This window comes from Panthera tigris, chromosome C1 (assembly GCF_018350195.1).
Source record: "Panthera tigris isolate Pti1 chromosome C1, P.tigris_Pti1_mat1.1, whole genome shotgun sequence".
In the NCBI taxonomy this organism is placed as follows: Eukaryota; Metazoa; Chordata; class Mammalia; order Carnivora; family Felidae; genus Panthera; species Panthera tigris.
In genome coordinates, this window is record NC_056667.1 from 149,083 (window position 1) to 273,483 (window position 124,401).

Genomic DNA, 124,401 nt, shown 5'->3' on the forward strand with positions numbered 1-124,401 from the left:
GTTACTGGAGGGGTTGTGGGAGGGGGGGATGGAGTAAATTGGTAAGGGGCATTAAGGAATCTACTCCTGAAATCATTGTGGCACTATATGCTAGCTTGGATGTAAAATAAATAAATAAATAAATAAATAAATAAATAAATAATAAATAAAAGGTAAAGGTGGTAGATTTGCAACTAATAGAAGAGTCTGGGCTGTGAGACTAAAACCTCTATGAGATAAGAACTGTGGACATTCTTGGAAAGGTTTTTTTATTGTTGCAGTTTTTAGATAGTGAAGGGTTTAAAAATAAAATCAAGTATGTTAAATGACTTGAAAAGTTTTAAAGGTTTAAGGAAGTTTAAGTTAGTTTGTAAATGAGACAAAATATTAACTAAAGGTCCCCTTATACGTGACCATTATAATTTCATAAGTAGAATATTAATGTTTGAGACTAGAACTTATATATTTGTGGCCATATTATTAGGTGCATACAAGTTTACAGTTATTTTCTTTTACCAGTGAACTCAAACTTTTATTGTTACCTTCTGTATCTCTGTGACACTTTGCATATAAAGTTTCTTTGTTGATATGTTAATAAAATTGTTAATATGGCTACAACTGCTTCATTTTAGTTAATAGTCATGTGGTATGTTTCTTCCCACCCTTCTACTTTCAAATTTCTTGTATCCTTGTGTTTCAGGTGATTCCTATCTTCTGTAAGCTACATAAAATTAGATTATTTTTAACCAGCCTGACAATACTGGTCATTTAGTCCCCCTGGATTTCAGACTTCTTGCCATTGTTTCAAGCCCCCCAGTCTGTGGCAGTTTGTTATGACAGCCCCAGGAACTGAGACAGGTTCTGTCAGTTTGTTTCCTTAATGACTTTGCATTTAGTTCCTCCTATCAAAAGCAGGAAGACAACTGCTTCCCAACAATGGGATGGAGTAACTAAAAGAAAACGAAGAGTCTAGTGCCATTATGTCAGTATTAAGAAATCAGAAGACATTGGGGCACCTGGGTGGCTCAGTTGTTTGAGCGTCTGACGTCTGCTCAGGCTGTGATTTCACAGTCGTGGGTTCGAGCCCCGCATCAGGCTCTGTGCTGACATTTGCTCAGAGCCTGGAGCCTGCTTGGATTCTGTGCCTCCTTCTCTCTCTGCCCCTCCCCCGCTCGTGCTCTGTCTCTCTGTCTCTCTCAAAAATAAATAAACATTTAAAAAATTTAAAAATATATTTTAAGGAATAAGGAAAAGGGAATTTAAAAAAAGTTAACACATCCTACTCTCACCATTTTGTAACCTGCTTCATTCAAATAGTATATCATAAACATTTTTCCATATTAATAGATACTTTTATGCAAAACAATTTTTAATGGCTACATGTGTTTCCCATAGCATAATGAATCCATTATAGTATAGAGGGGAATTTAATCAATCCCATATTGTTGAATATTTAGGTTGTTCCCAAATTTTTGCTAATACAAATAGCATATAGCAGGCGTAAGTTAGCTCAAAATAAATAAAATTTAGGTAAATAAGAAAGTAAATAATTTTTGAAATAAAAAAAGTAAAAGAGTGGAAAAATAAATGTTGTGAATATAAATCTTTCCCATCTCATTTCCCCATTTTCACCACCCACCTCCCAAATCTCATAGGACTCCAAAATTGTGAACACACAAAAACCAGAGGGGTTTAATTTTTCTTCTTTTTATTATTTTAAGTTTATATCTTGACTCATTCCTCGCATAAGTAATATTGGTATTGTAAAAAGAAAACCACAAATGTTTATTGAGATAAAGAATACAGAATGTGAAAATCTCCCCCATCTCCCCCAAATGACCATTGTTAAACACGGTATTGATATCTTCTGATTTCTTTCTTTTTTTTTTTTTTTTTACATTTATTTATTTTTGAGAGACAGAGTGAGACACAGCGTGAGCGGGGGAGGGGCAGAGAGCCTGTCAGCACAGAGCCTGTCGAAGCGCTCGAACTCACAAACCCTGAGATCATGACCGGAGCCGAGTGGGAAGCTTAACAGACTGAGCCACCCAAGTGTCCCAATGTGTGTTTTTAGCTTTGTTTTTCTGAGGTGAAAGTCACGTAACAAAAATGTATCCATTTTAAAGTGTATAATTTAGTGTCAGTATATTTACAACGTTGTGCAACCATTACCAATACCTAGTTCCAAAACATTTTATCACCCCCAAAGGAGGCCTCATATCCATAAAGCAATCACTCCCTGTTCCTGCTCTCATCCAATGCCTGGAAATCCCTACTGGGCCCTATGGATTTGCTTATTGTGGGTATTTCATATAAATAGAATCATATAATACGTGGCCTTTTGTATCTGTCTTCTTTCACTTAGCATAATGTTTTCAAGGTTCATCCGTGTTGTAGCAGTTATCAGTACTTTATTCCTTTTTATGGTTCAGTAACATTCTATTGTAAGGGTGTATCGTGTTTTATTTCTGCATCCATCTGTTGATGGATTTGGTTGTTCCCACAGTTTCTACCTTTTGTCTATTGTAAATAGTGGTGCTATGAACATTTGGTTACAATATTTGTTTGAACACCTGTGTTCAATTCTTTTGGGCATATACCTAGGAATGGAATTGCTGGGTCATATGAAACTCCTGTTTAACTTTTTGAGGAGTGACTACACTGTTTTCCACAGTGGCTGGGCCATTTTATATTCCATCAGCAATAATATGAGGGTTCCAATTTCTCTACATGCTCCTCAACACTTCCTATTGTTCTTTTTGAATTATTATTATGTTATACTAATATATTATTATTATTATAGTTATGCTATGATAATGGGTATGACATAACATCTCATTGTGATTTTGATTTGAATCTCCCTAATGGCTTTTCCCTAATGGCTAATGAAGTTGAGCAGGTTTTCATGTGGTTTTGGCCATTTATATATTCTACAGAGAAATATCTATTCAAACATTTGTCCAATTTTTAATTGAGTTGCTTATCTTTTTATGGTTGAGTTATAAGAATTCTTTATATATTATGGACACTAGACCCTTATCTGACATATGATTTCCAAACATTTTCTTCCATTTTGAGAACAATCTTTTCACCTTCTGGATAGTGACCATTAGTTCATTTTTATAGAAAATAAGAGATACATCTCTTTCATTTAAAAAAAACAAAACAAAACAAAACAAAACAAAAAAAACTATCTGAGGAAACATTGTCCGAAACCAATGGTGATTATCTCTGGGTAGTTTGGATTGCCACTCTTTTGTTATTTCTGAATCAAATGTGGCAATGTGTTCCGTATTTAGTAATTTTGCAAATTGGTAAATGGAAAGTGAAATTTCTAATCGTTAGCTCGTGTTATTGCGACTTCTGTGCATCTTGTAAATGACCTGAAGTGATGGACATTAAGGGGGTTTCTGAATGCACACAGGGGCAGGGTCCTGAGTGCTGGGGCAAGTGGATAGTCCCGGCTTTTACCCTTGTCATTCTGTTTTGTTTCTGTCACTCACGGGGCACACCTTGGGAAAAGGAAACTGAAACTGAAGCTGAATTCAGCCACTGGTGAGGCTCTCTCCCGACACTGCCCCCTGACGTGCACAGCTCGGGTTCATAAAAGGGCTGAGCCGCAGGGGAGCTGGAAGCTGAGAGGCAGCCTCCTCGACTGTGCCTGTGGAGGACCCGGTGCCAGAGCCTACAGCCATGGTGAGGGGGGTTTGCCGGGTGGGGGCAGGTGGGCTCTGTACCAGTCGATTTTCCCATTTCATCGCTGGGGTCTCCCAGGGGTGGAGCACTCACTGTGTGCCAGGCAAGTGCTCAGAGCTCCCTCAGGTCCCTAATCGTGCGGGGTGGTGGACAGAGCTCCTTCTGACGCCAGGGTCTGAGTCTTGGAAAGTGTGTTTTGCCCAGCGTTTACCCCCGAGATCCCTGGGCATTGGCACAGAGGGGCATCTTCGTGGGTTAAGGGAGGTGAGGGGATGGTTGCGAGTGGCTGCCTTTCTTCTGGAAATGCTCCTTGCTCGCCTCCAGCACCTGGGGTCCCTTTCCTGGCGGGTGAGGAGGAGAGCAGCAGCCCCAGCCCCTAGGAGCTTGCCCTGTGGCCAATGCCATGCATGCAGTGGCTCCAGGACTGATGCCAGGGTCTGTAAGTCTGTGTGATGTCCACAGGGCGGGGACCTGAAGGTGAAAATGCTGGGGGGTGACGAGTTCCTGGTGCCCCTGAGAGACAACATGCTGGCGTCGGAGCTGAAGCAGCAGATCGCCCAGAAAACTGGCGTGCCCGCATTCCAGCAGAGACTGGCCACCCACCCTGGCGGCACAGTGCTGCGCGATGGGGTTCCCCTCCTCAGCCAGGGCCTGAGCCCCGGCAGCACGGTCCTGCTGGTGGTGCAGAGCTGCAAGGACCCCCTGAGCATCCTGGTGAGGAACCACAAGGGTCGCACCACTGCCTACGAGGTCCGGCTGACGCAGACGGTGGCTGAGCTCAAGCAGCAGATATGCCGGCAGGAGCATGTGCAGGCCGACCTGTTCTGGCTGACCTTCGAGGGGAAGCCCATGGAGGACCAGCACCGGCTTGGGGAGTATGAACTCACACCCCAGTGCACTCTGATCATGAATTTGCGCCTGCGGGGTGGGTGAGGCAGGACCAGGGCAGCAGCGCGGAGGGCTGCCCACCCAAGTCCCTGACCAAGTGTGGGTAATAAAAGTTGACGCAAAATTAAACGTCTCCTTCCGTTTCTGCCCTCCTCCTTCCCCCAGCACCCCTCGCTTCTGCACCCCTACTGATGAGGCTGGGGGAGGGGCAGAGGAGGAAGTGGGATAAGGAGACCCAGGGTCACCGGGTGGTCACTAGGCTGCATTTGCCAAGTAAGTTAAGGCACAAGTCTAATGAGATCAAAATAGTGACCCACTCCCAGCCACTCCTCGGAGAAACTGAAGATGTCCCCTCACCTTTGAGAAATTAAATTCTAGAGAAAGAAGAGACCTATCTGTTGGCGCGCACCCCTACCTCCAGGCTGAGCCTCAGTCAGCCCCTGCATAACTGATTCCCATCCCCCACATCTGGGTCAGCAGACAGTACAGGGAGGGAAAGGTGTGGTCAGGTTCTTACTAGGACCAGCACCCCCGGAAGTGCTCGGAGGGTGAGGCCCTAGGGCCTGCCTGGCTGGGTTGTGAGGCAGGCTCCTCCACTGGCACTCATGGCCCTCCAGAACCCATCAGCCTGCCCTGTCCGGCCTGCACTGGTCCAGGGAGGGGTGTGGGCAGGGCCTTGAACACACACATTACCATCTGGCAAGCTGCTGAATGGAGACTATTCTCCAACAAATACACCTTAATGGAGAGACCATGGCCAGCAGGTGAGGGGCCCCCTGGAATGGGCGATTCCTTCAGTCCAATGTGGAAGAGCTTGTCTCAGATGGAGGGCACGCGCCTAATTTGACACAAACTACACCTGCTTCCACGTAGACTGTTGCTCTCTATACCAATTTCCCAGGAATTCCATGGGAGCCAGACTGAGTCAGCTTTGGACACAGGCAAGATGGGGGGTGGGGGGAGAGACACAGAACATAGCCGTACGCTTCTCTGGGCTAAAGTCCACGACTCTGGGGACTCAGACCTCAGCCTTCAGTCTGTTCAGAGTAATTTGGCTGGAGACCCAGAAGCCCCTTTCTGGTCTGGGGCGGGGGGGGGGGGGGGGGGGGGGGGGGGGGCGGGAGGGGAGGGGGCGGTCTGTATCTGGGCTGAGAGACTTCTAGGTCTTGCTCATCTGTGACCAATATGTGTAGACAGGCAGCTGTGTGTATGTATGTGGGAGGGGTGCTCTCTTGGTTCCAGGTTCATTTCCTGGGTCCCCACCCTCACTTCTTTGTCATACTACAAATTAGCAGGTGTGAGCATACATCCTTGGGGCCATCCTCCTTCCCTGAACCCCTCCGCCAGGGTCGGGGAGGTAAGGTACCTTCTCCCAGAGGGGCTACTTCCTGCATTGCTTCTGGCTCAGAGATCTGTGGATGGCTTGGGGTGAGGGGGTGTGCCACAGATTCAGCCCTGGACGGACAGAAGGGGTCTCCTCCCCCTCCCCCTCGATCTTCAGCTAAGCTAGGCTCCAAATTGTACTCTCTGGATCTCAGTTGATCCCATGTACCTAGACAGGCTGGGTGGAGAAGGGCCCACCGCGCGGCTGAGGAGGGGGCGTGGCCGGCCGTCCCCTGCTGAGCCGACACAGTCGCGGCTGGACGACAGAGGGAGCCCTCCGCTCTGCAGCCAGGCCGGGGCCGCCCCGGGACCGGGCGGTGGGCGGGTCTGCGCTCCGTTCTGACCAATCACCACAGCCACCGGTCCACATTGGTCCTAGCCGGCCGGGGGCGCGGCCTGCTGGGGCCGCCTCCTCGCCCGAACCTGCTGGGGGTCCCGGACCCGGGCGAGTTTCTGTCCCCAGCTCCCCAGAGGGGCTGTAGTGTGCCATCGAGCTGTTCCCGCCAGGGGAGGGGCGCAGCCCTGCAGGGTCCGAGGGGCGGCGGGGCCCCAGGACCTGGCAGCCCCTTCCCGCGGCCAAGGAGCTCCCGCAGCTCTGGCCCCGGCGCAGCCCGGAGCCCCTTGGAAGTCCCGTCACGTCGCCTCCAGATTATGCATTAACCCGATTGCAGCCGCATTTCCTGGGCGGGGGTGGGGGTGGGGGAGAGACGCCCGCGCAGGAGGGGGAGGGGCGTCCACGGGGGTGCGCCGCAGAAGAGCGAGCACCTCCCGGGCCCGCCCACCACCGCCCCCCCCCCCCCCCGTCCCGTCCGCCCTCCGCCCTCCGCCCTGGCAAGTCGCACCACCCACCTTGGCCCGACCCAGTCCGACCCCCGCCCTCCCACCAGCCCGGCCTCCGCCCGGCGTCGCTGTCCCGACGCTTTGTTCGCGGCCGGCGCGGGACGCTGGGCGCCGGGAGGGTAGGGGACCCGCGCGGGCTGGGGAGCTGGGCTGGGGGGGGGGGGGCGGGAGGGGGGAGAAGGGGCGGGGAGGGGGCGGGGCTGCCCCGGGTCCCGCCCCCGCGCCGCCCTCGCCCCCGCCGCCTCCCGGGAGCTGCGTCCCGTCCTGTCCAGTCCCGCTCCCGGCGCGGCCAGGCCCGCGCGCTCGCTCGGCCGCCTTCCGCCGTCGTCGGCCCGCGCCATGGCCAGCCTGCGGCCGCCCGGCCCAGCCCTGCTGCAGCCACTGCTGCTGCTCCTGGTCGTGGCCGCGCGCGCCCTGCCCCGCGCCGACGGGACGTGCCCGGAGCGCGCGCTGGAGCGGCGGGAGGAGGAGGCGAACGTGGTGCTCACCGGCACCGTGGAGGAGATTCTCAACGTGGACCCGGTGCAGCACACGTACTCGTGCAAGGTGCGCCCCCGCCGGGACCCCTCGCCCTCGCCCCAGAGAGGCCCTCCTGGAAGCCGGGGCTGGGGGCCTCTTCCTCTGCCAGCCTGCGCCCCTAGCCCGGAGGCCGGCCACCCCACCCCACTGGGACCCCCATCCCAGGCCGTGGGAACGGGCACCAGACGCTCCGCAGCTCTCGCTCCCGCTCCCTTGGCGACCGCCGGGCCCCCGGGTGGGGAGCGGGGTCCCGGAAAACTCGCGAGTGCCGGAGGGAAAGTTCCTGCGGCACCGCTGCGGGCCCACCTCGTGGTGCCAAGGCCCGGGAGACCCAATCGTGTCTGCCCCCACCCCCACCTCCAAACCCACCACCTTACTGGAAGCAAGTGCGCCGTCCCCCAGGGAAACTGTATGGCTATCGCACCCCCTCCCCATCAGCCATAGGAAAGGAACGGGGACAAGGAGAGGTGATGCCTGCTGTTTGGGGTGAAAGTGGGAATTTGGCCTATGGTCAGTGCTGTCACTACTCCCTCCCAGAGGCCTTTACCAGGGCCAGAGGGCGGCGGGGGGGGGGGGGGGTTCCGGAGAGAGTGGAGTGCACATAGAATCTCCCACCCCCAGGCATCCTGGCGGCGGGTGCTGCAGTGACTAGGTGTGGGGACAGGAGCAGAAAAGTGGGTGGAACCGTTGCTGAGCCTCAGCTGTGGAGGGGTGCAGGGACAGGTGCCCCATCCTGCTCCTGGGAGAACTGGATCCCCCTGGCCACAGGGGAGGGGTGCTGCTCGGCCTCTCCCTCAGCTGGATCTGGGAGTCTCCTGGGTTAGGTATGGTGGGTTTTTCCCATAACACGTTCCTAGGGAGGACTTAGGGGATCCAGGGCCCATCCCCGCTCTGGCCCCTAAAACCACCTCCCTGACCAGAAATCGGATCATTCCTTCTCCATGGAGATGGGGGTGGGGGGGGACAGCTTCTTTCAGATTGGCCTGTGTTGGCTACAGCTGGGATCCCCCGCCCAGCCCCCTCCCCTCCACCACGCCAGGGCACTTTGCCAAGTCCCTGCAGGATTTTCCCGACTTCCTCCCCGCTGCTCCTGGGTGTGGCTGGGGTGGGGGGAGGCGAGGAAAGCGGCCCAGTCCTCTCCCTGCTGGCTATCATCCTCCTGGAGCCTACTGTGTGTCTGGGGTTGGGAGGGATAAGGTTGGACAACTGGGCCACTGGAAGGTGCAGGGAGTCCCTAAGATGCTGCCTTCCTGAGGCTCCCAGCAGGGACCTGGCAGGTGGGCAGGCCACCATTGTCTTTCATCACCCGTTCCAGAAGTCTCAGATCCCCAGAGCTCCTGAGAAAAGGGGCTTCTTCTCAGGGAATGTGTGGTGGACTCATGTCCCCTGTGCATATGTCCCCACGGATCTGTTCCTTGGAGAACATCCCAGTATAGGCTGCAGCTGCTGAGACCCTCCTGTACCCACCCACCCCCCTCGCTCCCCGGGCTGTGGGTGTCTCAGGGCTTGGTTTGTCAGAGCAGGTACCCTCAGGGCCCCAGGAGTGAGAGTGTGTAGGGTGGGGCTGCCCTGCGCTGCCCAAACTTGATTTTGTGGTTCGGAGGCTGCCTTGACTGCATTCACTGTAGGAGCCTGGCAGGAGGAGGGGTCTTTCACCTCCTGGGGTGTGTGGGGGGAGAAGGTGTCTTAGCCCACCCACAGGGCTGCAAGGAGCCAAGCTGGCCCAGAGCCCTGAGCTCGGGGCCCATGGCCCTTACACCCCATGGTCCATGTTCGCTGCTCCTGGCTGTCCCCAGGGGTGGGCCCAAAGTAGCGGTGGGGAGGTGGAGAAAGTAAGGATGTGGAAAGCAGGCACCCAGGCCAGGTGGATCCCCTTTCCATTTCCAGCCTGAGCTGAGATGGACATTATAGGAATTGGGGTGGCTGAGGTCAGTTAGACCTAGTGGGTGGGAGTGCTGCCTCCTGGGTGAGGGCACACGTCCTTCTGTGTGACACGCACAGGCTGTGGCACCCATCAAGCGTGTGTGCTTCCCTGCAGCCCCCTCCTGCGGGCTGACCCAAAGATCTACGCACATCTCTGCTTTGAGATAGAGATGCTTTGAGATAGGCTTTGAGTCTACTCTGGACGTTTGGCCTGAGCAACTGAGGTGGGAAGAGAAGAAAAAGCCCAGGCGCCCAGTCTGTACTTGTTCCTGGACTCCGTGGCCTCCTCTCCCCAGTGCAAAGAGGACCACTGATACCTGCCCCCCTCCCCCATGTCCACCCCAGGTTCGGGTCTGGCGGTACTTGAAGGGCAAACACATGGTGGCCCAAGAGAGCCTGCTCGATGGTGGCAACAAGGTGGTGATTGGCGGCTTTGGAGATCCCCTCATCTGTGACAACCAGGTGTCCACTGGGGACACCAGGATCTTCTTTGTGAACCCTGCTCCCCCGTACCTGTGGCCAGCCCACAAGAACGAGCTGATGCTCAATTCTAGCCTCATGCGTATCACTCTGCGGAATCTGGAGGAAGTGGAGCACTGTGTAGAAGGTATGTGGGGACTTGACCAGGGGCAGAGGGTGACTGAGGTGGGCAGGCTTGGAGGAGCTCCATATCATGCCCTGGGGAGCAGAGGAGAGTTTGCTGTAGGCTAGAGCGCATGTGTCTTGGGGTAGTCTGCTCTCCTTCCTTCCTCCCTCATCTCCCAGCTGAGTCTGGCCATCGCAAGGCCACAGCTCCGATCTCTGACATTAGCAGGGATCCCCACTAACCACCCCCGGTCCCACAGTGCCACCGTCTTTTGTCTTAGGGCCAAGCAAGCCCCAGTCTTGGAAAGGGGACAGGCTTCCTCCTCTTCTGCTTTACCCTCTCCCTCCTGGTCCTTTTCTGAGTGGGAGGAGGGGACCAGGTGAATGAACACCAGCTGTTTATGTTCCTGGAGAAGCCCAAACGTCTGTCTGGACGGGTCCCAGATGTTGAGCAAACCCCTCAGAGTGCCCCCTTATGTGTTCCAAGAGGCCTGTCATTTCTAGAAGGGGGAGTTTGTGTGGGGTGGGGACTTCTGGGGGTTTGAGTGGGTGTGAAATGCTCTAATTGAGTCGAAGAACGTTTCCATGTCTGCTGTCCACACAGCACATGCCTATTCTGAATGGCCCAAGAGCTCCCCTCCCCCAGCCCAGCCTCTGGGAGGTGAGCTGGAATCACATGACCAAGGGCTTCCCTGCCGCCCCCCCACCCCCTTGCCCCAAGAGAGTCGCAGTTGGGGGCTGAGATCCTTTGCTGGGGAATGTGGCAGGGAGAATGTAGGAACTGCCCCTCGCCCCCACATCCTGTCTGTCCTCTCAAGGCTGCCTGGGAAGGGATGCATCGGAGGGGGGTGGCGGGGGTGGTGGTGGAAAGAACATTTCCTCCTCAGGGCAGTGGGAAGGGTCTGTGACTTCCTTTCTCGGGAAGGCAACCCTGTCCTCTGATTTGTTCTTTTGGCCAGCAGGGAGGTCCCACTTTCTATCTAACTTACTGCTGTGATGCTGGCTTGGTTTTTGCGGGATCCTGGATGGTGGTCTGAGAGGGACTGTGCAGGGGTAGGGGCAGGACCTGAAATGGGGAGCCCTGTGGCATTTTGCCCCTGCTATGATCATCTGTTCCTGAGCCTGCTCCAGGGTCCTGGGCCACAGCATCACACACAGAAGCCGGCAGGGCTGTGTATTCCCGGTCTCTTCCCAGCACTGACTCAGATGAGGGGGACCCAGCCTGGCCCCCTCACACCTTACAACCTTGCCCTGCTCTGGGTGTTTGTGTTCTGGGGGGAAAGATGGGAAGGTGGCATGGAGATGGGGCAGGCTGTGAGATGGTGATACCCAGTTTGGGGGATAGGTGGGGGGGGGGGGCTAAGGAGAGGCTGGAGAAGAGGGGTCAGGGTACAGAAAGTCCCCTGTCCCTATAAGATAGAGAGAGTGAATTATCAACTCGACAGCTGGGCGGGTCCAGCCTGAGGGTCTGTGACTCAGTAACTGTGGCCTTCTGTGGGGTCAGAGGGCATGTGGTGGGAGGGCCACCCTGGGCAGAACAAGGTTTGGCATCTTGCCAAAGCCTGTTCTACCCATGGCAGCCCCTGGCTCTGTGTATGCCAGGCTGGGCACAGATACAGCTGGAGAGGAAGGTACCCAGGGAGAGCCCCCCAACCAGGACTGGGTGAGACTTGACCTACTGTGTGCCCTGGGCAGCCAGCACTCAGTTACCAGGCCAGGACCTGAGCTCCAGCTGGAGAAGGGGTAGTGCTGGACCCGTAGGCCAGTGTGCAGCAACTGGTGTGCACCCAGGAGGGGCTGAGCCACTGGACTCTTCCTGGGGTGGGCGGGCCTGCTAGGGAGGGTGGTCTTGGGAAGACGAGACCCAGAGAAAGGCATTTGCTGTGACTTAGCTTGGAGCCTTGCAGGTGGAGCCAGGTGGAGGGAAGAACCTTCTGGGGAGGGGGGTGGTGTAGATGGAGGAGCTTGGGTTCCACTGTAAGGTGCCTGGGAAGTTTTGAGCTGGGCGACATAGATCTCTACTTTGAAAGCAAACCAGGGTGCCATGGTGGGGGGAGGCGGGCGGGGCGGGCTGGGAGGGCCAGGTGCTAGGACAGGGTTGCTGCATCCCAATGGCCCAGGGTGAAGGGGTGCCTCCCCCTTGAGGCTCCGGAGGCCTGAGGCACAAGATCCCGAGGGGCTAGGGCCAGGCTTGGGCAAGTATTAATCCCGTGCCCACCTTTCCAAGCTGGGTGAGGGTGGGAGATTGGCCCGCCTCCTATTCTGTGTTAGGTAAGGACCTTGGACCCCACCCCAGGACTCCACCCTAGGTTCTCTGGGAATCAAGCGCCTCACCCTGGTGAGGGAGATGGATGGACAGGGCTTGAGCTAAGCTGACCCCTCCCTATCTGACTCTGACCCCATTCTGTTCCCAGGGGCCGCATTGTTGTCCCAGCCCCAGGGTGAAGCCTGGGCAGCCCCCAATCTGCGGAAGTCACCATGAATCCACCAGGTCCCACTGCGTGCAGGAAACCCCTATCCCTGGCACACTTCCCTCCCCAGTGCCGCCCTCCCCCCATTCCTAAAGGCCCAGAGCAGCCAAGGTGGGGGGCAGTGTCCGTCCAGGCCCACCTCCTGGGGTACACCCTGGGCTCGCTCCCTCGTCGTCACTGCCTGAGCACTGCTCCTGGCAGTGTCCTGAAGGGGAACCTGCTGCCGCAGCACACACCATCTCTAGGACTTGCCTTTCTCAGTTTCTCCCCCAGGGCCTACAGGGTCTTTCTGACTCTGCCAGGTCAGGCCCCCTTCCCCAGCCTCCGGCCCCCAGGAAGGCTCCTCCTCCCCCTGTCCTCCGCCTGGGGAACCACATTCCTGGCATAACTGAGACAGGTATGTGTCCCTCCCTGTGCGCCACCTTTGGGTGAGGGAGGCCTGCTGCTCCGGGGCAGCCTCTGCCAGAGGGAGACCCCTGCCCCCTGCTCTGTCAGGGAAGTAGCCTGGCCTCTTCCAGTGCCAGCTGCCCACGCACCGCGAGCCTGCCCAGGCTGGCAGCTGAGCAGGCATTTCCCCCAGTGCTCGGCCACCTTGCCTGGGCCTGGACACTACCCACACACACCCACTACTCTCCCCACCCTTGCCTCAAGAAGACTGGTCCTGGGGCTTCTCCTGTAGCCCCGGGGAGGGACATAGGTCTGTCTGAAGTCCTGGGGCCCTTGCCTCCCCACTAGGAGCCAAGAGCAGAGAAAGGAAGTGTTGTCTGCCCTTCTGGGGCCCTGGCACAGGGACGGGGTCAGAGTGAGTCTGGCATTGGCCCAGCCCAGCCCTGCCCAGCCCTGAAGGGGGTCCTGGCGGCAGCAATCCCCAGCCCAACCTGGCAGGCCTGATTCTAGTGAGCACCGTCCCTTCCTCCCTGCCAGGCCAGCTGTTTAGGGCCTTCAGGAGGGCAGTGCTATCGGTCCAGTTGGAGAGGCAATGGGTCCTGGGCCCTCTGACTTCTTTCAGGCACTACAGGCCTTGGAGCTGGGTGTGGGTGGAGACACCCCCAGACGGAGACCAGCTCTGTACAGTGTGGGGGCAGGTAGGTGTTCAGGGGAGGGTTCTGGGCAGTTAGCTTTTGCATTCCGCCCCCCCCCCCCATTCATACCCTACTCCCCCCACATTCCTCCCTGCTGAAGTGGGAGGTAGCTTCTCCCTGTTCCTCTCCTGCTCTCTTCTAGACTGGGTTCTCACCCCACCGCCTGCAGACCCCACCCAGTGTCCTCCTGAGCCCCTCCCCCAGGCAGGTCAGCCAAGAGGGCTGAGAGAAGGCAGGCCCAGACTGGAGGTTGCCTGCCCTTATTCTCTCTTCTTCCCTTCCACAGCTGGGGGGAGGGAGTCTGCCCAGGTGGGGGATGACCCCCCCACCGTGCAGTCCTGTTCCCACCTAGGGAGTCCTTGGCAGGAAGTCCATTGCTTCCGGGGCACCTGCTGGCTTTGGCTTTGATTTTAGTGTACCTTCGCTGGGGTAGTCCCAGGAGTGGGCTTTGCTAGCTGAAATGGACGGCGGGCTCTCCTGTTACTTCCCTGGGATGTCTCTACTTCGGCAGGGCTAAGCCAGTGAAAACAGCTCTTGGCTTTTTCCAGACCCACCCACCCCCTGGCTCCCCACCCAGAGAAGAGCCCCAGCCCCTGCAGACTGGAAATGGAAAAAAAAGGTTGTTTTGGAACTGTCGTGTCCTGTCCGTCTGTCTTCACTGGGCCTCCCGAGCTGTGCCGGGCTGGACACACTCCTGTAGGGCTGGTTATGCCCTTGCAGCATCTCTGTGGGTGCTGGGACTCCTGTGCACAGATGGGGAAATGGGAGATCACCTGGTCAGCACGAGCTGGCCTAGGTCTGGCGGCTACCCGCCCACACCCTACCAGTCCTCGAAGGCCGAGTGCCAGGGTAGCAGAGGGGAGCATGGGTCTGCCCCAGGGAAGTTAATGGGACAGGGGCCCAGACCTCAGCACCAACGGTCCAGCACGGCCTCCTCCATCCATCCTGGCTGTGTTGCTTCCTTCCTGAAGGGTTAATCCCCCACCCCCAACCCCATGAGAATCAGAGCCTGCCCCCTATCACCACAGGAGGGTGGAAAACAGCTGTAGAAACAGGACTCCTTCTCCGCACCCCCCTCCCCCAGTCCCTTGCCTCTGCCTGCGGGACCCAGACCAGTTGCACCACCCTGCATGCCCCCCATCCCCACAAGTTCTACTCTTGCCCAGAGGCCTGGGCACAGGGTAGAGAATGGATTCCCTTTCCTGTTCTGCCCTCCTGGCCCTGGCACTCCCCTTGCCACTGGAATTGGGGAATCAAAGCTCCCACTCAGGTCACTGAGGCCTGGCTGGGGCTGGGCTGGAGGCTGCAGGCGCTCTCACCACAGTTGCCCACATAGTGCCGTATACCTCAAGTCCCAGGAAGTTCTCACTGGAAGCGCTGACTGATAAGAAAAAGGGGGCTCAGAGAAACAAGACAGCACCCCAGTGACAGTTACCCTAATGATAGCGACAGCTCAGTGAAGGAGGGTAACGTGCCCCCCATGGTTCTACACTGGGGCTTAAGAGGGTTCAGGTTCGAGCCTGAGGCTGTGGTTAGGATCTAGAGAGGGGGTGACCTAGGCCTCTGGTGGAGCCTCCCGTGGGGAGAGAAGCTCCCCTAGAGGGGCCCCTCTACCCAGAGCAGACCCTGAGAACGTCCTCTGAGGAAGATCCCCTGCCAGGGGCTGCTTACAGCTGGATCTGGGAAGGGGAAGAAGGCCCCTCCTGGTCAACACTCCCCCCCCCCCCCCCCTACGGAGCCGAGGCTCTGGAGAGGGGGAAATTTCTGTCCTCACATGCAGCCAGCTGTTTCCAGCTGTGTGGCCTGCACACGTGTGTATGCGTGTGTTTGTATGCACGTGTGCCTGCAACCACAGACCTACTGATCTGGGCACATGAGACTTCTGGTCAGAGCCCCAGCTGGTGGCTTGTGGTTTCTGCCACCCTTGTTTCCCTGGGCTTGGCCTGGGGTGGGAGCCCTGCAGGTGGTCTGCCAACTGGCTGGTTGCAGGCAACCTTTGCTTGTGTCTCAGGGGCCTTAGAACAGGACCCGGCCTCTGTTTGCTATGGCTGTCCCATTTCCTGCCTGCTGCCCACCCTGTGCCTGGCAAAGACTGGGCACCTCGTCCTGCAGGCTCTCCTCTGGGAGTGACCACGGTGGTTTCTCAACGATGAGATGAAAGGGCTGTGGTCCCTGGGGGCCACTCAGGTTCACTATCCCAGCATGTGCTTGTGGGACCCTGAGTCTGACACAGGGCTCTGGGGGTGGCAGGGTAGTTAAGGAGTCAAGCTGGGCAAGTCAGGAGGGGCAAGTCTGCATCTGGCCTAAGGTGGGCCTGAGTCTTCCCCCCTTCTCAGTCACCCGACCACCTGCCCTGGGAGAAGCAGACAGCCTGACACGGCTGCTGGGGGCACTTGCCCCTCCGTCCACAGATACGAGAGGCTCCAGTGCACATCTGGGAGAAGTAAAAGCACAAACATCTGGGCCAGATTGTTGCCTGTGCCCACCCACCAGAGAAGAGGGTACGTCTCTCTCTTCCTGGAGGGGGAGGCAGTGAAGCTATGCCCGTTCATTAATCCATCTAGTGGTTCCTTCCTCATGCACACATCCATTCACAGCCCAGCACCAGATCCTCACTAGAAGGTGTGTGTGTGTGGGGGGGGGGGGGGGCCTGGAAGAAGCTGCTTCCACCTGCACAGGCCCTGCTGGGGTCCTGAATGGGCTTCCCATGGAGATGGGGGTGAGCTCGGTGTTGGGAGGTGAAGGCAGAGGGGCAGGGGTGTTCTGGGCAGAGAGGACAGCACCAGGTTCAGTGGGTGCAGGGCATAGCTTCAGTGAGGGGTGGGAGCAAGCCGCCATAGGCGTGGTACAGGAGAAAGGGCTGGAAAACCGGAACCCATTGCTACAACCGGCGGGCTGAGAGAGCAAGCTGGCCCTCGCCCTCTGAGCCTGCGCCTTCCCAGACGATGACAGCACGCCTGCAGACCCCATTCCTGTCTGCAGCTCTCTCCTCTCTGGGGCTCCGTCTCTCTGCCCCTTTGTTCTCTGAACCTCTCTCTGCCTCTCCCCGCCCCACCGGTGTCTGCCTGCCACTCCTCTGCATCCTGACGCCAACCCAATCATCACCTTCATAAAGCACCGCCACTCAGACCTTGGTGCCAGTCTGTGCACCCCCCATGGTGCCCAGTTCAACACAGCCGGGCCCTCAGCAGGAACACTCCCTGACTCACCTGACTCTCCTGACTCACCACGCACTGTCCACACTTGGGTGGCTCCCTGGATCCCCCAGCTCTCCTTTCCTCTTGGAGACGGGCAGGGCCTGACCAAAAAGAGGGGGACTTGGAGCCGTCCTGGAGAAGAGGGACAGAGGGTGTGGATCAGCCCCACTCCATCCCTACCTTCTTTTCTCCAGGCACCTACTCTCCTCCACCTCTGTTCAGATGGCGCCCCCTGGTGGCTACAGCTGGTATCCCGGCAGGTGTGCAGGCCTTGAACTGGGCGCCCTCCCCCTGTCCTCCCCAGGCCTGAGGATCTGCCCCTCTGGCTCCTTATCTCCTACTCCTAATGCCTGTTACCTTCAGGCTTCACCACACTGGCATCACTTGGTCTTTTGTGGGCCTGGGCCCTGGGCCTTTGTAGTTGCCTCTGGAAGCTCTTCCTCCTGGTCTATGCAAATCCCTCTCTGCATCACCCAGGTCTCTGTAGATGTCATCCCCCAGTCCCTCCAATCTAGGTCACCCCCCCCCCCCCCCCGCTACACTGTACCCTCCCTGAGGGCAGAGAACCTACCTGACTCGGGATATCCTCAGCCTTCCCAGTGGAGGAGCTCAGACAGGCTAGTGCGTACAGGGCCTGGGGCACCAATAGCTATGTGTAAGGAGTGAGGGTTGGGCACAGAGAATGCTGGTCAGGTAGCTGGCGTCCAAGCATCCAGCCGTGCTGACCCCCTCCTCAAAACTGTCATTTAATGCCACCACCCTGCAGCGTAGACCACCCAGTGGAAGTGTGGGCCTTGCCTGGTAGCTGGGTGGGTGGGCACACGGCCCGCAGAGTCAAACATGGGTACCTCTGGGCTGCACCTGAGGTGAGACTCAGGCTTGGGCCTGACGAGGCCTCCTTCCCAGTGGCTGGCCCTGGGCCAGCAGCGACATCCCGCTGTGAAGTGCCCATTGTCTGCTGAGGCCCCGGGAGAGGGAATGGCTGCAGCCTGAGAGCAGACACCAGGAAGCTGGGGCCTGGGGGTGGGGCCGCTCTGTCTGGTCCTCTTCCCCTCCCCCACCAGGGCAGCCAGACACCTGTGACTCTGGGCCAGCTAGGTAGCCTGTGTTCTCTTGCTGCGCTCCACAGGCGGCTGCGCACCAGTGTGGTGCGCGCCTCAAGATCCCCGGGGACTGGGGGTGACAGACAGACTGGAGGTGGCACTGGCAGGGGTGAGGGCGGAGGCCTCAGCATTAGAGGTGTGTGTGTGTGTGTGGGCATGTGCGTGTGTGTGAGACAACCAGTGTGTGTTCATGCCGGTGAGTTGTACACTTGTACAACGCCCAGTGCAGACTTGAGGGAGTGCGTGTACTTGGGTCTCTGCCTGGGTGACACCTGGAACACCGAATGTGTATGTGCACATCTGTGCGGTCACATGTTGCCGTGTGTGAGCCCAGAGACCAGAGGGGCCAATCTCTGGCTCAGAATATTCTCTGTCCCTTCCTAGGGCATGTGCCTGAGTGGGCTGGTCAGGGCTGAATGATTTTGAGTCTGAAGATCCCAAAATAGCTCTGGTAGCCTGCACTCCCCTCCCCCTACTGGGTCTGGGGCCTCAATGGCCCTTTGTCTCTCTGAAGGCATGGAGCCCCTGTGGGGGGCTCAGACTCTGACTGGGGCCAGGAAGGACAGGCTGCCTGCTGGTTTCCCTTCCCCCAAGCCAGGCCCTAAGCTCCCCCCCCCTGCCCCCCACCATGCTGGCCGGGTGGACCAGTCTCTCCCCTTCAAATGAGCATCTGAAAGCCAGCCCATTTGCCCATGGAGACAATCCCTTGCCAGCCTCCACCCACCCCAGGTTTATACTGATCCCTGGGCTTACCTCTCCCACACCCTGGTTCCTTTATGCCCCTCCTCCTGCAAAGCCCACCCATGAAACTGTGGCAGCAGCAGACAGGGTCCATGTGTGGGCACGTGAACATTGCTTGGGGTTTGACCCCAGCACTGTCCGTGGTTCCTCTTTGAGCCAAGCTCCTGGGGGAGCTGCAGTGACAAGTAAATGAGAAAATGTGTGAACTGCCTGGGCTCACTACACCAAGTCTTTGGGCTCTGACCCAAGCCCTGCCCTGAGAAGATAAAAAGTCAGACCCTGCCCTGGGTGCTCCCAGTCCAGGGTGACGTCCCGGGGAGCTGCCAGCACTATCAGTGTGGTAAGCATTGCCAAGGTCCCGTGAGGTGAGGTAGAGGGTGGGAGGCACCCCCGAGGTGAATGAAGGTGGGCTGACCAGGGGCGGGGGTCTCTAGGTGGTTCGACGGATTGTTGCTCTGGGTCCAGTGCACTGTGAGGCGAGGAAACCACTTTGTTGATTGGCTTTTCCTGCAAAGTTTCCTCAGAATCTCAGGCTCCAGGGCTCTAAGAGGTTTGAAGACCTCCGCTGTTGGTGATGGGGGACCCTGACAGGATGGGCTAACCCTGTGGGATGTGGGACTGGTGTGCCTGGCCACCGGATGGAAAGGAGTCAAAGGAGATGGACCTCATAGAACTGGGTGCTGGCTGGCAGGTGGCTGCTGTTGCTGAGGAAGTGGGGGGGGGGGGCGGGCAGAAGGTTGGGTGGAGTGTGGAGGAGCCTACCTGACCAGAGGGGACGGGGCAGGGGGGTGGTGGTGGTTAAGAACATGTTTATGTCCCAGAGAAATACATCGTCGGGTGGAGGGACTTTAGGGAGAGTCCAGGTGGAGGCTTGGTGGGAGTTGAGGCACTAAGACACCTGTTGGTGCCCTGGGGTGGCGTTACTCTGGATGAGTGGAGAGTTGGCACCAGGAAGGGCTTGTTCCAGGGCGGAGGAGCCCCACAGACCTGAGAGAGGACAGAGAGGAGACCTAAGAGTGACCAGGGCGGCACTGGTGGCTGTGGCAATAGCGGTTTGGCCGGAAGGGGGACCTGCTGACTTCACTTACAAATAACCCTGCGGAGTCCTAAGTGCAGTGTCGGTGTAGGTCTGAGTGAGTGGGCGGGTACGTGAGTCTGTGGAGTGTGGGACTATGTGTAGATGGGTATGATTGAGCATGGGGGTGGGTGGGGGGAGCATTGGTGCAATTAACATCTTTTCAGCTGGGATAGGGACCAGAAGGAGTCCTAGGATGGGGCTGGGGGGGAGGCCTGATCCCAAGTTGAAGAGGGACCCACTGTGCCTTGGAGGCCAAGCTTCCTCCCCCTCTCTCCTCAGAAAGGGCTGGCAGACTCTAAGAGAGGGACAGAGGTCACTGCAGAGACTCAAGGGCCTGCGACCAGGTCCAGGCTGGAAGCGGCCAGCCGTGGTGGGTGTGGCAGTGGGCGCTTAGGGGTTCCTCCCAGAGGACTGTGGGACGTGAAGGGACGGGAGTGCAGGGCAGTGAAGGTGTTGGTCATAGAGATCGCCACCAGTGGGATCCTGGCTGCGGAGGGTGACTGGTGTGGATGGTGGGGAAGGTACGCGACCCCTGCCCCCCTCCCTCCCCAACCGGGCAGGGGCTAGGAAAGGGGCGTCCTCTGGGGGCGGATGTGGACAGGCCTGACTCCGGGAAGGACCAGGCACCCCCCGGCCCGGCTGTGACGTCACGGCCCCGACGTTCCCTGGTGGCCTCTGGGGGGCGCTCCAGGCTGGCGGGACGGCGCCGGAGTCCCGCGATTATTTGCATAACACTTCTTTACAAGAAACTCATTTGCATGTTCCTCTCCACGGCCGGAAGGGAGGTGGGGGGCACGCGGGTGGTCTGAGGAGTTGCCACCAATTCCCGGGAGGGTGGACCCATCTTGCCCCCTCCACCCTCCGCGTTGGGCGCAGCCCGCTCCCCACCTGAGCGTGTACCTGGGGACCCTTCCCCCACATGCGCGCGCCAGGGCGGGGCCAGCACAGGCACACGCGCCCGTAGCGTAGAGTGGGGGCCTGCGTGCGGGCCTGAGCCCCGCGGCGTGCGCTCAGAACGATCCTCCGGCCCTCCGCCGCGCCCTCGGCCGCTTACGCACGCGGTACGGCCCAGCGCAGCCTGGTGGGCGCGGAAGGGGACCCGCCCCGCCCCTGACCCCGCCCCACACCTTCTGGTTCCGCCCACCCGGTTCCGAGCCGGGCCCCCACCCCCCAACCCCGGCCCCGCCCCGGCACCTGCCTCCTCTCCCCCCACCCCTGTTCCTTCCCGGCCCCGGCCCCGGCTCCCACCTCACCCCCCCCCCCCACCCCACACCCCAGCGCCCCCGCCTGCCCCTGCTGCTGCCCCCGCCCGCCCTCCCGTCCTCTTCCGCGCGGTCCTCTGCGCCGTGAGCCACGACTCCCCACGGACACCGGGGTCCCCGGAGGCGGCTTCCTTTGTCTCTGCTCCCCGCCCTCCCTCCGCGGCGCCCCTCGCCCCTCACTCACCGCCCCAGCCCCGGCGAGGGCGACGGAGCCGAGGCGCGGCCCTCCGCGCACCCGCTCTTTATTCTCTGCCTCCCGCTCGCTGCCTGCGCCGCTCCCGCCTCTGCTGGGGACCCGAGACCCTCCGCGCCCGGCCGTCCGCGCCTCCCCACGGGGTCCCCGGGCGAGGGCCCGCTCGCCGCCAGTGCCCCTCGGGCCGGCCCTTCCGGGGTCGCCCGGCGGGCGGGACCGGGGGCTCCCGGGGGCTCCGGGAAGATTGAGCACGCCGGAGAGCTGCGGGCACCTACGACTACCGGGCTGTGGATACAGGGGGTGGCCGCTGGCGGGCCCTCAGTTTCTCCTCCGCCTCCCTCTGAGCCCACATTTGGGGTGCTACTCCGGGAGAATTTTGCACATCTCCCATTATGAGCCTCAAAGGCTGCGGAGGGGTCCTGGCTCTCTGGGCTGTGACCGGCGTTGAACTTTGAGAACAGAGCTGCTGTCCGCTGCCCCAGGGGACCCAGCATGGGAGGAGTTGCCCCGAAGAGGCCCAAGGGCGCCCCTTGAGCGACCCGCTCACCCTAAGAGTGGGGGCTGAGGAGCCCAGGGCCATGCCTCCACTACCTCTGGAGAGGGACCCGCGGCAGCAGCGCGGGGTCTCCCTGCTGGTGCGGTATTTCATGATCCCCTGCAACGTCTGCCTGATCCTGCTGGCCACCTCTACGCTGGGCTTCGCCGTGCTGCTTTTCCTCAACAACTGTACGTGGCTGCGGGCATGGCCACCCCCACCCCTCCCCCCCGGGGCAGGCTCGTGTGACCCTCCTTCTGCTGGCTGAGTTCCCCTGCCTCAGCCACCAAAGACTGGGGGAGAGGCAGGGTCAAATAGAGGCGACCAGCTGAGAGGTGGCTCCGATGGGCCATCTGCTTCTTTTGGGGATCAGGATCAGGATGAGTCATTCTCTGGACCCCTGGGCCTGTCAAAGCTTGTCCTTGCGTTCATGGGGAGCTGACCCTCACCCTGAGCTGCAGAGACAACTCGTTCTGGGAGCTGGGGAGGAAGGGAGTGGCTGAATACACTGCAAGTGGGGGCTTTGGCAGGGCCTGGGGCTGGGCCCCTACGGGAATAAGAGGCTGCCCGCACCCCTGCTGTTGGAGCCCCCTGTCAGGTGTCCAGCCACACAGCTGAAGAGGCAGAGAAAAGCAAGGGCCTCTGCCTTTGTCTGCCCACAGGCTTTGGCCAACCCTCAGGGCTCAGAATGGGGCCAGGGGTGGGGGTGGGCACGGGCATAGAGGGCAGGTGTGGGTGTGCAGGGGTGGCCCCTCCAGACTGGGCAAAGGGACAGCTATGGCAAAGCCTACTCAGTGAGGCCTAACTCAGACATTTGTTTTTTTCCAGACAAACCTGGGACCCATTTCACACCAGCACCTCCAGTGCCTCCGGACGGTGAGTGAGTGGGGGGCCTCCGATGGGACCGGCTGCACTTGGGAGACTGTGTCTGGAGGGACAGTGGCACTCTTGGGGATCAGGAGCCATTCTTAGGGTGTGCACACCAGACATATCAGGTGTATCTGGAACAGATGAGGCTGGATGAGGGAGCCTGGGTCCTTCCTGGGATATCACAGTGGTGGACGGGCAGAGGGCGTGTCGGGTCTGGAGTCCTTGGGCCTGGCCCTGTCCTGGCCAAGGGCCATCGCACACAAGCATGTCTCCAACTTCTGTGGGCCTTGCACTTCTTGGCCGAAAAATTGGGAATAAGTCCTGGGGCCTGCAGGTTGTAAGATGGGTCAGACGACATGTGCAGAGCAGGGGGTGGGTGTGAAGGACCGGTGACTGAGGAGGGATTGGAGGGCCTGTCCCTGAGACTGAACAGCCTGGGCTTGGCCCTCCTGACCCACTTTATGGGCTGGCCTCCCTGAGAGGCCTGCTAGTCTGTAGGCCACTGTGATTTAGCTAATATGGGAAGGGGAGGGGAGGAAGCTGTTGATGCCACCAGAAAGGGCGGCTTGGGGTCCTCTCCTTGGGTGGGGACATGGAGAGCTACCAGGTTTGCTGTCAGTACCGGGCCCCCTGCTGGGCAGGTGCCTGGCCCCGTCCACAGAAGTCACACGTAGGAGGGTATCCTTATATGGGATGGGCTGTGGGAGAGGGTCCTGGAGCTGTCTGGATTTAAAGGCGGGGCTTGGGTCGGGAGGCACCTTCCCCTCTCCCGGTGTCCCCAGTCTCCTCTCCTAAAGCGTAAGAGCTGCGTCTCTGCTTTACGCACACCCCGGTCTTCCCTGCAGCTGCACACGTGGGCCCCCACACCCACACTCTGGTCCTACTGCACCCTTGGGGACGGCTACGTGCCACGGCCGTCATCATCCCTCCGAGGCACACACACTGTGTACTTGTGGCCATGGGCAGGGCTTGGGGTATCCAGTCCATCCCCCACCCGAGACCAGGGGAGGAGTTGAATATACTCACTCCAACCGGTGGTTATAAAAAGCCACTGCCGCCTCCAGCATGGCACGCGTGAGGGAGCCCTTGGGCGTGCAGGGAGCAAGACTGCGCAGGGAAGCTGAGTGGCCGAGGAAAGGCTCCTGTAGGAGTCTAGCCTGGGGCGAATGCGGCAGGACACGTGGCTCGTGGGTATATGGGTGCCCTGCCTGCATTTATGAGGGGCAGTTTATGGGGTGATTAAGGGCTAATATGGGCGTGGCTCGAGTGGTGCCTGCCACACACAGGGCACGGCTGTTGTGATGAGCTTGCCAGCAAACACGTGTGCACGTGTGTGTGCTTGTGCGTGTTTTACGTCCAATCAAGAAACTTGTCTTGAGCCTCTGTGATTCCCTAGACCCGGGGGGGGGCGTGGAGAGCAGACATGGGGACGGGCAGCTGTGGAGCTGTATCAGGGCTACGCGCGGGAGCAGCCCTCGCCTAGCCTGACGGCCTGAGCACGGGTCTGGGGAGGGAAACCATTTCAGCCTGGACAGGGTGAGCGTCGTGAACTCAGGCTTCTGCTCTGCCCACGTCACATCACCAAAGGCTGTAACTGTGCTGGGAGCCGCGAGATCTACCCCCACTTTGCAGCCAGGAGATGGCCCCGGGCGAACCGCCACTCTGACAGCGGCGTGGGCTCCACAAAGTGGTGGCAGGTGGGAGCGCTGGGGCTGGACCCGCCTGTGTGACTTGGGAGTCAGTGCGGGAGCCTGAGCTTGATGGCCCCCAGAGGCACCCTGGCCTCTCCTCTGCCCTCAGCCACCGTCAGTCCGACAGCTAGTTCCAAGGGCCCTGTCCCCGAGACGGCTCTGGTCTCTGCCCCCAGCCCCCTCACCTTGCAGTCCATCATCCTCCCTCCGCCTGACCCAGTGCCCCAGCCTTGCTTGTCACAGGTTAGCTGCCATTGTCAACACCGCCATCGCCCACTAGTAGCTATCTTGGGGGGACAAAGCAGAACCCTGGGCTGTGGAGGGAGGGTGCAGGTCTTGGTGCGCAAGGAACGTGCTGGTCATCCAGGCGTAGATGTCTTTGTCCAAGGGGTGGGAGCCTTGGAGCGGTCTGGCTGGACCGAGGGTGATCAGACGGAGAGAGGTCTCAAACCAAGGGCACAGGCACACGGCAGGCAGCCCAGGAACCAGAGGTGTAATGAGGTGACGACCAAGTCTTTGCCACGGGGTCCAGTACTCTGGAAGAGACCTCGGTCGGTAGGTCCAGTTGAAGCCAAACAAAACGGGGCCGCTGGATATCAGCAAGTGCCTGTGGATTCTGCCCGGGGGGTCCCGGGGGCCTTGGGCAAGGAAGATGAGAGGAAGGTGCTAGGGGAGAGTAGATGGAGTTGGAGGGAGACAGAGAGTAAAGAGGGCTTGCGGGTAGACAGGATTTGAGTTTGGTTTGAGGCGGGACAGAGCGGGGTGCTGATGTAACGACAGTTCTTGTTACGGTCCGCATAGAGCTACGTGCTGGGCGCCCTCCAAGCCGCTGCAGATATTGGCCCCACGGTAACCCTGGGAGGCAGGTCCCACTGTCCCCACTCACAGAAGGAGATACTGAAGCATGGAAGGTGATAACTTGCCCGCAGTCGCCGGGCGGGTGAGTGCAGAGTTGGAGGCAGCCTGGCTCTGGGCTCTGCAGGAGCAGGGGCTCAGGTGAGGTGGGGAGGAGGAAGACAGGAGTGTCAGTGGGAGGGGAGTACAGGTGGCTGCAGGGACTCCAAGCTGGGGTGTCCCTACTGGCCCCGCCCTTGCCTCAGGCCTCGGTCCACTCGGCCTGTGTGGGGTGGGGGTAGGGATGCCCAGTCAGGCCCGGAGGAGCCTGGGGTGGGCTGTTGCCGTGGCAACGGCTGGCTGCAGCTCCCTTTGGGGCCCTGCCCCCCCCCCCCGGAATGGAGGTGCTTCCCCCTCCTGCCCCACTTCCTGAGCCTGCTGGGAGGTGATGGGGGGAGCCACCCCACCCTCTGCACCATAACTTATTAATGATAATTACAAGCGATTAAACATTCATCAGGTCTAAACAGCTGCAGCCTATATCGGGCCTGCACTCGTGTGGGCGTGCAGTCCTGGTGGGGGTCCTGGTGGGGGTCCCAAGCAGTCAGCCTACCTGGGTCTTCTCAGGAGGACCTGTCTCTGACGGCTCTGGGTTTAAATGTCCGAGAGCCTTCATTCCTCCGGTCCAAGGGACTGTGGTCCCTCACCGGTGGGGTCAGGAGCAATACTTCCTGGGGCTGCTGTAGAGAGTAGAGGTTCAGCCACAGGGTGTGTGCTGGGCACACAACAATTTTTAACTACAGGGTTAGGAACTGAAGTGTTTAAAGAGGAGGGTAACAGGTCTGCAGAGCCCCTGTGCTCGGCCTCCCAGAGGAGGTCACGGTGGAGAGTATGGGGGGGGTGGGCAGCAGGACTGGGGAGGAGGGGGAGGACATTTACTGAGATGGAGGCCGCAGAGGACAGACGGGGGAGAGGGAGGTGTGTGAGCACCCGAGGGACCTCAGAGAGAGACCCCGTCAGCTTTCAGCTGGGGAGGCCGGGAGGGTGGGAGGGCCAGGAACCCTGGAGAAGGCCCTATTGAGAACGCCATAGCTGAGGGACCGAGAGAGGTGTGGAAGGTTCGCAGGGTGGGCCGAGAAAAGCCCGAGAGGCAGAGCTTACGTGGAAAAGATGTGGGGAGAAAGGAAACCTGAGGGGAAGGCCTGGGGTCGGGACCCCAGGTTCCTGGCCAAGGAGGGACCCAGAGCCAGAAGGTGGAATGTGTGGCCTGACCCCGGATACTTCCCCCACACCTGCCTTAAAACCAGGTGACCTCAGGCCAGAGGTGGCAGGGGTTGGGCCACTTTGGGACCCTGGAGCAGCTGCCCCCAGGAAGGGGCCGGGACCGGGGCTCTGAGGGGTGGGTCATGGGTCAGATGAGGGGCTTTGATTCTGATGTGGAGGCAGGGTGGGTTCCTGAGCAAACCTGGAGCCAGTTCCCTGTGATGTTGTCCTGGGGGTTGTAGGTGTGTGGCTCTGTGTGTAGGGTCCCCACGGCGGTGGGTCAGGAACAGGTGGACTTGATTCCCTGGTGCTGGTGTGAGATCTGGGGGATGCCCCCCTGCACAGCTGTGGGGTTTGGGGGAGGGGGCAGAGAAGGTTCTACCATGAGGAAAGGCCCTGGGGCTGGTGGCGGGGGGGTGGGGGGGGACTGTGGTGGGTGGGGCTGGAGAGGGAGAGGGAACAGGTCCTGTCAGCGCGCACGGGTGCGTGTGTCCATGGCCGCGATGGACACACATACGTACGTCTCCGCGCGTGCCAGCGTGGACGTGTGTGGACGTGTCCGTGGGGCTAACGAACGAACACACCGAGTGCATCGTGAGGTCTCTGCAGATGCGTGGACGTTGGAAGTGTGCACCGGGGCCCGGGGGGCGGCAGAGGCTGGGCCCTGACCTTCCCTTCTCCCGTCCTACGCCCAGCATGCCGAGGAATGTTGTGTGGCTTTGGCGCCGTGTGTGAGCCCAGCGCGGAAGGTTCCGGCAGAGCCTCCTGTGTGTGCAAGAAGAGTGCCTGTCCGGCTGTGGTGGCGCCTGTGTGTGGCTCCGACGCCTCCACGTACAGCAACGAGTGTGAGCTCCAGCGGGCGCAGTGCAGCCAGCAGCGACGCATCCGCCTCCTCAGCCGCGGGCCTTGCGGTGAGTGCGGGCTCTGGGCGCTGCCCCAAGGGCAGAGGGGACGGCTTTGTGACCCCACCCCCCCACCCCCACAGGCTCCCGGGACCCCTGCTCCAATGTGACGTGCAGCTTCGGCAGCACCTGTGCGCGCTCAGCAGACGGGCAGACGGCCACGTGCCTGTGCCCGGCCACCTGCCGGGGGCCCCCTGACGGCCCCGTGTGTGGCAGCGACGGGGCCGACTACCCCAGCGAGTGCCAGCTCCTGCGCCATGCGTGCGCGCGCCAAGAGAACATCTTCAAGAAGTTCGACGGCCCTTGTGGTGAGCCCTGCCCCTGTGCGCGTAGCATGACTTCTGCGTGCGCGTGCACGGCACAGCACCCTGACCTCCGCCCTCCTGCCCTCTAGACCCTTGCCAGAGCGCCCGCAGTGACCTAAGTCGTATCTGCCGTGTGAACCCACGCACGCGGCGCCCTGAGATGCTGCTGCGGCCAGAGAGCTGCCCTCCTCGGCAGGCACCCGTGTGCGGGGACGACGGGGTCACCTACGACAACGACTGTACGATGGGCCGCACGGGAGCTGCCCGTGGCCTCCTCCTCCAGAAAGTGCGCTCCGGCCAGTGCCAGCCTCAAGGTGGGTGGCCGCGGGCGGGCCCGGCCTTGCCGCTCTGTGTGACCTACATCCCTGCCGGTCCCCACACTCTCCTGCGCTCCTCCCTGGTGCCCACTCACCACCTCCTGTACGAGTCCCAAGGCGGCACTCCGGCCGGTCTGATCTCCTTGCTCTGCCCTCCCAGACCAGTGCCCAGATGTGTGCAGGTTCAACGCCGTGTGCCTGATCCGCCGGGGTCGCCCCCGCTGCTCCTGTGACCGCGTCATCTGCGACGGGGCCTACAGACCTGTGTGCGCCCACGACGGGCACACCTACGACAGTGACTGCTGGCGCCAGCAGGCTGAGTGTCAACAGCAGCGCGCCATCCCTGTCAAGCACCAGGGCCCGTGTGGTGAGCACCAGTGGGTGGGGCCCACGCTGCAAGCGGGCTGGTCCTGCATGGGTCCCTGCCGGCTGTCATCACACACCATCCGCATCCTGAGTCACACTCCCGCTGGGGTCCTGGGCGAGAGCCGGTGACGGGGGAGGCCTGGCCGGGCTGCTGTCTGTCGATAGGCTCTGGGGCGGTGGCTTCTGTTCGGAGGGTGCCGGGAGTACCCAGCGGGGAGTGGGCAGAGCCGGGTGCCCGGCTCCCTGGTGCCTGCGTGGGGCCGTTCCGCCCTCCAGTCCCCTGGGCCCTGTGCGGGCAAAGTCTCAGTCAGGCTCGGGCTGCGTGGGGGCGGGCCGTGGAGGGTGGAGACAGCATATACTGCTGTGGCTCTGCCAACCCCCAGCCCGTGTCCTGTCAGTCGGTCTGTCCGTCTTTCCGCTCTCTCTCTCTCTCTCTCTCTCTCTGCGTCTGTCTTCTCTCCTCTGTCCTTCCTTCCCTCTTGGCTCCGCCTCTTGTGTCTTCCAGCCTGACCTGGCAGGATGAGGTACCGCGCCTGCCGCCAGGAGCCCACAGCCCGAGGTCTGCCCCCGGCACAGCAGGGAGGGGGGGTGGCTCGCTGCTGCCTGGCCTTGTGGTCCTCAGAGCAAGTGGACAGACACCTCCTCCCCCTTGTGGCCCTGGGTGTGACTGTGGGCTGCAGACTCCTCCCCCCCCATGGGGAGAGAGCCCCCCTACCTGTGTGGGTGTCCCAGGGCTGCTGGTGGCCAGGGGTCAGTGACCCGGATGGCTGCATAAGCCTGGCCTTCCCTCAACCCACGGCAGGGGGGGCAGTCAGGAAGTTCCTGCGTCTTGGGGGCGGCCCCTCCCTCCACTCACGCAGGGGGCCGAGGCTGTTTGGGTCTGTGTCCCTGTCCGCGTCTGTCGTGTGTCTGTCCCTTTCTCTGCTGTGTCCTGAGCACTTCGGCCCTTCTCCCAGTCCGCCTCCCCTCTGCTGTCCCCACCCTGGGAGAGGGTCTGCTGCGTGGAGCTGGGGGCTTTGTGCATAAGCCTGGGGGAGCAGGTGGAGCTCACTGGGTGCCTGTGTCCTCCCCAGACCAGCCCCTGTCCCCGTGCCTTGGGGTGCAGTGCCCGTTTGGGGCAGCGTGTGCTGTGAAGAACGGGGAAGCCGAGTGTGTGTGCCAGCAGGCGTGTTCGGGCATCTATGATCCTGTGTGTGGCAGTGATGGCGTCACGTATGGCAGCACGTGTGAGCTGGAAGCCACGGCCTGCACCCTTGGACGGGAGATCCGGGTGGCTCGCAGAGGACCCTGTGGTCAGTGGCGGGCAAGTGGGTCTTGCTAGTGGGTCGTGGGTCCTGGTCGCCGTGGTGACGGAGCCCCTTCCCTAGACCGCTGTGGGCAGTGCCGCTTCGGAGCTCTGTGTGAGGCTGAGACCGGGCGCTGCGTGTGCCCCTCCGAGTGCGTGGCCCTGGCCCAGCCTGTGTGCGGCTCTGATGGGCACACGTATGCCAGCGAGTGTGAGCTGCACGTCCACGCCTGCACACATCAGATCAGCCTGCGTGTGGTCTCGGCTGGACGCTGCCGTGAGTGGGGCCGTGGGGGCCGGCAGGCTGTGGTCCTGGGTCTCCCCCGCTCGGCTGGGGTCCCCTGACCTCCGCCTGGCTTCGCCCTCCACAGAGACCTGCGGAGACACGGTGTGTGCCTTTGGCGCGGTGTGCTCGGCTGGACGGTGTGTGTGTCCCCGGTGTGAGCGCCCCCCGCCCGGCCCCGTGTGTGGCAGTGACGGTGTCACCTACCACAGCGCCTGTGAGCTCCGGGAGGCTGCCTGCCAGCAGCAGACACGGATCGAGGAGGCCCGGGCAGGGCCCTGTGAGCAGGGTAGGCTCGGGGATGACCGGCAGGGGCTGCCGTGCACCCGCCTCAGACAGGACCCCACGGGTGACCCGGCCCCCTCCCCGCAGCCGAGTGCGGCTCCGGAGGCTCTGGCTCTGGAGAGGACGGCGAGTGTGAGCGGGAGCTGTGCCGGCAGCATGGCGGCGTCTGGGACGAGGACTCGGAAGACGGGCCCTGCGTCTGTGACTTCAGCTGCCAGAGCGCCCCGAGGAGCCCGGTGAGCAACCCCCGCCCCCCAAGCTCCCCCGGCTCCGGGCGGGCCGCGGGGAAGTGGCTGTGGCCACCCACGCTGACCCCGCCCTTCCAGGTGTGTGGCTCCGACGGGGTCACCTACGGCACCGAGTGCGAGCTGAAGAAGGCCCGGTGTGAGCTGCAGCGGGAACTGTACGTCGCGGCTCAGGGAACCTGCCGTGGTGAGTGGGCACACGGGCTCCGTCTGGGTGTGTGTGGCCTGTTCCCTGTGTGTGAATGTGCCTTGGCGTGTGTGCACACACGTGTGAGGCATGTGGGTAGGCACGTCCCCGTGAGCGCCGCACGCGTGCCGTGTGGGGCGTGCGCACACGTAAGTGTTTTAAATGTGCGGCGGTGGCGAGTATTCGTGTTTGTGTAGTTGCACACGTGGCCGTAGGGTGCCCATCAGTCAGCAGGTGCACTGAGCACCCACCGTGCGCCAGACTGGGCTTTGGTGCAGGGAGGCCGCGTGTTAGGGAGGCCCACGCTCTGGACACTTTGTTTTGGGGGAAGACTGACGGTGATCCAGTGGATACGTCACGTTTAGGTACTTCTACGTGTGCACGAGTGCTCGCGGGCGTATGCGCGTGGACTTCTGCACGCGTGTGCACATGCATGTCTGCGGGGTGTTTGAATGCGCGCGGTTTTGGAGGAACGTTGGCAAAGGTGCACACGTGCGTGTGTTTGTGTGTGTGTATGCCAGTCTGTGAAAACGTGCTACCCTAAGCGTGTTTGGTTCCGGTTGTGTGTGTACATACGTGACCTTGGGTGTTCTGCATGCTCTTGGTCCCATGCGTCCGGACGTGTTTTATAAGTGGTGTGGTCCGAGCCCCAGGTACCCAGGTCCTGGTGGGAGTTGCCATCAGGGGAGGTTGAGGCGGAGTGGCCAGGCCCAAAGTGGGCATCAGGCAATGCGTGACATCTGAACCCTCTGCCCCCTTCCTGCAGGCCCCACCCTGGCCCCGCTGCCACCTGCAGTTCCCCCGCACTGCACCCAGACCCCCTACGGCTGCTGCCAGGACAACATCACTGCTGCCCGCGGTGTGGGCCTGGCTGGCTGCCCCAGTGAGTATTTGACCCCAACACTAACCCCCAGCCGGGTGGAGCCATGTAGCCGCAGTGACCTTATCCTGCCCTGGCCTTGCAGGCTCCTGCCACTGCAACCCACATGGCTCCTACAGTGGCACCTGTGACCCAGCCACAGGCCAGTGCTCCTGCCGCCCAGGGGTCGGGGGCCTCAAGTGTGATCGCTGTGAGCCTGGCTTCTGGAACTTCCGTGGCATTGTCACCGACGGCCGGAGCGGCTGCACTCGTGAGTGACAGGGGCGACGGTCAGTTCCCAGGTGGGCACTCCCACCTGTCCACCTTGTCACTGTGTTCCTCGTCTCACCTGCTCAGACCCTGGCCTGATCCGCACCAGGCAGGAGCTGGGCTGGGCTCTGGAGCCAGTGGGGAAACCAGGCGTGGACCTCAGGTTCTTCCCCCTGCCCCCCCAGCCTGCAGCTGTGACCCCCGGGGTGCTGTGCGGGACGACTGTGAGCAGATGGCAGGGCTGTGCTCGTGTAAGCCTGGGGTGGCCGGACCCAAGTGCGGGCAGTGTCCGGACGGCCACACCCTGGGCCCTGCTGGCTGTGAGACAGGTGAGGGCCGTGCCTGGCACCGACCTTGGCTCCCTTTGCTGGGGGTGGGGCCGTCATAGGGGCCAGGCCTCCTCAGCCAGCAGGGCCCCCCGTGTCTGCCCCAGACTCCTTGGCGCCCGAGACCTGTGCTGAGATGCGCTGCGAGTTTGGGGCATCCTGCGTGGAGGAAGCTGGCTCCGCACACTGCGTGTGCCCAACACCCACCTGTCCAGAGGCCAGTGCCACCAAGGTGAGGGGTGGGGCACGTGGAGGGCGGTAGGAGAGGCGAGGGGCCTTCCGCCAGCATCCTTGCCCTGTGCCCCAGGTCTGTGGGTCGGACGGAGTCACCTACGGCAATGAGTGCCAACTGAGGACCATCGCCTGCCGCCAGGGCTTGGACATCTCTATCCAGAGCCTTGGCCCATGCCAGGGTGAGGCCCAACCCACCGCCCCAGAACTGACCGCGAAGGCCCGACACTGGGCTGACCACCTGACCCAGCCCTCCACTCAGACTCTCTTTTTCTTGCAGAGGCTATTGCTTCTGGTGCCCGCCCAGCATCTCCTGCACCCGTGGCCACCTTGGGGCTCAACGTGAGCAGGGCGCTGCCGCCCCCACCCAGCGCCCTCCCCCTGACTCCCGGCAGTACCCCTCACAGCCGGCCCACTCCTCGACCCTCACCGGGACCTTGGACCACTGCCCGCATCCCCAGGACAACCACGAGGCCCGTGCTGACCATGCCCCCCACGGCCCCTGCCACAGCCCCCAATCTCGCCACATCTGCCTTTGGCGAATCTGGCAGTGCTGATGGGAGCGGCGATGAGGAACTGAGTGGTGACCTGGAAGCCAGTGGGACGGGCTCAGGGGGTGAGCATGGGCCCAGGGATGTGGGGGACAGCGCCCAGGAGGGCCACCCCTGGGGCTAGGCTTAGACTGTCCTTTCCCAGGACTCGAGCCCCCTGAAGGTGGCAGCGCTGTGACCCCTGGGCCACCCCTAGAGAGGGCTTCTTGCTACAACTCACCTTTGGGCTGCTGCTCGGATGGCAAGACGCCCTCGCTGGACACAGAAGGTTCCAACTGTCCTGGTGAGTGGGTAGCCGGGGGCTGGGGTGGAACGTGAATGGTGGCCTGGACACAGCCAGGAATGCTGTCTCCCCCCACCGCAGACAGGAGGCCTGTCCAGCAGGTGGGCCTTCAGGGTTTATAGTCTTCTGGTCTTGGCACACACGTGTGCGTGGTCTCGGGGATTCGGTGTAGGCATGCACACGTGTGGCCTCGGCCCTCACGCACGTGTGGGTGCCTAGGACCCTGTGGCTAACTTCTTTCCTATTGCAAGCCGGCCTCGGGCACTGCTCCAAGAAGTCTGCCTGGTAACTGATGCCAGCCCTGCCCCGGGTCCCCACTAACCTCATGATCATCTGACTAACCACCACCTGCCCTGCACCCCGTGTGGCTTGCTGCTGGGGCCTGTGCCCGTGGCCAGCTCAGAGGCCAGGCAGGGCCTCACTGCCCCCTCCTCCACAGCCACCAAGGCGTTCCAGGGTGTGCTGGAGCTTGAGGGAGTCGAGGGGCAAGAGCTGTTCTATACACCGGAGATGGCTGACCCCAAGTCAGAGCTTTTTGGGGAGACCGCTAGGAGTATCGAGAGCACAGTACGTATGGGGCCCACAGAGCAGGGCTGCACTTCCCTCCCGGGACAGACCCAGAGAAGGGCTGCAGCGAGAGGGCCTGACAACCCGGCCTGGGCAGCTCCCCGGAGCCTTCACCCGCTCCGCACCCACAGCTGGATGACCTCTTCCGGAACTCAGACGTTAAGAAGGACTTCCGAAGTGTCCGCCTGCGGGACCTGGGGCCTGGCAGCTCAGTCCGAGCCATTGTGGACGTGCACTTTGATCCTGGTGAGTTCCCTACCCTGGGCCCTCCCAGGAGACAATAGGGGCGCTGTGTGGGGCTCCACCGTGCTCAGTGTCCCCTCCTTCTCAGCCACGACCTTTAGGGCGCCCGACGTGGGCCAGGCCCTGCTCCGGCAGATACAGGCCTCTAGGCGCCGGTCCCTGGGGGTCAGGCGGCCACTGCAGGAGCACGTGCGCTTCATGGACTTTGGTGAGTGCCCAGTCTGGCCAAGTGCTGTGGCTTGCCTGTCCTGTCATCCCCTGCGACCCCGAGGACCTTTGTCCCTGCTGGCCCTCCCTGTGCTCTGCCTTCTGGGTATCCTGACAGTCTCCGTAACCCTCAGACTGGTTTCCTGCGTTCTTCACGGGAGCCACCACGGGAGCCACACCTGCCGCCGCCACGGCCAGGGCCACCACCGTGGCCCACCTGCCTTCTGCTGTGACCCAGCGGGCCCTCTACCCCAGTCACACAAGCCGGCCTGTTGGCAGGACCACAGCCCTGCCCACGACACGCCAGCTCCCCACCACTGCCCCCCGTCATGTGCCTGGACGCCGGCCCTTGCCCCCAGGCACCCAGCAGCCACCAAGGCCCTGTGACTCCCAGCCCTGCCTCCACGGAGGGACCTGCCAGGACCAAGACTCAGGTGGAGGCTTCACCTGTAGCTGCCCAGTGGGCAGGAGGGGAGACACCTGCGAGAAGGGTAAGGGTCATTCACACTGGAGAGAGGCAAGGGGCAAGGGTCGGGGCTGCACCAAGCCACCGTCAGGAGTCGGGGGCTAGGCACCCCTGAGCCGGGGACAGGGCTGGGGATCTCCAGTTGGAGGAACACGCAGGGTGGGGCCAGGGTCTCCTGCACCCTGCAGCCGGTCCCTCCCCGTCCCCCTGCAGCACTGCAGCCCTCACTGCCAGCCTTCGGAGGCCACTCCTTCCTGGCCTTCCCCACCCTCCGTGCCTACCACACACTGCGCCTGGCGCTCGAGTTCCGGACGTGGGAGCCACAGGGGCTGCTGCTCTACAATGGCAACGCCCGGGGCAAGGACTTCCTGTCACTGACGTTGCTGGGGGGCCGCGTGCAGCTCAGGTGAGCACGCAGGGCTGCCTAGGCCGGGGTGGGATCAGGGCCAGGGCATACTGGGGCGGGGGTGGTCAGGACCGGAGGTGAGGCGGCTCAGGGTTAGGGCGGGAGGCTGAGGTTGAGCAGTGGACCTGACTCCTTTTCGCTGTGCTGACCGCCTGCTCCCATCCCCCAGGTTCGACACAGGTTCGGGGCCCGCGGTACTGACCAGCTCAGTGCCTGTAGAGCCTGGCCGCTGGCATCGCTTGGAGCTGTCTCGGCACTGGCGCCGGGGTACCCTCTCAGTGGATGGTGAGACCCCTGTTGTGGGCCACAGCCCCAGTGGTACGGATGGTCTCAACCTGGACACAGACCTCTTTGTGGGCGGCGTCCCAGCGGACCAGGCTTCCGTGTGAGCATCAAGGAGGGTGGGGTGCCCCTGATCCTGGAGCCCTGACCTTGGTCCTGACCCTTGACTCTTATGGGTGGAAGGGTGAGCGTGGATGATGGCAATGACCCTGATTTGATCCTGATCCTGATTCTGTCACCCCTGGGGTGGCATCCCTGAGGACCAGGGATGGTCCTGCTGGCTGCTGTGTTACCACTAAGGAGGGGCTAGGCTGGCCCTGACCTTCTTCCTTGAGCCTTGACCCTCAACCCACTTCTTGGTTCTGTCCTCTTTGTGGGACTAGCCATCTTGTGAACATCAAAGGGGCTGGGGCTGGGGATCCTGGCTGACTGGGGGGCGGGGGCAGTGTCACAAGGGGCTGTGAGGGAGGATGCCTTTGGTCTCTGGCCTCTGACGCCTGACCCTCATCCTGGCGGCAGGGTGCTCGAAAGGACCTCCGTCAGCGTTGGCCTCAAGGGCTGTATCCGCCTGCTGGACATCAACAATCAGCGGTTGGAACTCAGCAGCTGGCAGGGGACAGTAACCCGAAGCTCTGGTGTGGGTGAGTGCAGGGACCACCCCTGCCTCCGTAGGGCCCTGTGCCAGGGACTGCAGGCTGGTGTGTTCCCTTGTCAGTGCCCACCCGGCCGCTGTGGTGAGGGTGGAGCCTGGGCCGGGTGCTGGGGCAGGGGGCACAGCTGTGTGTCTGTGGGCAAGGGTTCAAGTCTCCTGGGACCCCTTCCTGTCTCCTTCCAGGTGCAACCTGTAGTGATGGCGAGAACCCCTGTGAGCCGAACCCTTGCCACGGGGCAGCCCCTTGCCGTGTGCTGCCTGGGGGCGAGGCCCAGTGCGAATGCCCCCAGGGACGAGGGGGCGCCCTCTGTCAGACAGGTGGGAGCACTGGGCTGTCAGGGCTGGGAGGAGGGTGAGGAGGAGGGGTTTTGGATTGAGCATTAGGGTGTGGGTTCGGTTTGGGGTTAGGATCGGAGGTCAGGCTAGCGCTAGGGCTTGAGTTAGGCCTGGGGCGCATAGATCAGTGGGGTTCCAGGGAACCCCGGGGGTCAGGGCCCAGCCCCCTGTGTGACTGCTCTCTTGTCTTGCACAGTCTCCAAGCAGGATTATCCCCGGCCCTTCCTGGCTGACTTCAGCGGCTTCTCCTACCTGGAGCTGGAAGGCCTGCATACGTTTGCGCGAGATCTAGGGTCAGTAGGGACAGAAGGGGTGGACGAGGGGGAAGCGTCCCGCCAACCCCGTCCAGCCATTGAGACGCCCCCACCTGACCCTGCGTGACCCCAGGGAGAAGATGGCGCTGGACGTGGTGTTCCTGGCCCGTGGCCCCAGTGGCTTGCTCCTCTACAATGGGCAGAAGACGGATGGCAAGGGGGACTTTGTGTCACTGGCGTTGCATGATCGATTCCTGGAGTTCCGCTATGACCTGGGCAAGGGGGCAGCGGTCATCAGGTGCATCCTCTTGGGTGGGCGTGGGGGTGAGACTGGGGACACTCGGCAGTGTCACTCAGGCTCCTGAGTGGGCAGGCTGGCAGGGCCCAGAGCCCGCTCACGGTACCCCCTCCTCACCAGGAGCAAGGAGCCAGTGGCCCTGGACACCTGGACCAGGGTCTCACTGGAGCGCAGTGGCCGCAAGGGCGCCATGCGTGTCAGTGACGGGCCCCGAGTGCTGGGGGAGTCCCCGGTGAGTGTCCCCGGGGCCATGGACCTCCCACCACCAACACCCCTGCCTCCTTCTTCCTCCTCCTCCTGGGAGGCATGGCAGCCCCCACCCCACAGCTGGCTCTCACTGAACTGTTTTCTCCCCCGTCTGTCCTGTGCCTCTGTCTGTCTGTCTTCTTTCTGCCCTCACTGCTCTCTGGCCCTTGCTCTGCAACCCCCACCCTGCTCTTCGGACACCAGAAGTCCCGCAAGGTACTGGTCTCTGCTCTCATCCTGCTCATTCACCTTCTAGAGTAGCCCCTACCCCCACTAAGTCCCCACATCGGCCGTGTTTGTGTGATTAACTGCCTCCTAGGTGGGCTGGCGGGCGAGGGGGGGTGGATCACTGCGGGCCAGCGGGGCTGCTGATCTGGGGCTTAGCGTCCCTGTCTCTGCCCAGTGAGCTCCCTCACCCAGCACCTCCCCTCAGGTGCCACACACAGTCCTCAACCTGAAGGAGCCGCTCTATGTCGGAGGGGCTCCTGATTTCAGCAAGCTGGCCCGGGCAGCTGCAGTGTCCTCCGGCTTTGACGGCGTCATCCAGCTGGTGCGTGGGGCAGGGGCAGGGGTGGTGGCGTCGTGAGGAAGGGCCCACCCATCCCAGAGTTGCCTCTGTCCCGGGGCAGGGGCTGCCATGGTAGGGAGGACACCCGGCAGGACGGAGGTTCTCCGCCTCTTATCTCCCTAGGTCTCCCTGAAAGGCCACCAGCTGCTGACCCAGGAGCACGTGCTGCGGGCAGTGGACGTCTCGTCTTTCACACACCACCCTTGTACCCAGGCCTCGGGCCACCCCTGCCTCAATGGGGCCTCCTGCCTCCCTCGGGAGGCCTCCTATGAGTGCCTGTGTCCCGGGGGCTTCTCGGGGCTTCACTGCGAGAAGGGTGAGCGCTGCTTGGCGCTTAGCTGAGGCTGGGTGGGGTGGAGCCCCGCCCGAGGTGACCCTCACCCCGACTATCTCTCAGGGCTGATTGAGAAGTCGGCAGGGGATCTGGATGCCCTAGCCTTCGACGGACAAACCTACGTTGAATATCTCAATGCCGTGACCGAGAGGTAACGTGCCGCCCGGGAGCTGGGCACCTCCTCTGCCCTCTGTTGTGTGTCAGGTCCCATCTGTGCGTGCTGTGCTGGGTAAGATGCCCAGACCCTCCACAGTCACCCTCAGCTTTGTGGCCGAGAGGGGAAGGCCCAGCGGCGCCTCCACCTCCCCCCCGTCGACTCGGCCACCCACCACCTTCCTCCACCCTCCTTTCTCACCACCTCTGTCTCTTTGTTTCCAAGCGAGCTGACCAATGAGATCCCAGCGTAAGTAGCACCTTGGCCCCCATCCCCGCCTTCACTCACACCCATTCTCAGTTCCTCATCCATTGGCAGCATGCCCCTTGCCCCACCCCCACTGAGGGCAAGGGCGAAACTTTCCACCCTGGTGGAGGAGAGTGGGGTTGGGCTGCCGTTCGTGCCATGGAAGGGTTAGTTCCCTAGCTTGGCAGTGGGAAGATCCCCATTCCCGGGACCTGTGCTGAAGCCCAGTCACCACGTCCACCCCAGCAGCCACTGCCCTTGACAGAGGGCCCCAGCAGAGTGTGCACGTGTGTGTGCGCATCAGAATACCTGTGTGTCTGAGTATGTGGATGCACACGGGTCCGTGTGCGGCGTGTGTATGTCACGTGTGTTTGGACAAAGGCCTCTCCCAGGCGGGTGAGCCCTCGGTCTTCATTCCACGCCACCCCATGCCTCACCTGTCGATCTTTGGCCTGGGTCATGCCCGCCAGCCCCACGTGTACCCACATGTCACTGCCCCGGCTCTGTGGTGGGAGAGCCGATTCCCTGGGGTCCCGTGTATCTTCCGCGCGTGCGGGCTCTCTCACTCTCCATTGCTGGGAAGGGGACGTGGGGCGGGGCTTCCAGGTCGCCCCACACAACCCCCTCCCCCCCCCCCCCGCCGACCCTGCGCTACAGCCTGTCTGTCCCTTGCTCACCTGCTTCCCCTCTCTTCTGGCTTCTAAGTCCTGAAGCTCCGGATTCCGGGGCCCTCCCCAGGTGAGCAGTGACATCCCAACCCCCGCTGTCTGTCCACCTTGCTCCTCTGTTTGTGTGTCTGCCTGTCCGGCCACATCCCCTACCATCCGTCTCTCGGCCTGTCTGTTCCGTGTGGTTGCCCGCCTGCCTGCCCGTCCGGTCTCCCCGGTCTCATCACAGCTGCTGTCATGGCCCTTGCCCTCCCGCCTCCCCCGTCCCGTCCCAGGATGCCCTCCCGGAGGCGCTGACCAGCCTTCTGCCCTGCAGTGAGAAGGCAGTGCGCAGCAACCACTTTGAGCTGAGCCTACGCACAGAGGCCACACAGGGGCTGGTGCTGTGGAGCGGGAAGGCCACAGAGCGGGCTGACTACGTCGCTCTGGCCATCGTGGATGGGCGCCTGCAGCTGACCTACGACTTGGGCTCCCAGCCCGTGGTGCTGCGTTCCACCGTGCCGGTCAACACCAACCGCTGGTTGCGGGTCAGGGCACACAGGTCAGTGAGAAGCCCGGGGCGCGCCAGGAATAGTGGCGGGCGCTGCCTGGACTTGCCCGGCCAGGGCGCGCCCAGTCGCTTGTAGCCAGGGCACAGGCTTGAGGTGGGGGCAGGGCTAACTCACCCGAGGTCACTGCCAGTGATGGGGGGAGGGACCGGAACACACGGGAGAGGCAGTTATGGCCAGGGAACCCCTGATCTGAAAAGAGAGTCCCTGCTCTACCCAGACGCTGTTTGGAGACCTGTCCATACAGCCTGAGCCTGGCCGTCCCTTTAGCAAAGTTTAACCCACAGGAGGCTCCCCTGCGCTAGCCACAGGGTGCGCTCCTGGGGATCGGTGCCACCCATTCTGGCCCCCAGGGGTGACGGCAGCGGGCCCGGGGCAGGGCTTCTGGCGAGAGGGATTTGGGGGCTCAGGATCTAGGGGTGGCAGGGTGTGCCCTCTGGAACCACCTGAGGGCCTCACCCCACCACACCCCCAGGGAACAGAGGGAAGGATCCCTCCAGGTGGGCAATGAGGCCCCTGTGACTGGCTCTTCCCCGCTGGGTGCCACACAGCTAGACACAGACGGAGCCCTGTGGCTGGGTGAGTGTTTTGGGGGAGGCCAGGGAAGGGGTACCCAGGGGTCTCAGAATCTGAGGGAAGACCTCATCCCTTGGGGCTGGCAACTCAGTGCCATCTGAGTCACCCATCCAGGACAGCCGACCCACTGGTTGGGATAGTCCTGTCCCCTCTTGTCTTAGGCCCTGGGCGGTTATGGGGCCAGGAGAAATGCTCCAGCCTCCTGGCCACGTGGCCCCCCAGGGCACTGACAGGCCTCAGGTAGCTCACCTGTCCTTTTCAGTACCCGTGGGTCTGTCTGCTGGCTAGCGTCCCAGATTGCCCATCCCCGTGTCACAGTCGGGTGGCCTTCCCTCTGTCTTCTTGCAGGTGGCCTGGAGAAGCCGCCCATGGGCCAGGCCCTGCCCAAAGCCTACAGCACAGGCTTTGTGGGCTGCCTCCGGGATGTAGTGGTGGGCCAGCGCCCGCTGCACCTGCTGGAAGATGCTGTCACCAAGCCGGGGCTTCGGGCCTGTGCCGCCCCGTGAAACATACGCCACAGCCCACCAGCCGCCCTGCTGTCATTATTTTCTATTTTTGTAAACTCATTGCTTTTTTGATATGGTTTTCTTGCCTGTATGTTGGCCAGAGGGACTGCTGGACCGGCCTCCCTCCCATCCAGACAGACAAGCTACAGAGGCAAACTCCGTGTCAAGGGACTTGCAGGGGGAGGTGGTGCAGGCAGCGTGGAGGGCTTGACTCCAGCGCTAGTCTCAGGACGTGCCTCTCCACCTCAGGCCACCGTGTCCCGGCCCCTCGTGCTGTGCCTCCCCTGTGTGTCCACCTGGGCCGGGCCTGTGTCCCCAGAGCAGGAAGGCGCTGCTGGGGCTTGAGGGGGCCGTTCCTCCTTGCAAGCCCTCAGGGGCCTCCTCGGTTCCCACTTGAGCTGCTCCTGCCCTTGGCGTGTGCGGTAGGCCGGGGCTAGCCTCGAGCGCAGACCGGCCCCTCCCAGGCCTCCTGTGCCAATACTGTGACTTAGAAGCAATGTTACTGTTGGGGCTGTATATTGTACCCTTCCTTCCAGCCGTGTCCGCCAGTCCCAGAGTGCTGGAGAGCAGAGGCCAAGCCCAGGCCTGGTCAGGGCACCTTGGCCCTTAGTTGGCCTGCCTGTCCATCCGGCCACCCTGGACATAGCTGTGTCCCCTCCCTGATACCCCAGGTCCCATGAGGAGTCCTGAGAGGGAGCAGGACCGCTGTGTGATGTGGTTGATGTCCGCTGCCTGCTCGTTTGGGCAGCCGGCATCCCCCTCTCAAGGATGGATGTTCGGGCCTGACCACCAACCTTTACGCATTGATTTTATTTGACACGTGGAGTGACAGGGCCATCGTTCTTCCTGTCCTGGCCCAAGGGCGGCTGAGGACTCCACACAGCAAACTCCCTCTCGGGTTCTGGCGTGAGGGTAGCTGTCATTGTCCAAGAACGACCGGGGGTCGGCCGAATGTCTGACCAAGGCCAAGGGGTGGGTGTAGAGGCAGCAGAAAAAACTGCAACGTTACGCCGCGTCCTACCTGTCCCCCCCACCCTCCCCTCCGTGGGGGTAGCAGCCCCAACACCCCCACATCTGGGACTGTGTCATGTTACTAACTCCAGTCTGTGTCTGTGTCTGTGTCAATCACCGTGAATTAAAGTCTGAACACTTTAAAAGAATTGCTGGCATCTGTCCACACCAGACACTGTCCTGAGCCCTGCCTGGCCCGGTGATGACCCACCTGGCTGGCTTCTGTCCCGTGGCTTCTCATTCAACTGTATGGTATAGCACAGGCTGCAAGTTCTCTTAGGAGGCTCTGGATGAAGGGGGGTGCCATGCACTGGGGATCAGGGCTGGTTTTCACAGAGTGCTGGTTATGGTGGGGGTAGGGGCATGGAGGCCAGCCTTGGATGGGACACCTTGCGGGCAGCAACCCCCGTGTGTGCGCGTGTGTGTGCATATTTGCACATGTCATCTACGTGCATGCGTCTGTGAGCACAGGATGGGAAGGAGGACTGTGAGGAGAGGGGCAACGGGGTGGAGGGGCAGGGTAGGTGGGGAGGGAAGGAGGGGGGCCTGGGGGTCAGCCAGGATGGGTGGGTGGGGCAAGCTGCCCTTTCCACTGGCTCAGGAGGGAGGGCAGCCGTTGGAAAAATACCCATACACACAGGACCCGGGTGACCTATTAGCCCTTGGGCATTCACATTTTCATCCGTTATTCTTTCGCTGTTTTGTTCAGGAGATGTGTATGGAGTAGATGCTGTGTTCCCATCACCTGGTCACCTGTCAGGTACCGGGGATGGAGGGGAGGGAAGCCCTAAACCCCCAGTGCTAGGGAGGGATTGGCAGGTGAGATGGAGGAAAGGAGGGCGGGACTAACCTGGGGCTCCGTGAAAGTTCCAGGAGGCCTGGTGCTCAGACCCTGGCCTGAGGATGAGCAAGTTGCTGGAGCAAGGGTGTAAAGGCCTGAGGTGGAGAGAGAAAGTGCAGGGCCAGCCCAAATAGCTGGTGGCCACACATGCAGGACCGTGAGGCCAACAGCCAAGCTGGTGGGAACAGGCGAAGATGGACAGGACAGATCTTGGGGGGGTTTGAGACGGAGTTGCTCGGACTTCATGAGAAGGGCTCCTGATGTGTGAGAGAGTGCTGGGTCCCAAGTACTAATAAAAAGAAGAGGGGTGAGGCACCTGGGTAGCTCAGTTGGTTGAGTATCTGACTCTTTTTAACTTTTTTTGAGAGAGAGAGGGGGGGGGAGGGGCAGAGAGAGGGAGACAGAGAGAGAATCTCAAGCAGGCTCCACACTGTCCTGCTGGAGCCCGCCGAGGGGCTCGAACTCACAAACCGTGAGATCATGACCTGAGCCATAAACAAGAGTTGGACGCTTAACTAACTGAGCCACACAGGTGCCCCCAAGCATCTGACTCTTGATTTCAGCTCAGGTCATGATCCCAGGGTCGTGGGATCGAGTCCCACGTTGGGCTCTGTCCTGACAGCGCGGAGCCTGCTTGAAATTCTTTCTCTCTTCCGCTGTCCTTCCCCCACACACGCACGCATGCTCTCGCCCTCGCACTCTCTCTAAAAAAGAGAAGAGAGGGATTTGGGAGAAGAGTGGATAGGCCTGGGCTGGGCTGGGCAGGGGACACTGATGGAGGCCCTAGGGCGCCTGGGTGGGCACCACCCTGATTTCATGTGGAGGGGCCGGGCTTGAGGAGCTGAGAGCCACCTGAATGGAGCCCAGGAAGCCATGTAGTACCAGGTGGGAGGGGTGCTGAACTGAAGTCCAGCACATAAGGGAGCAGGTGGACTGCTCTGGGCGTCGAGTGAGGGGAGAAGAGGACCTCACACCAGGAGGTTAAGGAGAAGGTGGGCCGGTGAGGCCGGGAAGACCAAGAGTGTCTGGGAGCTGATGCTTCCAGAAGGAGGGGGCTCTCAGGGTAACTGCTGCTGAGGGTCAGGGCCCGCAGGTGGCCAGGTGAGGTGACCTGGGTGAGTGGGAGAGGAAGCACGGTAGCCAGAGCTGACCTGCTCTCCACATTGGTGCGTAGGGATCTAGGATCAGGGGTTGGAAGCTGCAGAAGTTTCCGTGCCTTGGTGTACCACTCCTGAAAAGGTGGCAGAGGGGAGTTGAACAGGAGAGGGCCCCAAAATTCCGAAGGAGGAAATCTCAAGGTTGAGAGCCCAGGTAAATTAGGGTGGTGCTCCCCCGCGAGAGGCTTATGAAAGGTGGTTTGGCCAGTGGGGGCAAGAAGCAAGCAGACAGGGGGCAGCTGTAGCAGAAGCAAAGGCTCTGAGGTGAAGGGGGTGTCAGCATCACTTAGGACGTGCGGAGACTGCCTGGTGCGAGTGGCAGAGGTGGAGGGGGGCGAGGGAAGCCCCGTTTCGTAGGAGGGGTTAGAGGAAGATGCGGTTATCACAGGGGATCCGGTAACCCATCCTCCACCTCAACACTTCAGGGGCCTCCTCCTCTGGCTCCGAGTCCCCTCCCCCCACTCCCCATGAGGGGAGCACATCCCCCCTCCCCCCCATTAAGGAGGCAAGGCAGGAAAGGTCTGCGGGTTCTGGGACACGCGGGGGCCGGGACTGATCCGCTGTCGCAGAGCGGCGGAGACGGCTGGCCAGGCTGGGGGCCACTCGGACCCCTGCCGCCCGGCTCCCTCGCCCTCCGAGCCCGGGACTCCCGCGTGAATCCCCTGGTGCTGAAGTTGGGCGCCCTCGAAAACTTTTGCTTTTATCCCAACTTCTCCCAAGCGCGAGAGACGTGTGGGCGTGGCGCCTTTAAGGAAGCTCAGGGACTGGGCTCCGAGTGGGCGGGGCTCCTGGGGGCGGGGCCTTCTTGAAGCGGCCCGAGGGCGCGGCCGCCTAGACCCGCCAAGCGCCCAGCGTGGAGCAGACATGACCTCGCGCAGGTGAGCCAGGGCCGCTAGGTGGCTTGACGCCGCGACCCCTGGAGATGTGCTTTGGGTCCGACGGGCACCGACGGGTTAGCGGTGATATGTCCCCAGGCCTGACCTCCTGGCGCAGCCTCTCTCCACTGCCAGGCCCTTGAGGCTGGGCCTCACCCAGGCAAATGAAAGGACTCTTTCTTAATGGGAGGTGAGGGGCTGGGCCTGGGTGAAGGTCAGAGGTACCCTAACTCTAGGGAACAGAGCATGCCCTGCAGGTGGTGGGTAACAGTGGTTGGAGCCTAGAATGGGCGGCAGGTGTAGACTCTGCCCAGCTCCTGGCTCTGTTTGGGCCATCGGAGCTGTTTTCTGCCAGGTGGGGGCTACCTCTTCCTTCCCCAGGCCTGAAACCCAGGGCAGTAGCACTGAGGGGTCCTGCAGGGTCTAGTTTCCCCTGCTCTAGACTCGGTCCCTTGACCCTGCCTAACTGTAAGGACCAGCTCCCCCTGGAGAGGCTCGTCTTTGCTCTAGACCCTCCTGGGGCAGGGTTTAGGGGGCAAGCTTCGCAGAAGGGATTCGAGAGCCTAAGCGGCCGCAGATCAAGCCAGCTTCCTGCCTCCGTGGAGAGGGAAAATGGGAAATGTGACAGGAACTGGGCACTTCCTGCCCTTTCTGCTGGATCCCTGCTATCTGGGTGTGTGCACACACGCATGTGAGCTCAGACTCTAGCGTGCATGTGGATGTGAGTGGGGGGTCATACAGGTGTGAAACACATATCACTAGGGGCTGGGTGAGGCCAGAGGTCACAAGAGGGGTCGTGCTAGGACCCTGCGTGACTCCCTAGATCAATGAGGGGCTGGACAAGGTCTGGGCTTCAGGGTCCAAGGGTATCTCTCTGCCTGAGCAAGATCCTTGGCCCAAGGCGGACGCCACTGCCTCCCCACAGCTCCCACCAGCAGTGCCTCAGTGATGAGGGTCCCGGGATCCCTATGAGGGATGTGGTTAGGAAGCAGCCAGGCACAGAGGCCTCCATCAAGGTCATAGGCTCAGGAGTAGTGGAAATCGGAACTTGTCAGCTCTAAAGCTCTGTGATAATAGCCCAAATTGAGGGAGGAGGAGGTTTTGAGGTCTGGTTGGAATGACCTCTCAGACTCACCTCAGCCTCACTCTTAATTGTTCTCCAGACAAGTTCTGGTGCTCAGAGAAGGCCCAGTCTGTGTCACAGGCTCCAGCCTGGGAAAGCCCCGAGTAGGGCTCTGCCCGCCCTTGCCAACCCCTGTCTGCCCCACCCTGTGGCGACCATCTGGATTGTCACTCCTCTGGCCCCTGGGCCCCTTGCACACCCCTGTCAGGCCTGGGCAGATCTGACTAAAACCCAAGTAAGATCTATCCCCCTGTGCCCAACTCCACCTCGTGTCCCCTTCCAGTCACCCTCTGGCTTGTGAGCCAATGGGCACCTCTGTCAGCTCTGCTCACTCAGGGGCTTCTAGTGCTGTGGGGCAGAACTGGGTGCAGGTACATTGGTACTGATGCCTGGGAGGGGGCCGGATCCTACAGTGGGGTGGGGGGCCTGCTACACCCCTCAGGCTTACCCTCTGTTCTAGGAGTTGGAGAAGAAGGTGCATCTCTGGTTAATTTAGTTCTATATAGACAGGGTGGACCTTGGTTCAGTTTCCTCTTGGACCAGAAGGGTCAGGGTCTGAGGATGGGGCGCTGGGAGCAGGGAGAAGGAGAAGGATTATTGCCCGTGCTCTGGGGTCCTGAGGCCTGCAATTCTAACCCAGAATCCTCCACTGGCCTGTGTATTCCCCACCATCGCAACAGCATCTGCCCTGCAGGAGTGTCCAGCCGCTGTATCATGTGTGTAGGCGTGTTGACAGGCTGTTCGTGTGCCTTCCAGGGTTCCAAGGTTGGAGCAAGGCCACACGGGGAGGCAGACCAGCCAGTGCCCTGTCTGGGTTCAGGCTGATCCGTTGGGTGACATGGGCTTCCCTGGGCTCCAGAGCACTGACGGGGCTCAGCTGGGCCTTGAGGAGTCCGAGCCATTAGACCTGTTGGGAGCCCAGTATGCCTTGCTCACCCTGCTTGCCCCCCTTCCCTGGGCCTGCAAGGACATGTCACCAGGGCAGAGCTGAGTCACTGACCCATCACAGAGCAGGGAGCGCTTTGGCACAGAGGTGACCCTGGGCCCTGGCACAGAGAGGGTATGGGACTCGGAGATGGGGACCTGTAGCCTCCCCACCTCCTCCCTCCCCCTCAGCCGGGGCCAGCAAGCCTCCTGGCCTCCTGGGTGTCAGCTCCACCTCGAGGCTTGGTTGGGGGATGTGAGGCCCTGCCTCAGCCTGGGATTCTGGAGGGCCGTGGTGTGAGTGGCTGCAACCTCTCAGGACGCCCCGCCCCTGGAGATTTCCACCTGATATACCCAGCGGCAGTTTGTGGGGAAGAGAGGGCAGTGGAAAGTATGACTGAGAGTCCCTGAAAGGACAACAAGGTACCCTGCACCCCTCTCTGTGGCTTTGACTCTGGGCCTCCACCCTCCACCCCTGTCCCCACACTCTGGGCACTGCCCATCTTGGACTGGAATCTGAGGCTGCTGTGGCCAGGGGCAGCGGGCATCTGGGCACAGGATGTGGTTCAGCAGAGTAGGTGGTCCAGGGTGGAGGGGTGGTTGGAAGCTTTCTTCTGGGCTCGGGTCCCCCCCGCCTCCACAGTATCTCATCACGGGTCCGGCGACAGCACAAAGCCATTGCCCTCTTCCCGGTGGCCTTGCCCACTCTCCTGTGATGGGCTCTGGAGGTCACCATGTGGCATCTCCTCTTCTAGGAAGCCTTCCCTGGCAGCCTCACCTGCTGGACCACTTGACCAAAAATTGCCCCCAGGTCTGGCTCCCCTACAAACCCATGTCAGGGAGAACTCAAAACGCTATGCTCAGAATGTGCTCAGGAAGTGCCTGGACAGCGGTAACCCCCATTCCCCAGGGAGAGTGAAAACAGGAGTGTTGCTCAGGCTGGGTGGCCCCAGGCAGGCCACCTGAGCTCCCAGGCCTCTCTGAACCAACACATGGACCCTGGGGAGCCATCAAGGTCAGAACTGAGCCTGCCCTCAGTGAAGACAAGGCTGACACAAAAGTGTAGAGGTGCCCATGGGCTGTTAACAGATGTCCTGTGTAGAAGGTAGGACAGTGGTGGGGGCTGCAGTAAAATGCAGAGACGGTGAGCCGTGCCCAGCAGGGGTGGTTGGTTCTGGGAGTGTTTGGGAGGTAGGACAAGAGGGCTCTGGGGAAGAGAGCACGGAGGGGCTGCAGGTTGGTGACCTGAGCTGTGAGGGGTGGCGGCTCCCTTCACTGAGTGAGCACCACGTAAAAGAACAGGGGCTTGTGGGCATGGCCGGGAGTTTTCAGTTTTGCAAATGTTAAGATAGAAATGTGGCTACGCTTCCAAGTAGAGATGCCGAGGGGAGAAGTACCTATGAGCCCGGGTGGGGCTGGAGGTGTAGAAGGCGCACGGATGCGTAGGCACACGCAGGGCACAGGAGGGGAGCTCTGACATCGACGGGTCAGAAACAGGAGGGCCCAGCAAAGGGTCCTGGCCAGGTGAGGCAGAAAACCAGGGGGGAGCGGAGAACACGTTTCTAGAAGGAGGCAGGGTGCCCGTGTCAGTCAAATGCTGCTGAGGACTGAGGCCCGACCACAGGTCCCCGAGCCCGATGGGCACCCTCGATGCTGAGGTCTCAGTAGGGCTGGAGGGCAAACGGGTCTGTGAGGACTCAGGCAAGGGCGGACGGTGGAGAGCAGCACAGAGCAAGGGAAGTCTCTCCTACCGCTGTCAATGGTCTCCGAAGCCACACGTGGCCCTCAGCGGTGAAATGTGGCCGTGTGACTGAGGAACCGGGTCTTGACTTTGCTGAATTTTCATCCATTTACATTCACATTTCAGCGTGCTGTAGGCTGCTGTGCTGGGCACGCCCGTGCAAACTGTGCACACAGACAGCTCCTTGGAGGCGTCAGGACGGGCCCCGAAGGCAGGAGTGAAAGGAAGCCTGATGGACGAGAAGAGCCCAGAGGAGAAGGGTCCTGCAGCTTTAGACGCGTGGTCTGATTTCCATTGTAGAAAAGCCTCCACAGGGCAGGACCATCGTTGCTCCTATTGTTGGGTCAGATCTAAACCTGGGCCCGAAATTCCTGCCGTAACAGGGAAGCAAAAGCTACGAGGGCAAAGAACACAGCAGTTCTGACCCTGGACACGGGCTTATGCACAGCCCTGAGTGAGGGCCCTCCTGGCCTGTCCCCCACTTCATGACAGAGTCTGTGAAGGAGGACAGTCCCGGGAGGCAGGGCGGGGGGCAGAGGCGGGGTCCCTCTCAGCCTACACTCCCCCCTCACCTCTAGTCCTTTACCAACACCTGCCTCAGTCTGTATCGGGCCCCACGGTTGGCAGAAGGAAGACAGCTCCTGACCTGACCTGCAGCTGCCTAGGCCCTTCTCTCAAGTGAAGCCCATCCATCCACCCACGCCCCCACCATCCGTTTACGTATTCATTCACTTCTTTTTTTTTAATTTTTTAAAATGTTTGTTTATTTTTGAGAGACCGAGCACGAGTGGGGGAGGGGCAGAGAGAGGGAGACACAGAATCCGAAACAGCCTCCAGGTTCTGAGCTGTCGGCACAGAGCCCGACGCAGGGCTCGAACTCATGAACCGAACCGTGAGATCGTGACTTGAGCCAAAGTCAGACGCTCAGCCGACTGAGCCACCCAGGCGCCCCACGTATTCATTCACTTCTTAATTCAAGTACAGTCACTAATACCCAGGCACTGTTTTCGCCCCTGGGATACAGCACTGCACAGAACAGTTTCTGCCCTTTGCAGCTTATATCCTTAAGTGGGAGATAGACAGTAAACCAATAAATATATCATGTGTCAGAAGGTGACAAAAACTATGAAGAAAGATAAAGCAAAATAAAATAAAGGATGAGAAATGAGAGGAGTCCTCAGCCATATGGATGTGGGCCAAGGGAGCAGAGAACAGCTAGTATAAAGGCCCTGTGGTCAATGACCTCACGTGAGTGAGGAGCTAGGGCTGGGGAGAGGGGTCAGGGTGGAAGGTAGACCTGAGCCTGTAGGCTGTGCTTTTGTTCTGGGGCGGGGGACAAGGGTGGTCGGGAGGGCTGACTAAGCGACTAACACATTACGGCGCGGTTCCTGGGGCTGCGGCCGGTGCCCCTTGGGAGGTGGTAGCCAACACCACACCGGAAGGAGTGGAGCGAACAGGGTCTGTTGATGGGCTGTGAGGGCAGGAAGGAAGCCCTGGGTGACACTGGAGCACCCCAAGTGCCTCTGGCCTAGCTGGGATGCCCTGGCAAGGCTGGAGGGACCAGACACAGAGTTTGAGGCGAGGTTCCTAATGGTAGCTGTGTGCAGGTGCTGGAGGGTGTCTGTCCCACCCCACCCCAGCTGCAGGGGTCTGCCCATTTGTGTCCCTAGGACCCCATAGCCCCACCTCCTTCCACACAGGCCTCAGGCCCTGTGGTCATTACCCATGCGGGGTTCGAGCAGGGGGGCCAAAACAGGCACCGTGGGTGGAGGTTGGATGTGGGCCGGGATTTTGGGGGACGGGGGGGGGGGGCGGCCGGAATGTTAGTGTCACCCCAGCTCTCTGGGATCACCAACTTGTGGTCCTCGTGCCAGGTGGTTTCACCCCAACATCAGTGGAGTTGAAGCAGAGAGGCTGCTCCTGTCCAGGGGCCAGCACGGGAGCTTCCTGGCAAGACCCAGCAAGAGCTGCCCAGGGGCCTTCACACTGTCTGTCAGGTGGGTGAAGGTGGGTGGGTGCTACGGCCAGGTGTGAACGGGCCTGAGGCTCCAGGAGCCTCAGCCATCTGAACACCCTCAGCTGGGGGGCTGGTGGGGATCAGTCTCCCTCTCTTCCCAGAGGGGTGTTGGGCATCATCCTGGGCATTAAGGATCCCTGCTGGGGGCTGGACATCCAAGAATCCGGGTCTTGTCGGGAGGTGGGAGCCAACGGTTTGGCAAGGGGTGGGTGGAAGTCTGGCATTCCTGACCAGATGGCTTCTGAGCAGGAGGGAGTCATTTAGAAGGGCCTGGTGAGGTAGAGAGTTGTCAGGACCTCCCTCCTGCCCTCTGAGGGGTCTGGTGTGCTGGACAGGGGCCTCGGTGGCCCTGATTATGATCCCGTGTCCTGGGGATGCTCGCAAATGCTGCCCACAGGGGGTCTGGCTGGAGGCCATGAAAGGGCCACTGCGTAGGGAGGAGGAATGGGAAAGGGCTGCAACCAGCAGAGTGGTGATCAGGGCTGGGGGGGTGGGGGGAGGCTTCCAGAAGGCCTCTAGATCTTCCCAGTTTCTCTGCTAAAACTGAGGCAGCAGGCGTCATGATGCCAGCCCTCAGGATGGACTTCCTCCACCTCGGAGAGACTGAGGTTCTCCCTCCAGGGGCTTCCCTGATAGCATCACATGCTGTGACCCTGGGAAAGCCATCTTGAGGGCCCTGTCCCCAGTCAGCTGGAGCCCCTAGGCAGGTGGTCTGGGGTGAGGCAGAGCCCCTTGCGGAGGGCTGTTTTAGCATCTGCCTCCAGGCCAAGGCAGAATCAGGCCTATGGTCTGCAAGGCCAGTCCTGACTGCACGGTGGGGAGGAGGCAGCGGGGGTGGGGTGTCCACCCCCCATGGTGGGGCCCCCACCCTAGCTGGACACGGAGGGGCCCGTCCTTGGCTGTTCCTGATGGAGGAAGAGCACACAGGCAGAGATGTCAGGGCTGGAAAAGCTCAGGGACTGTTCTGGAAACTGAGGGCGGTGATGGGAAGAAGGGGGTTGTGGGGACAGACCCCCCCCCCACAGCAGTGATTGGTGCGCCCACCCTTCCAGGCGCCATGATGAGGTGACACACATCAAGATCCAAAACACGGGGGACTACTATGGCCTCTACGGAGGGGAGAAGTTTGCGACGCTGGCCGAGCTGGTGCAGCACCACACAGGCCAGCACGGGGGGCTGCTCCGCGAGCGTAGCGGGGCCCCCGTCGAGCTCCGGCACCCACTGGGCTGCCGGGACCCCACATCTGAGCGGTGAGCGGCAGGCATCTGCATGTTTGTGAACGTGTGCATGTCCGAGGGGCGCGGGGTGTGCTGGGCATGGCCCCCGGGCGTCCTCTGCCCTCCACGGCTCAGGCTCAGGCTTGGGCACAGCTGCAGCAAAGTTGAGGGAGTGTCCCCTGGGGTTCTGGGCACTCGCTGCAGGGGTGGGAGTGGACAGCAGGAGCCCTGTTGCCAGTCTTGTACCTTCCCTCTGGCTGGTGACTCACGTGGGCAGTTTTCTCCAGCCTCAGTTTCCCTGCCTGCCCTGCTGAGGCCTGAAGAGGCTGCATCTGCCAGGGAGGGGGCATGGAGCGGGTCTGGGAAGGTGGCCCTGCCCCTCCTTGCTGGGGACCAGGCTGCCACCTGGTGGCCACCCTGGGCCCCGCAGAGCCCACCTGTCTTGACTCCTGCCTTCTCCTGGGTAGGGTGAGGTGTACTGGTAGGGTGAGGTGAGCTGGGCAGGGCAGGTGTACTGCCGGGGCCCTTGAAGTCTGAGTGGGTCTGTCTGTCTGTCCCCGTGTCTGTGTTCTGGCTTGGAGCCTTCTGGCTGCAGGTGGGTCCGTGTCCCCTCACCTGGCCGGGCCATGGCCTCCAGTCTCACCTGCACTCCTTCCCACCTCCACCTGGGCCAGGTGGTACCATGGGCACCTGTCTGGACAGGAGGCCGAGCAGCTGCTGATGGAAAAAGGACGTCCGGGCACCTTCCTGGTGCGGGAGAGTCGGAGCAAACCCGGGGACTTCGTGCTGTCGGTGCTCACGCAGCCGCTGGACAAGGCAGACCGCCGGCCGCGGGTCACACACATCATGATCCGCTTCCAGGTGGGAGGTGGCAGCAGGGGTGAGGTAGGGGTGTGACTCTGGAGGCGGGCAGCGGCCGGGCCCCTCATTGCTGCCCCTACAGCCAGACGGCACGTATGACGTGGGAGGTGGGGAACGGTTCGACACTCTCAGGGACCTGGTGGAGTGCCACAAGAAGAGCCCCATGGTGGAGAAGTCGGGGGTCGTGGTGCACCTCAAGCAGGTACGCCCCAAGGCACATGACCCTTAGGATCCGGAGCGAGCTGCACCCCTGGGGTGGGAGGGCCCCAGGGGCAGCGGTGCCCAGGAGAAAGGATGCTAGCCAGTGCCGAGGGCAGGGTGGCCGATCTGGGGCCAGAGCAGCCGCCCCTGGGGGGCGCTGTGGGGTCTGCTGGACCCTGCGAAGCCTGGACGCAGGCCTCTCCGTGCCAGCCCCTCAAGGCCACGAGGATCAATGCCGCAAGCATCGAGAGCCGAGTACAGGAGCTCACCGGGGCCACTGACGCCGGCGAGAAGGCCAAGCAGGGCTTCTGGGAGGAGTTTGAGGTGCCCGCCCCTCTCCCCACCGCCCACTCTCCCACGGACTCCCGTCCTTTGGTGCTGGGGTGAGGGCCAGCAGAGGGGAGGTAGGTCAGTCACTGAAGGCTCTGGGGGAGGGTGGGGCAGCAGGCTGAAGCTTCTGCCCCCCCCCCCCCCCCCCCCCCGCCCAGATGCTGCAGCAGCAGGAATGCCAGCTCCTGTATCCCCGGAAGGAGGGACAGCGGCTGGAGAACAAAGCCAAGAATCGCTACAAGAACATCCTTCCATGTGAGGGCCAGGGGCGGGGGCTTCGTTCGGGGCCAGAGCTCCATCCACTCCATGTGGGGCCCATCCGGCAAGGAGGGGCCCTGGGGAGGTTGAGGCCGGATGTCACTTCCCACCACCGGTGTGACTTTTTCCCTCTTGCACATTCAGGGCTCCTTCCTCCCTCCTCCTGCTCACCATGCGGTCAGCAGGCAAGGAGGCAGGTGGGTCCATCCCCCCCCCCCTTCCCCCGGAGACCCGAGCAGTATCTTCCCCTTCCCAGTTGATACCACCCGTGTCACCCTGCATGACGTGGACGACAGCGTGCCCGGAGCCAACTACATCAACGCCAACTACATCAGGGTGGGTGTGCGAGAGACAGGTGTGTGTGGCCGGCTGTGTGCGTAGTCTTGCATGGATCCGACAGACATCCTGAGCCATGTGTGGACACACCAGTCACCCCATCCCCCTATTATGAACCTGGAGCTCTTTCTGGCGGGCCCAGGAACGATCCATGGACCCTGACGGGACAGTAGACATTGTTGGAGAGGGACTGTGGTGGTTTCCAAGGAGTCCTCGGAGTGGGCCGGACTAAATATTGGTCCTGAGCTCCTCCCTCACCTAGGGCAGGAGGGGCTGTGTGTGAGCCACCTGCGGCTACTTTGCACATCGTTTGCATAGACTTGCATCGTCCTCTGGCACTTTAAATCCTGGAAACTGCAGACACCAGGCCCCCATCCCCTTACAGAGTGATCCAGAAGAGAAGCCAGGCCATGGACAGGGCAAGGTATACATCGCTACCCAGGGCTGTCTGCAGACCACAGTGGCGGCCTTCTGGGCGATGGTGCACCAGGAGAACACACGTGTCATTGTCATGGCCACAAGGGAGGTGGAGCGAGGCCGGGTATGAGCTTGGGTTTGACAGCCCTGTCCCCGCCATGTGTTCGTGTGGTGGCTGGCCCAGCCTCTCTTCTCCTGCGGCCTTTGGGAAGCTGGGGGGAGTGGCGGGCCACTCTGGAAAGACCCTGCGGATGCATGTGCATGCATGAGTCCCCACAGGGCACAGGGGCAAGGGCGCAGGTGGCCTTCCAGCACAGCTGATGCAATGCACCCTCCCTCCCAGAACAAATGTTTCCGATACTGGCCAGAGCTGCATGGCCGCCAAGAACATGGCCGTGTGTGTGTCTGCAACTTGGCTGAGCACCAGGCCCAGGGCTACTGTGTGCGGGAACTGCAGGTGTGGCGGCCAGATCAGGTGAGCCTAGAGGGCCACAAGATATGCGGGGCCAGGGTCACAGTGGTCAGGAAGTCCCCAGGTCTGCGCTGGGGGTGAGCCCTGTGCTGGGAGAGAAAACCCACCCACCCATGTGGCTCCATCCAAGCCCATCGGCCTTGGGGGTGTTCATATCCCTCAACCCAGTGGGCACAGTCCTGGCCCGGGCTCTACTGGGCAGTGTTCACAGGCAGGCCACAATCTCAACCTTAGGCCGCTGGTCCCGGGTGCCCGGCTCCCGGGTGGCCTCACACCCACACCGCCTCGCCCTCCCCAGTCTTTCCCTGCGCCAACTGAGCAGGTTCAGTGCCCTTCATATGCCAGTGGTACCTATTTTCGTGTCAGGCACAGATCCCTTCCCATGCCCCACCCCGTCCCTTATGTCTAACCATCCCTTTGGTTCTTCCCAAATGGAGGTCGTTGTCCCTGAAACTTGCTCCCTCACCCCATCACACCCCCTTCCTTCCCCTAGGGGCCTGAGCCACCTGGGGCCATCTGAGGGCCCCCACGCCCTGAATTCCGTATTTCCCTCCCAACCCTTTCTGCTCAGCCTTGACCCTGCTGGTCACTCCTTATGGCAATCCCCGCCTCCTCCCAGCTCGTGCCCTGGGGGTGCGGAGGTCACGGCAGTGCCACTCTGACCCTGTGGCCCGGCCCCGCCTGGGAACTGCTCATTCTGGCCTGGCTGGCACTCACCAGCCCGCCCTGCCCAGGGGGAGCCACCGCGCACAGTGAAGCACTACCAGTACTTCAGTTGGCCAGACCACGGGGTCCCGGCCGAGCCGGCCGGCGTCCTCGACTTCCTGGACCAAGTGAACAGGGCACAGAACAGCATGCCAGGGGCCGGACCCATGGTGGTGCATTGCAGGTGCGATCGGGGATGGGGTGGGCGGGCAACGCAGGTGCCACCCGAGGCGGGGCCGCGGCCTTCTCCCCTAACCTCTTCCCAGGCCTCCTGGTCCGTCCCCACAGCGCCGGCATCGGACGCACTGGCACCATCATCGTGATTGACATCCTGGTGGACATCATCCGCAGGCAGGGTGAGCCGCGCGGCCCCCTCCCGCAGGCCAGCCCCTCCTATCTAGGCCCTCTCCTCCCGGCTACCCCGCCTCCCCGGCGCCGGCCCCGCCCCCCGTCTACCCCGCCGCCCGCCCCCCCTCCCGCCCCGCCCCGTTCCGCCCTGAGCGCGCTCGTGCCCAGGTCTGGACTGCGACATCGATGTGCCCAAGACGATCCAGCTGGTGCGACGGCAGCGCTCGGGGATGGTGCAGACCGAGGCGCAGTACAAGTTCGTGTACCTGGCGCTGCAGCGGTACATCCAGGACGAGCAGCTGCGTCTGCGCGAGCAGGTGGGGGCGGGGCCGGGCTGGGGCGGGGCCTGCGCCGACCGCACCCTGGTGACCGGCGGGTGTCCCCCCACCCCACCCTCACCTCGACCCCCCCCCTCCCGCGCCAGCAGCCAGAAGAGCACGAGCATCTGAACGCGGGCCTCGCGTCGGCAGACCCGGGCCGCAGCCCTGGGCCCGCGTCGTCCCGGGCACCGGCGGCGTGAGTGGGGCCGTCAGGGCGCGGGCCCGGGTCCCGGGGTGGGGGCGGGACGGCGTCGTCTCCGGGAGTGGGCAGGCCGTGGGGGGACGGGATCCCGCGCGCCTGCGCCGGCCGAACCCTCTCTCCGCCCGCAGGACCCCAGAGGGCCCCGGCGGCGTGTAGAGAACCTGCGGGGCCTCGGGCGGTGACGGTCTTCGCGTGCGCCGCCCGCCCCCGCCCCCCCCACCCCCCAGGGCCTGGAGCCGCGGCTGGAGGCGGGAGCCAGCAAGAGGCACTCCTCAAAAGACTGTGTTCAGCACTGTACAGCCCGGAGCTTGTCCCTGAGTGCTGGGGGAGGGGTCCCGGAACCCTCAGACCCTCCCTGGCCTGGGCCTGGATGCCTAGAAATGGGGAGGGGCAGTCGGGAGCCCCGAGTGCCCCTGCCCTTTCTGGGGCTCCCAGGTGAGGGAAGAGGGGGAAGCAGGGCTTCAGGGCGGTGGTTTGTCGCTCACCGGGGGGCCACCAGTCACCACCCGCACAGCACAGTGACCAGTGCGACCCCACGTGTGCCACGTTTGAGTGTCGGCCTGTATGTGTGACGCGAGTCACCGACGAGCAAGTGGCCAGTCTGTGCTTGACGGGACTGTAGCCGTTGGTGTTGTGCCTAGCTCCCCTGTACCCCAACCACCCCCCTTCAGAGCTGGTCTTCAGCCCCACCCACAGCACAGGTTACATGTGGAAAATGCTTCATCAGGGAATGTGCGAGATGCCCATGTGAGTGCGTGTGCGACGTCACGTGCCTGGCGTGGGTCTCACGTGTGGACTGGTGTGTGTGACGGGTGTGATGTCGCCCGCATGTAGTCTGTGGCCACACCCTCCCATCTCGGAAGGCCCTGTGGCTTTGTGGGATCCTCAATAAAATGCCTCGTTCTCAGTTCCGCGTCTTCGTTGGGGTCTGGGGCCCAGCTTCTCGAGGGTCTCCCTGAGCACCCTCTCTATCCCAGGCCGGCCAGAAACCCCGCTGGTTGGAACAGGAAGTCCCGGGCTTTGGGGCGAGGGGCGAGGAGTCTGAGGCCTGGCGAGCCGGAACCAGCCTGGCCTCTCTTCACCGTGCTAACTGGCGGTGTGGGATTCCTGGGGCCGACAGCAGGAGCGGATCCGGGCGGCCTCCCGCCCACCCCTCCAGCCACCGCACCTCGCGGCTTCACCAGCCAGGCCGGGCCCAGGGAGGATCCGTGAGAGATCTTCAGGGACACACTGGTGGTCACTTCTGCTTCTGTACACCCTTAGGCCTTGGTTCCCAGGAGCTCAGTCCTGGGGTTCTACGACTTGTTGGGGTGCCACCTGCTGCGTCCATAGTGGGGGGCTCTGAACCATGCCAGGGCCCCGCCCCACTCCGGCCCAGCTGCTCCAGCCCCTCCCCATCTTCCTGGGGGAGCCTCAAAGTTCTAGGGGAAGGGCAGGACTGCTCCAACCCATCCACAGCCCAGGGAACAGGAGTTGGACACCCTAGAACCTGGGGTCTGTCTGCCCTGGGGGCTGCTGGGAGTTCAATCCGGTGGGGGTGTCCTCTTGGCTTAAAGCTCTCCGAGGCAGGGGCAGACCTGGCTCTTCTGGGAGGGAGAGGCTCGGTGGTGCAGGGAGGAGGGCTTACAGGGTGAGGACCCCTTACCAAATGTGGATACAAAATAATTTATTTAAAAATGTACAGTTTAGGAGAGGGGGGTGGGTACCGGGGGACCCGGCCTCTTGCTGCTGCCCCCTGTCCCCCTGGTCGCCACCCCACCCCCCCGCCCTCCCCACTTCCCACACAATGGAAGGGGCCAGCCCTGCCTGGGGAAGGGGCCATGGGTGAAATGTGAAAATAAAGATGGCGAGTCCCCTCCCTCCTCAGCCGAGGGCTCCCACTGCAGGCGGTTCGCAGCGTAGAGGGAGGGACCTGACCAAGGCCGTCTCTCCTGGGCCCGGGTCTCCATCTGCACCCTGGGAAAGAGGAAGGTGGGCTCTGGGATCCGTGGGAGCCTGTGATTCTTGGAGGCTTCAGGGACCCTTTTATTCATGCCGTCGGGACCCAGCACCACAGAGTGCAAGGAAGGTGAGTCGAATGGGAAATGGGGTCCTCAGAGATGCTGGGGCTCCTCCAGGGGACCAACTCCCAAGAGCTGCTGCTCCTGTGACCCAGCGGGGGGCAAGGGACCCACGCGGGCAGCTGGGGCAGGGGTGGCCGACCCTAGTTGTCAGCCAGGGGCCCGGAAGAGAAAGCGGTGGCCGTGGCCGTGGCCGTGGCCGCGGAGGGCTGAGGAAGGCAGTGCAAGTTCCCAGTCTTGAGCGCGCACTGCACGGGCCAGAGCACCACACAGGAGAGCACCAGCAGCAGGGCTGTGACCAGCGCCACCCGCCTCCAGTTCCTGCAGCGGGCCCAGCAGCGGGCCAGGCGGCCCCGGTGGCGCGCGGGGTCTGGAGTGGGCGTGGGCGCGGCGGGCTGGGCAGGCTTGCTCAGGCCCACGTCCACACACACGAAGCCAGGCTCGGGAAGGCCCGGCGCGGAGGGCGGTGGGCGGCAGCACAGCTTCGTGCCCTCCAGCCACACGGGCTCCTCCCGCCGCAGGTGCGCCGGCATCCTGGCCTGCAGCTGGCGGCTGGTGCGCAGCGCGGGGGCCCCGGCGGCAGGCACAGCCGTAGGCTGCCGGCAGAACGGGCAGGGCACGGCCTCGCTGCCGGGCTGGCCGGTTGGCTGGGCGGCCGCCAGCCGTGCCAGGCACTCCAGGCAGAAGACGTGTGTGCAGGAGAGCTCCTTCGGCGTCTTGAAGAGGTTGTCGTAGCCCGAGAAGCAGATGGAGCATTCCAGCGGGGAGGCCGCCTTCTCTGAGCTCGGGGTGCTGGGGGACCTGGGGCTGCTGGCTGAGCTGGGGGACCCGGGCACCGTGGCTGCAGGGCTGGTCCGACCAGGGGCCAGCACGGCCGTATGCCACGCCTGCCGGCCTGACGACATGCCTCCGAGCTGCGGGACGAACGGAGTGCGCTGTGAGTGACCACAGGCTGCCCCTTCCCTGCACGGTCTGCTGCTTTTCACCCTGTGTCTCTCTCACCCACACCGGCCCCAGAGATCTCTGCTAGGCTAACTCTAGAAAGGCCCCATACCCAAGTCAAGGTCTTTCTGTTCAAGTTGTAACCCTGCCCTCCCCCACTCGCCGAGTCAGGGGCGAGCATCTGCGGGTGGGGGTGCTCCAGGTCTGACCGGCCCACGGATGGCCTGGCCACGGAGTCCGTGCGCGCAAGGGCATCATGCTGACTGCTTAGCGGACGCCACCTACGGGGCCTGTCCTACCTGGCTGTGCCATCTGGGCAGAGATAAAGTTGATGACGATGGCCCACAATCGTTACTATTGACATCTGGGCTCTGCCACACTGGGCCCAGGTCACGTGACACACAAGAGCCACGGTCTAAAAAAGGCACCTTAGAGGGTGGAGTGACTCAGCCAGGGTCACCTGGCCAAGAGGTCGGCAGGGCCTGGGCTCTCACTGGAAGAGTGTGACTCTGGGTCAGACGAAATGCGTTTGAACATGGATCCCAACACGGGGATCTGATTTGTCGGCACACATCCGGTTTTCGGGCAGGTGCTTGAGGGCAGGGTGCCAGGCCCAACTGGGTGAGAGTCCGGACTCGGTCTAGGGTCCAGGATGAGCTGGTAGGCTGTGGGAAGTCAAGCAGGGCCGGCCCGCACAGGGGTGGGGGCCGCGTCCTAAGGATGGTTCGTCTCCCAGCCTTGCCCGAACCGGTAGGGCCAGCATGTCCGGCTGGTGACGAGGGCTTTCTGCTGGCCCTCGGGGCCTGGAGATGCACCTCAGCCCAGGAGCCAGAGGTGGAGGAGCCCCAGCCATCCTCCAGGATAACCCGGCCCCCTGCAGGGTCCCATAGGCACACAGCCGCCACCCTCCTGACCCTCCTGACTCCCGTTTCCACAGCAGACCGGGCCTCTGTTCACCGGGGAGGACTCAGGTGACCTGCCTGCTGCCCAGGGCCCTGCCTGGAGGAGGAAAGGCAAGGAGGACAGTGGACAGACCCCATGGAGCTCAGAAGGAATCCCCCCCCGCCCCCCGCCCCCAGACGTGACCCCTGACCCTGACTTGCTGGTTAATCCAGGTGGACCAGCGGAACGACTCTGTGGTGATGTGTCCTGAAGGTTTGGGTGTTGCTGCATGATGACCGTGACCACCGTGAATCATGGTGAGGTCACCGTGATGTCACGAGTGCTCCCAGCATTGCAACATGAAATGTCACCACATTTTGGGGACGGCAGCAGCCTCGGCATGGTCTGGGGAGGGGACCGCGGGCTAACCTCTTCCAGGCCAGCGTCCCCCCCGCATGATCAGTTCCTTGGCACTGAGGTCCCGGCCCTCCTCAGAGGCACCCCACCCTGAGCCCGTACCGGTGAGGGGTGAGTGCCGGCCGAGCGGGCCTTACCTGGTGGCCGGGGTTCAGCAAGGGCTGGGCATGATCCTCTCGGCTGGGCCACGGCCAGGCCCTGAGCCCTCCCGCCCAGCAGGGCCGGCCCGTGCTCCACCTGGCAGGCGTCCCCCTGCAGCAGAGGCTGCCAGCAGCTGTCCTGGTGGCACCGGTCTGGCAAGCGTGCCCTCTCCTCTATCCCAGGCAGGTGGGGCTCGGGGGAGCGTGTGTGCTCTTCTAGATGCAGAGCACCGTCTGAGCAGGCGTGAGTTCTCTGGGTGTGCACTCCTGGCAGGTGCATTTATACACTCGAGGTCATGCAGGCCAGGGGCGTGGCCTGGGGCCTCCGGGATTGGCTGGCCTCCTGTCCTCACCCTGGCGGGCTGGGCAGCGGCGGGCAGGAAGTCAGAGGTGAGAGATCAGAGGCTGGGGTGAGGCTGGGGGTCAGCGTAGGTCTCCACGGTCGGGCCGGATGCCTGGGTAAAACCTCCCCCCGCAGCAGCCCTGGGATACTGGAGGAGCCGGTCCAGAGACCGATCCACTCACTAACCCTGTTTAAGGCCCCGGTGCACCGGAGCTACTAGGTGGGCCTCCCAGGAGGGCCTCTCCGAGGAGCCCCCCACCCTCAATCTCAGCCTCGCTCGTCACCCCCCGCCTCATCCACACCGCCCACTCACATGCGTGTGCCACCCCAACGTACACACCCGCGAGGGAACTTCCTGCTCTGGGTCCAGGGAGTGGGGCGAGAGGTCAGGGCTGGGCACCCCCAGGGGTGGAGTCAGGGCGAGGACAAGTGAGGGATCAGACTGGCCATAGGACTTGTTTTGGGTGAGTGTCTGCCGGGGACACCCTCAGTTACACACAAGGGCAGGGATATTGGAGCACAAGGAAGCCCGGACACAGCCAGGAGGCCTGGAGATCTTCCTGGGGGGGAGGGGTAATGGCTTCAGCCAGTGTGGGGTCCTCGCAGACCCCAGGGCCAGCCTATGCAAAGGCCTGGGGCTAAGGCAGGGGGGGCTGAATGGAGGGCCTGGGGGCCTGGGGGCCTGGGTGGAGGACGTGGGGGGCTGAGGCCCAGCCAGTGGTACGGCTTGTGCCCCTCACAGCCATGTCGCAGCTGCTCTGACAGTGGGAAACCAGAGACCCCGCTGGTTCACAGAGGTGTGCTGGCTGGCCAGGGGAGGGGGAGCTCAGCCAGGGGGAAGGGACCCAGAGAGGGGGCGGAAATTCAGACGGCTGGGGGCTCAATGTGGGGAGCTACTGTGTGGGCCTGGCCCAGCGTCTGCGTGACAGGGTGCTGGTTCCCAAGGGGACCGTGACTCAGGGCCACATGCTGCCTCCAGGAAGTTCCCTCTGTCTCTCTGCTCTGAGAACACCCTCCTGAGGGCTTCTGGGAATATTCAAGCTCTGAGATCACTTGAGCTCCTCAGTGGACAAGTCAGTGCCCAGAGGCAAAGGGAAGACCCGAGGAATGTGCCATCTGGGGCGGTGGCCAGGCCTGACTGCACGGGAGCAGGGTCCAGACCCTGGCACTGGGATCTCGGCAGCTCAGGACCTGGCTGACCCAGCTGGTACCCACACCCCTGCTCATACTCCACCCAGCGATGGGCAGCTGTGCTGCGTGGATGTGGGGCCACACGCGCTCTCTGTGTAAGGGGGTATATGTGTGCCAACAGGCCAACCTGGCTGTGTTTGAGCACAAATGTGTCCCTCGGGTGCAGGTGCACACACACACACACACACACACACACACACCTGTGCAGGGAGCATGGCTTTCAGTGTGTGACCCCACAGGCCTGGGACTCGCTGTGCTGAGGAGAAGACAAGGTCCCTAATGAGCACCTCACCCCTGTCCATCTGTGGCTTTTGAGATGTGGGGTTCCCCAGACACCTAGGAGTTCTGGGCTGGACACAGACGTTGTCCTTGGCCAGATGAGCAGGGAGGACTGTACCCCAAGGGCCACCTCGGCTATGGCCCCCCCCCCCCCCAGGACTGGGACAGAACAGGCTTCAAACCCCAAGTGCTGTCAAGGACACACACACAATGGCCGCTGCACGAAGAGGCCCTTCAGGGCTCATCTGGGGCCCAGGTGGCCTGGGGGTGTGAGGGCTGAGCCCCCAACCCTGCCTGCCCAGTGTTGGCTGATCTGTCAACTGCTCTGCTGCCCCATCCCTGCCAGCTAGGGACAGTGATACGGGAGAGACTCTGGGACACATCCGGGCTGCGATTCTGACATGGGCAGAGAACGGGCCCTGGATGGGCTCAGCACTGCCCTGTGGGCATGAGGAAACCCTGCCAGGATGTCCGGTGGACTCAGCCAGTCCTGTCCCTCTCATGCCCAGCGTGGAGAACCGGGTCCCCTAAGGTCAATCGGCCAGCCCTCCCCCATCATGCTGCGGCCAACTCCTTCTGGGGTCTTGTGCCCAGGCTCCTGGCCAGGACCTCTGCACTCACATTACCTCCTTGCGCCCCACTCGGTCCTGCTCTGTGCACCCACCTCCTAATGCTGCTGGAGAGCTTCCTCTTGCTGGCCTCTGACCTCTTCCAGCTTTCAGTGATTCTCCTAGTGCTGAGTGAACGAATGAATGAATGAGCTGCCAGCTATGACCCGGGGACTGTGTCAACTGCTCACCGCCCACACCGTGCTCACCTCCCAGGGTGAGGGGGAGCTGCAAAGCAATTGACATGGTGGGGGGTCAGGAGGTGACAGGTACCCCACCTGCCTTTGGCCTGAGCGATGACCCCATAAATCGGCCTCATTTTGGCTTCTTACACGAGAGCTGGGATCCAGGTAAGGGCTGGCTGCGGCTGGAGCTCAGGATGGACATGGGAGGGGCTGGTCAGGGCCCCACCGGGGATGCCTTGACTCTGCCAGCTAACCCGCCCCCAGCTCAGGTGCCCCCATACCCTATGGCACCCACTCACTCACAAGCTTTCTAGCCTGAATGCCCATTAGGGTCATGGAACTGGTCCAGTGACCACACTCCCCACTGGGGCCTAGAGAACAGTGGCACGCAGGCCCAGGGGTGTCCAGTGGCAGAATCTTGCCTCTGCGGCTCCTGGATCTGTGGTCTCAGGCTTGGGGGCGGGGGCTCAGCTGGCGTGGCTGAGGGCCACAGAGGCCAAGCCACCCAGGCCTTGAATGTCAGGGGAAGGTCATCCTGAGTGTAGGAGCCAGAGGGGTTGCAGGGTGAAATACAGACTTGTCTTTGCTGCCAGGGATGGGGCAAAGCTGGGGCTGGGGGCTGGCGGTGGGGGGAGGACTCGGAGATCTTAGAATGGCCCCAGGTTTCCAGTTTGCAGCTTAGGGTGGAGGAAATAAGGCCGCCGGAGGTGGGGTCGGGAGCATCTGTGCCCAGCCTGGGCCTTCAGGGCCTGACTGGTGCTACCTGCTATCCTGGTTGAACATGGCTCTTCGTTTCCTGTTTTGTCCCCAGATTAGCAGCAAGGGTTTGGTGCAAATGTGGGAACGGGGACGAGCGAGTGTCTTCGCACGTCTGCCTCCCTCCCCACAAGGACCCACAAGATGGGACGCCCTCCCCCCGCGACCTCGGGGGCCACAGAAACCAAGGGAGTCTGGACAGTCCTGCACGTTCTCCCCTGGCAATCAGCCCCAGCCTCCCAGCCTCCGATCGGCACAGATGGGCAGTGGAGTGTCACCTCACTTCCCCATGGTCCCTGAAGCTGGGGGGGGGACCCTGAGCCTGGTCTCCCCACCTCCTTCTGGGTCCCCTTCTCCTCACACCAAGGGGACAGAGGAAAGAACAACAGTGCCCACAGGGACAGGTCACCGTTCCTGGAGAAGTGAAGGAGTCCACGTCAGCCTGGCTGGGGGCCCGCCGTGGGGGACTTGGCTTTCTCAGCACCCCTAGGTCTCCCCCAGAGTGGGGCAGGTGGGGCCAGGCCACGGCGGGGCCTCACCCTTACTGAGGAACAGAGGACCCTTGGCGCAGTGAGGATGGGGAAAGCCCTGAATAGTTTATTGACACTGATTTTGAGCTGCTGCGCCCCGCTCAGTGCTGGGCCCGTCGCGGGTTCAAGTCTCGAGCGAGCTCGTACCCATAAACTGTAGACGCGTGGGCCACGTGTCACGGTGCAGAAGGGCACAGCAGCTGAGCACACAGGCCCTGCCTCGGGACCCTGGGATGTGGACCAGGTGCTGAAGGAGCCATCATTCTCGACTGAGAATCTGGGAAAGACAGTCAGCGCCGAGCCCAGTGCGTGGGAGGTAGCCACAATCGCTCCCTTCTCCTCGGGAACCCCTTTCTGTGTGCAAGCAGCCAGGGACAGCACGGCCCTCCACAGGTCCATCCAGACCAGGCTACCCAGGCAGCAGTCACAGGTAAATGTGACCCTGGGCGGACACGTCCCTCAGGGGACCTGGCCTTGGCCTCCAGAGCTTTCAGGCCAGTCCCTGCAACACATGGGCCCCGTGTGGGGAGCAGGTGATGAGCAGGAGACAGGACAACAGGGCCCCTCCGCCTTTGCTGCTTCAAACTGACAGAAGTCAGTAGCCAACCAAGAAACTCGCCTCTGCAGCTCCTGGAAATCTGTGGTTTGGGGCTCGGGGTGAGGGGGCGGGGCTCTTGGCTACAGGATGGCCCTGTAGGCGCCTCAGCCTTGGAGGGGCCAGTTCTCCTGTCCCACCTCCCCTGGTCCGGACACCGTCCGGGCGGGGAGGCCAGGAGGCCGACTGGCCTGGTGGTGCGGGGGATGTCTGCCCGCTGTGGGCTCTGATAGGCAGGGTGGCTGAGCTCCCAGCTTTGCCAAGCACGGAGAAGCCCAGCAGTCCTCGTCTCTCCTGAGGGGCCCAGACCCCACATGGCCACGCTCTGGAGCCCGCCTCAGGGGCGCCTCCCCCTCCATTACACCGAGCAGCTGTGGGCTGGGAAGAAGCACCTTCCGGCAGCTGGGCGGGTTCCAACTGAGCATCTGTCGCTGGGAGACGGTCAAGCTGAGCCAGGGGCCGTGTCCAGACCTGCCCTCTGTGTGCTGGGCTCTCTCCGCGGCGGTGTGCAGAGTTGTGGGTGGGTCCCCGGGTCAGACGTTGCTGACCCGGGCCTCCACCGAGGAGATGGCAGTGGGGCCTGTGTCCCTGTCCAAAGGCCGCTCGCGTCTGACATAGCGCGGCTTCCGCACTGAAACAGGGTCGGAAACGGGCAGGGTCAGAGGGGGGCCTGGGACAGGAGGAATGGCCCCCGGTGTCGGCTCTCAGCACAGCTCACAGGAGTGGGGTGTGGCCGCAGCCGAGGGGGAGGGAATCCCACTGAGCTCCAGCTTGTGAGCGGAGTGGCCGCAGCTGAGGGGAGACTCTGTGACGAACGCTCCGCTCATTTGGGACACTCGGTGCCCCTGCACCCCAAGCACCTTGGCCTGGACGAGCACCTTGCTCTCCCGAAACACAGAGGCCAACAGGTCCATGAGGCACAATAGGACTGGATGGTGTCCCCCCAAAAGTGTCCATGTCCGAAGCCCCAGAACCTGCAGATGTGACCTTACTTGGAAAAAGGGTATTTGCAGATGTGATTGAGGGTCTTGAGATGAGATCCTCCTGGATTATCTGCTGGGCCCTAAATCCGATGGCCAGCACCTCATAAGAGGGAGGCAGAGAGAGGAGACCCAGGAGAAGTCACGTGAAGATGGGGGACAGAGGCCGGAGTGGTGTGGCCACAAGCCCAGGGACGCCTGGAGCCACCAGAGGCCGGAGGAGGCAGGACAGACCCTCCCCTGGAGACTCGGGAAGGAGTGCCCCCACCCCCCACCTTGATTTCTGACCTCTGGCCTCCTGAGCTGGGACGGAGTGCATTTCTGTTGCTTCAAGCCCCGCAGTTGCAGTTCGCGGGCATTTGTTATGATGGCCCCAGGGTGCTAATGCAAGGAACTTACATTCAAGATGCCTGTAGCTGGTACTGCTTTAGAGACATCACAGACAAGCGTTGTATGGGACAGGGAGGAGCTAGCCTTGACCAAGTAACTTCTTTGTGCCCAAAGAAGAGGGACACCCACCCTGTCCCCACTCCAGACTTGTGCACAGAGGTAAGAACAAGACTGGGAAGGCCAGGAGACTTGCTGCATGGCCTGTGGCTATGTGGGATATGTGACCACGGGCCAGTCACTTAACCTCTCTGTGGTCATGGCGTCATCTATAACAGGGTTCGTATGTGTACCTACTCCCGGAATCATCCAAGGTGGGGCACACCTGACCCAGTAAGACTGAAGTGCCAGCCACCCGGAGGGGCCAGCCTGCTCCCTGCACCTACCGCCCAGCTAGAGCTGGGACTTGGGGAGGGCCGAGCAAAGGCTTCCGGGGATGGCCCCAGACCCTCTGCTGGGTACTCTCCTTGTCTCCCGACAGAGCATGTCAGGAACGAAAGGAAAAGGCATGAGAGCTGCAGTTGACCATAGGGGAACCCGGTGTCCCGTGGCTGACGATGGGGGAACCCGGTGTCCCGTGGTTGACGACAGGGGAACCCAGTGTCCCGTGGCTGACGATGGGAGAACCTGGTGTCCCGAGAACTACAGGGCCAGGTGCCTGCAGAGCCCAGTCCTGCAGTGGTCCCTGAAGGGCGGCTGATCCCAAGGGAGGGACAATTTTGAAATCTTTCACCCTGAGATGAGGACTGACGTACCTGAGGACTGTGGCGGGGGAATCATAGCAGCCTTGAAAAGGAGAAAAGGCACAGTGAGAAGTGCAGGCGGCCCCCAGCACAGAGGCCCACGACACGGGGGCACTCAGCCCATCCTTCTGGTTACTTACAGCTTCGCCAGGCTGCAGGGCAGGGGCTGCGGGCAAACACAGGTGTCACCTGGAGGCCACATAGCTGCCTCGCCCGGGGCGGGGGTCCCTCGCCTAGGGAGGGGGTCCCCAGGGCCTGCAGCGGCTCTTCCCCCGCTCCAGGCTCAGCCCAGCCCCACCTCCACACACCTGCCCAGCAACGCCCTCAGCCTAGCAGTGGTCTGTCCGGCCACACTTCCCAGATGCACTTGGGGTGACGGGCCCCCAAGCACCCCAGGGAGAGCCGCCCTCCCAGGCCCTTTTGGCGGAGCCACAAGCCAGCCCTCAGCAGGCACATTCCTCTTGGTCTCCAGCACCGACAGGAAGGCAGAGAAGGCTCTACCCTTGCCTGCATTTCCAGGTGAGGCCCAGAGCTGGGGGCCCGCCTCAGGAGACCACCACAGTGCCCACTTCTCACCTCCGTTGGGTAGGCCGCTATGCACCCCTGCGCTCTTGGTGGGCACCTAGGCTGCCCGGGAGCGGCTCTGGGGGCGGTAGGGAGGAGGCTCGGAGTGGGAGTGCCCCGGCCACTGCACTGACACACTAGGACCTCCGTGGCCACTGCAGCGGAGCAGCCTCCCACGGCGGACTCGGAGTGCCCATCCTGACTGGCGTGGGGGCCCGGCCCCTGACTCTCAGGACCTTCGAGCTACAACAGCCCCTCGGAGGCCCCCAGCATTGGCCATCGGTGGGTGGACAGGGTCTCACTGAGGCCAGGTAAGGAAGCTCTAGCTAATCACCCCCAGCACTGTCCACTGTAGGATCAGATCCGTCGGCCAGACCATCTGCCCGGCACACCCGAGGGCACGGCGGGAGTGACACCCATATCTTCGGGAGGGAGGCGGGTCTGCAATCCAGTCCAGGGTAAGCTGGAGTGGCATGGGGCCCCACTGTCCCTGCACCAGCCTGCCTGTCCCCCCCAGTCCCGGGGAGGCAGGACGGGGAGAGGAGACAGCTGGCTGGAGGAGCTGCAGGCAGGCGGCCCCTCGACCAGGGATGTCACCCCCTCCCCGCACCCCTCCCACCCCGCATCGGCGACCCCGCTGTGATGCCCTGAGGTGGAGTCTCCCCAACACCTCCACCCTGAGAGTCCCACAGAATCCACACGGGAGCCTCCCTAGGAAGTGGCTGTCCCTCTTACTCTGAGACACAAGAACCATGTGACAAGCCAGTCCCCTTCCTGTCGTTCTGTGAGGAGTCTTCATTGCTGGGCACCCTGGATCTCGCCACCCCGGCCCCCACTTCCCCGTGCCCCCCAGGCAGTACCCGTGGCTCCGTGCGGGTGTGTGCACTGGGCAGGACCCGCTGGCTCAGCAGGGTGTTGCCACGGTGGCAGGAGGAAATACCTTTGTTTCTTCCGTAGAAGACCTTGGGGAGTTTACTGGTTCGCTTCAGATAGAAGAACCCAGCCACGGAGAGGATGAGGCCAGAGCTGATGAAGAATGTCCCCAGGAAGAGAGAGGCTGCCACTTGAGGGCCCCCTGTGAGCAGAGTGAGTGGCAGCCAGTGGCAAGCCTGGACAGGCCTCAGGGGACCCCCCAGACCCCCGTTCCCTGAACACACCTGGGCTGTGGGGCTGAGGTGCTCAGCCTCCCTCGGCCTCAGGCTTCCCACAGGGGGGTGGGATATGGAGGGGGCCGAGGATTCCAGCCCCCGAGAACAGCAGGCCCCGGGGTCCCCGTCTCCTTCCCAAAGGCTCGGCACGGACTGTGGGCTCCCGTACCCCTGGCACTCCAGGTCCAAGCCCTCGACTCGGGCAGCGGTTCCCACTACGTCCTCCCCTCCTGGGGGCCGGTCAGCAGAGGGGACCCTGGGCCCACGATGCCTGCCCGTCTTTACCTACACGGGTCAGCAGGACAGGCTGGCTGGGCCCGTGGGAGGGGGCTCTGGGTGGCAACTGTGGGGAAAGTGCTCTCAGACTGCCCGTGGACGGGCATGAGGCGCGGCCACGGCTACACCGGGACCTAGAAGTGGGGATGAATTCCAGCTCATTTGGCAAGGGTGTCCTGCCCCAAACTTGCTGCAGTGAAAATGGGCCCGACAGCCAGACTCGCGGCCTTCTGCCATCAGCACCCCCACTGCCAGACCCGGCGCGGTATCACAGGAGGCTGGGGCCGTCTGTGCTGACCCCACCCTAAAACTCCTCCTCTGGTGGCTGACCTTGGTGGTCCAGGTCAGCACAAAGCCACCTGCTTCTGGTCCTGAAACTTGTGCAGAAGGCCAGAGCCCTCTCAGTCCACGTACAACGTGTCCTCTGCTGAAGGCCCAGCGTCTGCAGGTCACAAGACCCCGTCACCACCTGGTCACCTCAGAAGAGGTGACCACTCCTGGGGCCGGTCCTGCTCCCCGACTGCAGTGGCCCCAGTGGCTGGGGTGCCACACCTCCATGGCAGGACCATGCCGTATCTCGGACGGGATGGGACGCCCAGTGATCAGGAGCAGGCTGAGGACAGAGTGTGCAGGAGGGGGGCCTGTGTCTGGCCCTGAGGACCGGGTGGTGTGATGGGCTCTTCTGCCTGGCACGCAGTGTTTGCAGGCCAGACCCCACATCCCCAGAACAGTGTTTGCAGGCCAGAACCCACATCCCCAGAAGAGCCACAGCGGAGGGAGGCAAGGGGACCTCCGGGCACCCTCCAGTCTCCAGAGAACCGCACACCCAGAGTTTCTGTGGACTGAGGGGCTGGGTGGGCCAGGACTGAGGCCACGGGTGAGGTGGCCTTCCACTAACTAGAACCTCGGGGGCACGTGTGAGTGCTGTGGCAAAGGCCTCCCGCCTGTGCCCACTGACGCCAGCCCCGCTCTGTGATCAGGCCGGGTTCTCGCACATAGATCCCTCGGCCGGGCTGCAGTTCGACCTTGGCCGTAGCCGTGGCCCTGCCGAGGCCGGCGTAAGTGGTCACGGGCACTAGGAATGCCCCCTTTTCCACCGAGACCTGGCAGAAGCCCTGCTCTGGGCCGGTGAGCCGGAGACTTACCGAAATCAGGCCGCCCCGGTGTCCCTGTGCTCCTGTTCACTGGGAAGTGTGTGCCCCAGCCAGTGGCTGTGGGGAAGCAGACGTATCAGCGTGCCGGCTCCCGGGCAGCCCAGACCCACAGGCAGGTCTGGACCACGCACGGGGACCCAGCTGAGGACACCCAGGGGACCAGAGACACAGCTCAGCGGGGAATCACGGGCCAGAAACCAGAAAGGGAGGTGGCCATGGGGACACAGCTGCCCTCGCCCCATGGCCGTCCTGCAGGGACAAGGATTTGGGCACAGAGGGGACCCGAGCGAGGGTGTTCACTCGACGGCTGGTGGTCCCGGGTGAGGTGAGCCACCCGCTGCTGTGGGAACAAGAAAGGCAACTCCCACCCGTTCCTCCAGAACTTGGAGATGAGGCCCCTCGGCGGGAAGCAGGCCAGGCGGGCCCGGTGGGGGGTGCCGCGGGGCGGCCGGGCAGCGACGTGCGGCCTCTGCATTCGGAGCCGTGGTAGGTGCCATTTCTGCATCGGACGCAGCTGATACTGCCGTCTTCGTTCCGGTGCCTGTAGCAGCCTGCGCAAGAGACAGTGACTCAGCTGCAAGTGACCCACGCCAGCTGTCTTCAGGGGGCTTTTCTGTATTCTGACTTTGTGAAATGAGAGTTCGTCCAAGAATGTGCATTCTGCAGGTCTGGATGGAACGGCATACCTGCTCTCAGAAAAAGAAACAAACTCGACGGGAGCCACGGCGAGCTCGCTCACCCAGGGGCTCCTGTGGGCTCCTTTACCGGACATCTCGTAAAATTCTGCAGGCGGGCGCCACGCACGGCCGTGGGAGGACCACGATGGCCTGACCGCCGGCCCTCACCCTGCCCCGTCAGTGGCACTGCCTCCAGCCCAGGGGTGACCCTTGCCCCCTTGTTGTCCCCGCCCTCCGCACCCTTCCCTGGGGAGGTCCCAGACTGATGTGCCGGCCAGCAGCCTCCCCCTCCCCCGGTGCTGGGAGCAGCCCAGCTCTCACCGGCCAGCGGTTCATGAACAGTCTGTTTTGCCAAGTAGCCAGGGCACCCCTTAAGGGCAAGAATTGTGTCTTGTACCTTTATTTTTTCTTAACATCCCCAACATTTAGCACAGAGGCTAAGCAAACACATGCTCGATTGCAGGTACTGACCTGGGCCTAAATGCTAGCGCTGGCCGCGGGGGCAGTGTCCAGGGACAAGCCCCAGACTCAGGTGCGATGTTTAATCTACACAATGTGTCACTGTGAGATGACGCTAAGTGGATGGCAGGCCTGAAGACTGACCAGTGGTTACTCCTGTGGTACCGCGGGCAGACAGGCCCAGCACCACACCAGGAGGGCTGGGAGCGTGGGGTCCCGGAACAGACCCGGTGCCGGCGAGGCCATTCTTCTGGGAAGCACCCCTCCAACCGGCTGCAAGGTAACCGGGCAAAGCGGTGCAGGGCTGCCGGCCCCAAGGAGGCCCAGGGCTGGGCTGCTTTGTGCAGGGACAAGGCACAGTTAGAGAGCCAGGACTGGTGACCAGACAAAGGAGCTAAGGTTGACTTTACGAAGCCAATGAAGCCGCTTTTGAAAAACCACAGGAGGGGTGCCTGGCAGACTCGGTCAGTGGAGCGTGTGACTCTTGATCTCAGGGTCATGGGTTCAAGCCCCACGATGGGTGTAGAGATTACTTAAAAAAAAATCCATAAGGGAAGGGAAGGGGAGATAAGAGGCGAAGGGAAAAGAGGGACGGGAAGGGGAGGGGAGGGGAGGAGAGGGGAAGGAAGGAGGGAAGGAGGGAAGGAGGAAGGGAGGGAGGGAAGGAGGGAGGGAGGGAGGGAGGGAGGGAGGGAGGAAGGAAGGAAGGAAGGAAGGAAGGAAGGAAAACCACCTGATACTTCCCAGCCTCACTTACAGGTGAGTAAGGAAGCTCACTTCCTGGCAAATCCAGGAAACTTAAGGGTATTTTGACCTTGAGAAGAGGGGAATTCAGGGCGCCTGGGGGGCTCCATAGGTGAAGCATCCAACTTCTGCTCAGGTCATGATCTCACGGTTTGTGAGTTCGAGCCCCGCGTCGGGCAGTGCACTTTCAGAGCCTGCTTCAGATCCTTTGTCTCCCTCTCTCCCTGTCCCTCCCTTGCTCGTACATACTCTCTCTCTCTCTCTCTCTTCTCTCTCTCTAAAATACATAAACATAAAAAAAAGGAGAGAGGAATTCACCAACATCTATAGGTACTGCAGGTAAGGTCTGATGGCGAGTCCTTGGCTTGGCTTCCCAGCCTCGAGAGTGCAACCTAAGATTCCTTGTGAAAAGGTCCAGCAAGGCAGACTTAAAAGTCTAAAGGGTTAATCACTATTCTTGCTGCACTTAGCTAGGTAATCGGGCCAAGTTTAGTGAGGCTAGACTTATTTTAAAAACAAATTCAATTCGGGGCGCCTGGGTGGCTCAGTTGGTTGAGCATCCAACTCTTGATTTCAGCTCAGGCCATGATCTCACGGTTCGTGGGATCAAGCCCCACGATGGGCTCCGTGCTGAATGTTTATTAAGTATTTATTTGGAGAGAGAGAGAGAGCACACATGCACGAGTAGGGGGAGGGGCAGACAGAGGGGGAGAGAGAGAGAGAGAATTCCAAGCAGGCACAGAGGCTGACGCAGGGCTCAATCCCACGAACCGTGAGATCGTGACCTGAGCCGAAATCAAGACTCGGATGCTTCACTGACTGAGCCGCCCAGGTGGGCAATAAACAAACATTTAAAAAAAAAAAAGAACTAAACTGCCGTCTCCCCAAAGCCCTGCAAGCTGAGGCCGGACGTCTTGACACGAGCCTTGCAGAAGTCACCTCGACACCTCACGTGTGGACAACCTCGTGCCTACTGCTGTGTGGGCCACTCGGGAAGCTCACAAGAAGCCCCACGACCTCACCAGAGACGCTCGCCGCAGTGCAACCCGGGAAATCTGTCAGACTGCCTCTTGCTGTCCTCACCCCCCAAACAGGCTTTGAGTGCAGCATCCAGAAAGGTACTTAGAGACTGCCCTCTAGACTGAAAAACCAGGTTTGTAACTCGCTACCACCATTCACGTCTGTTTTCTTTTGTTTCCCCAGAAATGCCTCTGACTACACACCTGCCCGCTCACGCCAGGCCTCGTTCCGGTGGAGGCCCGGCCTGAGCATCGGTCTCACTGGACACCGAGCCCGAGGCGTGCCACCGAGGGCTCAGACCCGCTCTTTCCTGCCCGCTCCACCTACGCTCTTTCTCCCACGGCCCGTCCCTTATCTCACAACTTCCAAGCAAATCTCCCTCAACTACCAGCTTGGCTTTTAATGTGTGAAACGTTCTGAGGATGAAGTTTCACGCGGGGGCTGAGGGAACCCGAACGTCACCCCAAAATATGCCTCTTTCACACAAAAATTATTTTGAGCTGAAGACCCTCAAAACACAGGAGCAAGAAGGGCTCTGGCGTCCCTTTCTCTCCCTGAGAAGCAGGGACAAAGGCCCCACGTGGAGGACGCCCACGCAGCAGGGGGAAAGGAACGCGCGCATCGCCAGGGACCCGAGCCCGGCGGACCTCGTTAAGGTCGCCCTCGCCTGCCTCCACCCCACACACAGCCTACTTTCCCGCAGTCACCTCTCCCTGCTCAGCCTGGCGCGTGAGCGCTCCCGTCCTGGCTTCTTTATGAGGCTCCCGTGTCACATAAAGCTTATGTGACTCGGGCTGTGGGCTTGTCCCCGTGAATCGTCCAGCTGGACACCCTAGGAGGAGAGGTAGAGTCTCGCTTCTCCCACACCTCCCACTGCCCGGAGCCAGTCTCCTCACGGGGTCCCGCCCCTTCTGCCCAAGAAGAGGCAGCCAGGCTGCTGGCCAGGAGGGAGGCTCAGACGCGGTCCTGTCCCCTTCCTGCGGCTTCTGTCTGCTCTCCCAGCCCCTGGCCCAGCTCCCAGGCCTCTCCGGCGTCCTTCCTGAGGGGCCGTGTGCCCTCCTGCTCACACCAGGTGCGGGGAGCTCAGCAGAGTTCACATGAGCGCTGTCCTCGTCACCACGCTGGTGATGGCCGGTCAGGGTTGGCTCATGCCAAAGCAGCTTACCTGGGCCACACGGGCTTGTGCTCTGGCAGGTGGTGTTGACATCCACCAAGTCCACACAACATTCAGGCTGCTGGCCCTAGAGGGGAGATGGTGGTGAGCTGCCAGACCCCACAGCCGGACGCTCGGGCAGGACAAGCAGGCCGGGCTGGGAACGGCCCTGGCCTGGGGCAGCGAGGAGGGGCAGGGAGCGGTCCTGGGAACACTTCCGGGACCCAGGTTTATGGAGTCGCTTCCCTCCACTGCCTGCCCGGCTGACCACCCAAGGCCTCGCCTGGGAGGTGGTGGGGGCCGTGGCCCTTTCTCCAGGTGGGTCTCGGGTCTGGGGCGGAGCTGCTGCCGATCGCCCCGCGGACCACGGGCGGATACGCGGTGGGGCACTTCAGTCCAAGAAATGATTGACAGGCTTTACTCAGAGGTACTGCGGATTCAGTTCCAGACCACAATAAAGCGCGTCAAGTGAATTTTCTGGTTTCAGGTATGTGTACAAGTTACGTTTACACTATAGTCCATTAGGCGTGCAATCGCGTCGTGTCTAAAACACAATGTACGTGCCTTAATTAAAACTGCTTTACTGCTGCAAAATGCTGGCCGTCACCCGAACTTTCAGCGGGTCATAATCACTGATCACAAGTCACCGTAACAAATGTGATAGTAATGAAAGAGTCGACATATTGTGTGGGAATCACCAAAATGTGGCACAGAGACATGTTGTGAGCAGATGCTGTGGAAACGTGGCACCCACAGACTCGCTCAACGCAGGGTGGCCGCGAACCTTCAATCTGGAAAAATGCAGTATCTGCACAGCGCAATAAAATGAGGTGTGCCTGGCTATTCGCCACCTGCCAGACGACAGAGGTGCCAAACCCTACTGCAGGGCCACATGTGGACTCCTTCATGAAAAAAGGACACACGCGTTTTTCTAGGCTATAATAAGATATGAAGATAAACCCAGGCGGCCCTGGCCTCCCTGGTGAGGTGTGTCTGCCCCTCACTCCCAACAAAATAGTCACCCCCTGGGTCCTGGTTGGTCCACCGATGTTCTCAGAAATGCTACGGATGCCTTCCACCGGGGGTTTTCAGCTTGACCCTCGAAGAGGAAGTGCCCAGACCAGGGCAGGCTGTGGGGTATGACCTCACACCCGCTGGGTGAGCACGCAGGAGTGCACCACGCGGGGGACAGACATGCCAAGCGCTGGCGTTTACGGGACCGGACTTGAGGGGTTTCCAAGGGGAGCTCGGCGCAGTGTGTTTATCGTAGCTGAGCTTTTGTTTCTTGCGACAAGACCACAGTGAACAGTAAGGTGTCTAAGGAATGGCACGGAGTACCCACACCACCACAGGAAGTGTCGAAGGCCGGTTCACAGCTGAGGCCCAGCCCACGAGGGACACCCCAGCCATCCCATTCCACCCAACCCTAGCAGAGGCAGAGTGGTGGAAGGCCCCACCCGGCCTGGATGATGTGTGGCTTGGGAGAGCCAGGGCACCTGGTCACAGGAAGCCTGGGGCAGATCCTGCCTTATGCCACTGCTTGCCTGGAGTAAGCAGTCTCCAACCACCCCGCTGTCGGGCAGAGAGCCCGCAGGCTCCATTCAGGGCCAGTGGGGGGCAGCTGTGTAGAGACCCTATTTCAGCTACAGCAGCAGGTTCAGTCTGGCAGAGACAGAAAGGAGGTTCTAGGGGACATAACAGAACAGGTGACAGTTGGGGGCATGTGTTTGCTGACCTCCACGTGGCACAGGCCTCCCTGACTGCGACAGAGGGCACAGTCAGTGTCTCTGGGGCCAGGGCAAGGGTGACCCCCAAAGGTCGAAGGGTGAGGCCCCTCTGGGCAAACAACTGGGAAGACTGTACTTCCTGGCACCCATGCTGCCCCGTGACGCGTCACCTACCACACTTTCTGAGGATTTGCTAGCAACTTCCACCAGGAGACCCGCCAGAAGGACAGCGCGCTGGAGCTCCATGTCCCAGAGCACAGGGTCTGCAACAGACAGGGGCACTGTGTGGGTGCAGGCACCTCCTTCTGGGGCACCGTGGGGGCCGAGGTGCAGGACCCTTACCTGGCCTTCTGGGATGGGAGCTGCAGACATCCAGAGCCTGTCGCCCAGTGCTCAGGGGGCAGGGTGGGGTTGCTAAGAAGCCGCAGATCCCTGGCCCCGGGCCTGCAAACCAAGGCACACAGTTGAGGCCCGTTGTTCCCAGGTCGACCGGACTCACCACAAGGAGCCCCCGGAGCTGGGGGACCGGAGGAGGGGCTGTGCTCAGTCCGTCTGGAGCTGGAGCTGGATAGACTCACTGCTTCCTCCAAAGCCTTCAGCCATTCACTGCCTCCTGAAAGGACTAAGCACAAGGGGGTTCTGGGCCAGCCGGTCCTACTCATGAGCTCAGATGGATGTTGTCCATCTGCCATCTTGTTCTGTCCTAGGGAAACCCCAACTCAACCATTTTCACCAAGACACAGAACACCTGGGCAGCGAGGTGCCTCTGGGGCCAGCACGGGCCAGTTAGGGACCTGCAGTCTTCTAATTTTCTGCTACTCACCCTGTTCTTGTCATGAAACCGCAGGAAAGATGTCAGCTTGGGTGATAAAAGTGCTACCTAAAACCACAACTGAGGACAACTCCAGAGCAGAGGACTTCTGCTGATGGCTGATGGGGCCCCACGCAGCAGGTAAGTTTCCTGACACTAGCAAATTCAAAACTCCACAGCCCGTGAGATGTGCTTACACTGCCACACTTCCAATGTGGTCAGAGAAAACCCACTAACCCGCACAACCCCTGCAGTGAATTGTTTCAGTTTTGAACAAATTTTTGTTAACTTACAAGGTGGTAACCATAATTATAATCTGTCCAAAACACAGCTGGCTAAATATTTGGACATAGAAAAGTCAACTCTAAAAGGGCTTTTTACGGGGTGCCTGGGTGGCTCAGTCGGTTGAGCGTCCGACTTCGGCTCAGGTCATGATCTCACGGTTCGTGGGTTCGAGCCCTGCATCGGGCTCTGTGTTGACAGCTCGGAGCCTAGAGCCTGCTTCGGATTCTGTGTTTCCCTCTCTCTCTGCCCCTCCCCCGCTCATGCTCTGTCTGTCTCTCTCTGTCAAAAATAAATAAAACATTAAAAAAAGGTTTTTTTAAAAAATAAAAGGACTTTCTACTTGACAGAAAGAGCTGCTTATTCAGGGAACCTGTTCAGGTTCCTGGAGATGAAGCTTCCACAGCGGCAAGGTGGGTCGGCAAGGAACACATCTGGAGCCGGGGAATGAGAAACCACCCCCTCAGCCAGCCGAGGGCCCATCGAGACCAGGCGGTGGGCGAGCTCCTGGCTGGGGGTCCTGGGGAAGAGCCCCACTGCCGAGGATGGTTGACAGGCCCCTTGCACTGTGGGCCCCAGGGTTCCGAGCTCGGCGGGGAGGGAGGGTGAAGGCAGGATGACACATGCAGGAGGGCGGTATAGGAACAAGGGCGGGGCTCCGTCCTGTTATCCGCTTCATGCTAGAAGCCCTACACAGGCAGAAACAACTATCAGGCCTTGTTAAGAGCCCCCTTGCTGCCCCTCATTCATGCCATCCATCCAAAATGCACGCTTTATTCGAAATGCACCTTCTTTCTAGGACAGCAACTGCTGATGTCACAGACACACTGACCCTCATCTACAGGGTGTGATCACATCTTTTCCATTTTTGCCCATGTAAGGTTGGCTCAGCAGAGGCCATCTATCTCTCCGTGCCTTGTGGAAACCCTAAATGTCATGGGACCTTCAGCTCAATCTGTGGTTAAGAGGCAACCCCAGGGTCATACTAAGTCACAAAACACCCTTTCAATTCAGGAATCAGAAGTACATATTTTAACCAACACCATCATCTGCTAGTCAGTCAACCTCTTAGGGTATAATTCACATACAATAAACCGCATCCATGCAGAGCACACAACTCGGTGAGTTCGGACACGCTGTGCAGGGCGTCTCTGCCACCCACAGACGACGCCTGAGCCCCTCTGCCGTCCTTCCCTCAACCCTGGCTTCATGCACCCACGGGGCTGGCCTTTGTCACTGCATCGGCCTGCATTTTCTAGAATTCTACGTAAATGAACACAGTGTGTACACTTGTGTGCCTGGCTCCTTCCATTTGAAATAATAATCTTTAGATTCATCTGTACCTCGTTCCTTTTATGGCTGAATGATACGCAACGTTGCCTTTACCCAACCACCTGCTGATGTTCACCTGGACTGTTTCTGGATTTTAGTGGCTGTGAATAAAGCTACTGTGGACATTTTCATACATATCTTTGCGTGGACATTTGCTTTAATTTCTCGGGTAAGCACTCAGTACTGCAGCAACGGGGTCAAGGGAAGTGTAACCTGCCGATCTGTCTTCCGCGGTACCGCGTGCGCTCCCACCAGCAGGGTATGAGGGCTCTTCGGCTCCACATTCTTGCCAACAGTGGGCATCGTGTCAGTGGCTGTGCCGTGAGCATTTCACTGTTGCTTTAACTTGCATTTCTCTGGTCACTAATGATGGTTCCTCACCCTCATATGTCTTCTTCGATCATTCGTCCATTTTGTTTAACTGGCTGTCCTTCTATCACTGAGTCATAATAGCTCTTCACACGCTCTTTGTCAGATATGTGTATTTCAGATGTAAGTATATTGCAAGTATTTTCTCCCATCTGCGGCTTGACTTTTCATTTTCACATGGGATCTAGAAGAACAAATGTTTTCACTTTGATAAAATCCAATGCATCCATTTTTTCTTTTACATTTCTTGCTTTTTGTGTCCTAAGGTTAATCTCTGCCTTGACCCGAGGGTCATTCCTGTGTTTTATTCTAGAAGTTCTAGAGTTTTAGGTTTTACACTTTGAGTTACTTTTGTGTATGGCTGGAAGCAAAGATCAAGGTTCATTTTTCTCAGATGTGTGTCCAGGGTCTATAGCACTGTTTGATAAAAAGATTATCCTTTGTGGGGGTGGCTGGGTGGCTCAGTTGGTTGAGAATCTGACTCTTGATTTGGGGTCAGGTCATGATCTCAGTTTGTGGGACTGAGCCGCGCACTGGGCTCCACACTGAAGTTTGGAGCATCCTTGGGATTCTCTCTCTCCCTCTCTCTCTGCCCCTCACCCACTCATTCTCTCCCTCCCTCCCTCTCTCTCTCTCTCAAAATAAATTAATTAATTTAAAAAATTAAAATTAAATTAAAACAGCCTACCTGTCTCTGGGATTTTTTTTTTTTTTAATATTTTCCTTCTTGGGGCACCTGGGTGGCTCAGTCAGTTGAACATTCGACTCTTGATTTCAGCTCAGGTCAGGATCCCAAGGTCGTGGGATTGAGCCCTGCTTAAGATTCTCTCTCTCTGCCCTCTCCCCCACTCATGTGCACTCTCTCTCTAAAATAAAAAAATAAAACTGAACACCTGGGTGGCTCAGTTGGTTGAGCATTCAACTTCAGCTCAGGTTATCATCTCTCAGTTTATGGGTTCAAGCCCTGCATCGGGCTCTGTGCTGACAGCTCAGACCCTGGAGCCTGCTTTGGATTCTCTGTCTCCCTCTTTCTCTCTCTCTCTCTCTCTCTCTCTCTCTCTCTCTCTCTGCCCCTCCCCTGCTCACACTCTATTTTTCTCTGTCTCTCTCTCAAAAACATACATTAAAAAAATTTTTTTTAATAAAAAATGTAAAAAGACTTTCCTTCTGGCATCTTCCATCATGGCATCTTTGTTGAAAATCAACTGAGTGTGTATGTATGGGTCTACATCTGGACTCTACTCTGCCCCATGCATCTATGTGTCTGTCCTTCACCAACACCACAGTCTCGATTACTGAAGCTTTCCTGAAAGCTTGTAAACCAGTAGCATAAGCTTTGCTCTGTCAGGTCCAGGTCATATGCATTTCTGTATTTTTGAAATCACCTTGTTAATTTCTGTAAAAGAGCCTGGTGGCATTTTGGCTAGAATAATGGACATTTTAACAATAATGAGTCTTCTGATCTACGAAGGTGCTATCACCCTCCATTTATTTCTTCACATTTTCTTTTAAGCTATCTCGGCAACATTCTGTAGTTTGCAGTGAAGAGGTGGTCCTGGGCATAAGTGGGTTCTGAATAAGCCAGTCCTATACATGAGCTCAGACTACTTAATAAGTGAGCTTGTCAAACTTCTTGCTAAATATTTTATTTTTTGGTATTATTGTAAATAGAATTGAATTTCTAATTTCACTTTTTAATAGTTTGCTGCTAGTACATAAAAACACAATTAAAATCTGTGCATTTGCCTTGCTTTCTGAAATCTTACTAAATTCATTTGATAGTTCTCGCACTTTTTGTAGATTCCTTAGATTATTCTACATAAACAATCATGTCATCTGCAAATAAATACAGCTTTACTTCTTTAGTTTTTTTTTGAAACTTGTTTTAGGGCACAGCAATTGGTCTATGTTAGAGAATATACATTGCGCACTTAGTAGGAATCTGTATCGTGCTTTTGATGAGTATAGCTTTCTACAAATATCAATTAGGTCAAGATGCCTGAGCGTAGTGTTCAGATCCTCTATGTCTTTACTAATTTCTTTTGCTGTTTTATTCTAATAATTGGTGACAGAAAGAGATGTTAAACTCTCTTATTATAATCATGGAATTATCTATTTCTCCTTTTAACTCTGTCAATTTTGCTTCATTTATTGTGAGGCTCTGTTATTAGGCACATTCATAAATTGATAGGTCTTCTTGAAGAAATGACCCTTTTATTATCAGATATTTCCCCTTTATCTTTGGTAATACTCAATATACTGGAATCTATTTTATCTGATATAAATGCAGCCAATACAGTCTGATATTCACTGTTTGCAACATAGATGGATTTTTAGATCTATAGATATATTTTGCATCTATATATCTTATCTTCAACCTGTGTTTTTTAATATTTAAAGTGAATCTCCTATATACAGTATGTAGTAGGTCTTGCTTATGTATCCATTGTGGCAATCTCTATCTTTTTTTTTTTTAATGTTTTTATTTATTTTTGAAGGGGAGAGAGACAGAGAGACAGAGAGACAGAGAGACAGAGCATGAGCAGGGGGGGAACAGAGAGAGATTCGAAGCAGGCTCCAGGCTCTAAGCTGTCAGCACAGAGCCCAACGCGGGGCTAGAACTCACGAACTGTGAGATCATGACCTGAGCTGAAGTCAGACGCTAAACCGACTGAGCCATCCAGGTGCCCCAATCTCTACCTTTTAATTGGAGAGTTCAGTCCATTAACACTTAATGTAATTATCACTATTGTTAGATTTAGGTCTACCATTTTATTGTTTGTTTTCTACTTGTCCCTCTATTTTGTTTTAATATATAAAATATTTTTAGAGCAGTTTTAGGTTCACAGCAAAATTGAGCAGGAAGTAAGCAAGTTCCCATAGTCCCCCACAACAGAAGCAGAACCTCCTCCACTATCAACATCCTGTACATTTGGTATAATCAATGAACCTATACTGATAGGTTTATTTAGTTTGATAGAGAGTGTGTGTGCACATGTGCACGTGTGAATGGGGGAGGAGCAGAGAGAAGGAGAGAGAATCCCAAGCAGGCTCTGTGCTGTCAGAGCACAGAGCACAAAACCCAACCCGGAGCTCAAACTCACAGACCGTGAGGTCAGGACCCAAGCCAAAATCAAAAGTCAGACGTTCAATCAACTCAGCCACCCAAACACCCTTATGGTCACTCTTGATGTATATGTGGGCTTTGAAAAATGTATAAAGACACTATGGCTACCATTTTGTTTTCTTTTGGTCTCTATGGTGTTTTATTCCTCTGTTCTCTCTTTCCTGCTTTCTTTTATATTATTTGAATATTTAAAAAATTCTCTTTCAGTTTATCTTTTGGTTCTTTGGTTATACTTCTTTGCGTATTTTTATAGCTGTTGCTATAGAGACTGCAACATACAATCCTTACTTTTTCACAGCCTAATTAGAATATGGCACCACTTCTACTAAAATGTAGACGCTGCAGGGGTGCCTGGGTGGCTCAGTCAGTTAAGCATCGACTTTGGCTCAGGGCATGATCACACAGTTCATGGGTTCGAGCCCCACCTCGGGCTCTGTGCTGTCAGCTTGGAGCCCGGAGCCTGCTTCAGATTCTGTGTCTCCTCTCTCTCTGCCCTTCCCCCGCTCGCACTCTGTCTCTCTCTGTCTCTCTCAAAAATAAATAAAACATAAAAAAAATTTTTTTTAATGTAGACACTGCAGAGTGCCTAAGGGGCTCAGTCGGTTAAGCACAGTACTCTTGATTTTCACTCAGGTCACGATCTCACGGTTCATGAGATTGAGCCCTGCATCAGGCTCTGGGATGACAGCATGGAACCTGCTTGGGGTTCTCTCTCTCCCTGTCTCTCTGCCCCTCCCCTACACTCTCTCTCTTAAAATAAATAAACTTTTTAAAAAATCTAGAAACTTTGCAGCTCTAAAGGTTCGTGTATCCTTTACTATTCTTTGTGCTACGACTGTCACACCTATGACATCTGCATACATTGCAAACACAAGAGATGTTTTAATTTTTTTAAAAATATGTACTTGAGGGGTGCCTGGCTGGCTCAGTTGGCTGAATATCCGACTTTGGCTCAGGTCATGATCTCGAGGTTCGTGAGTTCGAGTCCCACATCGGGCTCGCTGCCATCGGCACGGATCCTGCCTCGGATCCTCTGTCCCCTTCCCTCTGCCCCTCCTCCACTGGCACACTCTTGCGCTCTCAATAATAAACATTAAAAATAAATTAATTAATTAAAATACGTACTTGAAAGAGAACATTTCCCCCAGATATTTACCATTCCTGATGTCCATCACTCACTCAGAAGATCTGAATTTCACTTTGGTATTTACCTTCAGTCTACAAACACCTCCCCAGCATTTTTAGCGGTACACATTTGGTAGCAACAAATCCTATCAGTTTTCCTTTCTCTGAAAATGCTTTCATTTCACATTCAGTCTCGGAGGGTACAGAATTCTGTGTTGACAGTTCTTTCTTTTTAGTATTTTAGGGTGCAATACCACTTGACCCTGGCCTCCATGTTCCCTGATTCAGTCTTTGCAATGCTATACTATATGTGATATGTTGCTTCTCTCTGCTTTCAAGATTAAAAAAAAAATTGGGGTTAGGGGGTGCCTGGGTGGCTCAGTCGGTTAAGCATCCGACTTGGGCTCAGGTCATGATCTCACATTTCATGGGTCCGAGCCCCACGTTGGGCTCTGTGCTGACAGCTCGGAGACTGGAGCCTGCTTCGGATTCTGTGTCTCCCTCTCCCACTCGCATGCTCTCTCTCACTCTCTCTCTCTCTCACTCTCTCAAAAATTAAAAATTTTGACTAATTAAAAAAATTAGTCAACATTTGTTATTTCTGTTTTTTTATAATAGCCATCCTCATGGATGCAAAGTAGCATTTTCCCTGATGATTAGAAATGCTAATCTCTACTTTTTATTTGGAGTATTTAATCCATTTACATTTAATGCAGTTATTAGAGTATTTTAGTTTAAATCTACCACCTTAATGTTTGAATTCTGTATTTCCCCTCTGTTCTCTGTCCTTCCTCCCTTTTTCTGGGGCGGGGGGGGGGGTGAATCAAGTTTTTTAAAGTCCATTTTATTTCCTCTACTGATTTTTTAATTCTCCCTTTTCATGCTATTTTTTAGTGGTTCCTCTACAGACTAAATATGCATATCAAACTCATCATTGTCTATGTGGTCTAAAAAATACTCTTGGGGGCGCCTGGGTGGCTCAGTCGGTTAAGCGTCCGACTTCAGCTCAGGTCATGATCTCACGGTCTGTGAGTTCGGGCCCCGCGTCGGGCTCTGTGCTGACAGCTCAGAGCCTGGAGCCTGCTTCAAGTTCTGTGTCTCCCTCTCTCTCTGCCCTTCCCCTGTTCATGCTCTGTCTCTCTCTGTCTCAAAAATAAATAAACGTTAAAAAAAAAATACTCTTGTACTTCATGAGCAATGTGAGAACCTTTACAGCAGGCCCCAGACCACCTCCTACTCCTAGAGCTCTTGTTGGCATGTCTTTTACTTCTACATATGTGAGAAAATTCTACAACAGACTGTTATTATTTTTACTTCAGTTAATAGTCTTTAAATAATAGTTAAAGATGTATTACATATATTTTTTAATTTTGGTACTTTCACTTGTTAAATTGAGAATTTCTGTAGAACTGCATCATACTTGGGCAGATGTGTAAAACATATTATTTGTTCAACGTTGTAAAACAAGCCATATTCATTGGCTCCAGCTGAAAAACTCTCAGATGCTAGTTTAGTATGGTCGGTGAGTAGAGGTTCTAGAGCTAGAGGCCAGGCCCATTCCTTACCCTGCCTGTACTTGCTGTGGGATCTGCTGTAAACCTGTTTTGTCCTCTTTAAAACAGGTTGATAATAGGCACTGTTGAGAGGGTAAAATGAGTTCTTGTATGTAAATCACTCAGAGTGGTGCTTGGCACACAGTCAGTGCTATATAAGCATTGTTCTTGCTGTTGTTAGATAGTGAACAGATTCATGTCCCTTGGAGAACCAGGATCTACAGCAAAAAGAGACTTTTTTTTAATGTTTATTTATTTTTGAGAGAGACAGAGTGCAAGCAGGGGAGGGGCAGAGAGAGAGGGAGACACAGAATCTGAAGCAGGCTCAAGGCTCTGAGATGTCAGCACAGAGCCGGATGCAGAGCTCGAACTCCTGGACCGTGAGATCATGACCTGAACTGAAGTCAGATGCTTAACTGACTAAGCCACCCAGACACCCCAACAAAAAGAGACTTCTTGATACTTCTCAAACCAATATGGCATGAAAGGCCAGCCCTGGCTTCACATACAGTCTCTAAGGACGTAAAATAACACTTCATAGGAGACTTAATGTCAGAATATTATTTATTAATTTGGTTGTTCTTTCAAGAATGCTCTAAAGATGAAAGGGGCTATTAAAGTAAGGTAAGTGCAACTTATCATCTCAAATTTATCTCTTTGCAATTAGATTCATATTCTTATCCCATAGGAGTGTCTTTTAGCATGCATCCTTAGTTTACTGTCCTGAGGCCCACACGAAGCCTGTCTTTATCTAATTCCTGCCCAGTGAAGATGATATTCTAGGGGCACAGCAGTTCCCTGCAAGTGTTCTGTTGTTGACAGCTGTAGTGCTTAGGAAACGACACCTGTGCCCCCCATTTGGAAACTAAAGTTGCTTTGGTTTCTGAATACAAAAGCCATGCAGTTCTATTTCCAGTATGAAGAATTGGCTTCTAACAAAATGACTCTCCCACTGGTAATTACGCATCCTGGACAAAAACAGCTACCTGAAGGCTCTGAACAAAAACAGGCAGATTTTGAGGGCAGTTTAAACTTAAAGGAAGTAGCCCGAACAGAATGCATTTCCTGTTTTCGTGTCTTTACCCTGAGGGCAGCACAGTCATCACAGTGGTGGTATTAGGTGATGAAAACTCTGACAGAAAGCCCACTATCTTTCTCGTTAGAGAAACCAGGAGAAGGAGCTGGGCAACCAGTGCTGCTTAAGAGTGAGAGGAGAAATCTGAGAAAGAGGGATTCTGTGTATAAACTCTGCTCAGATTTCCAGCCAAGTCTTGAACTGTCTGTGTGCAGTCCGGGCTGAGAAGCCATCTGAATTGAGATCTGAGCCAGAACTTATCACAGGTGTGACAGAATTTGCATTTTGAATCTAATGAAAGTAGTTGCATGCTTAGGCAAAAACATTAACTCTCTTCAGAGGAATATAATCAAATCCAGAGTCTCCACAACATAACATTTGCAGTATATAGGATACGATCCAAAATTATCAAGCATATGAAGAACCACAATAATATGAGCCATTCTCAAGGGAAAAGACACACAACAGATACTAATTATATTATGACCCCGGTATTGATCAAACACTTTAAAGCAGACTTAATAATTATATCCAATGAGATAAAGGAAAATACACTCAAAATGAATAAAAATATAGAAAATCCCAGCAAAGAAATAGAAGATATATATGTATATGTACACACACACACACACACTTTTAATGAGCAAAATGGAAATTTTAGAACTGAAAAATATAGCATCTGAAATAAAAACTTTACTGAACAGCTTAGTAGAATGGGAGTGACAGGAAATCCTTGGTAACATCAAAGATTGATAGAAATCATAGTCTGAAGGAAAAAAAGAGAAATGACTGGGAGAAAACCATGAAGAGCGCCAAGAAGGGTATAGGGGCCAATCCAACTGTATGAAACATCTAACACATGGGTAATTCTACGTTCCAGAAGAAGAGGAGAGACACATAGTGGAGCAGAAGAAATATGTGAAGAAACAATGACTAAAACCTTTCCAAATTTGGTGGAAGACATAGATGGGACAAATATAATAAAGCCACACTTAGACACATCATTTTCAAATTACTGGAAACGAAAGATTAACTTTAAAAATCTTGAAAGGAGGGGCACCTGGGTGGCTCAGTCGGTTAAGGGTCTGACTTCAGCTCAGGTCATGATTTCATGGTTCGTGAGTTCCAGCCCATGTTGGGCTCTGTGCTGACAGCTCAGAGCCTGGAGCCTGCTTCGGATACTGTGTCTTCTCCTCTCTCTCTCTCTGCCCCTCCCCTGCTCATACTCTCTCTCTCGCTCTCTCTCTGTCTCAAAAATGAATAAACGTTAAAAAAAAACCTGAGCCACCCAGGTGCCCCAAGAAGATAAGTCGATTTCAAATACGTATGCACTTAATAGAAGGCTTCTAAATACATAAAGAATAAGGTGGCAGAGTGAAAAGGAAAAAGACAAATCTACAACCAGGGTTGAAGACTTTAACATCCCTCTTTGAATAACTGATTAAGTAGAAAACAAAATTAGTAAGGATATAAAAGATTTGGGTAAAATTCTCAACTAACTCAACTCATAATTGTAGAACATGACACTCCACAAAAATGGAATACACATTCTTCTTAAGTGCAAACAGAATATTTACTAAGAGATCACATGCTAAACCATAAACAAATACCAATGAATTTCAAAGGATCAAAATCATAGAGCATAGTCTCTGACTACAATGGAATTATATTAAAAATCAATAACAAAAGATATTCAGAAAATCTCCAAATATTTGGAAATTAAACAATAGACTTCTAAGCCAGTCACGGATGAAACAAAGGTAATTTCAAAACATTTCAACAGAAAGGGGGGAGCCTGAGCGGCTCAGTTGGTGAAGCGTCTGACTTTGGCTCAGGTCATGATCTCACGGTTTGTAAGTTCAAGCCCCGCATCAGGTTCTCTGCTGTCAGCGCAGAGCCCGCTTTGGATCCTCTACCCCACCTCTCTGCCCCTCCGCCACTTGTTCTCTCTCAAATAAATAAATAAGTAAATAATAAAAACCCATTTTAACAGAAAGATCATGAAGTGTAGCATATCAGATTTTGTGTAAGGAGCTAAAGCTATGCTTAGAGGGAAATTTATACTTTAAATATCTATGTAAGAAAAGAAGGCACATGTAAAATAATTGATCTATGCTTCCATCTTAAGAAGATGAAAAAGATCCAATTAAACCCATGTTAGGTAAGAGAAAGGAAATAATAAAAATAAGAGTAGAAATTAATGAAATAGAAAATGGACAAAAATTAGAAACAAGAAGTAAAATCAAAACTTGGATCTGTGAAAACATCCACATCACTAATTATCAGGAAGTGCAAATCAAAGCCGCCATGAGAGATCGTCCTACATCTGTCAGAACGGCTACAACAGAAAAGACAAGAAATAACAAGTGCTGGTGAGGATACGGAGACAGAGGAACCCTGGCCTACTCCTGGCAGGGATGCGAATTGGTGCGGCAATTGTGGAAAACCGTACGGAGGTTCCTCAAACGACTAAAAGTAGAAGGACCATATGACCTAGTAAATCCACTCCGGGTATTTGCCCAAAGAAAACAAAAACACCAATTCAAAAAGGTGCACGCACCCCATGCTTACCGCGGCACTAATCACAAGAATTACAATCGCCGAGGTACGGGAGCAGCGCAAGTGTCTCCACAGGTGAGTGGAGAAGGAAGGGGGGAAACGTGCACAATGGAATATTGCTCAGCCACTCGCAACAACAGGGATGGAGCTTGCGCAAATTACACTAAGTGAAACGATCAGACAGAGAAAGACAAATAGCGTATGATTTCACTCATATGTGGGATGGCAGAGACAAAACAGTGGAAGAGAAAAGAAAAGAGAGACAAATAAACTCAGACTTTTTTTTTTAAGCTTTATTGATTTTTGAGACAGACAGAGTGTACGTGGGGGAGGAGCAGAGAGACAGACACAGAATCCGAAGCGGGCTCCGGGCCCCGAGCTGTCCTCACACAGCCCGACGCGGGGCTCGAACTCACGAACCGCGAGATCGTGACCCGAGCCGAAGTCGGACGCTCATCCACCTGAGCCACCCGGGCGCCCCAACTCAGACTTTTGAATATAGAAAACCGGTGGTGGTCAGAGGGAGGCAGGTGGGGGATGGGTAAGATCGATAAAGGGGATTAACTTCCAGTTACAAGGTCAGTAAGTCACCGGTGGGAAGTAGAGCACAGGGAATGCAGTCAGTAGGTTGCAGACGTGCCGCGCGGGGACGGACGGGGACCTCGCTGACTGCAGTGAGCGCTGACACAGTAACATAAGAACTGCTGAATCACTACGCTTTGCGCCAGAAACCGATACGACACCGTATGTTAATCACACTTCTATAAAAATAAATACATAAAACTGACAAACCTCCGGCAAGAATAATCAAGAAAAAATATCAATGCAAATTATCTATATCGGAAATGAAAGGGGAGAAATCACTACAAATCCTACAAACATGGCAGGATAATCAGACAGTATTATAAAGAACTTTAAGTCAATAAATTCAACAATTTAGATGAAATGGCCTCATTTATTTAAAGATAAAAATTACCAAAAATGATACAAGATGAAGCAGAAAATATGAATAGCCTTATAGCCATTAAAGAAACTGAATTCACAGTTTTAAAGCTTCCCCCAGAGAAAACAACCCAGACAGTGTCTCCACTGATGAAGTCTATCAAATATTTAAGGAAGAAGTACGAATATGACACAAAGTCCTTCAGAAAACAAAGAGGGAACATGTCCCAGCTCACTTATAAGGCCAGCAAGACTCAAAGATGGTCCAACATAACCCGGATGGAAATCAGACAAGGACATTACAAAGAAAAAAGTACAGACTACTATCCTTCATGAACATCAATCCAAAAACTCTGACAAAATATTAGCAAACTGTATACAGTAACACATGAAAAAGGTGATAGAACGTGACCAAATGAGCTCCTTTCGGGACACAAGGCTGGCTTGCCACACAAACACCGGTTATTACAATCCAATGCTTTAACAGATTAAAGAAGAAAAACAATCGTATGACCTTTTCAGTAGCTGCAAAACAAGCTTTTGACACAATTTCAGGATCATTCATAATAAAAACTCTCAGCAAACGAAAAATAAAAGGAAACACCCCCAACCTGATAGAAGATACCTACAAAAAACCTACAGCTAACATATTAACAGTGAAATATAGGACATTCCCCCTAAAGACTGAAGGAATCAAGATATCCAATATCCTTGGTGCTAGTCCGTATAATAAGGAGAGAAAACAAAGAAACTGTCTCTGTGTAGATGGCATGACTATTTATATGGAAAATCCTAAGAAATCTACAGAAAAAAGCTAGTAAAAGTGAATTTAGCAATGTTCTAAGAACATACAAATCAATTGTTATTTCTATATACTAGCAACAACTATTTGGAAAACGACAAATAAATATAATTTACAATGGCATTCAAAAACATAGTTTGTGGGAATAAGTTTATTTTAAAATATGTAAGACCAAGGGGCACCTGGGTGGCTCAGTCGGTTGAGCGTCCAACTCTTGATTTCAGCTCAGGTCATGATCTCAGAGTTCATGGGTTCGAGCTGACAGTGCAGAGCCTGCTTGAGATTCTCTCTCTCTCTCTCTCTCTCAAAATAAATAAATAAACTTATTTTTTTTTTAAATAATAAAATACAGGGGCACCTGGGTGGCTCAGTCGGTTGAGCGTCCAACTTTGGCTCAGGTCATGATCTCGCGGTTCGTGGGTTCAAGCCCCGTGTCGGGCTCTGTGCTGACAGCTCACAGCCTGGGCCTCTTCAGATTCTGTGTCTCCCTCTCTCTACCCCTCCCCCCGCTCATTCTCTGTCTCTCTCTTCTCAAAAGTAAATAAAATCAGGGGCACCTGGGTGGTTCAGTCGGTTAAGCGTCAGACTCGGACTCGGGTCGTGATCTCGCGGTTCGTGGGTTCAAGCCCCACATCAGGCTCTGTGCTGACAGCTCACAGCCTGGAGCCTGCTTCAGATTCTGTGTCTCCCTCTCTCTCTGCCCCCTCCCCTGCTCATGTCTGTCTGTCTGTCTCTCTCAAAATAATAAATAAGCATTAAAAAAAAAATTGGACCTGTACTCACATAGTATGAAAACTAAGAAATGGATCATGAAGCTAAATGTAAAAACTGAAGCCAGAAAAAGCCTCTAGAAGAAAATATGGGGGAATATCTTGGTGACCTGGTTAGTCAAAGACTTTTAGAAAGGACGCAGAAAGCATGAACCAAAAAGAAAACCGATTCATACATTAAACTTTATCAATATTAAAAACTTCTGCTCAGCAAAATACACCACCACAGTGGACACAAGACTAGGACTTGTCAAAAGCCATAGGATCATGTATCACAGAGAGTAAAGTTCAATGTACACAAATCAAACAATGTTGGGGATCTCAAGACAGAACACAGACTGTGACCAATGGTTCTAACTGGGTCACAAATATATGACAATACACTGAAGGGGATGCAAAACAAGGAGCTGACCTCAGCACCCCTGGAAAACGGTGTTTGACTAAGAAGCTAAAGATCCAAAGAACCACACTTAAGCTACACTCAACTTGGTAAATTTGTTTCTTGTCGGGGTGGAATGTGGGTGAGCAGTTCTGAAACTGCCTCTGTGTGCACCTTGGGGCTAGAGATAAGAAACCGATGGCAGCTGTAGGAGCCAGGTTCTCACAGGAAGGTTACACACACACACAGATCACAGACGCACACACCCAGATCACAGACACACACACACCCAGATCACAGACGCACACACAGATCACAGACACACACAGATCACACACACACAGATCAGACACACAGATAGACAAACAGTCGCACACGTTATCTAACTTCATCCGCCCCCAAGACCTCAGGCCGTGACAGCTGCAGCAAGGCGCACACCACTGCCCCAGGTCCTGGCTTCTAAACACCGTCCTCCAATAAAAGACACCAGGGCTCCTTGGAGACGTGGCTGCCGCTACGGCTGAGGGGGGCACACGACGAGATGAACCCGGAGCCCCCGGCAGGGCCACAAAGTAAGGCGGTGCCCCCGAAACAAGCAAATGAAAGAGCCCCCAACGGCCAGGGCAAAACAACACAGTGCGGGGCTGGACCCCAAGTACACGACACACATCCAGGAGTCCCTGCTGGTGGAGGGGACCGCTGATAAACGTGAGCACGTGGGGGAGACAGAACTCCTCCCTCCAGAATTCCAAATACTACAGCGGTTCTTCCCCGCCGCCCCCCCGCGCCCCCCACCCCCACCCCGGTCCCGGGAGGGAGGACAGCTTCGTCCCCAGCCCCGCAGGGAGACCGCCTCACTGAGTGGCTGCTGCCCAGGAAGACATGAGGGACGCCCGGCAGGCACCACCCAAACCAGGTGACCGGCCAACAGGACCCCCTGATAGGATGTGACAAGAGGGCCACCTCACCTCTGGGGTGTCCTTTCCCCAAGCCACAAACCCTTCTGACCATGAGAAAACACAAGAGATAAACCCGAAACGAGGGACATTCGACACAACACCTGTGCGGTCCTCCTCAAAACTGTCAAGGTCGTGACAAAGCAAGAGAAGCTGAGACACACATCCCGGAGGGGACAAAAGAGCTGCGACAACTCAGCGCAGTGTGGGACCTGGACAGGGACGCTGTGGACCTGAGTGACACCTGCCGTCTGGAACGTGAGCACTGCTATTCTCAGTTCTGAAAAATGCACCACAGTCACCTAAATGTCTGTAGTAGGGGAAACCGGCTATCTTTAACACTTTTCTGTAAATCTAAAACTCCTCCAAAATTTTTAAAGTTAATTTTTAAAATGTAATATTCATAAATGAATAAGCAAGCCAAAGAATGAGAGATATTTGCAATATATATCTGACAAACCATGTATCCAGAAAATAGAAAGGACTTTCACAACTTGATAATTTTTTAGAAAGGGCAAAAGACTGGATCAGACATTTCAGAAAAGAGGTGTGAGCAGTAATGAGCAGGTGGGAAGGTGCTCAGCATCACTAAGCTCAAGGAAATGCAAATTAAAGCCACCCCGAAACACTGCTCTGCTCAGCAGACCCAACCCAGCAGTGTCACTCCCAGGAATTTTCCCAAGAGAAAGGAAAGCACACCCACAGATGTGCACAATGTCCATAACCTCTTTAGTCACCTAAGCCAAGTGCCACCACAGGACTGATAGGCGCACTGTGGCACATCCCAGGAGTCCTGACACAGCAACACAGAGGGACTGGAGCCAAGACACCAAGATGCCGGAAGATTCCAGAGATTCCGTGTCTGGCTCAGCCTCCTTCCCGTCCTGCAGATGGTAACTTCTTTCGGTGTCACACAGCCTTCCCTGTGCCTGTGACCAGATTTCTCTCTTCTCTCCTAAGGGCACTAATCCCACCATGGGGTCCATTCTCGTGCCCTCATCTAACCCTGACCACCTCCCAAGGGCCCCACCAGCGTCCAAATACAAAACACTGCGAGTTAGGGCTTCAACATATGGATTTGGGGGACACACCTTTCAGTCCACAACACGAGAGACCTTTCCAGGATGACAGAAATGTTTTCTATCATGATCGGTGTGCAGGTTACACAGTTGGGTGCATCTGTCAATAACTGCATGTGAATTACACCTCACTAACCGACTGAATAGATGTGATTTGTCCTGATCGTATCAGAGCGAAAAGGTTAAGTAACTGGATAAAAATATTTCTACGTGGCAATGAAAAATTTGGTGAGAATTAATTAATTTACTTAAAAAAATGTTTTTAATGTTTATTTTTGAGAGAGAGAGAGAGCGAGCAAGCACGAGCGGGGGAAGGGCAGAGAGAGGGAGACACAGAACCCGAAGCAGGCTCCAGGCTCCGAGCTGTCAGCACAGAGCCCAACATGGGGCTCGAATTCGGAACCGGGAGATCGTGACCTGAGCAGAAGTCAGATGCTCAACTGACTGAGCCACCCACGCACCCCAAAACTTGGTGAGAATTTAAATTGTACTGTATGTTCTCTCACAGCTCATTTTTCCTTAGAAGAACTGGTTTCAGTGAAGAAATAAAGCCTCCAGGCCGCTGTGACCCTAGGCAAGTAATGCATCAGGGCTGACTGGGTGGGGTTATCTGCGGTCCCTCCATAAGGAGTTAGGGCTGGGGGGACGACCCTGCAAAAGGCTCTTCAGCCAGAGGGAGCACACAAGTGCTCACTGCAGCTCGGTTCCCCGAGCCTCCAGGCAGCTGTGGCAGGACAGGAGAGTGGGGACAGGGGGTCACCAGCTTCGGGCTCTGAGGCACTGATGAAGCACAACACAGGCCCGTTGCCCACCCCTCCCCGCCAATCAGAGTAGGTACTGCCGATGGTCTTCTCAGCAAGCAAAGGAAGCCAATGTGGAACTCGTCTCTCGGGAAGATAAGAACCGTTGAGAACTTAGGAACGTGCTTCCCGATCTAAAAGTCCCATCTCGCGCTGTGATGGAAAATAAATGCCGTCCACGGTTTGACCGGATAGAAAGGAAACATTCCGGTCTGTTGACACGTGTGGCCGATGCCACGAATGCCACGTGGCACCCACTGCCCACCATTCTGCGGCCTCTGCACACCTGACAGGGGTGTGGACCCCTGCAGCCTCCGCCTGGGGTCTGCATGCGGGAAAACCACTCAAAGGCATCCCTCGCCTTGGAGGTGCGGAACTCTCAGCGCTGTGGTGACTCCTTCATGCTTCTAATGAGTCACATGATAAGTCACAGCTTGTCTTGGAGGACAGAAGTAAGCGAGGGGCTGGGAGGTGCCTTTGGGGTCCTGCGGTGTCCCTGTGGACCAGCCCACTCAGGTGATCACCCACCAATGCATCTGTTTGCTCTGCTCCCGGGAGGACTGTACCAGGGCGGGGGCATGTGCTAGGAAAAGAAACTTTTTGGATAATTCAGATTCTATCTCCTTCTAGGAACTTCTGAAAACAATGTGGCCATTAAGATTCTGCCTGAACACAGACTACTTATCCACTGGCTCCTGGCTGGGAGCGGGTGTGGGAGTAATCCAGGCGGGCTCCCTGACCACCCGGTACGGGAACCCGTCCAGGCCTTCCTCAGGTTAAAAACCACGAGAAAGATGAAGACCTAGGTCAGCATCCTCCTTATAATGTAGCAATACTAAGAAAAACACAAAACGAAAAACGGGGCCAAGGTTGACACCTTCGAATCAAACGAAACCGTTAAGAATTGTCAGAAAACAGGTTTTTGGGCGAAGCTGCATTTGCCAAAATGCTACTCCTTCAAACCCTTGAAAGGCCGTATCCGAATGTACCCTAGTGACCTGCTCTTAAGTTACACCGGAACTAACACATCAGTCAAATTGTTACGGTGGCAACACGCTCCTCGAAAACCTGCATAACGACTCAACCTTGACAATTTCGTGGCGATAAACGGACTAATAGATCCCGCAACCGCCAGGGAGAGTGCCGGTGTGAACACGGCTTCCAAGGGCAGCCGACGGCCTCACACTCCCCCCACCCACCCCGGCCTGCGTTCGGTCCTGAGGGCGAGACCTCCTGGGGCTCCGCGGCTTCGGGGGCGGGGGAGGGGGCCTGAGTCCAGCTACCGACGGTCTCTCTCAGATGACGACTCCTGCGGGAGGTTCGGTAGCCCGAGGGGAGCCGGGTCCCCGCGGACCTTTGTCCGGGTTCCTCGCCCCACACCGCGTCGGAGACCATCCGGCCCGGGCGTCCGCGCCCCAAGGCCGCCCCCGGCGCCCCTGCCTCCGCCCCCGGTCCGCCCCCGGTCCGCCCCCGGCCCTGCAGACCGCGCGCCCGCCCCCGGCCCATCACTCACCCCGGCGCCCTTCGCGTTCCTCTTTCGTACCCCCCGCCCTCCAGGCGGTCGCGCCTCTCCCCCTGGGACTTGTAGTCTCTCCGCCTTCGTAGTCTCCGCTCAGCCTTGTAGACTCCTCTATAGTCTCTCCTCAGCCTCAAACTACAACTACCGGCGGTCCTCGCGAGAGCTCCCTCTCTCCAGATGGGTTCCGGCACAGGGTTCTCGCGAGGCTGTGGGAGACGCGCGTGGAGCAACCTAGGAAGTGTAGTCCAGGGCGCCTAGGTCCTAATAGCTGAGCCATGGACAGAGTGGAAAGGAGGGGAAGAACTACACTCCCCAGGAGTCCTCGCGCGCCGGCCATCTTTGGCGTTGCCAGGAGACCGGGAAGCCCCGGGATGCAGGCCAGCAGGTGGCGGCGCGCGAAAGGTAATGTGTTCCGCGGCCCCGCGTCAGCAGGGACGGGTGCGGGGAGTCAGCGTCTGCGCGTTACCCTAGAGGAAGTCCTGGATAACTGGGGCTTCGGCCCATGTCCGCTTTAGCGGAGGCTGCCTGGAAATGAAGACCGCCAAGTCCGTCCCCAAGGCGACAACGTTTATCAAATACTGTCGGTTTTAGGCGGGGGATAGAGAGCTCCAACGTGTGGCTGATTCTAGGGCTACCTTTCGGTTTTACGAGAGGAAATGAGAACAGGTGTGACCTTACACACATGACAAGGTTACGTGACAGGAACATCCTCAGAGGACAATGCCATTTTATGATTTGTCTGGAGAGTAAGCCGACTAGCCCACTGAAAAGCAAAAGCTCCTTTGGGAAGCGAAGACGTGTCTCCTAATAAGCCCTCTGTAAAATCTACACTTCCTACCTCAGGTCCGGGGTGCCCCTTCAAGACCTTTCAGACCCCTGTGTCCTGGCTGTCTGGACGAGAGGCCAGCACTTGGCCCCAGTGAAGAGCTGGGGAGAGACTAGGCCTTTGAAATGTTTGCTCTTTGTGGAATTCTTGATGTGAAGCCCTAGAAAGGAATCTTTGTTCTTGGCTTACCTTGCAGACCAGTTTTGCTGCTTTAAAGACCTTGGTCAGCTTTCATGGGTGATGCAGAGCCTTTCTCACAGGGTGGGGTCGGGATTAAATAGGATATCTTAGTGTTTGGTCCACACCAAGGCTGGCCTTTCAACCCCCCCCCCCCCATCCTCCCGCGGGCATGCAGAGCTAGCCCCTGGAGAAAGGGTATGCCAAGGAGCTTCCAGGAGAAAACGGAGTAAGACTGACTGCTCCCCTTTGTATGTCCAGCATGGTTATACCTTCCTGGTGGCCCTCCAGAGCACAGCAGACAGGAAAGGACAAAGGGGGGGGGGTCATCATGAATAGAGAGTGGCTGCTTTCCCATGGGGCTGAGACTGGTTTTCCTCAAGGGCCTGTAAGTGAACCGGGAGAGCTACGACCGCAGCCTGAACCAGGAAGGACACCCATTGCCCAGCACAGGCACAAGGAGGCGCCCAGGCCTCACCTGCACTTGCACCTCGCTGTGGATAGGAATAGATGGAAAAGAAGCGGGTGCCAGCCGGTGGGGCCAGTGACTGGTTACTCTTCCCACCAGACTACCCTGCAGCCATAAGGACTCATGGATGGGGAGGGGGCTGTGACTGCTCCCCACAATGAGTTCCAAAGTCCATGGGATCTATGTGTCTAGTGTGCTGGGTTCGCTTTGTGCCAACAGGATGACCCCGTGGCTGGTGGAATTTCCACAAGCGTGGTCTCAGGCTCTGCTTCTGAGCTGCCCCCGGACAAAAAGAACAGTTGTGTGCATCCTGCACACTCACAGCTTTTCAATAGATAGAGTCTCTCGTGTGCTAATAAAAGGGTTTGGAGCCTGTCAGCCTTCCTAGGGGTGTCTGAGTGAGAAGTGAGTGTGGGTCAGGGTTAGGAGTTGCAAGTGTACTGGGGCGTGGGTGCCACAGGACTCTGGCACCCGGGGCTCCCCAGCTCTGGGACATCCATGCGACCTCCTTCCCAGCTGGCCTCTGTGCCTGCGTCCTGGGTGTTCTCTTCCCTTCAGAATGCACCTTAGGACATCCTTCCCAAGTCTGAATGTCCAGACTTTTCAGCGAAAATAGAGTGCTAGCCTTGCAGCATAAGGATATTTCCAAGCAGGAGTATTGAGAACAGGAGGGAGAGTCCTTTTGTGTCTCTTTCTTGGAAGACGGCATTCTCCGAGCCTCTTTAATTGGAGGTGGGAGTGCTGCCCAGGGTGCTCCTCGGGGGCCTCTGTGGCAGTTGACGTGTTACAGGCACGGCTGTCAGGTGTGCAGGCCAGTGTTCCAGGGACAGACTTGCTGTGAGAGCGCCAGGGGCCGACGGAGCTGGCCGGAGAGGCTGCTGTGGGAAGGTGAACGCGGGCTGCTCCCGCTAGGCCCAGTGGTGGGCTTCGGCCTTTCTGAACATTCTGGTCCTGATTGGTTCCAAGCTGGAGGGCAAGGTCAGGCCCACGGCCCGCAGGCAGCTGGTGGAGGTGTAGGGGGAGGGGCCCCATGCAGGAGCTATACCCAGGGTCCACCTAAGGGTTAGGGCTCTGAGGGCAGGAACTGACCATAGGGACCCTGGTGGGGGCTGGGCCATAAGCCAGGCTGACTCCCAGCCAGCCATCTGGTTCCTCACCCGAAGGATTCTCCATCACCCAGTCCCCCCCGCCCTCATCACTGCCGGTTCCCACAGGCTCTCCCTTTGCTCAATGGCAGGACAGAGCTCAGGGCTGACTGTTTCTCTGCCCCACGCCCCTCAACTCATCTAAATTCAGCCCCTGCCAGACCCCACCTCCCTCCCAGCTCAAGCCTCCTCCCCAGGCTTCCTGGGCATCCCTTGGGATGGTCAGGGAACCTGGCCCCTGGGAGGGACCAACTTACTTCTACATCTTGCCTCCTGCCCTCTGTCTGTGGTCCTGGATGACTGTCTCTGGTTCCCCACGTGTCCTTTCGTGGCCTTGCTGTACGAGTATCTCCTGTCCCCTATCTCATTCAGGCACTGAGGGCAGTATTCTCTCCAGCTCGTGTCCTGGCTGCCAAGCAACTGCAGGGTGCGAACCGCCCCCCCCCCAGTGCCCCCCCTCCCCACCCAGTGTCCCTCCTCCCCCCCGGTGCTCCCCCAACCCCTGCCCAGTGGCCCATCCTCAGCCCAGTGCCCCTCCCTCCCGTGGAAGGCAGGCGGGGGTTGCCTGGCACCTCCTAGGGCAGGGGAAGGCCAGCAGGATCTGTGAAGCTGTTGTCAGTGAGGGCACCGAGCGAACACTGAGGAAAAGTCTGCATTAGGTGAAAATTCTGATGGGCGGTGGCCCCCTATGGCCCAGAAAAGGCCGAGAGAGACATTCTTGGAACATTTTAAGTAACCCCATGAGCTAGACAGTGCCGAGAATATGAAAGAATGTAAGATTTTATTAGGCTAGGTGGATAATACAAGACATCTCCTAAGGAGCCCATAAAGTTCAAGAAAGTTCTCTAGACTAAAACAAGAAATATATTTACTGTCTTAAGGGCCAAAAATGCAAAATCTCATTCAGCAGTCATGTGGGGAATGCTCCCTGCAGGGGACAGGGAGCAACACAACGTGGGACGTGGGCTGGTGCCCATAAGAACCCACCACGGTCAGGGGGTGGATCCCGCCAGCATCCTGCAGAGACCTCAGAGTGGGGGCATGGCCTTGGCCCGCTGGGCTGGCTGTGTCCCTGCATGAACACCTTTCCATCCTAGAGAGACTTCAAATTCGGCCCGAGAAAGCCTGGGACGGTCAGTAAGTCGTCATGCACAAATGTGTGTGGCATTGAAACGGAATCAGAACACGTTTTATGTGTGTAATGCCGGAGAGAACTCATCCCATGAGAGAGTCGGCTTTGCCACCGAATCCTGTTCACCAGACGAAACTTCTCAGACTTTGTGTTGTAAGGTGAAATCCTGCTGAACTTATCTCCAGTGTTGAAAAAGTTAAGAGACGCTTTGGAATAACCTGTGTATAAGTTTCATACAATTTAGCTGGATAAGTTTCATACAATTTAGCATTTGCTGGGGGAAAAAATCCAATCCAGGAACGGCATGGATGGCGAGAAGGGGCAGCAGGAGGGGTCTCCGTGGGGCAGAACACTCCGCATCTCGATTGCAGGGAGGTCACAGGAATCCCACGTGGGATAAAATGACAGAATAAACACACTCCCAGGTGGTGATGGTTGGCCAGCCTCCCTGGAGAGATCTGAAACTGTCCCCAAAGCAGAGGGCAGGCGAGACAAAAGAAAGAGGCAGGACGCTGGGTAGGTGGCAGCTTTAATAAACAAGGGAACTTAGGTAGAGGCTAGTCTTGGGCAGCCCCAGGACAAATGCATCCCCCCACTCATGCGCCAAATCTTAAAAGTGTATACAGAGGCCTTCAGTGGCTCTGTCACGCGTGCAGGCGTTGTCCACACCTCACCACCTCCAAAGTGTGTCCCGGAGCAGCTGCTGGGAGTGGGGAGGCCACACTCCGGGGATAGGGGGCAGGAGAGGAGCCTCAGTGGCCAGGTCAGCTCACGGCGCACACGCTTGTCTTCTCAGCCGTGATGTGCCCCATGTCTTTAGGAAGGTCCTACTGCTGGGGGGGCCTGAGTGCCGGGCACCTGGGACTCGCGGGACCTGCTCCTCTGGTACCTGCAGCTGTCTGCTGCTTATCGGCCGTCTCTGGGTCATCGGTTTCCATTCTGTCTCCTGAAACCCAGTCACCTTCCTTATGCTCAGCTTTTTCCTATAATGTGGCTATTTGGACAAAGGGGGCCTGCGGCTTCTGAAAGACGGGAAGCCCTTGTTGAGCTGCCAACAGAGCCCCGGACTAGCCACACTCTCTTGGGCCAGGATTGTCCCAGAGGAGCCTGAGCAAAACAGCCAGCTTCCCAGGGGTTGCAGGAGCATCTGAGGCCTTTCTGATGTTGCTTCAGGAAGGAGGTTCCTGTGCCAGCCTGAGGGAAGAGGCATGCCTGGGCTCATTGCTCCAGGCGGGAAGGGGGGGAGCTCCTGGGCTCCGTTGGGAGAGTGTCCCTGCAGTTCCGGGGAAGGTGCCCTGGCTTCCACACAGCTGTTCAGGGACATGTGCGGAGGTGGGCAGGCTCAGGCCCCTCTGCCTGCCTGGTGACCCCATCCACCTCCTACCTGCACAGTACCAGGAGCAGGCGAAAGTTGGTGGCTCTTCCCAAACAGCCGGGAGCTGGGCGAGGCTCAATTATCAGCTAATTAATTGCCTGCCATTAGAGAGAGGCCTTAATTGCTGTGTTTACAACACCCCCCACCCTGTCCTCCGCAACCAGTCCCATTTCCCTAGGCTGTGGGGTATGTGAGGAGCATGCGTGCAGAGACCAGGGGGGAAGCCGACCTGGACGCCCCAGACTGCCCTACCCTACCCTGTCTTTGCCTTTCGAGGGTGTGAGCGGAGGGGGGGCCTTGCTGGGATGCCTACCACTCGAGGTGTTCAGCGATGGCCATCAGCAGGCCTGGCACCTACGACAGGAACCCAGCACGCAGCAGTTCTCCCCCAGGAGCCATGGGCTACAAGGACACAGTGTGAATACTTGTCCTTGAGTCAGCCACAGGGCTGGGTGGGGACAGGGCCTGGAGAGTGCTGGCCTCTTGGATACTAGGCCTGTCAAGCTGAGCCCCCTGGGCCCCGAGGGCTCCCTACTCACTGAGCCAAAGAGCATTGCAGCCTTGGCTGGAACTTTCTCAGAAATGCAAGAAATCAGCCTTGCAGGGAAGCCAGTATCCTGTTATTAGCAAACCTCTGAAGCTGGAGGACATGCCCCACCTATGACCAAGGTCACGCTGCCTTTAGGGCTCGACCACCCCCTAGCTGGGGCCTGGGCACAGGGATACTGCCCTGGTGACCTCAATCCTTGGTCTGCGGGGCCTCACCTAGCCACCTGCTGCGGGGCTGAAATGGGACCCCATCCTCCCTTTGGTCTGGGGCCATGGGATCTCGTCCCAGCACTGGATTGCCCATCCCCGGGGGCGGCACGTTCTCAAGTCTGCCTGCAGGTGGCGTCCCTGTCCAGTGGGAGTCCAGCCTGGACCCCTGACACCATGCCATTCTGATGCACAGGTGAGAACCTAGGCCCTTTCTCAGGGAAGTGCTCAAATGGGGGTTCTCAGGACCTGAACGCTGGCCCCTCCACAGTGAGGAATGTCAGAGTGCTCCTCAGGTTGGCGGGGAGGAAGGGATCCTGCCTTCAACCTGTAACACCCAGAACCTCCTGTCCCAGGCATCCGAAAGCACCAGATCATGGGTTCCTGCCCCCCTCCCCCAAACCCTCACCAGCACCTCAGAGGAAACCTGGCAAACCCGGGGCCATCACACTCCCCCCGCCCCACACACACACACTCTGAGCACCTCTGCAAGCACGTGAGGACTGCTCCTTCTCCAGGGAGCCTGTCTTCCTGCTTCTGGAAAGCCTGCTGAGGCCCCTCTCATGACCTGAGAAACCCAATCTTTTCTCTGAGTCACAAGGTGACCCTCACCCCCCAGAGTCGCTCACCAGCCCCTGGGCCTGGATGTGAGGCTGATGCACAGGTCTAGAGTGGCTGGCATATCTCTGACCCAGGGGGGCAGCGTGGGCGGGATAGATACGCTGGACCCCTGAGGCGGGCAGGCCCACCCCCCGTCCCTTCTGCTCCATTAGATGAGCAAGATGCAACCCATCGTCAACCACTCACTGGGAAAGTATGTGTCGGGTATGTGTTGGTCAAGGTTCTCTAGAGGAACAGAACCTGTATAAAGATCTACTGTGAAGAATGTGCTCATCAGATTGTGGAGGCTGAGAAGTCCCAAGATGCACTTGGCAAGGCAGAGACCCAGAGAGCTGCTGCTTTAGCTCCAGGCCGAGTGCACAGGCAGGAAAAGACCTATATCCCGTCTTGAAGGTGATCAGGCAGCAGCGATCCCCTCTTGGTGGGGGAGGGTTGGCCTTTTTGTTCTGTTCAGGCTCTCAGTGGATCAGACGAGGCCCACCTTTGCTGGAGAGGACCATCTGCCTTACTCCCTCCACCTCTACAAACATTAATCTCATCCAAAACCACCCTCACAAAGACACCTGAATAATGCTTGACCACGTATCTGGGGCCCCTCGTGGCCCAGCCAAGGTGACACAAAACCAACCCAGATTCTGGCTTGGCTTGGAGACTCAGGTGCTGCAGAGTGACTGAAGTACAGTATAAACGGATGGAATGACCACACACGGGGCCGTTCTTATGAAATTGCTTAATGCTTGAAAAGACCAGATAAGGACAACGTGTGCCAACATTTCTGTAGAACAAGATGTTGTCAGACAACAGGTAGCAGGGACCTCAGTGTGCATGTGGGTTCCTGGGGTCTCTGGAGAGAAGGACTGTTCCCAGTTGAATTTAGTTGAAATGCGTATCTTTTCAACGTTTTTTGTTTTTTTTTTTTTTTTTTTATTTATTTTTGGGACAGAGAGAGAGACAGAGCATGAACGGGGGAGGGGCAGAGAGAGAGGGAGACACAGAATCGGAAACAGGCTCCAGGCTCCGAGCCATCAGCCCAGAGCCTGACGCGGGGCTCGAACTCACGGACCGCGAGATCGTGACCTGGCTGAAGTCGGACGCTCAACCGACTGCGCCACCCAGGCGCCCCGAAATGCGTATCTTTTCAAAACTCCTCCCACTTGATACTCAACCAACCAATCACAAACAAGCACACCCATAAATGAGATGAATGGCTTCAAGGAAAAAGCAAAAGGAAACAACAGGGAGTGGGCAGCGATCCTGACCAGTGGCTGTTCTGAATGGAAGCACCCATGGTGGGCAACCTCCAAGCTGCCTCAGGCGTCCCACTGTGAGGTATTTGTCCCCTGTGCCGCCCCTCCCCTCCCTGATTCCGCACTTACCCCCAGGTGGACACGATGCAACAAAATTCCGAGGGCAGCACTTTCCAGATTGGTTCTGAGAAGGCTGCAGCCTGTCTCTGGGCTCTCTCTAGGACTGCCCGCCCTGGGGGAGCCTCCCACCGAGCTCTGAGGTGATGCAGCCCCGCCCCATACCACAGTGCAGCCTCCCCTACGGCCACTGTTCTGCTCCCTGAGCCACAGAAAGAAGACAAATGCCTGTCCTTGCACACACAACACGTGGGATCACTTGTCATGCAGTGATAGGTAGTTCATACAGCCACGGGGACTCAGGCTGTTGACGGTCAACATGGAGGCCCCTTTACTACACTCTGTTCACCTGTGGGACCTGCCACCTGCTGGCTGGCCTCTGGCATGGATGATGGCTTCCTGTGCCCCTCACATTCCCCCCCGATTTCCCAGTGCCTCTGTTCTGCTCAGTCCCTTTGCTGGCCTTTGCCTGATGCCGGGTCGGCTGAGGGGTGACCTCTGCCTTCCAGTCTGAAGAGGGGGGCCCAGGATGTGGCCTGACAATACATCTGTCATCTCCCATGCTCCCATGGCCGCCCGGGCCCTTATACGGCTGCCACAGGATCCTCTGACTTTAGGCCCATTTAATACTTAACCCTGAGCACCAAGCCCCACCCTAGGCAAATATTTATTTGGCAATTAAGGGCTCACCAGGATGAAGGCCGCAAGAAGCTTCTCAGAGCCATGGCGGCAGAGCATGAGCAGGAAGTTTGTCAGGGTGGGAGCAGCGGGAGGGCGCCGGGGGATGGGAGCAGGAGGCCATGGGGACGGGTGCTCGGACACCTATCCCCTGTGCAGAAGGTGTGGGGCGTCATGGTGCTGGGAGGTGGCCAGTGGCCTGTGGGGGACAGGACGTGTCCTGGTGCTGAGTCTCTGTGTGCTGATGATGTGATAGTGGAGGCGAAGGTGATGAAAGGGATCCGTAGCCTTCATTGTACGAGGGCTGTGGTCTGGAAAGACGCCTGAGGCTGGCCCTCAGTGAAGTATTGGCTCAGGTGCAGCACGGCTGCCCTCACCCCAGAACTGGGGAGCAGTGGGAAGGGGGCCGTACGGTGTGTCCAGTTGGAGCCCCTGGGCACCCTGCAGGCCTCTCCTGGTGGCACCACGTGCTCACCTTGGAAGGGGCTGTCGTGGCTGAGGTGTCTTCTAGGGACCCCGCCACACAGACTCAGCAGCTTCCGACCTCTCCCTAAGCCCGTGGGGATCTCCTGGGGCCTGCCACGTGGTCAAGACCTCGTTCCTCTCTGCTCTCTGTGCACACGGAGGGGACATGGCACGAGGAATCCTGACTCACATTCCTCCAGAGAACTGTGCCGTCCAGGCAGGGAGGAGCCTGGTCCCAGATGAGGGTCACTCTCCTGCTGACAGAACCACCCCCCCCCCGCAGTTCCCTGGTGCAGACATGAAGCACACAGCCGCCTTCAAGTTGGCAAAAGCCTGGGGCAGACCCCACAGCTGGTCCTGACCCACCGAGGCAGCCATCCTGCTGAGAAAAGGGAAACTGGGCAGGGAGGCAGAGGGCGCAGGTGAGGAGGGGTCGAGGGAGGCCCCACAGCTCTGGCTGAGAGCGGGGACCCTCGGCCACCCCAGAGTGCTGGCCTTGGGCAGGTCTCAGTGACCCCGAGGAAGGCATGGGGTCTTCCCCTCCATGGGGACCCCAAGACATGGCCAGCCGGGAGAGCTTGGGACCAGGTTCTCAGTCCCTGCCCCCGGCCAGACCTGGGGTGAGCAACTCGGCATCCCCGTGGCTCATCTGTAAGTCGACAGAAACCGGCATACCGGCTGCCCAGGGTGCTGGCCCTCGGAACTTGTCCCCAGAATTCTAACCCGAAATAAGAGATGAGGCGCTCGCCTGACACCCCAGAAACCAACTTGAGCAAACCCTGTTGTGGGCAGATGATATCATGACAGGCAGCTACTCAGCCATGTGTGCTGAGCATGTCATAACAAAAAAGGGAGAAAATCTAGTGCGGTCTCAAATGCGAAAAAGCGTGGTTGGTTTTTAACCCAGTTCTTGCGTCAACGTGTAGAAAAAGTTTATGAGGAAAGGCACCAAAGTGCCGGTGCTGGGGCCTGTTAGGAGTGGATCAGCGCTGGTGTTGACTTTCTTCTTCCGCTTGTGGGTATTTCCCACGTGATCAGGGGACCCCGTGTGCTGGCGCATTTTGTTTGGTGCGCACAGCACACGCCTGCCCGCCGTGAGGCTTCCAGCTTTGTATTCCAGTGGGACCCCAGCGGGTGACCGGTGATCCGGCTCAGGTAAACATGGGAATGGGTGGCCGCTTTCAAGAGCTGGTGCTGTCCGCCTGGGGCCTGCAGATGCCCTCCCGCCAGGGCTGGCCGAGCTCAGCGGTGTGGGCCGAGCGGGCTCTAAGGAGAGCTCACGGCGAGCCTCCCACGTTGTGCCATTTGTGCAGTTCTGGAGGCGGCTAACGGCCGGGAGCAGGCTGTTCCCTTCCGGGCGCCCACAGCCGACCCCCGACCACCTCGCTGACGGCCCCCCAGGAGGTGCCCTGGGGCCAAGGGTGGCCAGCATCGCACTCCCCTGAGTCTCCCAGCACCTGCGTGGGCTGCGGGCGTCAGGTGCCTTCCTCTTTGCTCGGCGCAGATGGGCCTGGCTTGGTGCCGTTCCAACCCGCTGGCTCCTGGAAGCCACACATCGTCAGAGGGCAACGTCTCTTCGTTGGCTCCCACACGTCACAGGCATCCCTCCCATCTTGAGGACAATGGACGGCCGTCAGCTGTGAGCCCCCCGCCTTTTGAGGGTGCCCGGCACACCGGGGCCTGGGGTGGGGGGAGGCATTTTCCACCACCAGTCAGAGGCTGCCCCACCAGGGCCTCCAGGCCCTCCTGGCTGCTTTGGTCCCTGCAACTGCCCCGGCCTGTGGATTCTCACGGTTCCGACCTGTGGCCAAGCCCAGGCTCCCTGAACTCCAGACAGCCTGGGACCTGGGCAGGCTTCCCAGCAAAGGGCTGGACCTGGTCCTCTGTCACCTCCCTGGCAATGTAGGTGTGGGGGGGACACCACACACACATGCACGCACAAACACACACATACTTGCACACACACCCAGCAGACCCTTTCCAAGGCAGTCCTCCCAGGGCGGTGTTCCCACCACCATACATGCTGGTGGGTGTCGGGAGGTCTCTCCCCCGGTGTCCTGGAACTTCCTAGGGGCTGAAAGAGGCTCACAGCTGGTGCTGCCCTTCTCTCCCCTGGACATGTGAGAGGCCCCTGCTTGTGGGGCACACACAACCTCTCTGGCCCCTCAGCTGCCTGGGGATGTGGTCGGGGTTCCAGAATGACCGCTCTCCGACCCTCTCTGGCTTGGGCCTGCTCGTCGCCCCCATCATCAGACCTGTTCCACGGAAGCACGGTTCCTCCTGGCCTGTTTGCTGTCCCCATTTGTCACTCCTGCCAGGGATTGGGACGTCTCGTCTTGTGTCAACCCTGTACATTCGTGGCTTCCTCACATCCAACCCTTGGCCCCAGCCAGTCGGCAAGGTCCGACGCGCTCTGGCCCTGCTCCCACCCCAGCAACACGTGTCACCTGCCGTACCTGCTCCTTGGCCACGCCTGCCTTCCTGGGACATAACTCTCTTCCCAAAGCCTTGCCTGGCCTCCTAAGCCGTACCTGCCTTCTCCCCCACCCCCTCCACTTGCTCACTCAGGCCATTTCCTAAGACCCTCACCCCCTGCCTCCTTTTCATTGCTCAGTCCACATGCTGCCCCCTGACTAAAGCCGCCCCATCTCCCAAGACCTGCTCTCTGTCCTTTACGGACACAGCCTCAGTGCCCGGTACTCACTGCGCCTGGTCAGAGCTTGTGGGTTCCATCCGGGGGTAGTTGGGGTCCCTCTCTGCTCCTCTGTCCCCTGCGTGGTCTTACTGCTGCGACATTGGTGGGCTTTCCTGAGAGGTGGGTGCGAGGGTTCCGATTTGACAGCCGCAAGCAGACACCCCAGGATGCACCCCGTTTGGTGTATACTTTTTACATACACTCACAGCAGTGTTAGTGTTTGAATAAACTTGAACTCATGGTGCCTGATGCTTTTGTGTTTCTCTAACTGCTGGCACTGGACATTTTCCCAAGTGTGCCTGCCGGTGCTTCTTTTGAAGAGGAGTTCCTGTGAAAGCCTGAGAGTTCTAACTTCTCAGTCCTTTAAATGTCTTATGTGAAGGACACTCGGCTCTTTTTCTGTCATTTTTTCCCTTGGAAAGGGTGAGGTGTGTTCTCTGCATTCTGGAATGTCTCTGTTCCCTTTGTTGGATTCCCCGAGAACCTGCATAAGCATTTAAATGTCACTAAATCCACATCTTACCACACACACACACACACACACACACACACAGCACCTGCTGTGGCTACAAGGACGCTACTGATGGTCCCCCAAGTCTCCAGGGGCCTCACGATGCCCCCAGGATGGGAGGGAAGGGACCTCACGCCCAGTGCCCAGCACAGGGAACAGAGGCAGCAGGGAGACAGGCCTCCCCGTGTGCTTCGAAGCCTGGGGTTTGCTTTGAGGTTTCTGGACCCTGCCTCGACCCAAGAGGGGAAAGGCCAAGGGGAGGTCAGGGCAGAGAAAGGTCAAGCAGTGCCCGTGGGGAGGTGGCCCTGCTGTGCGGGCCTGTGGGGCAGGGATGCAGCCTTTGGCTCTCAAAATGGAAATCCTCTCCGCAACTAATCAAATGAAACAGTGTATTAAAAATAATACATCACGGCGCCTAGGCACCCGGGTGGCTCAATTGGTAGAACATTTGGCTCTTGACACCATGAGTTCAAGCCCCACATTTGGGCACAGAGACCACTTAAATTAAAAAAAAAAAAGAAGAAGAAGAAGGTTAATTTTATGTTATGTAAATTTCACTTCGTTTTTAACAATGAGAAAAACCAATAGTATTCTATAAACTAGCATTAACCCATTAGGGAAAACAAAGAACTCACAATAGCAAGGAAAACGATCAAGTATCTGGGAGTCACCTTAAGAATACACACAGCGTCTGTGGAGAGAACAGCAAACCTCAAATAAAGCCTGTGGACGCTGATCTGAACCAGCGAGAGGCTCTCTGTTCTGAGATGCGGGAAGTGAGCGTTATACAAACACAAGATTTCCTCATTAATCTGCAAAGTCCATGCAATCCTATTCCAAATTACAGATGGAGATTTTTCAGGAACTAGATATGAAAAAAAAAAGGATAACCAAGCAAATATCAAAAAAGAGGGAAAGGGGGGCCAGCTCTTCCAGGAGTTAGGGGCACTTGGCAAAGCGACAGCTTCACCAACCAGCCGGTTTGGGCAAAGAGAGACACAGCGGCGGGGGGAGCAGCAGCCGTACCCGGGCAAGTCAGCTGGGCCGGGGCAGGGGAGACGGGGTTACCACGTGGCGCAAGACAGGCCAGAGAACTCGCTGATGCCTGGTGGCCTGGGAGGGACAGAGACAGAGACCCTAAACAAGACTTCAAATGTACAAATGTACAAGACATCGTGGCAAAAGTGGATGCATTTGGTTATATCAAGGTCAGGGATTCCTGACCAAGGGACATGACGGGACCTGAGTTCACTGAAATGAGTAAATCCATAGGGACTGCTATCTAAGGTATATAAGGAATTCTGCAATTTAACAGGAAAAGAATAGAAATCCCACACCAAAAAAGTGAGAAAAGGAGCAAAGGCTATGAGTGTTCCAGAAGAGGGCCCTGAGCCCGGGGCCGTGTGGGGAAGCATGTCCCAGAAGAGGGGGTCCTGAGCCTGGGGCCCCACGTGGGGAAGCATGTCCCAGAAGAGGGGGTCCTGAGCCTGGGGCCCCACGTGGGGAAGCATGTTCCAGAAGAGGGGCCCCTGAGCCCGTGGCTTGACACGGTCAAGCACATTAGCAGTTGGCGACACGCAAAGTGAATCACGAGAATTCACCACCAGACTGTCCAACGTGGAGTGTGTGGGCAGGTGTGGACGAGGCAGCCTGGCTGGGGTGTGGACAGCAGGGCGCGGGCGTCCCTGCCGTGCTGTCAGGGAAGCGGCAGGCGCGTGGGTGGGCAGCCCCAGAGGGCAGCATACGGGGCCGGGAGTCTTTCTGGAAGCTCGAGGGCTAACCGACACATCCTGAACCCGGTGCAGGACAAACACAGGTGGAAGGAGCGTCAGCCAGCTCGGCACACTGGGGGCTGACAGCGCCCACGCTTAAAGCAACCCTGTGGCCCATAGGCAGTGCGGGGAGTGGTGGGGGCACGACCTCTCCCCTCACCCACGGTAAGAAGGATCAGAGCTCTCCTGTCCGAGGAGCCCCAGCCACCTGCAGCCTGAGCCCACACCCCAACAGGTTACCCCTCAACCGTCGGGGATCCTGGCCTGTGGCCTCGCCCGGGTTTGCCGTGTCTCCCATTCCTTACTCACCCCTTGGCATCCAGCGTGCAAGAGGGCGTGTCCTGAGGGGAGCGCCTGCTCCCCACGCATGTTCCTGAGGTTTACTGCCAACGCGGGCCGGGATGAGTGTCCGCCCTGCTTGGACATATGGCCTGTAGCTGCCGTGATGCACATGCTGGGTCATTGCAAAATGAGCTTTCTGCTGTTCCTGAACAAGCCCAGGGGTGTCCAGGGACCACACGATGTTTTGTGAAGAGGCTGGGGAGCCAAGGTGGGGAAGGGTGGTGGGAGCCAGCCCCTCCTGACCACCTGCCCAGGACCCTTGTATCTGGCCCCACTGCTTGACCCCACCCCCAGAGGCTGGACCTAAGCCCCTTCCAGGCTCAGTCCCTCCAACACCTAGGGTTCCCTGTGGCGACTCCCAGGGAGCTGAGCCTGTGGCCCATGTGGCAGAACAGAGCTGGGCCCCCTGGATCCCCACCCTCTGCAGTGGATGGTGATACCACCTCCTGTGGCAGCCCAGCACCCTCCTGCGTGGATCTGTAGGCCTCTCCCGGGACGTCGAGGGTGTCGGTCACGCCTGTCTTGGAGCTGAAGAAAGACTCGAGGTCTTTGAAGGAAAACTTTGGCCTCAGGCTGTGAGTTTCCCAGCTCCAGCTTGCTGTATGATGGTCACTCTGGGCAGGGCCGGCCAGGCCGTCCCCTCTGCCATCGTCCCCAGGGCCCACTGGAGCTCCAGGCGGCCTCTGTCTCCTGCGGCCACAGGATTACAGGCCCAAGCCCTGGATGAATATACAACTAACGCCAGGAGTATGGAAGTCGGGGTCTGCAGGTGGCAGAAATGGTGCCTGGCCCCAGCACTTCCTGAAATCCGAGGCTGTTGAGAGAAATCAGTCCTGGATGAGGAGTTACCGGGGGGGGGGGGGGGGGGGGGGGGGATGAGGGGTGGGGGAGCGGCCGCCAAGCCGGCTTTGTACCCAGAGTGTGAGGGAGTCAGTGCCCCGGCTTCACCACAGAAGGAGAGGTAAGACCTGGCTGTAGCCCAGCTGAATGGTCCCTAAGCCCCTGTGACTGCTTTCTTTTTCTGTTCTTTTCTCTCTTTTTTTCTCCCAAGGCAGGTTTCCTTGTTATTATTGAGGTATTTACTTTTAAGTGAAAGCCGCTTGGCATTCCTATGTAGACAGACACTATATACAGCCCTGGTTTTTTCTCAGAGCAGAAGTTAAAAATTATTCAACGCAAAATTCCTGGGCTGTGCTGCAGAGGCCGGTTGTACCAGGCAAAGGTTTCCACCACATTCCGCCCAGCCAGGCCACGATAAGGCAGCCCTGGGAGCCGAGCCTGCTGACCTGCCCACCTGCCCTGCCGCCCAGCTGTCCCCACGGGGACCAGGTAGGACCGAGGCTTCTGGGAAAGCGTCAGGGAGAGGTTTGTCTCGTGGGGTCTACAGTGACCTCATCACTTGTAATCGGAGCTGGCCTGAAAGTCCCCACCAACCTGAACTTTTTCTTTCGGAGCTGTGATCCAGCCCACAGTCTCTGGGATGTCCTGGTGCTGCCGATGGCACTGAAACATGAGGGACCATGGGGAGGCCCTAGCCCATGAGCTTTCAAGAGAGAAAGAGTGGGGGCCTTTGGAAGGGGCTGCGTCAGCTGAAGGGGTCTTACAGAAAACTGGTGGTGTTTCTACTATTTGTAGATTTGAAGATGCCCAAGGCCCATCTTTGGGAGTGTTGGAAGATATCTGGGCATGGTGGGGGGGCGGGGGGAGGGGGCACCGGGCCTGTGCTGGCCGGGCAGGCTGCCCGAGATCCCACAGCTCCGTGACCTGTTGGAAATCCAGCCCCATGTGGCTGCATACAAAGGCCATGAGGTGACACACAGTCTCCCCAGCAGAATGGGGGTCTTTGCCCTCTGTGAAGGGTGTGGGTGTTTTCGAGCACCCTCCGGGAAAGAATGATTGTTAAGTCCCTAGAATGTTCACTTATTACCTGGCCATCTCTGAAGATGACAGCCAGGATCCTGGGGGCCCAAGGAGAAAGGGATCAAGACTGAGATCATTCCCGTTTCCTAGACGGGACAATGGCCAGAAAGCGCCGGCAAGGAAACCAAAGTTATTCCATTTCACAAGACACACGTGCACTATGCGTAACTACTCTAAAGGTGCGGAATTCATGACTGGCTGGGGTAGGGCCAGCTTCCTCCATCAAAGCTGAAATTGAACCCTGCTGAGATTCGGAGCCCAGGGTGTCACGGTAATGTGAGGTCATGAAACAAGACGTGGCCTAAAACACAGGACGGTCCACAGTAGGGCTAAGCCTTGAGTGGTCTCACGACAAAAGGGGCAGAACGTGGCGGAGACTATGCCTGCCCAGAACGGTGGACTCAGGGTGGGAGTGCCAGACTCCGTGAGACCCCATGACGGGGAAACGGTCGTTGTCCCTGCTGAATATCAACTATCAAAAGAGGAGTGGAGAGTGTGACAAGGTCACTTATCGTAGGAGAGCAGAGAAGTTTGAGCTTTAATTACAGGTCATTCCAACATTACTGAAGTGGTTGCCAGGCCTCACAGGGTGCAAAGTATACCGACTGAATTTTTATTTCATTTGTTTAATGTGTATTTATTTTTGAGAGAGAGGGAGAGAGAGAGAGCATGTGGCCGTGAGTGGGGGAGGGGCTGCAGGGGGTGGGTACACAGGATTTGCAGGGGGCTCTGTGCTGGCAGCAGCAAACCGATGCGGGGCTCGAACTCACAAACCATTAGATCATGACCTGAGCCAAAGTTGGGCGCTCAACCAACTGAGCCACCCAGGCGGCCCTTATTTCATTTTTTATCAAAGTTATACTTGTATGTAGCTTAGGAGTCAGGCATTCCTATGAGGCTTGGACAAACACAGCCTCCCAGTCACCCCCTATGCTGTCCCCAAAGACAACTTCCATATTCCAGATAACTTTTGCGTTATTTACATGCATCTGTGCAACAACATGATTAAACCACAGTTTCCTGGTGTTTCTGTTTTAGGTATTGTCCACTGAATTCATTCTATGGACAATAGCTTTTACTCCTTCCACCTCTCCCCACACTTGTGCCCCCGTTTTCAATGGAGTTATAATTTTAGTTAGCTCTGTCCTCAGGGATTAGATTTGTATTCACACCAGGCCTGTGGCATGCCATGGTTATTGTTCCACTCCACACACGTGTTGTTTTCCCTGGAGTTAATAATCACCTTTCTTTTCTCATGCTTGCTGAGTTTTCTCTGAACTCATTACTAATTCATCCTTAGATTCTTGCCAGTGGCTTAAATTCAAACACACGGAGTATTTCTAAGGAGGTACCTCCGGGAGCTTCTGCCCTGTCCCAGGCCTGGTCAGCTCTCCCTGGGTCCACGGCAGGGGCTGGCCCCTCAAGAACTCCTTGATCTGCATCCTGAAGATTCCTTTTGCTGCTCCCCTGGGTTGGATTTTCCTGGATCTGAGGCTTGCTCTTTCTTAATTAGTCCCTGTTCTAGTGAAGCACGTCCTTCAGTAGCTTCCTGAGAAAGGGCACATGGCAGACACATGGCTTTAAAATATCTTTAATCCACTTGTGTGATAGTTTGGTTGGGTATAGAACCATTTTCCCTCCATAATGTGAGAACTGTTTCAGTGTCTCCCAGCTTCTGATGCTGCTGTGGGTAAAGGCGACGTTGTTTAAGTCCTGATCTGTGGTATGGAAACCGCTTGTTTCTTCTTGCTAGAGGTGTTTAGGGGCTTCTTTTTGTCCTGAGTGATCTGATGGTTCATGAAAATGACCTTTGTGTGGATTCATTTCCATCCCTTTTGCTAGATGCCTGGTGGCTCTTTTGGTCTGGGAATTCCTGTCCTTCAGTTCCAAAAAATTTTCTTGAATTACTAATTTTAAATTATTTCTTTTCTTCCCTTTTCTCTGTTTCCTCTTTCTGTGGTAAATATCAGGATCCTGGACCTCTTTGGCAGGCCTCTAATGACCTTTCTGAATTCCTTTTCCCAGTATTGTGGCTTCACTTTCAAGGAAATGCTTTTATTCTGTGTTCCAACTCCTTCATCGAGCTTTTCATTCTTCTGTAATATTAATTTCCAAGAGTACATTTTTGTTCTCTGAATATTTATTTCTACAGCATTCTGATCTTTTACTGTGGTCACACTATTTTCTCTCATCTCATTGAGGATATTAATAATCTCTCCTTTTTAAGTTTTCCTCTCGTACAGACTCTGAATAAACGTGATAAATACACTTCTGCACCTATTTCCTTACGGTCATGCTTGCTATAGCAAAGTTGAATCAGAATTAAGAACTGATAAATTGTCAAGCAAAACACAAGATAGGGATGCCTGGGTGGCTCAGTCAGTTAAGCATCTGACTTCAGCTCAGGTCATGATCTCACAGTTTGTGAGTTTGAGCCCCACATCAGGCTCTGTGCTGACAGTACAGAACCTGGACCCCACTTCAAGTTCTGTGTCTCCCTCTCTCTCTGCCCCTCCCCCGCCCCTGCTCACACTCTGCCTCTCTCTTTTTCAAAAATAAATAAACATTTAAAAAAAATTTTTTTAAAAAGTAAAGAAAAACACAAGATATTCTATGGACAGATAGGAGTGGGCCATGGCCCAGTGAGCCAATGATCACATCCATGGGCCATCAGAATTGAGAAAAGTTCAGATTCACTAGTTCTCAGGAAGGCAAAACTCAGACACTGGCTCATTTTCTGGAAGCAGAGCCTGGGGCAGGGGATCCTGTGCAAGAGGAGTACTGTGGGGAGGGGTGCCTCAGAGAACAGAGAAGCAAGACTGGGCAGAGAAGGAGCTTCTGGCCTTGGGGAGCAGGCCAAGCTACCCTGCAGAGTATCAGTCATCATTTTGAGGGTGACAACCCCCCGGAGGGAGCTGAGAACCCTGGGCGGTGGGGACTGTGCACCTGTTGTAAGGGTTCCCGGGTGGGCACCTGGCTTCATTGGAGGTGAAGTGTCGTTTGGGAGGAGTCACACTTGCAAAACCGAACAAGCGAAGCACCAACAGCTACACAGGCGCCTGTGGGGAGAGCAAGCTCTCGTGCTATGGGGGATGCAGGAATCAGGAGCACTCCACTGGGAGCCTGCAAGGAGGCCCGAGGGAAGGTGTCCTGCGGCAGCTCACAGCGTGTGATGGGAGGCAGAGAGAGCACTCGCAAGGGCTGGCTGGGCGCGTTGAGTGTGTGCAGTCTGTCCGTGGTGCCCGGGAAGGGGTTCTGGTCTATCTGTAGTGCCCCCGGTGGTGGGCCAGGGTCTCCCGTCTTTGGCTGTTGGTGCGTCCTTCCCAAATGGGGTCATCGCAAGCGTGACGCTCCTGTGTGCACAAATGTCATCTTCTCTACTGCTCAGGGAGGCCATGAGTGAGAGGGGCGGGGAGCTGGAGGCACATGACGCCCTCCCCACTAGCCCAGGGGCTTGGTAGGCCCCAGTGTCAAGCTGGTTGGTCCCTGCGGGGGGGGGGGGGGGGCTCCTGCATTAGATTCAGAGTCTCTGCTCCCAGGCAGTGGTGGGAAGGCAGCCAATGGGACAACTGGCCTTGCATTTGAATGTCTCACTCCTTCCCCTGCTTGATTAACCCTGGGTGGGGCTTTAACTGTTTCTGTAGAAACCTGTCCCCCCCACCCCACCCCCCACCTCAAGGAACAGAACAATGGCCTTTCCCTCTAATCTGTCAGGTCTGTGCCAGGGTCAGCAGCAGGAACTTTGGGGACACCCACAATGTCTGTCCATGAAATGATTTGACAGGCTAGGCTAGGGGTTCCTGGGTCTGTTTGGACAAGCGTATAGTTTTCTGGAGTTTGACCCAGTGGGTCATTGGTCTTGGGAGAGGGAAGTGTCCTAGAGAGTAGATTCCGTGTTTGGTTTTCCTGAAAGAGAACAGTTTGATTAATTTGCACATCTTCCTCGTAAGTTCCCTTGCTTGGGCCTGTGAAGAGCTAGTGGTCGGGAAGACACGAAAGCTTCTGTCTCTCCTAAGAAACAGAGGCACAGCTGAACATCAGCTCACTGGGAAATCCAAGTCCAGGCTTGCCCTCTCCTTGCACAGACCCCTCTCGGGCCTTCTGCCCCCTCCCTTCCTGCCATCCCACTCCGAAAACCACTTCATTTTATGGAGATCAGCCACTTCTCTCCATAAACCCATTCCTCACATCCTGTTAACACCAATAACATCCCAACAACAACATCCGAGAGAGCCATCCCCACCTCCCAGGACATCACTGTGTGGTGGCCTTGAGGGAGGGAAGGTCCCCACACAGGCAGGCCCGTGACCCTGGGGCCCCAGAGCTGTCATCACACCCTGGGCATCTCTGAGAACTTCTCACTGTCTTGGGAAGGACTCTGCAGGACCCCATGGATCCCCCACAAGATGGGTGCCAACTCTTTCCAGTGTTCTGTGAACAGGTGCCCAGAACGTGGTCACAAAGAGGACCCTAGAGACAGCATCTATGTTGGGGGCCCACATCTGTGTTGGCCCCCAGGAAACAGCTTTCAGAGGTGGAATATGGGATCTGGTGACAGGGCGAAGTCCCACAGAAGGACTGGTCCCATGAGAAGTCCTTGGGGACAGCAGGGTCTTGTTGAGGAGGGGTGGACCGACCACCAAGGCCGGGGAAGAGGACAGATGGAGGCTGGGGCCCAATCTGTGGCCGACACTGACCTTGGCTCAAACCCGAGCCTCGTCAGTGTCCCATTTGTGAGGGGGCATGGCTTTTTTTAAACCAGGGTTCCTCCAGGCCGGAAGAGAGTGGTATGGAGGGGCGGGTGGGCCACCTGACCATAATCACACTCCCCTCCAGCAGTGCCACCAGAGGGCTGCTCCAACTTAGGCCCAGACCAACATGCCTGTGGCTTCCGAGGGTTTAGGGAGAGCCCCTCTCTGCGACCCCACCTCCCAAAGCGGTGTGCCGCCTGCAGCCTCTGACCATCCCCCAGGGCTCTGTGGGAAACCAGGTCCCAAGGCCACTGTCCGCTCCTCCTACCGTCCTGCTGACCAGGCCCAAGGCTGCCCAAGGGCATTTGGGTCATGAGACCAGTGCCCTCACACCCCGTCCACAACTTCCTGGGCAGGGACTGGAAGGTCTTGCCACCTCCCTCTCCAGGGAGTGGGATGTCCCAGGCCACGGTAAGCTAGTGAATGTTTAACAGCTGGCCCTGGGGGTGGGCACCTGGTTGTGGCATTTGCCCATTTCCACAGTGAAAACACCCACCAGGATCTCAAGCCGCCGGGGTGCAGCCAGTGAACACTGAGGTGGAAGGCGTAATAATCCGCAGGCAGGAGTGTCTCCTAAGCCACTCCCTGTCCTCCTGACGCGCTCCCGTGTGGGATGTGAATCACACAGGAGCACCGGTGTCCCTAGGCCAGAAAGCAGGGCCTCGGGGTCACTGTGGCCTGTGGCCACAGGGGTAACGGTGCGTGCCCAAGCCTGGGCTGAGGGCCTGCCATGGCCCACTCCTCAGCTCCCGGGTGCCCATAGAAGGAACTAAGGGAGGGGGGTCCACATCCGCAGCTTTGTGCCCACACATATCCTCCGAGGCCAAGAGAGCCACTTACTCCCCAGCTCTCTGTGCCCTGGGGAGGTGGGGCAGGGGCAGCCCGTGGGGTGCAGGCAGAGCTGAGAAACACAGGGGGGTGCTGGGGGGGTGCAGGAGGCAGCCCTTGGAGGTCTGGGCTGAGCAGAGGCCTGTAGGACACAGTGTCCGGGGGCTGGTGAGTGGAGGACTGCGGGACCGTGGGACCAGGCTCTGGGCACACCAGGTGGACAGGCTGCGTTGGGCTGGCGGGGGGGGGGGGGGGGGGGGGGGAGGTGCGATTTGCAGCTGTGGCCACCTTGTAGCAGAGTGAGGTGGGTCAGAGGTACCTGCACTGGAGAGGCTGCTGGTGGCCCGTGGGATGTCAGCTGTCAAGCCGCAGAGGGAGCCCCGGTCTCTGCTGTGTGTCTGAGGCAACAGTGTTGTGGGTGCCACGAGGGCCTTTACCTTGAGGGACGGCTCCCGTCACTCCCAGACAACAAAGGGGGCACAGAGCGCGGGATGGGGGTCTCAGCTCTTGGGGTGCAGGGCTCCGGGCCTGGACAGCTGCCGGCAGGCGGGCGGGGCGGCACGGTGCTGAGGCTGCACTCCTGCTGGTACAGCCCAAATACAGAACTTCTCTGATGTGCATAGACGCCTGCGTCCCGCCCTCCGGGCCGGAAGGCCGGAAGCTGGTGGGAGCAGGCTCTGGGGCCAAGACGAGTGCCTCTGCCTAGGTGAGGCTGCCAGAGACAGACAGAAGGGCGGATCTCTTTTCTGGGGGACTCATGCAGTCTCACCTTCATTTGTCTGGATTAACTCGGGAGCAGGTGCATTTCTCCTGCAAACAGAGGTGCACCACCCAGGCCAGCTTAACCCTCTCCCCACCGATCTGCTTGGGACCCTGGGGGCAGGGTGGCAAACCTATGGGGGCAAGAGGGTCGGAGGCCTGTCCCAGGCCCAGGAGTTCAATTTGCCCTGAGTACTTGGCCACATGCACCTTTGTGGGGATAGCGGCCTCACTCCTGCTGGTCCGCCGGGTCCAATCGAGACTAGGAGGGGGACCAAGGCAGCCCTCCTCCCACTCCCTCTGCAAACTCACGGGCACCAGGGCCTCTGGAGTCGGGCACCTGTCCTCGACCCCTCAGCCCCGCCTCTTCTTTGGTTTTCCAGCTAACAAAGCAAGCAGGGTGCTTTGTGGTGGCCTCACCCTGGGGACTGGGCCCATCCTGGGAGGGTGGGTGGGAAACCCAGCTTTGCATAAGGAAACCCGAGCCCCGCCAGGTGCGGGAGACAAAGGCGGGTGGCCCGCCCCTGCCTGCCTGGCTCTGAGGGGCGGGGATCCTCCAGGCGGGGTGTCCACACCCCCTCCCCTGGTCTGTGCGAGGCAGTGAGGTGGGGGGGGGGGACCCGGCGGGAAGATGTGAGTGTGGGGCTAAGAGGCCCGAGGTTGCCCCAGCCTCCTGCCCCACGTCTGCATGGGCCCCTCCCAGCCTCGCAGACTGCACTGGGGACAGAAGGGGAGCCTGGGGAAGGCAGGCAAGCATGCTTCTCATGGCGCGCCTATGTGTCCCTATCACCCCTTCGGAGCGGGTTTCCTGGAGAAGGGCAGGTGCCTTACAGCCCCAGCCTCCCCAGCCCTGTGCTGGGTCATGGGTCCCCCATCACAAAGCCTGGGTCCTGTGGTCCTCAGCTCCCCAGCCCTCTGCAGTGGGCCTTGTGTGGGTCCTTCTGGGGACTAGGCCACCTGCAGTGTCCCAGGCACCGTCCCCCACCCCAGCCTAAATGCAGGAACATCCCCCTGGGGGCTTTGGGGACCTACAGAGGGAGGGGCTTTCTGGAGAAAGGACCCCTCCAACCCCCAGCTGGCCCGCTTCAGGGCTGTGGCACAGCCTCTGGGCCTGGGTCCAAATCGCTGTGACCTTGAGGAAGGGTTCAGGGTGTTCTGTCACAGGAGCTGACAGAAGGGGGAGACACAAGCAGCATTAGTGGGAAGGAGGGCTGGGGTCTCTCTGGCCTCTCAGGCACAGCCCACCCCCAGAGGGTCAGGAGCTTGGACCACCCGCACCCCCTGCTCTTCTGGGCCCCTCCCAGTCCCCTTCCTTGTGCCTCCAACTGCCTTCCTCCTCCGGGCTCCGCATACGGGACCTGCACCCGTATCTCTGGGATTCGGGGACTTGCTCAGGGCCGATGTCCCCAAACCGCTCTTCCCTTTCAGGTTTGTCTCACGCACACGCTAGTCACACATGTGTCCAGTAACGCGTACACAAGGTCACCCCCTCCCAACCCCCCATATCCCCCATGTACAGCCGCCGGCGTGCACACACCCAGAGGAATGTGCATCTGGCGGCCAGGCACCAGCATTGCAGAGTGTCCTCTGGCCCTGTCCTGGGCCATCCACCTCTCACCCCATTCAGTTCATTTCCAGAGGTGGTCCCCCCACCCCCACCGTGGCCTTCAGGCCTCCTGCTCGTCTATGGGGGGTGGGGGGCACCGGGAGGCAGCACACTGACTATATCAGCCTCACAGAGAACCACAGGCTTTGCTTTCTTGGGTCTCACCAGGACTGGAGCGGTCTTGACCCGCTGCCAATCTCACCGGCTGGCCAGGCCAGGCCCGTCCCACCCACACGGGCTCCACCTGGCTGGAAGCCATGAGCTCCTTCCTGCTTTCCACCTTCTCAGAACAGGGTGTGGCCCTTCCTCTCCCTGGGTCTGACCGCTTCCCTGAGCTTCCATCACAATCTGGAAACTCAGCAACCTCGTTCTCTGGGCAGGCACAGTAGGGGAACCCCTGAGAAACGGGGGCAGGGAGCTCCAAGCCCTGTGGGTTCGTGGAGCAGGAGCCCAGGCACAGGGGGCACGCAGGAGGGCCCCCGGTCAGGGCCGAGACAGGCCCTTCCCAAGCAGGGCCAGCCCTGGCTTTGCTAGTCTATGGAATGCAGTGGATTTTCCAGAAAGCTGAGTTCGAGCGTGTGCAATTTAAAGGAAGCATCTTTCAGCCCAGGATTGCGTCCTCCCCGGTGACGGGTGTTAAAGCCTCGTTTGCTTAGGTGGTAGATGGCAGCCGTCTTGAGTGCCCTTCGTGTCAAACAAATACGTGCTAACCCCCGAAGTCAGGACAGTGGGGCCAGCACTGCGTTTCTTGAAGGGAGGGACAGAACAGTGGCCAAAAGCTGTGCTCCTGGCCCAAGTGGTAGCCCCTGGAGCACGGAGGACAGAGGGGCCGTCCTCCCCAGGTGTCATGAGCACGCTAGGAGGGCGCACACGCAAGTTGTGTCTTTCCACCAGGTCAGCCTTACCCAGTCGGAAGGCAGAGTTAGTCACAATTATAAAGCAAGTTCAGGATTCCAAACTCGATGACATTTCACGACGTGATTAAACTTGGCTTCTCACACAGCACACAGAGCAAAACACAAGAGCAGCCACACAACAGGCAAGACACAGAGGGGGTGGGGAGCTGGCGAACCAAACTCAGGTGAGTCTGTGAGCACACAGTGGAGACAGGGCCTCGGTGGGCCCGAGTCAGCCCCGGGTGCTCACTGCTTGTTAGGTTCCAGCCGTGCCAGATCTCCGCCTGCCTTCAGAGCTGCCTTTTTAAGTGGGCGGGCACAGAGCGGTCACCTGAGGAGTCTGACAGTTTGCTGCAAAACCCCTCCCCTTTTTATGAGTTTTTAATTTATTTATTTGCTTATTTTAATGTTTATTTCTGAGGAAGGGGGCACGGGGGCAGAGAGAGAGGGAGACTCAGAATCCGAAGCAGGCTCCAGGCTCCGAGCTGTCAGCAGAGATCCCGACGTGGGGCTCTAACCCGTGAAGTGTGAGATCATGACCTGAGCCGAAGTCAGCCGCTTGTCCGACTGAGCCTCCCAGGCGCCCCGATCCTTGCCTTTTTGAAGGGATTTAATCAGTCTAGGGCCCCCGCAGGCCTCCTCTGCTTCCGCCTGTTATCAGTTCTGGGGTGTCGTCAGCCGGTGCTGGTGTCCCTGAGATCTGGTAGCTGCGGTACCCTTAACTACTTGCGTCCTTGCTTGACACAGGCTCCGGCTCGACCTGAGCGAGACACCCCATTCTGCCCTCTCCGCTAGGAGTCTGTGGGCCGGGAGTCCGCTCGCTGCCCGGCCGGGATCACAGCTCTCTCCAGCTTTGGGTCAGCACTGCCCTGAGCGTGGCAGCTGCGGGGGAGGTCACCAGATGGCCCTGCCCTAGCTTCTGGGGATCTGGGTTCTGGAGCTCGGCAGGGCGCCCCGAGCGGTGGCTGCTGGCGTTAGGTTATGGGCAGCGCGTGGAGGAGAACTTGGGGTCTAAGATGGCAGGACCCGCAAAGGAAAATGTAGTTGCTCTGTGTTTAGACAGAGATGTGCTTCGTTTCTATGGGCAGCTTCTTGGCGGCACGAGGCCTTAGCCCGGAAACCAAGGCAGCGTCTCTCCAGCCGCAGTTCCTGGGCTCCTGGAGACATCGGCGCCCTCCTGGGTTCCCGGCGGCTGCGGTCACTCAGGGCTGCTTTTCGCTTCCGCTTCGGGCCCAGAGCTGGGATTTGCTTCGGAAAAGACAAAAGGCAGAGAAGGGGAAGGACAAGGGGGAGAGGTGTCCCCCATAACGGAAGGAGGCTTAGCAAGGAGCGTCGGGTGGCGGCGGGGTGGCCTCGGGACCCCTGGGTCCTGAGCAAAAGCCAGGACGCCCCCAGGCATCTCCAGCGAACGTGCCCAGGGGTGCCCTCGAGGGGGAGGACGGGGTGGGAGGAGGTGGGCAGTCTCCCCTGATCCCGTGAGACTCGTTACAACCCTTCTGCCAGCCTTGTCTTGAAGTTTAAGTTTGCTCAGGTCTCTTTCCTTTCTCAGCGCTTTGTATCTGGGTGTTTTTCCTCTTGTGAGTGTTCACACTGCGTTGTATTGTACAATATGCTATGTGGTCAACTTTGTACCCGTCCTCCCTGCAGCGCTGGGCTCTGGGTGTCCTATTTTGTGAATGCTGTCAGGAGGGCTCTACATGCATCTGCGCCCCCCACCCCCAGGGGGTGAATGACCAGCTCCTCCTTTTCCTGCACGAAATCCCACGTCTTGTGGGTCTGCTCCTCTGTCTTTCTGGTCCTGCACCCGTATCTCCCGGAATCGGGGACTTGCTCCTTCCCTACTGGGCACCGGTCAGGGCCGATGTCCCTAGACCGCTCTTCCCTTTCAGCTTTGTTCCCCAGGATGGGGATGGCACTGGGGTGTGAGAGACTTGGGGGAGCAGGCATCTGACCACGGGGGCCTCCCCACAGCTGCCTGGGGTGAGCTGACCTAGGCCCAACTCCCACCGCACCCCCAGCCACCTCCTGGTCCACTCTGGCCCTGCAGAGCCCCCCGCGCCCCCCCCCCCACACACACACAGGGAGGCATCTCAGGCCCCTCCCGGCCAGCCCCTGCCCGAGGCCCCTCCCAGCCACCACAGACCCTCCTGCTCAAGGCCCGGGGTCCGAGCTGGTCTCCTCTGGGGTTCCCTAAGGAAAAGAACCCAGAAAGCCTCCCTTGCGAACAGCCAGAAGCACAGAGGCTCCTGCCGGGTGGAACCCCCCCGCCCTGCTCCTCTGAGGGCAGAGCTGCTCCCTCAATGGCCCAATGCCATCCCTCCCTCACTGTTACCACCTGGCATCGGGAAGCGGGGACAGAGTCCTGGGGACGCTGCGTGTGCACGTGTGTGCAGCCCCGCACGTGAACGCCCGTGCCACACGCCTGTCTACCTGCCTACGGATGCTCGCCTGCGTTTCCACACGCGTGCTGCACGCCCGTGTGCGAGCCTCTCCTCGTGAACCCTACCTGCATCCCAATCCTGACCTCAGTGCCTGACACGGAGTCTGCTCAGGACCCTGGGACCCCAGACAAGCCCCTCGCAGATGCTCCCGGAGTCCGTCCACAGGACACGCGGGTGTTGACATGTACACACGTGTACTCTCGCCTGACCAGAGCTGGCCTGGGGCCCAGACATGAGAAAGAAGTCGATGCCTCAGGGGGGTCCGGGGATAGCAACCCCGGATGGGAGCCACACCTTCAGAGAGCAGGACAGGTGACCTGGAACCCAAAGGGACGGAGGTGACCCCGTCCATGGATGTTTGATGATAGGGGTGTGGGCCATGTCTAAAGGGGCACTGTGCTTGGCGGGGAGGGAGGACCCCCCCCATGTGACCCTGAGGAGGGAGGGCAGCCAGAATGAGCTGGGCCCAGAGGTGGCAGCCGAGTGGCGGTGGGCTAGGAGCTGCCCCCTCTACTGCCCCACCCTAGACACAGGGCCTGGGGTGCCCCCATGTGATCCCAGTGCTTCTCAACACCCAGGCAGAGTTGGGGGGACACATGAGGGAGTCTCTGGGAGTCCGTAGGGTGAGATCTGAGGGGCGATGCCCCCAGGGAGGCACGGCCAGGTGGGGGAGCTTTTCGGACAAGAGGCCGTGCCCTGGGGTGAGCACGTGACCTCCAGCGTCTCACACCCTGTCCAAGGTGTGCTGCCCGGAGAGCCCAGCCCAGAGGCACACTCCTGAGAGTGATTTGTGCCCCGTGGGGAGCAGGTGGGGCCAGGGCTTGGGGGGCTTCCCAGGATGCTAACCAGGGGTGGGCGTGGGGCAAGGGGTCCCTGTGCATCAGGTGGAGAACTGCCTTCAGGGGTAGGTCTGGTTTCAGCCTAAGAGGCTCAGGCAGCTTCCCTGGGCCCCCTGAGGGCAGCAGAACAGCCAGGGTGATGGGTATGGGGTGCCCTCTGCCTTGCGCCCCCATCTCTGAGGCAGCAGCTTCAGGGCTCAAGTCAGAATGAGGGTGAGAGAACCTGCTGAGCATTCCAGGCATGGGGACCTCCCCTGGGTCCCCTAATGACTCCTGCTTCACCCCGAGCTCCGGGTCTGCTGGACAGGGCTGCCGTGGGTGCCTTGTGGCCGAGGCAGGTTTGAGGTATGGAATATCCGCGCGAGGGCACGACATTCCCCTAAGGTTAGTCACTGGACTTGCCCGCGGCGCCCACGTTACCTGTGTCCCCCCCCCGCCCCCCGTCCACTACTCGAGGCTGCTTCTGAGTGACTTCTGTTCGTGTGATCTCCAGCTTTCCTGGTTATCACTACTTGATGCAGACGCATCTGCACTTTGCTTGGATGGTTCCAGAAGCCTCAGTGGCTGAGCGGCCATACTCTGTCTCCAGCACAGGCCATGGGGTGTCTTGCCCAACCCAGCTTTGCAGTCCAGCAGCCCCTGACAGGTTAGTTGGGCATCCAGCCCTCACCCCCACCCCCAGAGACAGAAGCCCTGGAGACGTCTCCTTACATCTGGCTCCGGGAGGAACCTCTGGCCGCCAGGACACCCATCAATCAAGGCCAGTAAACAACCCAATGGGACCGAGGGTCTTCAAGAGGCTCCCACATCCCTGGGACCCTGGCCCAGCCCTCACCCAGTCCTGAGGCAGAA

General features: G+C 58.1%; 5 protein-coding genes and 1 long non-coding RNA gene across 20 annotated transcripts; 4 read left to right on the forward strand and 2 right to left on the reverse strand.

The window, feature by feature from the left end:
• Nucleotides 1-3,577: 3,577 nt before the first annotated feature.
• Nucleotides 3,578-4,692, forward strand: ISG15 (ISG15 ubiquitin like modifier). The gene is made up of 2 exons (XM_007094597.2): nucleotides 3,578-3,675; nucleotides 4,138-4,692. Exons 1-2 carry the CDS (start codon nucleotides 3,673-3,675, stop codon nucleotides 4,606-4,608), a joined length of 474 nt encoding a protein of 157 aa, XP_007094659.1. The 5' UTR covers nucleotides 3,578-3,672; the 3' UTR covers nucleotides 4,609-4,692.
• Nucleotides 4,693-7,074: 2,382 nt separating this feature from the next.
• On the forward strand, nucleotides 7,075-41,473 carry AGRN (agrin). 6 transcript variants are annotated; one of them, XM_042996082.1, is made up of 37 exons: nucleotides 7,075-7,332; nucleotides 9,574-9,835; nucleotides 22,304-22,351; nucleotides 26,829-27,044; nucleotides 27,119-27,343; nucleotides 27,430-27,654; nucleotides 27,818-28,024; nucleotides 29,097-29,315; nucleotides 29,391-29,585; nucleotides 29,680-29,880; nucleotides 29,964-30,112; nucleotides 30,203-30,308; nucleotides 31,075-31,191; nucleotides 31,274-31,438; nucleotides 31,623-31,766; nucleotides 31,871-31,995; nucleotides 32,071-32,176; nucleotides 32,257-32,610; nucleotides 32,691-32,828; nucleotides 33,268-33,395; nucleotides 33,527-33,641; nucleotides 33,727-33,846; nucleotides 33,980-34,336; nucleotides 34,525-34,717; nucleotides 34,887-35,102; nucleotides 35,519-35,640; nucleotides 35,835-35,969; nucleotides 36,184-36,280; nucleotides 36,375-36,539; nucleotides 36,660-36,771; nucleotides 36,990-37,001; nucleotides 37,219-37,335; nucleotides 37,477-37,669; nucleotides 37,751-37,838; nucleotides 39,072-39,296; nucleotides 39,779-39,882; nucleotides 40,228-41,473. In XM_042996082.1, the coding sequence occupies exons 1-37, from the start codon at nucleotides 7,126-7,128 to the stop codon at nucleotides 40,383-40,385; spliced, it is 6,066 nt and encodes a 2,021-aa protein (XP_042852016.1). In that variant the 5' UTR covers nucleotides 7,075-7,125; the 3' UTR covers nucleotides 40,386-41,473. The 6 variants fall into 6 exon arrangements, with proteins under 6 accessions (XP_042852016.1, XP_042852018.1, XP_042852017.1 ...); XM_042996084.1 differs by having other exon boundaries at nucleotides 32,275-32,610; XM_042996083.1 differs by lacking the exon at nucleotides 36,990-37,001.
• A 2,743-nt stretch (nucleotides 41,474-44,216) lies between these two features.
• LOC102954137 (tyrosine-protein phosphatase non-receptor type 11-like) lies at nucleotides 44,217-56,633 on the forward strand. 4 transcript variants are annotated; one of them, XM_042997206.1, is made up of 16 exons: nucleotides 44,236-44,272; nucleotides 48,184-48,339; nucleotides 49,932-50,054; nucleotides 51,127-51,324; nucleotides 51,966-52,152; nucleotides 52,235-52,354; nucleotides 52,564-52,677; nucleotides 52,842-52,938; nucleotides 53,198-53,277; nucleotides 53,663-53,818; nucleotides 54,038-54,169; nucleotides 54,901-55,055; nucleotides 55,160-55,227; nucleotides 55,388-55,536; nucleotides 55,644-55,735; nucleotides 55,870-56,633. In XM_042997206.1, the coding sequence occupies exons 2-16, from the start codon at nucleotides 48,290-48,292 to the stop codon at nucleotides 55,895-55,897; spliced, it is 1,749 nt and encodes a 582-aa protein (XP_042853140.1). In that variant the 5' UTR covers nucleotides 44,236-44,272; nucleotides 48,184-48,289; the 3' UTR covers nucleotides 55,898-56,633. The 4 variants fall into 4 exon arrangements, with proteins under 4 accessions (XP_042853142.1, XP_042853140.1, XP_042853141.1 ...); XM_042997207.1 differs by having other exon boundaries at nucleotides 55,647-55,735; XM_042997208.1 differs by lacking the exon at nucleotides 48,184-48,339 and having other exon boundaries at nucleotides 44,217-44,272.
• An 897-nt stretch (nucleotides 56,634-57,530) lies between these two features.
• RNF223 (ring finger protein 223) lies at nucleotides 57,531-60,246 on the reverse strand. 3 transcript variants are annotated; one of them, XM_042996100.1, is made up of 2 exons: nucleotides 60,180-60,246; nucleotides 57,531-58,715 (listed from the first exon to the last, which is right to left on the reverse strand). In XM_042996100.1, the coding sequence occupies exon 2, from the start codon at nucleotides 58,704-58,706 to the stop codon at nucleotides 57,945-57,947; it is 762 nt and encodes a 253-aa protein (XP_042852034.1). In that variant the 5' UTR covers nucleotides 58,707-58,715; nucleotides 60,180-60,246; the 3' UTR covers nucleotides 57,531-57,944. The 3 variants fall into 3 exon arrangements, with proteins under 3 accessions (XP_042852034.1, XP_042852036.1, XP_042852035.1); XM_042996102.1 differs by lacking the exon at nucleotides 60,180-60,246 and adding an exon at nucleotides 59,204-59,588; XM_042996101.1 differs by lacking the exon at nucleotides 60,180-60,246 and adding an exon at nucleotides 59,043-59,588.
• A 3,873-nt stretch (nucleotides 60,247-64,119) lies between these two features.
• Nucleotides 64,120-95,553, reverse strand: CC1H1orf159 (chromosome C1 C1orf159 homolog). 5 transcript variants are annotated; one of them, XM_042996099.1, is made up of 13 exons: nucleotides 95,176-95,553; nucleotides 77,168-78,679; nucleotides 76,280-76,314; nucleotides 76,044-76,145; nucleotides 75,876-75,964; nucleotides 73,987-74,062; nucleotides 70,290-70,472; nucleotides 69,913-69,978; nucleotides 68,284-68,418; nucleotides 66,920-66,945; nucleotides 66,792-66,822; nucleotides 65,938-66,030; nucleotides 65,114-65,300 (listed from the first exon to the last, which is right to left on the reverse strand). In XM_042996099.1, exons 3-13 carry the CDS (start codon nucleotides 76,302-76,304, stop codon nucleotides 65,203-65,205), a joined length of 924 nt encoding a protein of 307 aa, XP_042852033.1. In that variant the 5' UTR covers nucleotides 76,305-76,314; nucleotides 77,168-78,679; nucleotides 95,176-95,553; the 3' UTR covers nucleotides 65,114-65,202. The 5 variants fall into 5 exon arrangements, with proteins under 5 accessions (XP_042852029.1, XP_042852031.1, XP_042852030.1 ...); XM_042996095.1 differs by lacking the exon at nucleotides 65,938-66,030 and having other exon boundaries at nucleotides 64,120-65,300; nucleotides 66,792-66,945; nucleotides 78,508-78,679; nucleotides 95,176-95,406; XM_042996097.1 differs by lacking the exons at nucleotides 65,938-66,030; nucleotides 76,280-76,314 and having other exon boundaries at nucleotides 64,120-65,300; nucleotides 66,792-66,945; nucleotides 78,508-78,679; nucleotides 95,176-95,406.
• On the forward strand, nucleotides 95,539-107,051 carry LOC122241111. The gene is made up of 3 exons (XR_006221079.1): nucleotides 95,539-95,583; nucleotides 105,694-105,828; nucleotides 106,359-107,051. It is a non-coding gene; the product is annotated as an uncharacterized LOC122241111 (long non-coding RNA).
• Nucleotides 107,052-124,401: the final 17,350 nt, after the last annotated feature.

Coding starts and splice junctions, on each gene's coding strand:
- AGRN (XM_042996082.1), top strand. CDS start 7,126: ATGGCCAGCCTGCGGCCGCCCGGCCCAGCCCTGCTGCAGCCACTGCTG. Junction 35,641..35,834: donor AACCCGAAGCTCTGGTGTGG/GTGAGTGCAGGG, acceptor GTCTCCTTCCAG/GTGCAACCTGTAGTGATGGC. Junction 36,281..36,374: donor ACGTTTGCGCGAGATCTAGG/GTCAGTAGGGAC, acceptor GCGTGACCCCAG/GGAGAAGATGGCGCTGGACG.
- LOC102954137 (XM_042997206.1), top strand. CDS start 48,290: ATGGACGAGAAGAGCCCAGAGGAGAAGGGTCCTGCAGCTTTAGACGCG. Junction 48,340..49,931: donor CCTGCAGCTTTAGACGCGTG/GTCTGATTTCCA, acceptor TCCTCGTGCCAG/GTGGTTTCACCCCAACATCA. Junction 54,170..54,900: donor AGGTGTGGCGGCCAGATCAG/GTGAGCCTAGAG, acceptor CGCCCTGCCCAG/GGGGAGCCACCGCGCACAGT.
- RNF223 (XM_042996100.1), bottom strand. CDS start 58,706: ATGTCGTCAGGCCGGCAGGCGTGGCATACGGCCGTGCTGGCCCCTGGT.
- CC1H1orf159 (XM_042996095.1), bottom strand. CDS start 76,304: ATGGCTGAAGGCTTTGGAGGAAGCA. Junction 75,965..76,043: donor CTCCCATCCCAGAAGGCCAG/GTAAGGGTCCTG, acceptor TGTCTGTTGCAG/ACCCTGTGCTCTGGGACATG. Junction 69,979..70,289: donor TCCAAGTTCTGGAGGAACGG/GTGGGAGTTGCC, acceptor GCTTCCCCACAG/CCACTGGCTGGGGCACACAC.